The sequence below is a fragment of the Mus musculus genome, chromosome 16, assembly GCF_000001635.26.
Source record: "Mus musculus strain C57BL/6J chromosome 16, GRCm38.p6 C57BL/6J".
Lineage (NCBI taxonomy): Eukaryota > Metazoa > Chordata > Mammalia > Rodentia > Muridae > Mus > Mus musculus.
In genome coordinates this window covers 16974295-17117241 of record NC_000082.6, presented here as the reverse complement: position 1 = coordinate 17117241, position 142947 = coordinate 16974295, and the positions used below count along the sequence as shown (strand labels likewise).

The 142947-nt window shown below is 44.2% G+C and overlaps 4 protein-coding genes across 29 annotated transcripts in view; 2 read left to right on the top strand and 2 right to left on the bottom strand.

Moving 5' to 3' along the window:
- Positions 1–3844, top strand: part of 2610318N02Rik (RIKEN cDNA 2610318N02 gene) — an 11805-nt gene extending 7961 nt beyond the window's left edge. For 5 of the 7 annotated variants that reach the window (NM_001358255.1, NM_183287.3, XM_006522540.1 and 2 more), the window contains one exon: positions 3616–3844. In NM_001358255.1, the coding sequence (NP_001345184.1) occupies positions 3616–3790 (175 nt within the window). In that variant the 3' untranslated portion in view covers positions 3791–3844. Of the gene's footprint in view, positions 1–3489 lie in introns of all 7 variants that reach the window. The other 2 variants (XM_030249273.1, XM_006522541.4) reach the window with 2 other exon arrangements.
- Positions 3845–5978: 2134 nt separating this feature from the next.
- Positions 5979–30687, top strand: Ppil2 (peptidylprolyl isomerase (cyclophilin)-like 2). Of its 9 annotated transcripts, none has more exons than XM_006522447.4 (21): positions 5979–6099; positions 7548–7597; positions 10018–10063; positions 11187–11249; positions 13615–13666; positions 16935–16986; positions 19795–19886; positions 20448–20537; positions 21162–21237; positions 22199–22359; positions 24156–24231; positions 24451–24557; positions 24938–25027; positions 25353–25386; positions 25950–26067; positions 27084–27140; positions 27589–27661; positions 27752–27814; positions 27961–28097; positions 28356–28497; positions 30029–30687. In XM_006522447.4, the coding sequence occupies exons 1-21, from the start codon at positions 6068–6070 to the stop codon at positions 30110–30112; spliced, it is 1695 nt and encodes a 564-aa protein (XP_006522510.1). In that variant the 5' UTR covers positions 5979–6067; the 3' UTR covers positions 30113–30687. The 9 variants fall into 9 exon arrangements, with proteins under 9 accessions (XP_006522510.1, XP_006522506.1, XP_006522509.1 ...); NM_144954.3 differs by having other exon boundaries at positions 5990–6099; positions 28376–28497; positions 30127–30687; NM_001252444.1 differs by having other exon boundaries at positions 5990–6099; positions 28376–28497.
- On the bottom strand, positions 30194–47103 carry Ypel1 (yippee like 1). 10 transcript variants are annotated; one of them, NM_001291047.1, is made up of 6 exons: positions 46879–47103; positions 42490–42615; positions 39188–39467; positions 35601–35644; positions 35066–35174; positions 30506–32726 (listed from the first exon to the last, which is right to left on the bottom strand). In NM_001291047.1, the coding sequence occupies exons 2-6, from the start codon at positions 42549–42551 to the stop codon at positions 32640–32642; spliced, it is 582 nt and encodes a 193-aa protein (NP_001277976.1). In that variant the 5' UTR covers positions 42552–42615; positions 46879–47103; the 3' UTR covers positions 30506–32639. The 10 variants fall into 10 exon arrangements, with proteins under 10 accessions (XP_006521739.1, XP_030104774.1, NP_001277976.1 ...); XM_006521677.2 differs by lacking the exon at positions 30506–32726 and adding an exon at positions 34540–34685 and having other exon boundaries at positions 46879–47045; XM_006521676.4 differs by lacking the exons at positions 42490–42615; positions 46879–47103 and adding an exon at positions 46188–46551 and having other exon boundaries at positions 30194–32726.
- A 22685-nt stretch (positions 47104–69788) lies between these two features.
- On the bottom strand, positions 69789–133860 carry Mapk1 (mitogen-activated protein kinase 1). Of its 3 annotated transcripts, none has more exons than NM_011949.3 (9): positions 133503–133860; positions 101162–101344; positions 98767–98956; positions 93674–93790; positions 91102–91216; positions 90753–90884; positions 81691–81800; positions 78803–78928; positions 69789–73556 (listed from the first exon to the last, which is right to left on the bottom strand). In NM_011949.3, the coding sequence occupies exons 1-8, from the start codon at positions 133613–133615 to the stop codon at positions 78812–78814; spliced, it is 1077 nt and encodes a 358-aa protein (NP_036079.1). In that variant the 5' UTR covers positions 133616–133860; the 3' UTR covers positions 69789–73556; positions 78803–78811. The 3 variants fall into 3 exon arrangements, with proteins under 3 accessions (NP_036079.1, NP_001344044.1, NP_001033752.1); NM_001357115.1 differs by having other exon boundaries at positions 78808–78928; NM_001038663.1 differs by lacking the exon at positions 69789–73556 and having other exon boundaries at positions 78202–78928.
- Positions 133861–142947: the final 9087 nt, after the last annotated feature.

Sequence of the window (142947 nt, the reverse complement as noted above, 5' to 3'; positions counted from 1 at the left end):
GCAAAGCAGGGTTTACCAAATGTGGATTTTTTTTTTCCCGAGACAGGGTTTCTCTGAGTAGTCCTGGCTGTCCTGGAACTAACTCTGTAGATCAGGTTGGCCTCGAACTCAGAAATCCGCCAGCCTCTGCCTCCCAAGTCCAAATGTGGATTCTTTTTTTTTTTTTTTTTTTCTTTTAAGATTTATTTTATTTATGAGTACACTGTCTCTGTCTTCAGACACCCCAGAAGAGGGCATCAGATCCCATTACAGATGGCTGTGGGCCACCATGTGGTTGCTAGGAAATGAACTCAGGACCTCTGGAAGAGCAGTCAGTGCTCTTAACCACTGAGCCATCTAACCAGCCCCCCAAATGTGGATTCTTAAAACTCACTTGTAGAGATAGAGATGTAGCTTATGATCACAGCACTTGGGAGGTGGAGGCAGAAGAATCTGAAATTCAAGGTCATCTCTGCTTATCTAGTCATGGTGAGGCTAGCCTCAGCAGCATGGGACCCTGTCTCAAGAGGGAAACACAGATGATGGTGACATCTGTGTAACCAGTCTACAGAAAGTGAAACAAGAGAGAAAGGAGGAGAAGAGGGGTGAGGGTAAGGGATGGGGGAGAGGCAGAGAGGCAGGTATGGCTATTTTATAAATCATTTCTTCACAAAGGGAGAAAATCATTGCAGATCATTAGTACAGGCTTTACTTTCAAATGGCTGGAAAAAATCGCTCATCACTCTGTTGTTAGGAAAATCAATAGAGCACAGTTCTATTAATTTATGAACTCAGGAGCTGCAGTTCAGCAAGAACATGGTCAGGGCTTGGAGGCTTGCAGAGTTCACTGTGGTAGCTGATCATAGCTTATCATGTGCCTGCTGGTACTATCCTCCTGCGTCAACCTCCTTAATAATGGAGCTACAGGTGTACCCCTGGCTGTCATAGTCCTTGCTCCAAGATGGATGAACAAAATTATCTGTACTCATTTTGTAGAATATTATTAACCATACTACAATGCATGGACAAACTGTAAGTGAAATGTCTGCTACACAAGGAAAAATACTAAGCAGTGGTGGCACATGCCTTTAATCCATCCTGGCACTCGGGACTCAGTGAGTTCAAGGCCAGCCTGGTCTATAGAGCAAGTCTAGGACAGTCAGAAACCCTGTCTGGGTGGCAGGGGTGGGGTGAGGGTGGGGGGTGGGGTGTTCCGGGGAAGAGAAAGAAAAAGAAAAATACTATACAGCATATGGACTAGGTTAGTTCAGAGAGATGAGGAGTTATTGTTTATGGTTGCAGAATTTTTGAGTTTTGAGTGATATTCTAAGGAGTCATGGTGTTTTGTATGTAATGCACACAAAATTGTATGTTGAAAATGGTTCAAGGGCTCTGGTGTGTGTACTCATGTGCTAGGCATGCATGGGTCCCAGCATTTTTTGTTTGTTTGTTTTATAATTTTATCTTCTTATTTTCTAAATATTTATTTATTATATATTAAGTACACTGGTCAGACAGACCAGAAGAGGGCATCAGATCTCATTACAGATGGTTGGGAGCCACCATGTGGTTGCTGGGATTTGAACTCAGGACCTCTGGAAGAGCAGTCAATGCTCTTAACCGCTGAGCCATCTCTCCAGCCCGGGTCCCAGCATTCTAAGAGAGATGGTTAAACATGTGAGGACTTAGAATGCAGTTTAATACTTAGTACTCATGAAAGCTAGTGTCTTAGGGTTTGACTGCTGTGAACAGATACCATGGACAAGGTGAGGCAACTCTTATAAAGACAACATTTAATTGGGGCTGGCTTACAGGTTCAGAAGTTCAGTCCATTATCATCAAGGCAGGAGCATGGCAGCATCCAGGCAGGCATGGTGCAGGAGGAGCTGAGAGTTCTACTTCTTTATCTGAAGGATGCTAGCAGAATACTCACTTCCAGGCAGCAAGGGTGAGGGTCTTGAAGCCCACACCCACAGTGACACACCCACTCCAACAGGGCCACACCTCCCAATACTGCCACTTCCTGGGCTGAGCATATACAAACCATTACGGCTAGGGTCGTGGCACAAATTTGTTATCTCAGTGCTGGGGGCAGAGACAAGAAGACCCTGGAGCTTGCTGGCCATGTCTATTTGAACCAGAAAGCTCAAGACCAAGTGAGAGACCCAAAACATAAGACAGCAAATGAAAAAGTACAATGGTGGTGTACGCCTTTGATTCCCTTGGGACGAAGAAGCAGGCATATCACTGAGTCTGAGACCAGCATGTCTACAGAGTCAGTTCCATGATAGCCACATACTTGCAGTTGGGCAAAAAGGTAAATTTGCTCAGTGGGTGAGCCTGCTGACCAGAGTCCAGTGCTCTTCTGCAGGTACATAGCCTGGCCTACATAGCAGTAAAGAGACCCACATCTTAAACAAGATATAATGGCAAGAAACAACACCTAAAGATTATTCTATGGCTTCCACACACTCAGCAGTGACATGTACATGACTGCACCCCCACCTAAATATGCACCCCCAAGCCCCCCAGAGCTAGGAGAGCTGATGTGCACTTACAGTTCGTTTTTCTGGAGCTGGGAAGGAAACATTGCTTGAGCCTAGCAGTTTGAGGCCAGCCTGAGCAACACAGATAGATAATGTGTTTTTAAAAAAGAAAAACAGAAAAGTATGACAGCTCAAACCTGTATTCTATTTCCAACACTCGGGAGGCTGATGATACAGGTGGATCTCTGAGTTCAAAGCTAGCCTGAGCTACAGAGGGAAGACTTTGTTTAAAAAATAGATCAAAGTAATGCCAGGTGTGGTGGTACCCACTTTTAATCCCAGTCCTGGGCTGACACAGGAGTATCTGTGAGTTTATTGCTAATCTGGTCTCTAAGACAGGCAAGGCTGCATAGAGAGACATGTCTCAAAAGGGAAGTCATTGAAGTTTGCAGCATTCTTCGCTGCCATTCTCAGCACCCATCTACTTTCTGTCCTTATAAATTGCTTATTCTGGCCTCAAAATATGGCCTTTTGTGTCTGTTTGATTTCATTTAGGGTAATTTTTCAAAGTCCATGCATCCTGCAGTTAGTCCTTTACTCCTTTTAATGGTTACCTGATATTCCTGCATCACTGTCTTTTCTGTGAGTGTGGTATGTTTGCACACATGTGTGTGCAGGACACAGAGCTGGGAGTCGGTGTCTTTCTCTAGCTTCACCTTTTTCTTTCTTTTTTTTTTTTTTAAACTTGGTTTTTCAAGACAGGGTTTCTCTGTGTAGCCCTGGCTGTCCTGGAACTCACTCTGTAGACCAGGCTGGTTTCAAACTCAGAAATCCACCTGCCTCTGCCTCTCAAGTGCTGGGGTTAAAGGCGTGCGCCACCACTGCCTGGCCACTTTTCACTCTTAACAGGCATCAGGACAAGCCTCTTTGCTTTGCACTGTGTTCCTCTGTCACTCACAGGCACTAAGATCTGTTTCCAGCCTTTTACTATTGTAAGCAGTGCTATAATGTAAACCCTGAACAGGTTCCATGGGAGAGGTTTCTAGAAGTCATGTCTTGGGAGACAGCCTGCAGCCTATGACTGTGTGTCTGACAGCCCTGTGAGCAAGTATGGTACATCATGAGCATGTGTTGGCCATCTCTCATGCAGGACGCCAGCCTGTAGCCGACCCTCCAACACGGATGAGACGCCATCTCCTGTTGTGAAAACCTCCATCTTCACTCCGCCTGTACTGCTCAAGTTCCAACCTGTGCCCAGACCCAATGATGATTCAGAGAATGACTCTGGCAGCGCAGAGTCCACTCCTGCCAAGGAGAGCCAGTAATCTCTTCCCAACAGACCATGCCCCAGGACTGAATAAAGTTCATCCTGGTGTTGAGCTTGTTGTATGTCCTCTCTGCTTTCGCCTGGACTACGGAGAGAGTTTAAGGATAGCCTGGACTCTATAGAAAAACCCTATTTCAAACCTCACCCCTCAAGTATGGGCAGTGTGTGTTTGGATCACACGTGCAATGGCCCCTCACGTGCACTGTAACAAGCAATTCTGTTGTGCTTGAGAGAGTGGGGTGGGAAATCCCGTTCTTCCCTTTAGTGGTTCAGACCCCTTAGGGCTTCACTTTCCTTGAGTTGCAAGTGCACTATATTGTTCCTGCATGTAATCTCCAAACACAGGCCTAGTTTGATAGGTGTTTCTACCCAGAGGAGAAATGAGTGGGTCAGTCAGTTTACAGCTTGTTACTTGCCCGAGTTTCAAAACTGTGATTCTCATTGTCACCTCATATGCTGGCCTTAGAATCTTTCTCCATGTAAGATGTCAATCATTACTGGACATTAGTGGATATACATATTGAGTCATGGTTGATCATACCTCACTTGGGACTATAGATAATAAAAATCAGAACATAAGCAAAATTACTATATAATTATAAATTATGATAAACTATGAGAGAGGTGAGTGGGGTGGCCAAGAAAGTGTTTTTTTGTTTTGTTTTGTTTTGGTCTCACTGTATATTCTTGGTTGACCTGTAACTCAATATGTAGACTAGGAGGACTTGAACTTACAGAACTTACCAGCCTCTGCCTCCCAAGTACTGGTAGTTTTGTTTAGTTTTGATTTGCTTTTGAGACATGGTTTCTCTACTCACTGTAGACCAGGCTGGCCTCAGACTCATAGAGATCTGCTTGCTTCTGCCTCCCAAGTGTACACCACCATACTGGGCTAAAAGATCTTTTGAGGTAAGATTTATTTGGAAGGCAGAAGTTATGAAGTAAGAAGCTGACAGGATGACTGCCTTTGGCTAACTGGGTGGATGGTGGTCCTTGTTAATCCTGCCAAATGAGAATCAGACCAGTGACCCAGATTTTTTGGTTGCATTTTCAGTTAGACAGGGTTATCTCCCTAAAGTAGGATTTGAGAGCATAGTCTCAAAGGAGAATTTTTTTTTTTAATATCCCCCAAACTGCAAGGCTAGGGGGTTTCTAATGTTTTATGTTTATGTAGGAATTTGACAAGACATCTTAAAATTATTTGGTTGAAGATCTTATCAGGAGGTTAGGGTTAGGGTATGGAACATACCATTTAGCATCAAAGTGGAGATTTGGAACAAGGAAATTAAGAATTCTTTGATCAGCCAGGCGGTGGTGGCACACACCTTTAATCCCAGCACTTGGGAGGCAGAGGCAGTGGATTTCTGAGTTCCAGGCCAGCCTGATCTATAGAGTGAGCACCAGGACAGCCAGGGCTACACAGAGAAACCCTGTCTCAAAAAACAAAAACAAACAAAAACCCAGCTTAGGGTGGAGAGATGCCTTAACAAATAAGAGCTGTGCAAGTCTGGCAAAGAGAACCAACTCCTCACTTGTCCTCTGAGCTCTACACTTGTGGCATGGCCACTATTTAACCACACACACAATTTTAAAAAGGAAACTTGGGGCCGGGCATGGTGGCACACTCCTCTAGTCCCAGCACTCGGGAGGCAGAGGCAGGCGGATTTCTGAGTTCGAGGCCAGCCTGGTCTACAGAGTGAGTTCCAGGACAGCCAGGGCTACACAGAGAAACCCTGTTTCGAAATACCAAAAAAAAAAAAAAAAAAGGAGACTTGGGACCCATTCTCCCGGCACATGAGACCCAGACCAAAGATCTGGCCACAGAAGGAGCAGAGAGGGCTTGGTCATCTGCCAGCTGATGGGCCTGAAGGGCGTGGGGACCGAACGAGAGAAGAGTTGAGTATACACATGGACATGGCTTTAGAGAAGGTGAAAAAGGTTGAAGATCTTTAGATACAAAGGAGGTGAGTCTGAGTGAGTCTGCCTAGCATAGCATGGACTGAACAAGTAGCCAGACAGTGCATAGAAAAGTTTTTGAGGGCTTGGGGGAGGCAACGCAGTATGGTGGGAGACAGGAAAAGTGGATTCTACTCAAAGTTAGCAAGCTTCAGCCTAGCACGGTGCCTGCACCCAGCACCTGGACACCTGGAAACCACAATTCCCAGAATGCTTTCTTCCAACTTCCGGGATCCAGTGCGTCGATCTCCGGAAGTAGTTGAGAAAGCGGAGGCGCCATAGTCAGTGTCTGCTGTGGTCTCTTCGGTTTGTTGCCACCATGGGGAAGCGACAGCACCAGAAGGACAAGATGTAAGTTGGGTCGCGTCTCTCGTCTCAGCTCGTCGCCGTGCTGAAGGCTATCATCTGAAAGCCTCAGCTCTCACAGGCGCGGTCTCGTCCCTCAGTGCAGCCTACGCGGGCCAGGGCGTTCTACCGCCGGACTAACTAACTTCCGGGATTTCCCTACCCCTAGCCTTTCTGCGAACGAGTTTTGCCCCTGAGTTGGTTGTCCGCTTCGTCCTGGCTCTAGTCTGAGAGCCTACACACAGGCGACAGCCTTCAAGTTGAAGATAGGCGGGTCGTGCTCCATGTTCCCCTCCCATTTGCTGCTGCTGTACTTTCTGTTTTCTGTTGTCTCTTCAGATGCTCCCCGCCCCTAGCTGCTTGCAAGGATATCTTTGACTTCTGTATTGCCAGATCTAGTATCCAGCTTTTCAGTCCTTGGGCTTCTTCCCTTTCCAAAAGTAGCCTTTAGTGAGATCTTACATGCGCTTAGTAGTTTTTTTTGTTTGTTTTTGTTTTTGTTTTTGTTTTTCAAGATAGGGTTTCTCTGTGTAGCCCTGGCTGTCCTGGAACTCACTTTGTAGATCAGGCTGGCCTCGAACTCAGAAATCCCCTTGCCTCTGCCTCCCGAGTGCTAGGATTAAAGGCTTGGCGCTTAGTAATTTAATCTGCGAATGATCTCTATTTCATTCCTCTTTGCTGGGCTTCCCCTCCCCTTGTCCCAGACCTCGGGGGTGTTTCCTTCATCCCTGTGGTGGATCTGTTCAAAGAGTCTCTTGCACTAAGTCAGCAGCTTTCACTCAGTTCTCCACTTGGAAAACTTACAGCTTTTTCAAAACTAGTATGCTAAAAGGGAACTTGATAATTTTCACACCTAAGCCTGCCGTTTCTTATCCTAGCTCAGTGGTTACATAGTGGGTCCCTGATTTACTATATATAGACTGAAGACAATTCTCATCCTAACAGAAGAACAACCGCACAGAGCAACTGGAGCTATGTTAGATCATGTCTGGGTCCTGCTCAAAATCACCCACCAGCTTCCCATCACACTTAGGCAAATAGAGAGTACTCTCCTTGATCTTTGACTCATTTTTGACTCGGCCGCTGTCCTTGCTTCTGTGTCTTTTTCTGCTGCTACGTACCTCATCACACTCTTCCTCTGCTGTCTCCTTTCTGGAACAGATTCAGCTTGTCCTGTTCCAGCCTCAGTAAGTGTTATTCCTGTAAAGGGCTTCCCCAGAGCTTTGTGTGCCTAGCTCTTCCTGTCAGATAGTCTATAAGTCCAGTTCATTTCCTTCTGGACAAGGTGCTGTTGATGTTTCTTTATCTCTCCATCTTTTGTCCTTCTTATGTGCCACACAATGCAGATGTTTAATGTGATTTGACAAGTGAGTGGGCGTTCTGTCATAAGTTACTTTTACAGCTTCTGTCCTGTCCGTGGCAGGACCCAGTAACACATGCTCTGTCTTCCTCAGGTATATCACTTGTGCTGAGTACACTCATTTCTATGGTGGCAGGAAGCCAGGTAAGGGGATGCTGGTGGTCCTGAAGAATGCTGTCTCCTGTGATCCAGAGCTATCCAGAACACTGACATTATAGTAGATAACGAGACGGTCCATAGTTGATAAAAAGAGGACATATACTCAACATAGTACAGTATACTTCCATCTTAGAGGAGAATACTTAAAAATATAACTCTTTCAAGTTCAGGCCTTTTCCTTAGGAAGTGCTATAGCCTTCTTTCTTTCTTTCTTTCTTTCTTTCTTTCTTTCTTTCTTTTTTGTTTTTTGTTTTTTTGTTTTTTTTTGTTTTTTTTTGAGGCAGAATTTCTCTGTGTAGCCTTGGATGTCCTGGAACTCACTCTGTCTGTAGACCAGGCTGCCCTCAAAGTCAGAATCCGCCTGCCTCTGCTTCCCAAGTGCTGGGATTAAAGGCGTGCACTGCCACTGCCCAGCAACCTTATTCTTTATAGGAGGAAAAAAGGAAGGTTAATATCCAAAGTTGCCAAGGCTGTAGAAAAAAGGATTTATTTTATGTGCATTGGTGTTTTGCCTGCATGTATGTTTGTGTGAGGGTGTTAGATCCCCTGGAACTAGAGTTACAGATGGCTGTCAGCTGCCCTGTGGGTGTTGGGAACATGGGTCCTCTGGAATAGCAGCCAGTGCTCGTAACTGTTATCTCCAGCCCCATAAATATATATATATTTTTTTCTCTTTTAAAGATAGTCTTATTATGTAGCTCAAGCTGGTCTTGAACTCAAGATCTTTCTTCCTCTGCCTCACCAGTGCTGGAATTGATTTGTGATTTGATAATATCAAAAGATGCTATGTGAATCCAGGTATAGTGGTGCATGCTTTTAATTCCTGGACAGCCAGAGCTATACAGAGAAGTACCATCTCAAAAAAGCAAACAACAGGGCTGGAGAGATGGCTCAGTGGGTAAGAGCACCTGACTGCTCTTCCAAAGGTCCAGAGTTCAAATCCCAGCAACCACATGGTGGCTCACAACCATCCATAATGAGATCTGACTCCCTCTTCTGGAGTGTCTGAAGACAGCTATAGTGTACTTACATATAATAAATAAATCTAAAAAAAAAAAAAAAAAAAAAAAAGCAAACAACAACAAAAAGGCCCTGCATGTGTTTGTAGACTAGAGGTCATTGTGTGTTGTCCTCATTGATAATCCATCTTAAAAAATCTGTTTTCATACTATTTTTTAAGACTTATATGTATGTATGTATGTATGTGTGTGTGTGTATTTGTCTACGTGAGTACATGCACATGAATGTGGGTACCCTGGAGTCCAGAGGAGAGTGGGTGCTGGGAACGAAGCTCTGGTCTTCTGCAATAGCATCAAGTGCTCTTAACCTCTGAGCTATTTCTCCAGCTCCTTGTTTGTTTTCAAAACAGGATCTCCATGTGGCCTTGGCTGCCCTGGAACTCACTATGTAGATTGAGCTGGTCTTGAACTCATAGAAATTTACCTGCCTCTGCCTCCAACTGCTAGGATTAAAGGTGTGTTTCACTTCTCAGCTCATCTTGTGTTGAGACAAGAGTCTGTCACTAAACCTAGAGCTCAATGATGGGCTAGACTGGCTTGTCAGTAAGTTGCTTCCGTCTCTACCTCCAGTGAAGTACACTGAGCCACTGAGCCATTTTTCTAGCACCTATTATTTTGAGGTGTGTGAGTGTGCGTGCATGCATGAATAGATACCTGCCCTTAGAGGCCAGAGGTGTTAGGTTCCCTGGTGAGTTACAGGCAGTTGTGAACCACCATGTGAGTGTTAAGAACTGAGCTCAAGTCTTGTATAAGAGCAGAATATATTCTTAACTGCCTAGCCATCTTTCTGAACCCTACCAGAAGATTTTTTTTTTCTTTTTTCTCCAAGATAGAGTTTCTCTGTGTAGCCCTGGCTGTCCTAGAACTTGCATTGTATACCAGGCTGGCCTTGAATGCAGAGATCTGCCTGCCTCTGCTTCCCATGTGGTGGGACTAAAGGTGAGTGGCACCACTGGCTAGCAACTACCAAAAGATTCTTAATTTAGGGCCTGGAGGTATAGTTCAGTGATGAAACTAGCATATAGCATATATAAGGCCCTGGGTTTGATCTCTAGTAACACATAATACATTCTTCTTTCTCGAAACAACAGCAATAAAAAATTTAATTCATAGTAATATAGCTTTGTTTTTGTTTTTGTTTGCTTTGTCTTTTGTTTTTTGAGACAGGGTTTCTGGGTGCACAGTCCTGGCTATCCTGGAACTCGCTTTGTAGACCAGGCTGTCCTCAAACTCACAGAGTTCCACCTGTCTCTGCTTCCCTCTCAAGTACTGGGATTAAAGGAGTGCATCGCCATGCCTGCTGTAGTAATGTAGTTTTAATGGTAGGTATACATAGATGAAATATTTTCCAAATAGGTTATCTGTTTTTTATTTCATCTTTAACAGATATCTCACAGACAAGTTTTCGCCGCTTACCTTTTGACCACTGCAGGTGAGAGCTTCAAATCCTTCTGTTTTCCCTTGGCTTTGGTTGAGTATCATTTCTCCCAAAACAGGTGTGTGTGTTTTAACTGCAGCTTGGGCTGACCTTGAACTCCTGAATCTCCTGCTGCTACCTCCCAAGTATTAGGATTATAGGCTGCCATCCTTGCATATTTGCATAGATTTTTTAAAAAGATTTATTTATTTATTATATGTGTGTACACTGTAGCTGTCTTCAGACACACCAGAAGAGGGCATCAGATTTCATTACAGATGGTTGTGAGCCACCACGTGGTTGCTGGGATTTGAACTCAGGGCCTCTGGAAGAGCAGTCAGTGCTCTTAACTGCTAGACCATCTCTCTAGTGCTTGTTTTTTTTTTTTTTAAAGATTTATTTATTTATTATATGTAAGTACACTGTAGCTGTCTTCAGACGCACCAGAAGAGGGCATCAGATCTCTGTTACAGGTGGTTGTGAGCCACCATGTGGTTGCTGGGATTTGAACTTCGGACCTTTGGAAGAGCAATCGGGTGCTCTTACCCCCTGAGCCATCTCACCAGCCCCTTGTTTTGTTTTTTAAGGTAGGGTCTGTTTTCTGCTCTGGCTTCTGACTGACCTGGAACTCATTAAACTTAAAAAGACTGACGTGCCTCTGCCTCGAGAACACTAGAACTAAAGGCTTGAGACCAAGAAAGGGCGATCAGCAGTGGCCCAGGCAGCTCACAGCTGCAGACACATGTGAAGCGTAGCTGTGGTAGCTGAGGCTGCTGTAGGCCTCCACCCCAGTCCATGTGCCCAGCATACGTCAGGGTGGTGTACAGACAGTACCACAGGGGCCTCATTAAACCCTGGGACGGGGAGGATGCCCCGGGGCGAAGCTTAGTCTGACTGCTCTATGAGGGTCTGGAGAGGGAATCCCAGCTTGCTTCCTCAAGGCCATCATGAGGCACCTCTTATGTGACATGAAGTGGGCTGCTGCTGCCTCAAGTACTAAGGCAGCTCCTGGGACAGCAGCTTATCCTTATGACGTGGTGTCAGGGACAGAGGGTACTCAGAACTGTGGAGCAGGTTGTGGGACCCAGAGCATGCTCAGTGTGCCTAGAAGCTGACGAGGGGTTTCTGTTCTTTTCAGTCTCTCTCTCCAGCCTTTTGTCTACCCAGTCTGCACCCCAGAAGGTGTCGTCTTTGACTTGCTGTGAGTTTACTCTTGAATTTTTAAATTTCTTTTTATGTGTGTGTGTGTGTGTGTGTGTGTGTGTGTGTGTGTGTGTGCCTGCCCACCCAGGTGCATGGTATTTGTGTATGTGCAATTGTGTTCAGATACATTTATATGTGGAAGCCAGAGGTCAATCTCATGGGGCTTTCTCTGTTGTTCTTCATCTTATTTTTTTGAGACAAGACCTTGTCAGTGAATTTGGCACTGTCAGCAAGACTGGCTGACCAGCAGGCTCCCGGTTCCACCTGTTTCAATGCCTCCAGCTCCCACTAAAGTTACAGATAGGTGCTGTCTTTAGCTGGCTTTCTTTTTCTTTAGTTTTTTGTTTTTTGGTTTTTTTTTTAGTTAGTTTGTTTGTTTGTTTATTTAAGTACACTAGCTGTAGTCACCATCAAATCCCATTACAGATGGTTGTGAGCCACCATGTGGTTGCTGGGAATTGAACTTAGGACCTCTGGAAGAGCAGTCATTGCTTTTAACCATTGAGCCATCTCTTCAGCCTCATTGTGTCTGGCTTTAACATGGGTTCTTGGATGGAATACAAATTTCAGGCTTTTGTGCTGTGGAGAAAGTCCTTTATCCACTAAGTTGTCTCCCCAGCACTCTATATTTAATTTTGACTTAATAAATATGACAGGATTCTTGATACCAATTAGAGAAAGGAATATAGAGTTTGTGGCTCTAAGCAGGGTCAAAGTTACTAAAATCTTGTCCCTAGAAATCTCATGACATCTAGGTGAGCCTGTTTGGTAACTGGGAGGGACCACCAGGCCTCAGGCAGCACTAGCTGGCAGATGCTGTTGCAGTGGAGTGAGTCCTTCTCCCCCCTGTCTTAGAGGCCAGCTGCTTACAGATGTGCAGTAGAGGTGTGCTGGATGGTCTCTGCATGGTGAGAGATGCAGAGTCCCCTGCATTGCACTCTGATGCACTGCACCCTGTTGCATGTTCCAGCTAAGCTTGTTTTACATCCTACATTTTTTTCTAAAATTTGCAAAATAAAAATAAAAAAATAAAAAAATACTTGAATAGAACAATTTACCCCAATGACGTCACTGTCCAGGATCATCATTATGCCCTCTTAGCCCTGTGCACAGATTTCTTTGGTGAGTGCAGAGGGTGGGGGAGTCTCACTGTAGTGCCCTGGCCTGTGTTCAAATGACTTCCCATTCTCATACATCTCCCAAGTAGCTAAGCTTACACCACACTTGGCTTACTGCCATCGTGCATGCTCGCAGCATAATTTTTGATGCTGACCCAGTATTTTGTATATAGATATACTCACATTTGCTTGCCCTTTTGCCCAGTTAAAATTCTTATTGATATGTAATTGCAGTAAAACTTCTGCAGACGCCAAATGTAGCTCAGGGGAAAGCACATTCTTAGAGTACACAAGCCTTTGTTCACTCGCCAGCACCAGAAAAACTCTCACCCAGATGTATTTGAAAACACATGAATCTGCAAGAGCATCCCCTCTTGTTTGTTTGTTTGTTTGTTTATCGAGACAGGGTTTCTCTGTATAGCCCTGGCTGTCCTGGAACTCACTCTGTAGACCAAGCTGGCCTCGAACTCAGAAATCTGCCTGCCTTTGCCTCCTGAGTGCTGGGATTAAAGGCGTGCGCCACCGTGCCCTGCTCCCCTTCTTTAAGCTGCTCTTCCTGTCTGTAGTAAGGTGCCGCCTGCCCTCCACTCTCGCCGGGTCGGAGCTCTAAGGCCTCAGGGACTGCCACTGCCAGCTATGTGCTCCTGATCCTTTTTTTCTTTTCCTTTTTTTTTTTTAAGATTTATTTATTATTTTATGTATATGAGTACACACTGTAGCTGTACAGATGGTTGTAAGCTTTCATCTGGTTGTTGGGAGTTGAATTTTGGACCTCTCACTCTGGTTGGCCCCGCTCATTCTGGCCCAAAGATTTATTTATTATAAATAAGTACACTGTAGCTGTCTTCTTACACACCAGAAGAGGGTGTCAGGTTTTATTACGGTTGGTTGTGAGTTACCATGTGGTTGCTGGGATTTGAACTCAGGACCTTTGGAAGAGCAGTCAGTGCTCTTACCTGCTGAGCCATCTCCCCAGCCCTTTCTTTTCCTTTTTGTAAGATTAATTTTGACTTTATGTGTGTGGATTTTTTAGCTGAGTGCCTGTGTGCACAGCACACTTGTGCAGTGCCTACGGGAGCTGGGAGAGGACACAGATCCTCTGGAACTGGAATTACAGATGGCTGTTATTGCCATGTCATGTGGGTGCTGGGAGTTCAGGCCCTGTGCAAGAGCACCAAGTGCTCTTTGCTCCTGAACCCTCTCTCCAGCCCCCTCTCGACACTTTTTGTTCTCTCTTCCCATCAGGAACATTGTTCCCTGGCTTAAGAAGTATGGGACGAATCCCAGCACTGGAGAGGTAGGTGCTTATGCAGAGCTCCGTGAGCCAGTGAGAGCTCAGCTCCTGCTCCTGTCTTGCTTTGTTTGTGCAGCTCTCACGCTTTCAGCAGGGGAGAACTGCTCACCTCACAGAACCTGGGAGTGACAGTCCTGTGCTTTCTACAAGTGTTGCCTGTGTGCACACGGATGAGGATGTACAGTTGGCACTCGTGCAGAGTCCATGTTCTTGATTTCAGTCAGCTATGCTCATGAAGTATTTGTGGAAGGTGACATACTTTTTCTTGTCATTGTTTGCTAAGCAGTTTCAGAAAATAATTATGTGTTTATCATTTAGATTATGGTAGGTAGCAGGCAATCTGGAGATGGCTTAATGTTGATGGGAAGATACATGTAGGTTCTGGTCAAATGCTACAGAGTTTTATGAGACTGGAATACTTATGGATTTTGCTATCCTGAGCAGATAAAACTTCTTCACTTCTCAGCCTGCAGTTGGCATTCCCTTGGCAAGAGCCCTTGGCTTGGGGCTATAGCCCAGTAGTAGAGTACTAGCATTGCTCATTTGCTTTCAGAAGGCTTTGGATTACATTCTGGCACTCTGCCAACCCCCTCCCCCAACCAAAAAGAAAAAATCCCAAACAAAACAAAATAAAAGCGTTTAAGACTTAACCTACTGGGTGGCAGGAAACTGGCTGCAGTCTTTCTGGCTCTCGTGGCAGTCTGAGACTGGTGTGGGGTTCCAGGGACTCTCCAGTGTAGACGCACATGCTACCAGCCTGTCTCTTCCCTGTTCCAGAGGAAAGAGGGGCTGTGCCCCACACGGGGTCTTAGACTGTTTCTTGAGCCTGTGAGCTTCTCTTCGGCCGTGTGGGGTAGAGGCTGTGTCTTGCCTAGCTCCTGAAATAGTTTGCTTTTCTTCCTTGGTGTCCGCACTTGAGAGTGTGGCTGCTTGCTGTTCATGAAGTTCCAGGAGCTTTTTCCAAGGGTCCAGGCTGGATGACAACATCGTTTGCTAGTTTCCTCACTATGATATGAGGCCCTGCCTTACCTTGTAGATTTGTGCTCTGCTTTGCTGACCTCTGCTGCTGTTCAACCTAGGAATGTCACCCTGCAGCTCCCTGCTGCTATTGGGTGCCCGTGGGGAAATAAAGGGAGTGGGAGAAAACCCTCGTCCTGTCAAGACTTCAGGTGCTCTGGGCAGGCGGACGCCTTTCCTTGCGGCCCCTGGTGGGTGTCTGGCTGTGGGAAGCCATAGAATCCCAGCTGAAGGGGGGTGGGAGGGGTTGGGGGGAGACAAGGGGCAGCCCGAGGTCTCTGGGCCTCACAGAGACCAGAGATAACAGGTTCTCAGTCTCGGGCATCCCAGACACTGCTGGACACGGCAGAAGAGCTGAGAACAAAATGGGGTCCCGGGGGCACCTTGGTCAGTCCCGGGGCCAAAGGGAGGAGAGGGCAGGGAGAGGGGGTGCTGGGTGGTTCCCATGTGGGTGAGAGCCCTTGGTCCGTACTCAGGATGGCCTTCTGGTGGGAGGTTAGACGCAGCTCTTTAGGGGAAAGCCTTATCCTATCCTTCAAGCACGGCGGGCCTTGATGAGCAAAGACCGTCTTTATTGTAGAAAGGCAGTGAGAAAGAGAGAAGGTAGAAAGAGAGAAGCCAGCCATGGCCATGTGGAGAGAGGGGGAAAGGGAGAGAGAAAAGGAGGGCTATCGAGTAAGAAAGGTAAGAGCTTAAAGAGAGTGAGGAGGGGCCAAGCAGCCCCTTTTATAGTTGGTTGGGCTATCTTGCTGTTGCCAGGTAAACTATGGGGAGGAGCATACCTGGCTATAGTCAGGCAACTGTGGGGGTGGAGTCTAACCAGGATGTCAGGAGCTTGGGACATTGTCTGTGTGACTTATAGTCACAGAATTATGGAGTTGGGGTTCTGTGGTGTCAGGCACCTGTCACTGGGAACGTGGCTCACTGTTTCTAGTGGGTCGACAGAACAAGCCTCATTCAACCGAAATAGGCTGCCTTTCACGGCCCCACATGCTGCAGCCTGCCCTTTGGTGTCTGTTACTGTTGTCTGCCACTTCCGTTCCCAAGCTGCTGCCTCTGCTACCTGTCTACAGTTGTCCTCATGATCTCTGTGACTTCTGCCTCTTTTCTGCTGGATGTTGTTTTTCTGTTACCCCTGGATGCATCTTAGGTTTGCAATCTGCATCACAGGTGCTCTTTGGGATATCAAATCTTGTTATTTGGACTGTTTTCTACAACTTCCAATCTACATATAGCTTTTACTTTGGTCACAGCTAGAAGCTAGGGCCATTTCCTTTGTTCATGGAACCCCATGGGGGTGTGTTCTTTCTTGGCACTCTTCATCTGTGGGCAAGCTGACTCCTTCCCTGCTGTACCTAGGTCCTGACCCATGTGAAGCACTTGTGAGCAATAGCACTAGCCTTTTCCACTTTCAGTGCTGTGTTTCCTTTTACAAAATATTTTTCCACAGTATAAGCAGAATATGTAGATGCTCTCGCTAGGGTGTGTGTGTCAGGGTGCAGCTGTGGGGGTTCTCTCTCTCCTCTGTTAGGCCAGGTTCAGTGATAAACACCTTCACTTGCTGAGCCTGTTTTGGGGCTTTCTACTAGTGTTAGACACACTCATTTTGTTTTTATTTTACTTAGTACCTTTATTAATTATTTTAATATTTTGATGTGGGTTTGAATGCCATGGTACAAATGTGGGCAGAGGACACTTTGAGGAGTTGGTCCTCTCCCTCCACTGTGGGTTCCAGGAATAGAGTTCAGGTTTTCAGGCTTGTGTGATATTGAATGCCATCTCAATGGTTCTGTACGCATTTTGAATTTCAGAAGTCAGGTGTTGAGAGAAGGGTTGACTATGAAGCTCAGTGGTAGAGCACACACTTAACACATATAAGGTCTGGGTTTGGTAGCTGGCACCAACAAGAAAGTTCAGACCTTGTAGAAATACACAGCAGTCTTTATTCCACACCCTCCTTATTCAGCCCAGTGACTACCCCTTACATAGTGATATTTGTGTGTTTATAAATCTGAGGATCTGCTCACAGCCTGGGGCTTACAGATACATCAGTGCAACCACTGAACTAATATCCTAGAAGCCTCAGGAGTCCTGGCTGTGTCTTGGAGACTTCCCAGAGAGATCTCCATTTCTGTGTAAGCTGCAGAGGGTCAGTTGTGCAGAGATCTTTCTGTTCTGTCCCTGTTGCTCCTGTCTTGGTAGCCTCTGTGTTACTTCACCCTTTATTAATTATTGTTAATTATATGTCTTCCAGAAACTTGATGGGAAGTCCTTGATCAAGCTGAACTTCGCAAAGAACAGCGAAGGTGAGGATCCCTTTAGGACACAGCTCCAGGACTGGCCCACAGAGACCCCGAGCTCTTACTCTCAGCAACTTCCTTTCCTTTCTTCTCTCTCTTTTTTTTTTAAATATTTATTTAATGTTGTATGAGCATCTTGTTGCTGACACAGCAGAAGAGGACATCAGATCTTATTACAGATGGTTGTGAACCTCCATGTAGTCGCTGGGAATTGAACTAAACGACCTCTGGAAGAGCAGACAGCGCTCTTAACCACTGAGCCACCTCTCCAGTCCTCCTTTCTTCTCTTGTGGTTGGAGGCTGACCATGGGCCGCACAGTGCTACCCAGTGTTCTACTTCACAGACTCATCTTCAGCCTCCCTCTCTTGTACCTTTCTGACACTTGCTTTTGCTTTTCCAGATGTCACATGACTTCTCAAAGGTCCAGGTGGTTTAAGTAAGGATGGGTGGATAAAGGCAGTTAGACAGTTGTGAGCTGCTAGTGCCATGGTTGGGCCCCTGTGCGTGAGCTGTACCTGGCCGAGGCCGTGGGCTGTTCATGATTGTAGGTGGAAGTTGCTCAGAGCAAGGCCCAGGGTGGCCAGCCCCACTGTGGTTGTGGTGGTAGGGAGGCATTTCCTACTCAAGATCAGACTGTCAGCCGGGTGTGGTGGCTCACGCCTTTAATCCCAGCACTTGGGAGGCAGAGGCAGGTGGATTTCTGAGTTTGAGGCCAGCCTGGTCTACAAAGTGAGTTCCAGGACAGCCAGGGCTACACAGAGAAACCCTGTCTCGAAAAAAAAACAACAACAACAAAAAAGGATCAGACTGTCATCACCTCTGCCCCACTTGGAGCTTCCTACTCTGAGTCCCTTTGTGGCTTTTTGTTGCCTATCTGGATAATGTAGCTACAGCTACAGCTGCCTTGCTCCCATCCTGGGGTCTGATTGATCTTTTGTGAACCCTTTGTGGTCTTGGCTAAGGGGGTCTCCTTTTTACTCTGGTGTAAGTGACATGGGCGAGTTTGCTGTCAGTGCTCACTGGGTGTTTTCCAGGGAAATGTTGCAAGCATAGGGAGGAGCAGGCATTTTTCTTCATTGTCTGATATACAGCAATCTTGGGTTCATAGGTCATGTGTCTCATACTGAGCAGGTCTTCCTCTACTATCTGCCTGGAGATGTGCAGGTGGGAGTGAGGTGTGTGTTCACGCATGTGTGGCAGTGCATGTGTGCGTGCATGCATGTAGCCTTGAATGAGAAGAGCTTTCGTTGTGGGCAGAATCTAGATGAAAGATGATTGGTGCATCAGATATCTTCTCTGTTTTAGACAGAAGTAGAGGAAGGAAGGGGACCAGTAGGACACACACTGAGGGCAGCAGACAGGCCTGAGAGGAGACTTGGTAAGAGGGACCTGTATGAAGGTGTGGGAAGAACATTCCAGCAGAGGTGTGCTAGAGGGTGTCCATGCATGGCAGGAGTCTAACACTGTGGAAACCATCTCAGCCAGGGGTAGAGGCTGGGCACTCAGGAGGCAGAGACAGGTGGATCTCGGTGTTTTCAAGGCCAGCTGGTCTACAGAACTAGTTCCAAGACAGCCAGAGCTACTCAGAAACCCTGACATGAAACAAAGCAACAAGAAAAATATAATGACTTATGTCTTTTTTTTCCACTTATTAGATATTTTCTTCATTTATATTTCAAATGCTACCCCCCAAGCCCCTACCCCCCCCTCACCCTGCTCCCCATGACTTATGTCTTAGTAATAGCATGTGACACTTAAAAAATAAGTGAACAGGAATTCCCTGGTGACATCAAATATATACCCAGTGGTTAAGTGGTTAAATGTGTGTGTGTGTGTGTGTGTGTGTGTGTGTGTGTGTGTGTGTGTGTATGTGTATGTGTATGTATGTTTGTATACGTGTGTGAGCATGTGTGCTGAGTGAGCTCATGTGGGTAAATTTTTTTTTTTTTCGAGACAGGGTTTCTCTGTCTGTCCTGGAACTCACTCTGTAGACCAGGCTGCCTCAAACTCAGAAATCCACCTGCCTCTGCCTCCCAAGTGCTGGGATTAAAGGTGTGTGCTGTGGGTGATTTTTTTTTTTTTTTAACAGATTTTTTAGAAGTCTTATCTAGATGCGTGTAGGTAATATGACTGTTTGCTCTCCCACCCCATTGTCTATTGGGACTTACTAGACAAGGTCCCTGCTGGATGGTAGATCATCTATCGGGCTGGCTAGCTGGGTGGAGAGCTAGGTGAGGAAGGCCAGGAGATAAAGATTGAGAAGAGGTCGAAAGTGGTGGAGATGGGGTCTCTGTCTGGCATGGCTTTTGAGAGGAGAAGGTGGCTACTTGAGCCAGTCTGGAGGCTGCCACTGTTCTGAGAAAGGCGGCGGGAATGTGGTCTTGTAAAATGAGTAGGGGTTTGTTAATGGTGTAGGATGGAGCTTCAATGGCTGCCATCCCTGGCCTTCCCAGGTCTTGGCAGCTGGCCTAAGGTATTGCCTTCTTTCTTTTCTGACCACTACTGGTTCCTCCGTCTCTTTTTTTCCTCCTCTGTCCCGTCCTCCCTGTCTCCCTCCAGCCTCCCTTCTTCCCTCTCTCCTCTCCTGTGGTACTTGTTGGATGTAGAACTTAGCACATGCTAGGCAAATACCCTGCTGCCACTCCCTTTTAGAATTCCACTTTGAGACAATGTCGTGGTAGATTGTCCAGCTAGCCTTGTACTCTGTTCTTCTGCCTTAGTTTCCTGGGTAGCTACAGTTAAAATATGTACTATCATGATTGTTTAATCAAAGCCCTTGAGGGCCACTAGTCCTGTGTGTGCTTTCTCTCTAGGGCAGTACCACTGTCCAGTGCTGTATTCCGTGTTCACTGACAACACCCATATTGTGGCCATCAGGACAACTGGCAATGTCTACACCTATGAGGTAGACCCCCATTGCAATGAGTGGGACTATCTAATGTTGGGCCCGAACGTGTGCCTGGCTGAGTGTTGAGGTTGAACCAGGAACAGTGAGCATGCCTGTCCTCATACCTTTCGTAGCCTCTAGCACAAGACATTATCTCTAAAATAAAGGTCAGGTGACTCTAGTGGCCTTTGGACCTCAAACCCAGGCTGGCAGTTTGGGCTGCCTAAGCAAGGATTCCTTGTAGCCTGGAAAGTATTACCCTCTCTTCAGCATGGACCAGACTCTGGAACAAACATGGGAGTAAAGGGAGATAAAAAGAGGCCAGGTTCTTAGGACAGGGGCCAGGTTGGCAGGAGGGACATGAGCTGTCTCCATTCCTGGCTCAGTCTAGGATGAGGACAGGCATGATACAGGAGGGCCCATGTTGGAACTCTTGCCAGAAGCGGCCAGGTTGGTTTGGCTAGTCTCTGCCAGACAGGTGAGAACTCTTGAGACTACCCCAGAGTGGCCCTGTGTGCTTGTTTACCTCATACCTCTGTGCCGGCCCAGAGGAACTGTGATATCTCTGTACTGCTCTAGGCAGTGGAGCAGCTAAACATCAAGGCCAAGAACTTGCGGGATCTGTTGACTGATGAGCCCTTTTCCAGGCAAGACATCATCACCCTGCAGGTAAAGAGCTTCACAGGAAGTGCCTTGCCTTGACCCTCCGCTCTGCCCTCTGCTCTGCACTCTGCCCCCCAGCTTTCTTCACCAGGCTTGGTGGTCACCTGTACCATAACACCCCTGCCTGCTGCTACCCAACTATTGCTTAGTGCCACCCCCTCCCCCTACAGCCACCATGGACCATGACTGCCTCTGGCTCTCATGGCTCCTGTATGAGGGCTACACTTGCCTCATAACTCTCTTAGGTGTTAGGACACTTAGGCTGCTTTTCAGGTCCCATCCCTACTCTCAGAACAGCAGCTACACAGTTGTCCCCGTGGTGGTGTGTGAATGGCCTCGAGGGAGCACAGGCTAGGATAGGGTTAAACGACTCTGTGGTTGTTACTGAAGCTTGGTCCAATGGCTTCCCAGTCCACATCCTGTGCTACCTGGCAGCAAGCCTCATTCCTTATTTTTGAGGCCTAAGGCAGGGCACACTGCTTGATGAACAGGTAGGCAGTCTGTGCCATCTTGCTTGTCACTGGGTTGGGGCACAGCCTTGGCCTCCTTCCAGCCTTCAACATCTGGCACAGGTGGGTGAAGTGCTTGACACAGTCCATTGTACTTCTGAGTGTTCTCTTCTTTTCACAGGACCCCACCAATTTGGACAAATTCAATGTTAGCAACTTCTTCCATGTGAAGAATAACATGAGAATAATAGACCCAGGTATGGACACCTAAAGGCTACTGTGAGTGACTACATGTTCTCGGGCAAGTCCTTCCTTCTGGGGGGCCCAGACACTATGCTTCTGAGTGGCTTTTGACTATCATGACATTTGCTGTATAGATGAGGCTGTCCTTAAATGTGCAGCATCCTCCTGTGTTTCCCTTCTAAGTGCTGGCATTACAAGCGTACACAACCATGTCTGTCAGACGGTTAGAGAAGCAGCTGAAACACAGACACCTACCTTTCCCTAGCTCTGGTGGGACTGTGCTTTCTGGATTGCCGTTGGCCACTGTTCTTTCCAGGGTACAGTGACAGGGCTGCAGGTGAGACTGGGTGACATGAGACTTGTCTAGGGCCCTGACCTTCCTGCTTCCTGTGCTTGGTCCACACCATTGACCACACTGTAACATACTGTAATGTACTATAACATACTATGCAGTGGCTCAAGTTTCTGAGCTCACTTGTGCCATGCCAAGGAGCCAGCTACACACAACTCAGGGATAACTGCGCTCAGGAGACCCAGAGGCCAGGCCTAGGGAAGCTCACTGCCCAGTAAGTTACAGCCTTTGGCCTAGCAGGCAACATGTGGCCTTCCTTCCCTTGAAATAAACACGTTTAAATTCACAAAAGCAAAACATCATTGTGAAAAGGCTGCAGTAGAGGTAATACAGGAAACAGGGTGACTCCCACATCCCTTCAGGCCTGGGGCCACTCACCATGACAGCGTCTTCTGTGTGCTCCACCAACCCCCTTGTTGCACCTACTAGAGCTCCTGCCAGATGATCAAGGGCAGTAAGTCATGGCTGTGCTAAGACCAGCGAACCCTGCCCTAATCAACTCACCTGTGGCTTCTTCTCATGTGGCCTTCCCCATCTCTATTCCTATTAGCTCATCTTGAGGCTCTTTGGGGCCTTGGTTTTCTGGGGCCTTGGCTGCTCCGTTCCAATATACTGTTTTATAGATGAGGAAAAGGCCAAACAAGACCCATCTTATTATTTGAAAAACACAAATTCGGAGACGAGAGAGACGCTACAGGAGCTCTACAAAGAGTTCAAAGGAGATGAGATTTTAGCAGCTACCATGAGGCCACCTGAGAAGAAGAAGGTGGACCAACTGAATGCGGTGAGTGGGGCACTCTGCCTGACCGAGAAAGATCCCAGGGGAGGTGCTCACGGGGCCTAGATGCATTTGCTGGCATGGTGGCAGGGACCTTCCCAGTGCTGTTGGGCCCTCCAGGGCTGCTGGGGTGACTGGGCCCCAAACAGATCAGGAGGGAATAGCACACTCTTGGGGTGGAGGAATGGTTGACAAGCTGGGGTCCCATGGCAACAGTGGCTCAGCAGAAATAGGGCTGCCTTATGCTACTGGCCCTGACACAGGCTTCAGTGACCAATGTTCCCGCTTTCTTTGGTGTTCCAAAGGCAGCTTTTACATTTCAGGACAGAGATAGGAGGGTGTGCAGATCTGTGATGGCAGGGAGGGCTAGGGTTGCTATAGCTACTAAGGTCTCAGCCCTTACCTGGGCCCTACCGGGGACGAGCATGCTTCTCTGCCCTATGCCGTAGCTACAGCTGTGGTGCTGGAATTTCTTTAGCACATTTAGCCGATAGGTGCTGTCTTTCTCCCAAGTAGACTGAAGTCTGGAGAGCCTGAGCCATGGGGAAGGCAGAGGTGGAGTCTCCCACATAGGGATTTTCTAGGAAAATGTGGAAAACCAAAGTTCATCTATAATTTCCCAAGCTGAACACAGCTATTGCACTTCTGGGTATTACTGAATTGTAGAGCAAGTCCTCTTTTGTTTTCTTTCCCCTATATGATGAAAAAAGTACTTTTATTCCATGTACTGTTGTATATAAAAATAACCTGGGACCAGACGGTGGTGGCACACGCCTTTGATCCCAGCACTTGGGAGTCAGAGGCAGGCAGATTTCTGAGTTCGAGGCCAGCCTGGTCTAAAGACTGAGTTCCAGGACAGCCAAGGCTACACAGAGAAACCCTGTCTTGAAAAACCAAAACCAAACAAAAACAAACAAACAAACAGACCTGGACTAGAGAAATGGATCTGTTTTTAAGAACACTTGACTTGGCCGGGCATGGTGGCGTACGCCTTTAATCCCAGCACTCAGGAGGCAGAGGCAGGCAGATTTCTGTGTTCGAGGCCAGCCTGGTCTACAAAGTGAGTTCCAGGACAGCCAGGGCTATACAGAGAAACCCTGTCTTGAAAAACAAACAAACAAAACCCCACTTGACTTTGTAGAGAACTCAGGTCTGTTTCCCAACACTGACATAGCAGCTCACAGCTATCTAGGGGATCTAACTCCCTCTTCTGATCTTTAAGAGCAATAGACATGCACATGGTGTTTTGTTTTTCAAAAGGGTTTCTCTGTATTTCTGGCTGTCCTAGAACTCACTTTGTAGATCATACTGGCCTTGAACTCACATAGATCTTCTGCCTCTGTTTTTCAAGTGTTGGGACTAAAGTTGTGAGCCACCCTACTCCGTGACATCATCTTTTTTTTTTAAACAACTGTGTTGGTGACAAACACCTTTAATCCAAGTGCTGAGGAGGCAGAGGAAGGCAGATCTCTTGAGTTCAAGGCCAGTCTGGTCTACAGAGTGAGTTCTAGGACAGCCAGGGATGCACAGAAAGAAACTTACCTCAAAAACCAAAAAACCTTCAGAAATAAAGTTACAAGTGCCTCCACAGTGGTTTTGTGGGAGAAGGCAGTGCAAGTGTGGCAACACTTTTTACCTATAGAGTAGGCCTAACTCCATCACCTAGGCCACCAGTAAGCTGGTCATCTGGTCTTTGCCAGCTCTCAGTTTGGGCTGGGCTCTCCCTGTGCCTAGGAGTGGTGGTCAGGGAGGCTGCACTGAGGACAGGGGTTGTAGGGTGTAAGCACATGGCTTTCTTGCAGGCCCACTACTCCACAGGGAAGGTCAGTGCATCCTTCACCTCTACTGCCATGGTGCCCGAGACCACGCATGAAGCAGGTACTAGCTGCCTCTGCCTCTTGTTCCCTGGGACAGAACTCACATTGTAGCAAGTGGGGCTTCCTGCTTACTTCTCATCCGCATCTGCATTGGCTCCTGCATTCTTCTCAGAACTGGGGTGCCCCTGATGGGAGGCTCATTAGTGCTGATCTTGTGTGGCCTGAATGGAGGAGGTATCTCGGGTGCAGGGCAAGTGCAGAGCTCAGGACTTGTTTGCAGCTGTCATTGATGAAGATGTACTGCGCTACCAGTTTGTGAAGAAAAAGGGCTATGTAAGGCTTCACACCAACAAGGGCGACCTTAACTTAGAGCTGCACTGTGACCTGGTGAGTGTGATGGCTGTCACCAGGTGGTTCCTGGGGCCACAGGCTAGTCCTGCCTTAAATGTGGAGCTACGGTTGGTTTACTTATAAGAAGCCTTACCTGACTGCCCCTGAGACTCAAAAGGGCCCTGACTTCCTTCCCTGGAGTCCCTTTAGCAACATACCTCCTTAGCTGCTTGGTAAGTGTATCTATGTGCAAATCCTAGGATAGAGCCCTGACTCTGTTTCCCCATGTGTCATATGGCTGTAGGACTCTGTAGCTTAGCTTAACTCTTAGAAGTCAGACTGAACCAAAGCCTACAGAACTTTCTGCTATGATAAAGGTCTGCATGTCTTATGCCTCTGCTATTAACTATGCCTCATACTGCTGGGATATTTTGTAGACACCAAAAACCTGTGAAAACTTCATCAAGCTCTGCAAGAAACAGTATTATGATGGTACCATCTTTCACAGGTCCATCAGGAACTTTGTGGTGAGTGGTATAGGTTGATGTGGCCATAGATGCTTGATGACATGGGGAACATCCAGGAAACAAACAGGCTCATACCTTCCCGGTTCCAGATACCTCGTTCCAGGCCATGTGTGGCCAGGGTAGGGTCTTCAGGTGTATCTTGTGCCAGGGATCTTATAGCTGGCCCTTCAGTGCTCATCCAGGAAGACCTAGCTGGGGTCAGAGAGGAGGTCCCTGTCCTTATTGCAGCACATGCCTGTGGGAAGCCTGTCCAGTTAGTCGGCAGGGTGTGTGGGGTGATCAGCATCATCAGAGCCAATGGCCTCACTGGGTTTTATTTTTGCAGATCCAGGGCGGTGACCCCACAGGTACAGGCACAGGTAGGTGCTGGTGCCAGCCTTGTTCTGTTGGAATAATAAATGTGATTGTTCTGTGGGGCCTGGTAGGGAGCTGGGTTTTAAGTTCTGGGTATATAATCTTTCAAACTTGGGGGTGGCTGGCCATTCAGTGGCTGGCCTTGTGGCCTACCTTGTGCATGCCCCTTACTTTTTCCACAGTATCAGGGCCTCTTTCCTAATCCTCAGGGTCCTACCATAACAAGACAGGGAGGTGAAGTTCTCAGAAACCACTTGTTCACTCTCAGGAGGTCTGGCCATGCATTCCTGTCATGCAAGAAGGTGCCCCCATTGCTCCTGCAGAGCACAGCAATCTTCCCCAAGCCTCCAACTCCATGGGCCAACTATGACTTGGACCCATGTGTTAGAATGATGCCTTGTAGCTTAAGCCTTCAGCCCTGGCCCACAGGTGAGAAAGCAGTGTCAGCTTGTATAGAAGGCTCTGGCATCTAGAAGTAATCAGGGAGGCTGCCTCAAGGACACGGCTCCCTGATGCTTCTCTACTAGGCTTTGTGGCTGACCACTGACAGTGCTTCTCTCTGTTCTAGGTGGAGAGTCATTCTGGGGCAAGCCTTTCAAAGATGAGTTCCGTCCCAACCTTTCACACACGGGCCGTGGGGTGCTCAGCATGGCCAATTCGGGGCCCAACACCAACAAATCTCAGTTGTGAGTCCATGTCCAGCTCTTTTTACTCAGCTGCTGGGGGTGATATCCAAAGGACCTAAGAGGTCTCCCTAAAAGTTGTGCTCAGCCTAAGTTAAATCCAATCAAAGTAACCTAGATGAAGCCTAGGTCCCTTCAATAAAGGAGCCCAGGTCAGCGGGTTGAATAGCATTCCGAGCTGCAGATAGTACTTAAAGATAGGCACCAAAGTCCTCTCTAGGTAGGTCAGGCAGAAATGGGAGTGTGTGGCACACACCTGTGAGGTGATGGCAACAGTCAGCTCTGGCATCCTTGGTTCCATAGTGAGGTTAAGGGCAGTACAGTCAAATGAGACCAAGTGTACACAGTGTGTGCTTGGTGGCCTCAGAAATGCCCCTGTTTGCTGGGTGAGGCATGCTCATTGCAGCTTGTAGACTCAGCCTTCTGAGCCTCACTAGATGTGGCTATCAGGGGAAGGCTGCTGTCCTGTTGGCCCTGTAGGACTGTCCTCTTGCCGCTCTGGGTAGGGATATCATACTTCCTGCTTTCCTTTTGATTTATTCAGAGAGGTCTTGTAGCTCAGGCTGGGCCGAGCTCAGCCTCCTGCTAGGATTGCAGGTGCTCCCACCTTTGTCTCATGCTGTCCAGCCTTTTGCTCTCCCCTGTTTACAGACTGTAGTCTAGAGCTTCTTCCAGACACCCTGGAAGCCTGACTCAGTCCTCTGCCTCTGGCAGGGCTCATGATGGGCTTGAGTCACTCCATTTCCTTCCTCCAAAGAGTCTAATGACTATGTTCAAGCCACCTGCCTCTCCTGCTTGCCTTCCAAGGGAGGTCTGGCAACCAAACTCCGGCTTTCTCCGGAGAGCCAGAGGTCTGGATTTACCTCTGTAGCCTTAGCAGAGACAGGCAGTGGGCAGCATACACGGGTTCAAGGAAGCTCCAAGCTGGGCAGGGCTTCTATTGAGGAGCAGTCATTACTAGCCTAGAGCACACTATTGGGACAGCCTGCTGCTTCCTCATCTCCCTGTACTTTCCCCAGCTTCATCACATTCCGATCCTGCGCTTACCTGGATAAGAAGCATACCATCTTTGGACGGTAAGAGTAGATGCTGTAAATATTTGGATTGCAGTGTGGGCCTTCACTGCCTTTCCCCAGACATGGCTATTATCCCTCCAACCACCACTGAGGACTGGGTATTTCTATAGGGGAAGGTTGGCTCTCCTGGCCTGTGGGGCCAAGAGGAGGAGACACCCAGGCAGCCATAGTTCATACAAGATCCTGCCTTAGCAAACTGGGGGGAAGAAGTATGGAAACACGGATTGTGGCTCATCCAGGAACACTTTAGTCACCAAACCTGGCTGGGTGTGGTGTGCTGCTCATTTCTGTGTTGTGGTGCATCCTGTCCTGCCTGGTGACTGGACTGACCTTTCTGAGGCTCTGCACTGTCTGCCAGTCCTCTTCATGGCATGTCTCAGCTCTGCCGTGATGCCTCTCTCTGCTCGGGGCACTCTGGTACCCAGTCAACTCTGTCAATCTGCTGCAGGGTTGTTGGGGGCTTTGACACGCTGACAGCCATGGAGAATGTGGAGAGTGACCCTAAAACTGACCGTCCTAAGGTATGTGCCTAGGGAGAACAAAGCACAACTGCCCACTGGGTGCTGTTTGGGGAAGTCTGCTTGCCTGCTCACAGAGCTTTCTGCCACCAGGAGGAAGTGCTCATATGTACAACCACAGTGTTTGTGGACCCCTATGAGGAGGCTGATGCCCAGGTAAGGAAGGTGCCAAGCAAATCATGGCCTTGTTAGGAGCAGGAGGGCACACTGGAGGCTCTGTATCAGCCTTGGCCCTCCCTCCTAGCTGGGGGTGAGAAGAGCCAGCCCTTGGGTTCTTTATCAGACATTTTGCTACCTCCCAGATTGCCCAGGAACGGAAGAAGACACAGCATCAGGTGGATCCAGAGGCCAAGGTCAAGATGAGTCAGCCCCAGCCTGGAAACCAGGGACCCCAGACATACCGCCAGGGGGTGGGCAAGTACATCCACCCTGCGGCCACGTGAGTGTGACTGATGGGCAGCATCTCCCGTAGCCTCATAGTGCTTCATGATTACCAAGCCAGCAAGAGCAGCACAGGCCAGACTGGAGACTAAGACTGAGGGGCTTGATAAGGCCTGGTGCAGGCAAGGATGCCTTACTGGCTGGGCTGTGTGGGAGCAGCACTGTGGAGGGGGGCTTCTGAAGGGAAGGCTATCTGTGGATAGTTTCTCAAGGGACTCGCAAGCATAGGCTCCTGGCTCTTTTGTGGCAACTGCAGTATTTTTCTTCACGTCTCAGGAAACGATCAGCAGAGGAAGAACCATCGACCAGCACTGCCACCCCCACGGCCAAGAAAAGGCCCAGTCGGGGCTTTGGGGACTTCAGCTCCTGGTAGCAGCAGGCTGGCCTCAGGGATCCTGGTAGGGATGCAGGGCTGTGGGCTTCTGGGGCTGTCCCTGAGCTTTCTGCCCTTGCCATCAGTTTGGGCTATGAGCCAATAAACCTGTTGCCTAAGACCTGGGTCCAGTTTGAGCCCCTGGGACTCCTGGCATCCCCACCCTCATCTGGTGCCGTGGTCTCTGCCTCAGGATGGCTGTGTGCACACTCAACACATTTCTTGGCCAGTGCTGCCACCTATGTGTCCTGTTAAAAATGGAGATTTTCAAGGGGCTCCTGTAGTCCCAACATTCAGAATACCAAGACCAACCCTGGCTATATAGGGAGCCGATCTCAGAGAAATTTAGATAAGGAGATTGGAAATGGTCCTCACTCAGACCCTACCTAGTCTGGATCGTGAGGCAGGAGCTTCTACTCCCAGGCTATTGTGATGGGGTCTTATGGTCTTACTTTGACACCACTTCCACAAAGCACTTGTACTCCCTTGCTTGGGACAAGCGTGTTTATTGTCCTGTCTACTCTGTCGCCTACCTTTCTGCATCCGTGATGGTGACCTGCTGAGCCCAGTTAGTATGTGCTCTTATGAGAGCCAAAGGTCCTTACAAAGAGGTGGCTTCCTTCTGACTTCTCCTGACCAGTCACCTACTCATGTTTTGAGACAGTCTGTCTGCATTACCCTTGGCTGTCCTAGAAGTTACTATGTAAGACTAAGTTGGCTTTGAACTCTGAGATTCACCTGCCTCTACCTTCCCAAGTAGGATTAAAGGCAGTCACCACCATGCCTAGCTTTTGACTTTTGATTCTAGGACAGTTGTCAGGGTATCAGCTGAAAAGGCCTCGGGGGGCCCACGTGTCCAAATCACTCACAGCCACCTGCTCGTCACAGTGCTTTGCTCCCTGGGAACCTTTCCACAGCTGATTCTCAAGTGTGGGCAGTGTCGTGTCAGTCACTATGTTCTCTGTCACTAAGCACTGTCCTTAGAGAATGCCACACTACATTGTAACTTAGGCTTGACCTTTTACCCTAAACCTTGAATCCACAAAATCTCCGAAGTTCTTGGTTCTGGGGTGTAGCTAGTACCTGTTTATATTTCTGATGTTAAAACCATAGGCCTTCTGTATTTCTGGGAGTCTGCCTTGCTCTACTGCCCTCCCTCTCCACTTCCAGCTGCTGTTGCATGATCTCAGGGATGACTGCTGTTCACCCATGGCTGTTCTTGACACTTCCCCAGCCCGGTACACTATAGCCACCTGCCTGGGATGGCAATTCACATGCCAGACTGCATTGCCCTTCAGCCTGCCTTCCTATACCCCTCTGTTGACTCCTCTGGCTATAGGCAATGTGGGGCTAGATACAGTGGAGGCAGGAGGATCGTTAAGGCCGCACAGCAAGATCCTGTCCTCTAAAGTAAAAACAAGAAACAAAAGAGGCAGGTTATGAGACCTTGTCTTAAAAAAAGAAAAAGAAAAATTTAAACAGGGCAGAGCAGCAGCAGGGAGCCCTGCATGGACAGAGGCTGCTGGTGCCTAACTGTGTTCTCACACTCTTCTCAGGCCACTCACAAGCTACTACAAGGTGGTGTCAGAAGCATCAGGACCCCAGAAGCCCTCGGTTCTCAGCGGGCTCTGAGACCCTGATCCTTTGCTCCTAGTGGATGCTGCAGGAACGAACGTGGCTCGCCGCCGCCCCCACCTCCACCCCCACCCTGGGAACCTTGCTGTGTGACGACAGGAGCTTTATTTTATACCTCCCACAGACACGCCACAGAGGGCTGACAGCTTTGGCTAGGAGACAGGGAGGCCAAGGCGCTCTGTTTGCTCGAGCTTGCTGGTCCTGCTGTTCTTGGTGAACTCCCTGTGGGTTCCACAGCACTGCAGTCAGCCTTGCTCAGCAGCCGACACCTGTCCCCAGGGCAGGCAGCTGTGTCCTCTCCTGTCCTCCAGCACAGAGGACAGACCACCAGGGCTTGCATTTCCATGGGTCGGTTGTCTATAGCTTAAATGGTAGTGTTTTAGACAGTAAAGACACTTGGATTTTGAAAACTGCCTGATGAGCTCATCAGAAAATAAAGGACTTTTGAGGGGAAAAAAAATCTCATTTCTGATCTCTTCAAATACCTGACAGATGCCATCAAGAATAAGCATTAAGGTATAAAAATACTATGTATACAGTAACAAGACAACAAGGAAATAAACCACATTTCTAAAGCAAAGTGGCGTTCATGACCTGGTATCACCTCCCACTGTTCTGAGGAAACCTCTTTAAAATAGTCACAGAATGGTGCTGTTTACAAATGTAAGGAGGTGAGACATTCAGTGGTTTACCAGCATGCCTGGTTGTGGTCTTGCATCACTTACCCTGAAGCCAGCTCATGGTCAGTTCTTTTGGTTTATATTTCACAGAAGGCCAACGCAAAATCCAAAAAAACCTTGATAAATGGTTTGTTTATATCCATTACTCCCCAATACAGGTAAGTCATATAGAGTACTAGCAAAAACGTTCCAGTCAGAGCTCTCACAAAAGATAATACAGAGTGCTCAGTTGAGGGGCAGATAGCATGCCCAGAGCATAAAGTCTAAATATAATCTTAGTATATACAGAAGACTTCTCCAAGACTCTTCAGCTTTACTGAGGCATCTATAAGGACGTACTCGGGTCTGTCTCCCTTGCCGCCTTCCCACTGGGGAAAGCCGCCCATGCCTCAGCCACCAAGTTCCCACTCTGAAAAGTATTAAAAACTAGCCAGGCGGGCATGTCCAGTTTGAGCAGACTGTTGACCAGTGTTCATTCCTAGATAAGGATGGCCCTGAGCCTTGCCAAGGTCACACGGCTGCTTGTGCTGAGTTTCAGCACTTACCTTACTGGTAGAGTCACTTTGCTTTGCCAGCCTTAGTCTAGAGGGAAACTGGAAGTAGCTGGGGAAAAAGCAGCTTGGGCTAGGACCAGCATTGCGCAGGCATTTCCTGTATTACCAGCCTTCCAATCTTGGGCAAAGAAATGGCACCAAAATGTAGGTTTTGAAGTGAAGAGGAGTAGCGAGTGCCTGTGCTGGCCAGAGGATGTGGGTTTAGCAGGTCTGGGGCTGGAGCCCAAAGGTCTAGATAGAAACTGCTTTTTGACTACCACACCCAGGCAGCTCTAGAGCAGCCGGTGCTAAGCGCTTTCCTGTAATGCTGCCTTTGCAGCTCAAGGGCTCTCAGCCTTCACAGGCCTACTGCCTGCCCTTCTGCCCTGGGGAGGGTACAAAACAATGAAACTTATCTGGGAATGGTTCTGGCCTCCATCCTCTCTGCAAATTGGCCACTCCTTATAGAGTATGATGTGTTGTGACTTAAAATCTGAGAGCCTGGGCTTGGGGGATGGCCCAGATCCTCCCTTGTCAGGTCATGAGGTGATTCCAGGCAGAAAAGGTAGCTCCCATACTAAGCTAACTCTTCCTTTACCTTGGAAAACTCTCATGTTTTGCAGTTTCCCGTACTGGCTCTGGCCTCTGTATGCATAACTATTTCAAGTACATCCAGGGTATAAAGTGAAACCCAGCCTGTTGCTCTGTGGCAGGGACCAGCCCTACATTCTGAGCCGCTGTGCTGCCGCAGCACCAAGGGAGTCAGCTCAGTGGCAGACTTGGGTAGCCCTGGGACAGAGCGTTCAGCCACCAGTAAGTCACTCGCCTTCTACATCAGGAACCTCCCTATTTGCTTAAGATGTACACTGAATGCTTGCTTCCTAGCTTCTCTTCCATGTTACCAGTGGCTGGTTTCAGTTTTTGGAGACATGCTTTACTTCTGGTAACTATGCCTTTGCTTGTGAGGAGACCTTGCTTCTCTGCTTTTAGGGACTTGGGCTTGGTGAGAACACAGCCAGGCATTGCAGGCGTAGGGTAAAAGAAAGTATTCACTAGGCAGGTGAGTCACCAGCTGGTCAATTCTTTCTCTAGAACTTAAGATGTTAGAAAAAGAACTCAGACTTCCAAAAACGCATTGTACACGACAGGGATTCAAATGGGCACCTTACCAAGTGGATAGCCTAGAGAGACACCTTCAAGTGTTGAGACTGGGCTGGCCTGTGAGGTTAAGTTCAAGAAGCATTGTCACCAAGAAGCTAGGTCTTCTGTACACTCAGCTTTCATAAAATAGGATTCAAACAGGAGTGGACCGCTTCACTTTACCAGCCGTTGTCTTTGATCATGTGGGCAAGTTCAATAATAAATTTTCCTTCCTTGTATTTCTGACTGCTCTCAAAGGCATGTTCCTTGAGGGGAAAAGTAGAGAGGTTTCAGGACACATGTTTACTTCCCTGCTTTACTACAGTCATTATCTCTGAGCTGTGCACTGGGCAGTACAGGGGGATGACGACTGGGTCATTACACTCAGGAACAAGGTTAACTCAGTTCTGTTTCTGGGGCTGGGGCTGTAGCTCAGTGTGTACTGTATGGTGTGCCTGTGGCCCTGGGATCCCTTCTCAGCACCACAAACACTTCACTAGGTGATGTATGTGGATGTTTCAGAGTAATACAGGTGGTGGAACACAGGTGAAGTTGTGTGTGTTGTGTGTGCACGCGTGCGCGCACAGGCCAAGAGTTTGAGGTGGTGTTTTGACAGCCCTACATGTTTCTCTTAATGTTTTATTAGTTATTATTCTGGAGGGGCAGCCGTGTGCACATGTGTGGAGGTCAAAGCACAGCCTTTTGGAATCTTCTTTCATTGTGGGTCTGCAGATAGGATGCAGGACATCACACATCAGCAAGTGCTTCCCCTGCTGAGCCAACCCGCTGGCCATTTTATTCCACTTTGTTTTATGTGTATGGGCGTATCCGTGTATGTCTCTTTTGCATATGTCTGTGCATCACGCATGTGCAGTTCTCATGGAGGCCAGAAGACACTGGAACCGTGTGAGCTGCCTACCTGATGTGGGTGCTGGGAATCGAACCTGGGATCTCGGAGCCATCTTTCCATTCCCCTCTCCACTTTATTTTGAGACACAGTTTTTCATTGAGCCTAGGGTTTACTGACTCAGCTAGACTTACTCTGACCCAGTGATCTATTTCTGCTTCCTCACCACTAGGGTTATGAACATACGCTGCCACACTTGGCTCTTTACATGTGTGACAGTGGTCTGGACTCATCCTCTTGCTTGCATAGCAAGCACTTTACTGACTGTGTCATCTTCCCAGCCCACAGCAGACCACTTATGAGAGTTTGACCACGAAGGCTCCCTTAGCGTGCTATAGCATGAAGCCTGTGGAGATGCACCCCAGACACATTTGTCAGGGGATGAGGCCTGGCTGTTAGATACAGGCAAGTCCCCTGGGGTGAAAATGGTGAGCAGCGTGCTGCAGTGACTGCAGGGAGGACAGAAGAGGGACAACATGGCCAATCAGTTGAAGGGCTGGGCTTCCCAGAACCTAATGCTTTGTGGGGTTGTCTGGTCCTTTGCAGTTCATGAGGAGTTTGGAAGACCAGATGGTCACAAATTCAAGGAAAGAAGAGGATGCTACCCTGAACCATGAGAATCCAGAGTTCAAAGGGAGGCTGGGAATATGGCTCAGGAGGTAAAGTGTTGTCCACACAGCACGAGGACTACAGTTGGGTTTCCTAAAACCCACGTAAGAGCAGGTCAGATGCCGCAGCTGCCTGGAATCCGAATCTGGGAAGCAGGCAGGAGATCCCTGAATCAAGATGACTAACTTAAAACAAGCAGCAGTGAGCCCTGGATTTCGGAAGAGACTGCCTTAGCAAATTAAGCAGATATTCAGGAAACACCTGACACCAGCCAGCTTCCAAGTGTGCACATCACAAACACATGCAAAAAGAAAAAGGCACAAAACAGGCCTCTGGCTGTCAGTCGGGATGCACTATCATGAGGGAGCCAAGTGGCTTCCAGTAGATCAGCTGAGGCAGAGGCAGAAATAGAAGGGCTTCCCCAAACACAAGTCCTCAGAACCACAGCGGCTGGAGTGGCTCTCAGGAGACAAGAGTGGGTGGCACACGGTCTAGTCTTTGTAGTAGAGGGGTCCTCAAACTCCAGGACTAGAAATAAGGCAAAGACAAGAGTGGCAAACTTGTCATCTTTGAGATGTCAATCAATTTATGTATGGAGAGAAGCTGGAGACAGGCAGGCCAAGGTCTGAGCACAGAGCTCTGGGAGAGCCCAGGACTGCATTGACCTTTGTGCCTGAAGAGTGTCGTGGTGGACAAGGTGTGCTCTGCCCTGTTCCAAGGAAACAACAGGAACTTGCAGTCTTTGTTCTGAGACAGGATCTTGTACCCCAGAAACTTCTGATCCATATGCCTCCACCTCTTAAATGCCTGCCCCTTTTTTTGTTTTGTTTTGTTTTAAATTGTGTGTTTACACATTTGTGTTCTGTGGTGCTTTTAATGGAAAACTGGCAAGAACCGGTTCTCTCCCTCCCATGTGCATCCAGCTTGGTGGCAGGTGCTTTTGCTCACTCAACACTGTGCCTTGCTCCACAACCAGTTTTATTCAGCTCTGGGGACACAACTCAGGACTTTATGTGTTCTAGAAAGCTTTCCCCTCTGAGCACCCACAGAATTTTAAGGACACCATCCCTCCCATGCCCAGGCACTCACGTATTTCCACCCGAGTGTGGTCTTGCAGTTCTCACAGTAGATGTCGGCCACTGCATGCAGCCCGGTTAGAAGGACTCTCTCCTCAGCGGGGCCACAGCCCACATTCACCCTGTGAAGACACAGAGTGGCTGTGCTGGAGGTCTCCCTGCCCAGTGCCCCTCCCCTCCCCCACATCATAAGTAACACCAGGACAGAGTTGTCCATATCATCACAGGCTTTTCGGCTCTCCCACCCCCCACTTTAGCAAGAAGGAAATAGTTTTTTCTTTATAGGGCTTGGAATCAAACCTAGGGCCTCAACATGCTGAGCAAGCACTCTACTACAGAGCCAGCCCACCAAGGGAATCCTAAAGTGTCAGGACTGGAGGCTAGACTCTCAGGCACAATGACTGCATCAGAAACACAGATGCAGGAGGCTAGGTTCTTCCCAGCTGATCATGGTGCTGACTGGGATGGCTCAGATACACGTTTCAGCCCTCATTAACTGAGCAGGCAGAGGGACAGAGCCAGACACACTAGTGACAGCATGTACTCACACAGAGTTGAAGAGGTAGGCTCGCCCCTGGCTTCCCTGAAAGGACTGCAAAGAAAGGGAGGAGGCAGTGTTAGCAGGGGCGCAAAGCACTTGGCAGCTCAGCTTTCTGGGATGCTGGAGGCACAGGTGCGGTCACTTGGCTCAGGCCACCTGTCACCCCACAAGTGCAATTGCTGATGCCGTGTGGATTGGGCTTCTGCTGGGACAGGTTATAAAAGCACCATTCCCAGTCACAATTCTGCATCTAAACTTCATCATTGCCATTTTGCAATCATGTGCACAAGTTCACAGCAAAGCAGAGCTGGCCCTGGGGCACACCTTCAGCCCCAGCTAGTCAAAAGGCTGGAGTACGGAAAATGCTTGAACTTGGAAAACAGTTAAAAGAGTAAAACGTGGTGAATCAGCCTTAAACAGTAGGCTCTGTAGGCTTAAGTGACTCCTCAGACTCTTTTCATCTCTCAGAAGAGGTATTGGATCCCACAGAACTGGAGTTAAAGGAGGGTGTGAGCCATCTTGTTGCTGCTGGAACCCAACGCAGGCCCTCTGCAGAGTAAGCACTGAGCACTCAGGGCTGCTGAGCTCTCTCGCCCCCTATGACACCTTCTAACCTAATTCTGATGGCTCACTATCTTCAAGAATTAGACAAGGTGAAGTTTCTTCACTAAAGATTTACTTATTATATGTAAGTACACTGTAGCTGTCTTCAGACACTCCAGAAAAGGGGGTCAGACCTCATTACGGATGGTTGTGAGCCACCATGTGGTTGCTGGGATTTGAACTTAGGACCTTCAGAAGAGCAGTCGGTGCTCTTAACCGCTGAGCCATCTCTCCAGCCCAAGTTTCTTCACTTTTTAAAAATAAATATTTATTTTATGTATGTGAGTTACACTGTAGCTCTCTTCAGACACACCGTAAGAGGGTATCTGATAGTTATGAGCCAACCCATGTGGTTGCTGGGATTTGAATTCAGGACTATCTGTAAGAGCAGTCAGTGCTCTTAACCACTAAGCCATCTCTCCAGCCCCCATTTCTTCACATTTTTACTGACATTAAAACAAAACGAAAACCCTAGCCTGAGCTGAACATCCACGTCTATATTTCCAGTATCTTGGAGCTCCAGTGGGGGCCACCTTAAGTTCCTATTATGAGTTCTAGGTAAATCAGGGTTACATAACTAGTCCCTGTCTCAGAAAAACTGAAAATGGCCTTGTAGAGAGCCCGATTTCCAGCACCACATGGCTCACTACCATCTGTAACTTCAGTCCTGCAGGGACTCAGTGCCCTTTTCTGGCCTCAGCTGGCACCAGGCAAAACACTCATCACATAACCTTTAAAAGTAAAAGCTAGGGCTGGAGAGATGGCTCAGCGGTTAAGAGCACTGACTGCTCTTCCGAAGGTCCTGAGTTCAATTTCCGGCAACCACATGATGGCTCACAACCATCCATAATGAGATCTGGCGCCCTCTTCTGGAGTGTCTGAAGACAGCTACAGTGTACTTACATATGATAAATAAATAAATATTTTTTTAAAAAAAAAGTAAAAGCTAATCATGGTTGCATAAACCTGTAACCTCAGTGCTGGGCAGGTGACTGCTGGGGACAGCGACTGCCTGGGGTTTGCTGACCAGAAAGTCCAGCTGGTTCTGAGCGCTCAGGGCTCAGTGAGAGGCCTAGTCTCAGGAGATAAGGCGGATCGCGATGCCGAGCGCTCCACAAGTGCTCTGCCATTGATAATATTGATTTTAAAGTTTCATTTTCAGCTGGGTATAGTGATGAATGTCTTTAATCCCATTTAGGAGGCAGGGGCAGAAGGGCAGAGGGGCAGAGGCAGGTGGATCCTTGAATTTGAGACCAGCCTGGTCTTCAGAGAGTGTTCAGGGTGATAGCTACACAGAGAAATCCTGTCTAAAACTAACAAACAAGTTTTCAGCTTTAAAAGGAATATCCCCTAAAGTGACTTTGTAGTTTGTGTCTGCTCCTCTGGAATTGCAGTAGACAGCTGTGAGCTGCCATGTGGTTGCTGGGAATTGAACCCAGGTCCTCTGGACGAGCAGCCAGTGCTCTAACCGCTGAGCCATCTCTCCACCCCCTTTATGTTCGGTTTTCCTGATACTCATGTCTAGACTCTGCACCCCCATCAGCGTTGAATTCTTCCTCTGCTTGTACATTGTGCAAGCTCTTAGGTTTTTCACAGGGGCAGCTGGGAAGAGATGATGCAGGAGACCTAGTTACTCTGTGGTAGCATGAGTCACCTGAGGTGACAGGAACTGTGAGTTAACATCACAGATGTGTGAGACATACTGGTGCACACCTCCAAGCCCAGGACTCTTGAGACAGAGGCAGGTGATCTCTGAGTTCAAGGCCAGCAATGGCGGCGTATCAAGACCATGGTTTTTAAAGGGAAGGGCTTCCTCAGACCAGAGCACTCCTTGTTAAGTGACAAATATGGACCAGAGACTGGTGAGCTCTCATGGAGGTGGCTCTAGCGTCCAGTGTGCTGGGATCTACTTCCGAGGTGTGTGTACTGAGGCTTACTGGCCTAAGCAGGAAGACAACTCAGAAGAGGACAGTTGCCATGGCTGGTGCTGTGCTTTGGGTCCTGAACGCTCTCCAAAGGCCCGCATGCCGGAGACTGGGTCCCGGCAGTGCCAGTACTGGGAGCTGAGAGAACCTTAGGAGGCAGAGGCCAGTGGAAGGAAATTAGTTTACTAAGAAAACCTCCAAGGCTACTAGGACTCTGATCTCTTCCTTTTTTGCTTTCTGCTCTCTGCCACACTTTCCTACACCGGGGAGGGGTGGTGGGGGGCACACGTGGCCACTCATGGAAATCTCTGAAACCATAAGACAATTTTTTTTGTTTTTTGTTTTTTTTTTTTTTTTTTTTTGGTTTTTCGAGACAGGGTTTCTCTGTGTAGCCCTGGCTGTCCTGGAACTCACTCTGTAGACCAGGCTGGCCTCGAACTCAGAAATCCGCCTGCCTCTGCCTCCCAAGTGCTAGGATTAAAGGTGTGCGCCACCACCGCCCGGCAAAATTTTTCTTTATTGAGCTCATTGTACCTTCTTACAGGAATATCACTGAAAGCCACCCTCACCACCCCCAGCTCAGGAGCGAGGTTTGATAGCTCGTGGCAGTCTATGTATTTTTAAGAATTATTTGTGGCCTCTTTCATCTTGCCATGGGTAGGTTTCAAATCACTCATTTCCTAGCACACATCTGTTCTTCATGCAATTTTTAAGAGCTGACATAAAACCCTTTTCTCAGATTTCTGTGTACCCCTCCCTCCCCACAAAGCACCACGCGCTCGGCGTGCTGGGCACGGTGCCTGACTCTGACAACTGAATTAGGTGACAGATCTTGGCAAACAGCAGTTGTCACTAAGTTGACAAAGCCCTATAGTTCCCAACCAGTGCTGCTGGCCACTGCCTTACTTTTTTTTTTTTTTTTTTTGAGGCAGGGTATGTATCCCTATGTATTCCCAGGCTAGCCTAGAATTCACAGAGATTGCCTCTGCCTCCCAACTGGTCGGAGTAAAGGCGCATGTACGTACGCCAGCCTTCTTTTTATCAGGTTTGAGTCCAGATCACTTGCCTTGGAGATAAGCTCATCGTGATTGGCCAGATGGGCTCTGCAGTGGATGCAGCTGTAAGTTCGGTGACAGTGTGGCAGATAAGCTTGGAAAGTTTTGGACTTGGTCATTTTCACCATGTCTGCTGGGCTCTCGTCACTCGGTTCTGGGCCAGCTCTGGAGGAGCTAGGGCTCTGTCGGACTCTCTGACAAAAACACTGGAAAGTATATGCAAGAGCCGTTGCTGGTCTGGAGGGCGTGTGGTGCTGTCCACACACTGGGGCAAGGGAACGCCAGTGCAACCTGCAAGCAAATCAGACAGGCCCTGCTTTACACAGCAGCAGCAGGCACTCTGGGAGCTCTGCTGCAGATATTTTGAAAAGGAGTAGGCCTAAAAGTTACAGATCTAACAAATCTCATCTTTTCACTTTATTTTGCAGGGCCTTGTGCGTTATAAGCAGGCAGGACCTGGTCACAGAGGCTTTTTTTTTTTCCAGACAGGGTCTCACTCTGTTGCCCAGGCTGGCCTCTGAGATCCAAGATTTCTAAGTACATCAAAAGAATATTAGCATTGCGATGGTTTGTATATGCTTGGTCCAGGGAGTGGCACTATTAGGAGGTGTGGCCTTGTTGGAGTAGGCGTGTCACTGTGGGTGTGGGCTTTAAGCTCCTTACCTAACCCCCTGGAAGTCAGTATTCTGCTAGCAGCCTTTGGATGAAGATGTAGAACTCTCAGTTCCTCCTGCGCCATGCCTGTCTGGATGCTGCCATGCTCCCACCTTGATGATAATGGACTGAATCTCTGAACCTTTAAGCCAGCCCCAGCTAAATGTTGTCTTTTTAAGAGTTGCCTTGGTTATGGTGTCTGTTCATGGCAGTAAAACTCTAAAACACACAGACACACACAAGATAATCCTTTTTTTTTTTAAAGATCAAAGTAAATGGAGTTGGAGAAATGACTCAGCAGTTAAATGATTGTTCTTCCAGAGGTCCTGAGTTCAGTTCCTAGCAACCTGCTATAGTGGGAGCTGATGCCCTCTTCTGGCATGCAGATGTACATGCAGACAGAGTAGTCACATTTAAAAAAAGTAAATGAAAAAGAGAAAAAGAGATACTTTAATATCTCAAAAGTCAACTTCCAGCTTAAAACTATGATATATCACATCTTTGGACTAACCCTCCAGTGGGGAAGTTCTAAAAAAGACAACCAAATAAAGTATTTAAATGAGTGTGTGTGTGTTGTTGAGTCTAAATTTTAATTAAGCTGAGCCATCTCTCTAGCTCTTAAAAAAAAAAAAAAGAGACACCAGTTTTGCTGTTTAGTCAGCTTTCAGCACACTGACTGTCCTTTCAAGTGTCTGGGACTTCTGGGGTTCAGGAAGGACGCTCACCTAGATGGATAAAAGGTGTTCTTGCTGACTGATTAGCTTGGGTCCAGGTTATGAATGAAACATTTCAAGCAGAGGGCTGGAGAGACAGCACTGACTAAGAAGACTTGCTGCTCCTGAAGAGGGCCAGGGTTTAGTTTCCATGACCCACATCACGCTGGGCATAACTCTAGTTCCAGGAGATCTGATGCCCTCTTCTGGCCTCTGTGGGTACTGTGCAAAAATGGTGCTTATAAAGCTAAATATACACACACACACTCACTCACTCAGGCTGGACAGATGGCTCAGCAATTAAGAGCACTGACTGCTCTTCCAAAGATCCTGAGTTCAAATCCCAGCAACCACATGGTGGTTCACAACCATTCATGATGAGATGGATGGAACCAACCATGTCCTCTTCTGATGTGTCTAAAGACAGCTACAGTATACTTACATATAATAATAAATAAATCTTTAAAAAAAGACACACAAAATTAAAAATATTTTTCCAAGCAAACAGGCACGCATTCACAACTTTAAGAGGCTGCAAATTCTTGAATGGCTGAATCACACCAGTACCCTGAGAAGTAAGGAACTCGGGTCTAGTGAGTGCTGTGCTTATGGACCCAGTCAGCCATGAGCACTGTGAAACTCTAACTTCAGCCACATCCAGTTTCTACTACACAGTCACCTTATTCTGAGACTGTCAGTTTCATTGTCAGTTTGTTTTAAATTTGGACATCTGGAATTCTCATTTGAACTGTTGTCCAGATCAGACAGGTCTATGGCCATGTCTGTGAAAAACTGTCTTGCCTGTGAAGTGGGAGGGCCCAGCCCATAGTGGGCAGCACTATCCCTAGGCAGGTAAGGTCTGAGGTATGTGAGAGAACTGGAGAGATGCCTCAGTGGTTAAAAGTCACTTGGCTCTCAGAGGACCAGGTTTCAATTCCCAGCACCCACATGGCAGCTCACAACTGTCTGTAACTTTCAGTTCCTGGGAATCTGACGCCCTCTTCTGGCCTCCATAGGCAATACACACATGTGTAGGCAAAACACCCACACACACACACACACACAAAACCAGAAATAAACAAAAGGTAGCTGAGCATAAGCCAGAAAGTGAGAAAGCCAGTGAGCAACCTTCTTCAGTAGTTCCTGCCTCCAGGTTTGTGCCTCAACTTCCCTCCATGATGGAGTATGACCTGGAAGTGGAAGATGAAACATGCCCATTCCTCCCCAGGCTGGCTTTGGTCATAGTGTTATATTTATTTATCACAGCAATAGAAAGCAAATTATGACAGAGACCTTCACTATGTGACCTGCTCTCAAGGCATCCTTACCTGAGAAGTCTGTGAAGGGTTAATGACCCAAATATTCTGGACAAGAAAGCTGACTTGGCAGAAGTCTATGATCAGGAGACTCCACATTGAGCCCACTGGTGTGTACCACTTCCAGTCTGCAGGGGACTCACCTGCAGATGGGCTCTCCCACCTGCAAAGCTCCTCTTCACCTATAAACCACGCACACATAAGTGCATACAGACTGCAGCCCTTAGGCTATTCCGACTGAACGAACAATTCTGCTTCTGGAGATGCCTGTCTGCTTCTCTTTAATGATCACGTTGTCTCTATCACTCCTGACCTAACAGTCTGCCTGTGTGTCACAGTCCCCAGAGCAGCTCCTACTGGGCCTAGGCTGCTCTCTGGATTCCCTTTTACCCCTGCCAGGACAGCGCTGGCCTCATACAGACTCCAGGTCACCTCACAGTTCTCACTTTTGGCCCAGCAGCAGCAGCTCTGACAGCAGCCACCCCTGAAGGCATGGCGCTGTGAGTCAGCTGACAGGGGCTCTCCACTAGAAGCCATGCAAATGGAAAACAACTGCAAAGTCTAAGAAGCCATTAGGAACCACTGTGAAGTCTCAGGGAAGCAAGCACTAGTCAGATGAACCACACCTACAGGAAGGATGCTGGCGTCCTTCCTGTAGTGTGGAGGAGATCCACCTCCAAGCAGACAGACATTGGTGTTTGGTTTTTTTTCCTTCTCCTTAGCAAACCAATATACTGTGTTCCAGAAGTTTCTCACCTAAAATAAACACATACAATTATTTTAAGAGTCTATGGGCCAGGCTCATGTCCATATGGTGTGATTATCACACTGGAAGATGAGACAGAGACAGAGGAACAAAATGAAGCCATATGGTAAAGCATGGCGCCATGGTGCCCTCTAGCCAGCCACACCTCCCTTCCTGTTAGGGGCTCACTGTGAAGCTATGTGCTGGCCTGGAACGTCCTATGTGGACAGGGCTTGCTCTGCCTCCCAATTCTTGGGACTAACAGTGTGATACTGCCTGTTCCATACCCATCAAAGCACCAGCCTTCTCCACAGACAGCTTTAACTGGCTCTAATACCTCCACTAACAAGCAGGTGAGCTTGGGCCACTCTGTAATTTTATCTGTTACTTGGAAGACTGACTGAGCCTCAGAATTTGAAGCCAGCATGGGTAACATAGTGAAACCTCTTGCAGGTTAGGAAAATTTCATCTAGAACATTCCTGGCTGTATGTTGCTGCACAGGAGTTTACATTTGCAAAACAATTGGATGAAAGCAGTCACAGTATTCCCTCATAAAAATTAAAGGGGCTGGAGAGATGGCTCAGCAGTTAAGAGCACTGGCTTCCCTTCCAGAGGTCCAGAGTTCAATTCCCAGCAACCACATGGTGGCTCACAGTCATCTGTAATGGGACCTGATGCCCTCTTCTGGCACATACAGAGCACTCATACACATAAAATAAACAAATCTTTTAAAAAATTAGAAAACACTTCAAGTTTGAGAGTCTGCAAATGCCTTCATAAATCAGAGATACTGCCAAGATGGGGTCTTAAGGCTGCAATGAGGAAATGTGGCTTCCTTCTGCAGGCCTGATTTTCCTGGGGCGTGTGTGTGTGTGTGTGTGTGTGTGTGTGTGTGTGTGTGCGCACATGCACACGAGTGCCCGTGAAACTGGTTCCTTCCACTGTTCGAGGCTCAGTGATCAAGCTCAGCTTTCTAAGGTTGGCCACAGGTCCTCTCACTGCTCAGGCATCCTCCTGGCCCTGCACCTTTATCTTTTGATTCCAAGCATTGAAACTGACTACTCAGATGCACTGCACGTACGCTCACAAGCATGGAAAGATCTGGAAGGATTCACACAGCCACAGTGTAGCGCTAGCTGGCTTTGGTGACACATCCTTCTTTCCTCGTATCTATAACTCCCTACTTGGATCACGGAATGAGATCCTTTCTCCCACACTTCGGGGACAGTAACCTGGACAGTGGACTCAAGACAACGACGTGCCCGTGCCTGCCATGGTCTGCCACCTCCTGCTCTCTCAGGACCCTCACGGGATCTGGCACCTCCACACTCAGTGTTCAATCCCTCATCTCCTATCGAATTCTACCAAGCTCAAGCACAATAAAGGCTACTGATGATGTGTATGCAATCAGAGATACTACAGCATGTTCTTTCTGGCTTCTGCACAGCTTTGGGCCCGAGAGACATGCCAGCAGAAAGCTGCCTGGTTTCCTTGAATAGCAGACTGGCTGTGAAGACAGCTGAAGATGAGAAAACACAGCTGCCAATTTTTAAGTTTTTCTTTGAATTATGTGCACAGGTATGGGTGCTCATGCTCAGGAGTTCTAAGTCAGGGGTGGCCGATCCCCTGGAACTGGAGTTACAGGTGGCTATGAGCCACCTCATGCAGGTGCTAGGAATCAAACTTGGGTCCTCTACAAGAGCAATATGCGCTTTTTTTTTTTTTAAAGATTTATTTTATTGCCGGGTGTGGTGGCACACACCTTTAATCCCCAGTAAAACCCGGGAGGCAGAGGCAGGCGGATTTCTGAGTTCAAGGTCAGCCTGGTCTACAAAGTGCGTTCCAGGACAGCCAGGGCTATACAGAGAAACCCTGTCTCGAAAAAAAATTATTTATTTTATGTATATGAGTACACTGTCACTGTCTTCAGACACACCAGAAGAGGGTATTGGATCCCATTACAGATGGTTGTGAGCCACCATGTGGTTGCTGGGAATTGAACTCAGGACCTCTGGAAGATCAGCCAGTGTTTTTAACCGCTGAGCCATCTCTCCAGCCCCTATATGTGCTCTTAATCACTAAGCTATTTCTCCAGACCTCTGTTTTGCTGCTTTTAGGGGTCTTTCTTATGTGGCCTAAAACTCCATCTACAGCCAAGAATGATCTTCACTTCCCATCCTCCTGACACCAGGCCTGGTTAACTGAGGTCCCTGGCTCTCATTCCCGTGTGCTGGGCTGGAAGGTGTGTGCCACCATCCCTGGCCTGGCAAGACAGCTTTATTTACTCACATGCTGGATAACTATAGTCCAACAGTCAAGTGTTTTCACTCCAGGTACGGTGTGTGGGATCCAGGCACTGAGCTGTAATAAGAGGGTCTCTCCTGGGGGCACAACCGATCTCATTCCGGGTTCCACAACATAGTGGCTTCCCCTGTATGCTCAGCTCTCTTCCTGTACCCAAACCCTCAGCTAAAACTTTCATCCCACGAGCCTAGCATGAGAAGATTAGGTTTCACATACTACAAATAAGCTGCTTCTTTATATTTTAAACTTTTGGTGCAGCATTTCTCAACGCTCCATCAAGAAAGATGCATTAAGACTATCCAGCCCTGTCGCCTCCATCCGTGCCTGTGCTTGTGGGACTGAAGAACGACATCAGAGCATCTGTGCTAACACAGAGTGCCAAACAAACAACTTCGGTTCTTTAGAATGCAAGGACAACCTGGGATTTAAGAACAGATCCCCTGAGGTACTCAGTGTGACCAGGTGTACCCCAGCAATGAAGGGTGGCTGAGCTGGGTCCGCCAGAGCTGAGGGGGAACTTCTGATTTGCGTGTCTAGTGGGGGGGAGACCAAGGGCCTCACACATGCTGAGCCCTACCACCCAGCCACACCCCCAGCTCTTTTATAAAATTAAGTTTATTTATAAAGTTGGAGCTGTGGTTGTGGTAGAGCACTTGCCGAAAATGCATAAGTAAAAAAAAAAACAAAAACAAACAAACAAAAAAAAAAACAGGAAAAGAAAAGACTTCTATTCAGATTGATTACTGGCATTGATTCAACTGTCTGTCTGTCTGTCTGTATGTATGTATGTATTTTTAGTGTTTCATATGGGCCAGCCCCTGGGCTGCTATATATCTGTGGTAAGTCAAGATTTTGGTCTAATCCCTAAGAAGACATGCTAACCACATAGTCCCTTGGCTAGGAACACATAGACCTAGGGATCCTGGTAGCAAAACTCTTCAAATACAGCACCCCTGACTTTTTTAAGAGCCCACAGTATGGCTGGAGAGATGGGCTGACATCCTTTAGCACCTGCTGCTCTTGTGGAGGATCCATAACTTCGGCTCTAGGGGATCCGATGCCCTCTTCTGGCTTCTCTAGATACCAGGCACACACACGGTGAATATACATGTGTGTGTGTGTTTATTTATTTGTACCCCACCATACACATGCACACAGACACCCACTGGACCAGCCCCTAGGGGAGAGGGAGACGGGTACTCAGCAAACATTTGTTAACACATCTACCAGAACACAGCAGAGGTAAAGGGCCCTGGGTGATGGGTGAGGGTGGCTTACTCAGAGGGGCCTGGAGAAGTTCCCCAGAGGAGGTGAGCCTGGTCTTGGAACTTCAGCGGAGCGAGGAGGAGTATGGTCAATTCTTTGACAAGATACATTAGTTAAGGTGAATACATTGTGGATACTTATAAGGCAACTGAATTAGAAAGACCTTGGGCTGAAAAATGATGTTTTCAACGTCTATTATCTATCCAAAACAGAATTCTGCCGGCTTTCTATCCTGGAGCTCAGTACACGATCGAAGATGACCATTTGTGCAGTTATTGAGTAGAGAATATCTTATTTAGTTGCTACTGTTAGCAATTTACATTGATAAAGCCTAGAGCCACAAGTGGTAAACAATGAGGACAATTCCCTTTAGTTATTATTGTACAGGCAACTTGAAAATGCCACCCCATAATATTCTTTTATTGGAGGTATCTTCTGTATTTATTTCTTTCCCCATTTTTTAAGGTAGGGGAAAAAACAATGGGGGGGGGGGGGCGAAGAAAAAAGAAAGAAAGAAAGACCGGGATTTTGCGTTGTCTTCTAATGACCCAAATACCAACAGTTCGGAACATCAGAACAAAAAGTCAACGCATCCTCCGCACTCCCGCCCGGCCCGCCCGCGCCCAACAGGTGCTTCCCCGCCTCCCGGAGCCGGAGATCCTCAGGTCTCCGCAGAGAACCCCTGAGGCCCGCCCGTACTCACGGCCGCTCCGCGGTCCGCTGCGCCCATCCGGCCCAGGCTCGGTCGGCGCGAGCTCGGTTTTCAGGCGGTCCCGGTGTGACCCGGGACGCGCTCCGGCCGTTGGCGCCCACTCCGGGCGCGAGGCATCCTCCTGCCGCCGCCTCGCGGGCCGCCTGCCCTTTGTTTTGGACCCGTAGCCCAGCCCAGCCGCCATAAACGGCCTCGGAACGTGGCGATGCCCAATCAGTGTCCGAGCCCCGCCCTCGCGTTCCCGCCGCTCCGCCCCTCCACGCTCCCCGCCCCTCGCCCTGCCCCACGCGTCCACCCGCGCCCCGCTGCGCTCGGGGGACTGGGCTGGAACGTGTCCGGGTGGAGCTCGCCAGGAGTCCGGTGGGCTGGCCTGACGAGGAACCCAGGCGAACCGGCAGGTCGCGGGGCCGGTGGGGAGGTAGGGTCCTGGAAGGCCAAAGGACCGAGATTTTCCACAGGTTTGCGCCTCAGGCTGCAGGCAGGAGGACCTCTGCAGCTGGGTCCCTAGAGCGCAAGCTTCTTCCCTCTCTCCATACTGACCACCCTTTCTCCACTCTCCAAGTCGCCATCCAAGAGCCTCCAGGTCTGCGTGGACTTGAATTATGGAACCCCAGATTAGATTTCCTACCCACAAAACACAGGCAGTATCACCCAGTCTCCATGCCCACATCTGCGCTTCTTCTGTTATTTTTTTCTTAGTCTCTTTAGATCGATTTTTCAAAGCACACTGCTGAGGGTGAATGTACACATTGCAGGACGTATTTGCGCCCTCTAGAGTGTGCTTGTTAGGATTTATTGTATTGAGGATACCCCTAATTGATTAGATTGTGGGCCCTTTGAGTTGCCATTTACTTAGTGAGTCTCCCAAGTGACTGATTACTCTATTTTTGTATTCGTCCTAGCTAGGGAGTCTCATGTTTTTTTGGCTTTTAGAATATGATCTCTGTAATTCTGTAATTCAAGCTGGCCTCAACTATGTAGCTCAAACATGATCTTGAACTTTATATTTTAAGCTTATTGTGTGAATAAGCACATGCCTGTGCACCAGAGGTTAGCTCTGCTTCTCACCTACCATATTGATCCTGGATTTGAACTCAGGTCAGCAGGCTTGATAGCGGCACCCTCACTCACTGAACCATCTGGCTGACTCTTCTATTTTTAAAGAATTTAAGCGGGAGAGATGGCTCAGCAGTTAATAGCACTGACTGCTCTTCCAGAGGTCCTGATTTCAACTCCCAGCAACCACATGGATTGCTCACAACCATCTGTAACGGGATCTGATGCCCTCTTCTGGTGTGTCTGAAGACAGCGACAGTGTATTCACATACATGAAATAAATAAATCTTTTAAAAAATGTGTTTTTTTTAATAGCTTAGAAAATAGTAGGTTTATATACGGCATTTTCCTATTTCCTTAGCATTGGTTAGGCCTCCTCCAGCCTTCCTTTCCTACCCATCCCACTTCTAACACCTACCTGTTCATATCATGGATACTCCAGTGCCCTTTTCCAGCGTCCTGACTTCTGGAAGCACTCCAGGAAAAACACACAAATCCAAACATTTCAAGCAGCTAGAATCTGCTTTGAGAGAGAACATGTATCATTTGATCTTCAACATTTTTTCTGTCTGCTGGGAGCAGTGGTGCATGCTTTTAATTGTAGTGCTTGGGGGTGGGAGACAGAGACAGGTGGGTCTCTGTGAGTTCAAAGCCAGCCTGGTCTACATACCAAGTTTCAGGTCATCAAGAGCTATGTAGGAGAGAGACCCTGCTTTAGGAAAAAGAGCTGCCATCCTTTTAAAGCTCATGGAAACCTCTGTACCCCTTCAGTTTCAGTCTGTATGTGGCTGGAGGTGACATATTTAACCTTGAGATTCTAATTGTGCAGCCTGCTGGGATTACAGGTGTGCACACCTGGTGCATTTGATGCTGAGACTGAGCACAGAGCCTTGGCACACTCTGCTAGACTACACACAAGGAGCCACAGCCCAGTCACTCTGGGTGCTCTGACTACTGAGAGACTTTAGCACATCAGGTGGAGGCACATGCCTTTAATCCCAGCACTTGGGAGGCAGAGGCAGGTGAATTTCTGAGTTCGAGGCCAGCTTGGTCACAGAGTGAGTTCCAGGACAGCCAGGGCTACACAGAGAAACCCTGTCTCAAAAAACCAAAAGTCACGTATCCAGACTCCAGGCTTTTCCTTCTTTTTCATGAGTTCTATTTCCTTACGAATTTCCAAGTTTCTTTTATCTTAGATGACTATAAGTCCCTGTTGGTTTTGCTAAGTTAAAAACACTATTTCTTTAAAAAAGAAAAAGAAAAAACTAAACCCTAATTTTGACAAGATTGAAATGTAAACTAAAACTCTGACTCTGTTACACAATATGGTCCCGGCCCCTGGCAATCTTTGTGCATGAATCAGCCAACATTAGGTGTCTCCTACAATGGGGTCACAGTGTCTGTCCTTTTGTGACTTACTTCATTTCATGTGTTAATATCCAAGGCTCATCCATGCATGGGTTAGAATTTGTTTCCTCTTGAGGGAGGTATAATATTCTGTTGCCAATAGACCCACTTATCAGTCTGTGGTTTCTGAGGATGCATTTCCCTATCTGGCTGCTGTGAATAATGTGGCACATGAGTGTACAGATATCTCCTCTATACCTTGCTATTTTTGTTTGGTTTTTGAGACAGGGTTTCTCTACGTAGCCCTGGCTGTACGGGACACAGCTCTGTAGACTATGCTGGCCTGGAAGTCACAGAGATCCACCAGGCTCTGTCTCCTGAGTGTTGGGATTAAACTCCTGTGCCACCACTGCTGATTTAGAACTTGCTTTTTAAAACAAAACAGGGTACAGTGTATTTAAATCATACCACCCCCTAGCCCAGGCTGGACTTCCTCTTCTTATAACACCCTTCAGTTTAGTTCCTAATGCCTGTATGGCCTGGGGATAGGGCCAGTCAGTGGCACATGGTCCACCTACCAAGGGCCACACTGCTGAAAACGACTCCTTCCTCTGTGGCCCCAAACTCCATGGTTACAGGTGGCCTCCTAAGCATCTCTGCAATCCATGCTGGAACATTGCATGGTTTGGTTTTGAGCAGGAGCCACAGCTGCTGTCAGTTCATGAGGGTCCCTACCATAGTCAGAAGGCACCGCCTTGCAGAAGTGGTTCTAGAGCAACAGAAGTATAAGGGTGAATTTTTTAAGTATCTGAAATAGGCTTTCCAATTTGCCAACACCTAGAGTTACTGAAGCCTCTCCTAGACGCTCGGAGAGTACGGAAAGCCAGTGGTGTAAATTATATTACAAACCGAAGAAGATAAGTTTATCTCATTATTCTGATCCACCAATTATGATGACTCTGTACAGAAAACTTTTGACAGTTTGGGAAAAAATAAGGAAAATGATGATGCTTGGTTGCCCTAGCATCTCTGGATAAACGGGCAAAGAGAAAGAATAAGCTCTGTTAAAGTTAAGTAACCAACTTCTAGCATTCCAGAATACAGCGAAGGACAACAATGTACTCAGTGATTAAAACTGACCACCCCCAGATGTGCATACACAGGCTAAAGGTTTCTGAGTGTGCCCTGGAAGAGAATCTTATCTCCAGCAGCCACAGAGCTCAAGGTGCAGAAAATCAAACCAAAGCCCTCATTATAAGACTGGCATAGCCAGGCGTGGTGGCACGCCTTTAATCCCAGCACTCGGGAGGCAGAGGCAGGCGGATTTCTGAGTTCAAGGCCAGCCTGGTCTACAAAGTGAGTTCCAGGACAGCCATGGCTATACAGAGAAACCCTGTCTCAAAAAAAACCAAAAAAAAAAAAAAAAAAAAGTGGCATAATTACAACTAAATTAAAGTTTCTGCCTGGAAGAATAAAGTAAGGGCCTTAATTGGTAAAGCAAGGGATGCCATAACTTAGGGTGGGATGTGTGGGACAACCCTACTGAAGCTGAGAACTTTGACCCCTCAGATTCTCAAAGGTTTCTCTCACCTGAGGAGGTAGTCTCTCCTCCCTCAGCAGAAGACGTTCTCCCACTTCATCCCCTGAACTACTGCCTTTTCTGACTTTAACTGAGGAAATTAATCCTTCATCATCTGCTAAACCATCAGTGAAGGAGATACCAGACAAGACAATGCGGATGCTCCCCAGGGCCTACCAATAGTTGCCTCTAGACCTATAACCAGACATAAAACTAAACAAGCTCTGAGAGGGGAGAGAGAAAGTGTAGTGCCCTACCCTACTAAAGAGCTTAATGAGTTTGGTAATTCGTGCAAACAGAAGTCTGCAGAATATGGATGAGAATGGATTTTAAGTTATGGGATAATGGTGGAAAGAACATAAAATTGGATTAGGATGAGTCTATTGATATGGCCCCACTGGGTAGAGAGTCTAGGTTTAATCTGGAAGGTTGCACAGTTAAAAAAGGGTCACTGGACAGTGGTGGTACATGCCTTTGATCCCAGCACTTGGGATGCAGAGGCAGACGGATTTCTGACTTCAAGGCCAGAGTGGTCTACAGAGTGAGTTCCAGGACAGCCAGGGCTATACAGAGAAACCCTGTCTCGAAAAACCAAAAAAAAAAAAAAGCCTCTTAAAGCGAAGTGAAGATCAGAGATGTGAGACCAACAAGCATCGTACAGCTAGCTCTGTAAGCAAGCCAAGCTTAGCCTCCGTCACTGTCCATTGAATCCTTTTTATATTCCCTCCAGACATCGTGTCCTTCATAGGCCTTGCCTCAGCATGTGTGTGTTTCAGGTGACATCACTCTGCCAATCAACCCAAGTCCTCAGAAGCAGCAAGAAACAGAGACACACTAACAGAAGGTTTTGGGTGTGTTTCTCTTTGTGGAATCCTGACAAACGGAGCTCAACTACACAATGTAAGGCGCACCCATATATGCATGTTGTTAGTGAAGAATCCTTCATCATATGTCCTTTCACGTGCTTGCTTTAGCAGAACATCCTTTCTCCTGTGTCTGCTTCAGCTAAACGTTCCTTCCCGTGTCTGCCTTACTTAGCCTTTCACCTGTGTTCACTTCAGGAAAACACTCCTTCACATGTTTGCCCCAGCAAAACACCATCCAACATAACTGACTTTCCAAGAACCCTTAAGTCTCCACTTAATCGCCTGTCAATAAAAGCTGATGGTTTATTAGCTGAGGCAGAAAATAGGAGGTGTGAATTCTGGTAGGGCATGAGAAACTCTGGGATGGAGTCAGGCACTCAGGAAGAGATTCACCCTGACTTCTGAGGAGACAGTCACATGAAACTGAGAAGTAACCAACCACAAGGCACGTGTAGGTTGAATAAACAGGTTAACTAAGTCATGGGCTTGTCGGGGGAATAAGCACAAGCTTATGGCTTAGGCATTTATTCATAAATGTATTCAGAGTTGTTATTTTGGGAACTGATGATTGGGTGGAAAAGACTGTGAATACAAATAGTGTCCAACATAAGGGCTCATAAAATCCAAGATTAGAGCCCGAGAAAAAGCCCTGGGTGGAAGGGTGGGGAACAAATGCCTCCTAGAGCAGTTTCCAGGCTGGTTGGGAGTGGAAAACCACAGAGAGGCCTAAGGCTCCTACAGAACCTCTGGCTCAGCAGGTGGGTGCCAAAGCTGCTCTTGGGCTCTTGGCTAAGTCCAGGCTCTTGTGGAGGGCAGAGACCCCAGTTTCCTGGGCTAGCCTCTGCAGTGGTGGCTGGTGGATACCACTAGGAAGCTGGGTGGTATCCACCAGCTTGGTGGATGACCCTTTCCTGTCAGGTTGGTCATGGCCAGAGGTTTGGCCCTTTAAGGCTTGGCCAGCAAGGCAAAGAATGACTGAAGGTAATGGAAGCCAGGAACAGTCTGAGAAAAACCTCTGAATAGGTACAAAATGCTTGGAAATGTGCCTAGGTACTAGAGAAAGAAAAGAAACTGGGCATAAGTAACCATAGAAAAATAAATAATTTAAAAATAAAATTAAGTCTCTGAAGGAAGGAGAGAGAGATTAAAAAGCAAATATTTTTTTTTATGTTAAGAAAAGGAAAAGTGGACACTGAGAGAGGACATTTGGAGACCCTATAGTTTTGTTCTGACTGTTACCATAGAAATAATTACATGTTCAGTAGTGATTATAAGTTTACAGATCTTGTTCAAGAAAGATCAGAAATAAAGCAGACATATATAAGGAGAGGACTGAGATGGCACGGCCAGGTACAGACCATAGAGCAGAGACTGGAGGATTCTTTAAACCAGAATAAAGAATCTTCAGAAGAATTCAATATGGAACCTATAACAACAGCAAAAAAAAAAAAAAAAAGTAGTTCCTGATAAGAAAATTCCTCAAAAAAACTTGAGGAATTTGAACGGCAGCCCACAGAGATGCAGTGCACTGGGTTGCGAGTACAGATTATTTGGTACCATCTTACAGCAGAGTCATACAATAGTTTATGTGTTTCATTTTGTAGAGTTTGAAAATTTAAAATACACACACACACATACATATATGTTGATATACATACAACCAATACGTATTCAGAATTCCAATGGGCTTTTGCCTTGAATTCTGAAAAGAAAGATTCTGAGATTGCACATTTATTAGAGATGGTGGCTACCTTAGAGATGCCTTTGAAAACTGAAGCTGGCCATGCTCCAAATTGTGTATCCAAAAAAATGCAACAATTTTCTAGACATTATAACATAGAACATAGATATATCTTAGTCCTATAGATCAAACGATTCTAAAAGGATTTAACTACACTTTAAAAGAAATGCTCATAGAACAGAAAGGACATTGGATCTCCCAGAAGTAGATTACATAGAGCTTTATTAACTTTAAATGCTAATGAACAACAACAACAACAACAAAAAAGTGCTGAGAGACATTGGATTATGGGGGAAAAACCTGCTGAACTAAATCAGCCTGTTTATATTAAGGATGTCCTAACTTCAAAATGGAGGGAAGGAAATGTGTTACACTAGGGAAGAGGTTTTGTATTTAATTCCACAGGAAAAGAAAAGGCGTTGATCCTTTCCAAATGGATAAAAATCCGATTTGGCCAGGGGAGACTCCATGGAGATCTTGGCTGCAGACAGGATGAAAGAAATCAAGAAGACTAACAAAACCGGTAAAAGGTATTGTTGGTCACTTTACATGGGAACAGCTCTGAGACTGGCTGAGACATGAAAAGGTTTCCATGGAGGACTTCGGCTAAGCATAGCCAATACATTTTGTTGGCTATAGAATCAGGACTTAATCATGCCATCCTTTCAAATGGTATAGACAGAAACTTATATTGTGGTTGGTTATATGATCCAAACTAATTTGTAGAGAAAGATGTCTTACCTGATCAGAGAGCAGAGAACCATCTCTGACACATCTGTGCACACTATAAAGTCCATACATAGAGATTCTCTGTGGTCTATTGGATACCAATTCTGAAATGATGCTGATTCTGGGAGACCCTAAGAAACCTTGTGGCCCTCCAGTTAAAGAAAATTGTTTTCTTTCCCCCAGTGTAGGTCTCTGGGGAAAGACTAACAGTAACACTCAGGTATCTTATCAAGGTCCTTACATAGGGGACCTGACTGTCCTTTCACTCAAGGGGCTCTGGGTCTGCAAACTGACTCAAGTCTGGAAAATGGTTCATGGCTGAGAGTCCCTTTCCCCACAGTCAAGTGTAGCTTTCCTTTTATTTGTTTGAGAAAATTTCTGCTTATGCAGATCAAGCATGTATCTATATCTTCTGGCTTTTCCACCCATCCCCCAGTTCCCAAAATAACAACTCTGAGATTTATTATGATTAAATGCCCTGCCCAGGCCATAAACTTGGGCTTGTTCCCAGTCTACTTTATAACTTACTTAACCCATTTATTCCACCCATTGGCTGGTTACCTCTCCTCAGTTTCATATGTCTATCTCCTCAGAGGTTAGGGCAAATCTCTTTCTGGGCGCCTGCCTCTATCCCAGAATTCTCTCTCCCTACCAGAATTTCTACCTCTTATTTCCTGCCTCAATAGGACAGCATCTTTTGTTCACAGGCTTATTATCAGGTGACTGAGGTTTTTTTGTTTGTTTTGTGTGTGTGTTTTTAATGGTTTAAGAGCTTTATTATAGAAATGCAGGAGGGGCAAACAAACAAAAAAAGAAAGAAATGCAGGGAAAAGAGAGAAGATAGAAGAGAGAGGGGAGGAAAGGCTAGAGAGAGAGAAAGAGATAGAGAGAGAGAAAGACAGAGAGAGAAGAGGAGAGAGAAGTGAGAAGGTGGTTGAGTTTTAGCTGGACTTTAACTTATGGTAGGTCCAGTGGGTCCCTGAACTCAGTCCTATAGTTTTTCCCTCAGCCTCAGAATATGTGTGGGAAAGACTTTGCTTTTAATTGAGCTGTGTCCCTCCCTGAGATGGAATTGACCATCTATATTCCCATCAGCAGTGAACAAGGAAGTGTTCCTGTTTCTCCGTATCTTTGATGACACTTAATTTTGAATCTGGAGCTCATAGATCCTGGGCTGCTCTTGAACTTACACTGTGTCTGGAGATAACCATGATCTTCTGATCTTTCTGCCTACACTCATCTAGTGCTAGGATTACAGGCATGAGCCACATGTAATTTATGCTGTTGAGCACTGATCAGGGCTTTGTGTGTGCACTCAACCAACCAAGCTACAACCCCAGTCACCAACTCGAACTTTGTTCTTTTGTGTTGTGGATGTAAAAATCACAGATTTTATCTTAAAGGGAAAAGGGGGTTTATTCTGGAGCCAGCTATGGCCAGGGAACACAGATTTAGGTGACCCTAAATACCATGTTCCCATCTGGAAGTAGCTTCATAAGATTTTTATAGTTGTAAGACAAAGTCATAAATCAAAGCCCTTTGAAGAGTGGCCAAGCAGAGGAATCTCAGCTACAGGCCCTAAATGTCATCTGCTAGCATCCATAGACAGCCCTCTGGTTGGTGGAAAATAGGGCTTTGTTAATACATTCCAAAAGGTTGTCTATTTGGGTACCCAGTGTCAGTAGGCTCTGGACTTGCACCATTCCAACCTCTTCACACCACTGACTGAGGTTCTCAGAGGCTCAGTGGCTTTTGCAGACTCTTCCAGTTGGCTCTAACAGGTGTATGCGGTTTGGATTTGATGTTTCCAATAATTAGTAATGTTTTTTTTTTGTAAACTTTGTTGGCCTGAGATGGGTTCTTTTGTTTTTTGTTTTGGTTTTTTGAGACAGGGTTTCTCTGTATAGCCCTGGCTGTTCTGGAACTCACTCTGTAGACCAGGCTGGCCTCAAACTCAGAAATCCACCTGCCTCTGCCTCCCAAGTGCTGGGATTAAAGGCATGCGCCACCACGCCTGGCTCAGCCTGAGATGTTTTTATGAACCACATCAGGCACACAATTTATACCTATAATACTCTTTGGGGTAATATAAAAACCGAAATTAGTGGGGTAGGTGTACCACAGTGTACCTACCTGACATTATGTTATAAATTAAAATCTGCAAAATTGCAGGTTCTAAAGCTCTCATTAAAAATGTACGCACTGGAAATGCTCCAAAATCCTAACGATTCTGAACACAGACATGACATCCTACGTGGAAATTGTGCATCCACATTCCTGTCACAGGCATGGGCACAGGGACAAGGCTGTAACTCAAGGGTCAGTTAATCTGTCTGGGGTGTTCAGCCCTACATTAAGTCATACAGCAAAGCCATCTGTAGTGAATGAGTCTCCTGTCTGGCCACATGTCCAAGGCCTTAGAGATCCCCACTAGAGGCTGATTTAGAGACAGTGCTGTCAGAGATATAGCCTTCCCTGCATGGCTTCCACTTGTGCTCCATGATACATGTCCCCTCTAGCAGGGACTCTGTATTTAGTCTTTCTTCTTCCTTCAGGGTTCTGCTCACCTGTTCCCCTCTGACAGACGTCTCTGCCACCACACTGGAGACCACTGCCTTCATCCTCTCCTCTTTCTTCCTCCACATTCTCTCCCTTTGCCATGACATCCATGCCCTGGGGGCATGGACTTGGTTTGTTCTTGATGTTGCTTAGTGCTAAGGACTTGTGCTGAATGAGGCATCTTACAAGGTGTTTGAGGATACAGTTAAAACCCAAGATGCCACCCAGAGTCAATGCTCAAGATTGCTAGTCCTCCAGCTATTTCCTCTCAAAGAGCCAGAAAGAGACACCATTAGGATGGGGCATGGTCAGTGGCAGAGAGCTTGCTTGGCACATGCTCAGTTCAACCCCAGCACCACACAAACCAAACGATGGGGACAGTAGCTAGGGAGAAATTTCTGTGGGTAAACTGCTTGTTACGCACCCACGTGAGAGTGCCTTGGGTCACAAGTATCCACATAAAAGCCTGGGTGGTGAGGCTAATCAGTGAAAGACTCTGTGAGAGCTGGCGAGATGGCTCAGCGGGTAAGAGCACCGACTGCTCTTCTGAAGGTCCCAAGTTCAAATTCCAGCAACCACTTGGTGGCTCACAACCACCCATAATGAGACCTGATGTGTCTGAAGACAGCTACAGCGTACTTATTTATAATAAATAAATCTTTGGGCCAGAGCAAGCAGAGGTCCTAAATTCAATTCCCAACCAGATGAAGGCTCACAACTACCTGTACAGCTACAGTGTGTACTCAATATACATAAAATAAATAAATCTTTAAAAAAAAAAGCACAGTGAGTCACCTCTTTCTAGCCCTCAGGTGTGGACATCTCCTGAGGACTTCATGCTGCTGTGCAGTTTTTTGTGTTTTTTTTGTTTTTTTTTATTAGGTATTTTCCTCATTTACATTTTCAATGCTATCCCAAAGGTCCCCCATACCCACCCCCCCCCAATCCCCTACCCACCCACTCCCCCTTTTTGGCCCTGGCGTTCCCCTGTACTGGGGCATATAAAGTTTGCAAGTCCAATGGGCCTCTCTTTGCAGTGATGGCCGACTAGGCCATCTTTTGATACATATGCAGCTAAAGACAAGAGCTCCCGGGTACTGGTTAGTTCATATTGTTGTTCCACCTATAGGGTTGCAGTTCCCTATAGCTCCTTGGGTAATTTCTCTAGCTCCTCCATTAGAGGCCGTGTGACCCATCCAATAGCTGACTGTGATCATCCACTTCTGTGTTTGCTAGGCCCCGGTGCTGTGCAGTTTTGTTCTGCCTGTTGCCCCATGGTCATCGCATCCCTCCCAATGTAGTTGTACTAAAACTCTATGGGGGCTTCCAGCCCCTTGTTGGAACATGTTTTTCTTTCTTTTCTTTTCTCTTCTTTTTTCTTTTCTTTTCTCTTCCTTTTTTTTTTTTTTTGTTTTTTTTTCGAGACAGGGTTTCTCTGTGTAGCCCTGGTTGTCCTGGAGCTCACTTTGTAGACCAGGCTGGCCTCGAATTCAGAAATCCGCCTGCCTCTGCCTCCCGAGTGCTGGGATTAAAGGCGTGTGCCACTATGCCCGGCGGAACATGTTTTTCTATGTATACTCATTATAACATACATTTAAAGAAAAATAAAATGTAACCACACTGCTTTTTGTACTGCTTGATTTTGCTAGGATAAATTAACTGTGAGAGAAAAAAAATAAAGTTGAAGCTCCATCTATCAAATGTTTGTGTATGTATGCATGTATGTATGTATGTATGTATGCATGTATGCATGCTTGTATGTATGTATGTATGTATGTATGTATGTATGTGTATGAAGTTGTTGGAGCTTGCTCGTTGGAGTTTTGCTTCATCCAAACATAGTTAGTTGGAGCTTTGCTCCATCTATCAAATGTATGTGTACTTGCTTCATCCCCCAAGTGTGTGTGTTTGTGTATGCTTGTGTGTTATTCCTTTCTCCTTTCCTCACCAGTATTTGTGTTTGTGTGTGTGTACATGTGTGCTTGTGTTATTCCTTCCCCCATTTCCTCCAGTGTGTGTGTGTACATGTATGCTTGTGTGTATATATTTGTGTTTGTGTGTGCTTGTTATTCCTCCCCCCATTTCCTCTCCAGTGTGTGTATATGTATGTGTATCTGTTTGTGTATGCTTATGTTACTCCTTTCCCCCTTTTCTCACCAGTGTGTGTGTATTTGTTTGTGTGTGCTTGTGTGTGTGTATTTGTGTATGCTTGTATGTGTTTGTGTGTATTTGTGTGTGCTTGTGTGTATTTCTGTATGCTTGTGTGTATTTGTGTGTGCTTGTGTGTGTGTATTTGTGTGTGCTTGTGTGTGTGTATTTGTGTGTGTGCTTGTGTGTGCTATTCCTTCCCCCCTTTCCTCACCAGCCGAAGAGGTCAAGCTTTGCCCCTTGCCCCCAGGGAATACTTTGCCTGAAAGAATCAAGCATTGTTTCCTCAGTGATCAATTGCCAACTCTTCACCCTCCCTCAGTTTACCCTGACTCTTTGACTGTTTTCAGTGATTTTGAGATTAGCCTGGTTTACATGTCAAGTTCCAAGACAATCTAGAGAGAGACTCCATTTCAACAAATAGAGACAGAACTAGATTATCTTAGTAGGATTAAAAAACAAGTTGGTAGAAAGAAAGAAAGAGAGAGAGAGAGAGAGAGAGAGAGAGAGAGAGAGAGAGAAAGAAAGAAAGAAAGGAAAGAAAGAAAGAGAGAAAGGAAAGAAAGAAAGAAAGAAAGAAAGAAAGAAAGAAAGAAAGAAAGAAAGAAAGAAAGAAAGAAAGAAAGAAAAAAAGACAAGTTGGGTGCTGTTGGGGCATGCCTTTAACCCCAGTGTTCAGGAGACCACGGCAGGCTCTCCCAGCACTCTGAGTCCCAGGTCAGTTTGATCTTCAAAGCTAGGTCTAGGATAGCCAAAGCCATACAAACTAACTGTCTCGAGAAACAAAACCCCAAACTACTACCAATACACATGAAACTGAGAAGGAAAAGGGAATAGGAAAGGAATTGTGAGGGAATGGGGTTATTGGTGGTGGTGGCAGATTTTTTTGTTTTTTGGTTTTTGGTTTTTCAAGACAAGGTTTCTCTTTATAGCCCTGGCTGTCCTGGAACTCACTTTGTAGATCAAGTGGCCTCGAACTCAGAAATCTGCCTGCCTCTGCCTCCCAAGTGCTGGGATTAAAGGAGTGCGCCACCATGCCCGGCTTGCAGATTTTTAAAAAAGATTTATTTATTATTATATGTAAGTACACTGTAGTTGTCTTCAGACACCCTAGAAGAGGGAGTTACATCTCATTACAGATGGTTGTGAGCCACCATGTGGTTGCTGGGATTTGAACTCAGGACCTTCGGAAGAGCAGTCAGTGCTCTTAACTGCTGAGCCATCTCTCCAGCCCTGCAGACTTTGTAAATACCTTGTATATATGAAATTCTTAAACAATAAAAAGAAGGAAAAAACACAGTAGTGAGTGAGGAAGACTTCAATTGTTGATCTCCAGTTACCACATACTGTCATGCACATCTGCTTTGTGCAGAAATATATACATCTTGTTACTTTCCCCACCCCTAAAAAGGGCCGATAGCTAGCTGTGCTGGAAATAGGTCTTTAAACACAGATGACAAAGGCAAGGCTGGCCTCAGAGCATCATAGGTAGGCAGGTGTCATGGGCAGAACTGTTATCCTAATGGTGACTCCAATGTTTGTGTGTGTTACCTGCACACATATCTGTGTACCATATGTGTCCCTGGTGACTTTGGAGGCCAGAAGAGGGTGTTATCATATTCCCAGAACTGGAGTTAGGCAGCTGTGAACCATGTGGGTACTGGAATTGAACTCCAGGCCTCTGCAAGGGCAGTCAGTGTTGTTAACTGCTGAACTGTCTATTCAGCCCCATTTTTTTTTTTTACCCCTTAAGATCGTGTAGTTTAGGATAGCTTCAAACCTTCAACCTTCCTGCCTTTGCCTTCCAAGTAAATGTGATGACAGGAATGAACAAATTGTGCTCAAGTTGCTGAAACTTAAAAAAAAAAAAAAATAGCTCCCCTCCCATCTCCCAATGAAGTCATTAGGGTTGACCTAGCCATTCTGGTCAGACACCTACCAGATGAAGGAAAACCCACTGTGATGACACTTTGACCTTTGACATCAACCCACAGTACTGTGATGATTCATTATTTAAGCCACCAGTGCAAGGTGTCTGCCCTGGCAGACAAATGTACTGGGTCTTGGGAAAGAAAGATATCTAAAGCTATCCCCTTAAAGGGTCTGCCAGCCTGGCTGCCACTGCAAAAGTTCTGTTCCAAATCCTTGCATCAGTCAGGAGGAAGCAATCCATTTTGGTGTATTTTCCATGAAGACTGACTGGATTGCTGTACAAGATAGGGGTCTTTACTTGCCTGGGGGGTGGTGGTGGTGGTGCTAGTGCCACATCAGAGGGATGAAGGCTCCAAAGAGCCCCCTCATTTCTAAACTTAGCTGATTCTCTAACGGTTTTCTGCATGCTCTTTCAAGCCCATTAAAAAGTGTGCAGATGCCACAGACAGAGCAACCACACATTGTCTTATTTTCTTTCCCAATTAAAACATTTCCAGCTTTAGGACTGAGGAGAGAAAAACCTAAGAGCAGAGAAGAAATTAAGTTATTGATGGAAGCAGTTGCCATGGCACCGAGCTGTCCTTGAAGCTGCCAGCTGCCACTTGATTTTCCCATTTTTTTCTGCAGATGAATGAGTGCATGAGGCTAAGGGCTGCCTCCTACTGTGAGCAAGCGAGAAATAAACCATGCATTTTAATTAGAAAGCTAACCAATGATGCGAACTTATGTCTTTAGAGTGACTATGCAACCAAGGCACAGAACTTCTCTCTCACTTAAACTATTACATGATTTTGTTAAGAATGCAGACACTATGGGCTGGAGAGATGGCTTAGTGGTTAAGAGCACTGGCTGCTCTTTCAGAGGTTCTGAGTTCAATTCCCAGCAACCACATGGTGGCTCACAACCATTTATATGTAATGGGATCTTCTGTCAGGCGAGCACTCATAACACATAAAATACACAATAAAAAATATAAAAAATGTACACACTATACTGCTAAGGCTAGGGCCCAAGATTCCACATTATTTTTAACTATAAAATATAGGGGTGGGGTGGTTGTGTTGGTAAGATGGCTCAGCTAAGCAGTTAAGAGCAATGGCTACCCTTCTGGAGGACCAGAGTTCAAATCCCAGCACCCACATAGCAACTCACAACCATTTATAACTCTAGTCCCAGGGGATACCACCTTGCCTCAGTGTGCACTGCATAAATGTGGTATAGGCACACATGCAGACAAAACATACATAAAAATAACTAATAAATTTAAAGAGAATCTTAAATTGCCCTCACCCAAACGTGGTATGTAGCCAGTGATGACCTTGAACTCTCGATTCTCCTGCCCTCATCTCCTCAGAGCTTCATGAATGCATTTCACCTACTGAGGTGCATCTTCAGCTCCATCACAAACCACTCTTGTTTTAGTGACAGGGTCTGTTATATAGCCTAGGTGCCATGCCCATTTCTAAGGACAGAAGGAAGGTTGAGTATTTTACAAAACTTAAACTTCTCCTTTTCAGTACTGGGAATGTCTGTGCTAGCCAAGTGCCGCTGCTGAGCTGTGTCCTGGCTCCGCTGAAATGTCTCAAGACGGAAACACCATGCCGGGCGGTGGTGGCACATGCCTTTAATCCCAGCACTTGGGAAGCAGAGGCAGGCGGGTTTCTGAGTTCGAGGCCAGCCTGGTCGTCCAGGACAGCCAGGGCTATACTGAGAAACCCTGTCTCGAAAAACAAAACAAAAACAAAATAAAACAAAAAAGATGGAAACACCATTTCCATTAAGTAATACCTGTCCTCCCACTGCCTGCACTGGTGATCGGGTGTGGTGAGGTGTGCTCTGTGGGTCCAATGTTTGCAAGCTAGTTTCTTTATTTAGAGTTGTTTTGGTACCGGGGAGTAGCAGGTATTGTGACAAGCACACAGCACAACGTGTTTTGGGCATTTCTTGGCCAGTGGTGTGAGAACAGGCAATGTGATCTGGAGTGGACAGCAAGCCTACCTACCTACCTCCAGAGGGTAGCTAGGGTCTGTACAGTGCAGGCAGGAGACACAGCTACCAATGCTTGCTCTGGTTTGGAGATGGGCCGGGGGTCCCGGCAGAACTTTATATGCTGAGAGTCAATTCCCATTATGAGGCACTAGTATTAGTCCAGTATTTAGGAGTGGAGTGTGTGGGGCCTCTGGGAGGTGATTAGGATTTAATATAGCCAACAGAGTGGAGCCTCAGCCTCAGGTTAGAAGGCAGGCAAAGCAGTCTCTTACCATCTGAAACACTGCTGCTCCGAGATTCTGGCAGACGTCCTCACTGTGGCACCGATGTGCTCAGGTTGCCAGCCAGATGGGAAGCTGACATGATGTAACTTCTTGCCAATCTTCTTTCTCTCTCTTTTTCTTCCTTCCTTCCTTTCTCTCTTTCTTTCTCTCCCTCTCTCTCCTTTCTTCCTCTTTCTTTTCTTCCTTCCTTCCTTTCTTCCTTTCTTTTTCTTTTTTGTTTTTTTGAGACAGGGTTTCTATGTGTAGTTCTGGCTGGGAAATCCGCCTGCCACTGACTCCCAAGTGCTGGGATTAAAGGCGTGCACCACCATGCCTGGCTACTACTACTCTTTTTCATTATCATCAAGGAATATCCTAGTAATAAATCACTGTCTTGAGTTAAAACTCAATTCTTTCTGGGCCAAATACAGCAGCCAGCCAGATACACTGCATTTACTTGCAGTGCCACCAACAGTGCCAAGGCACACACCACCGCTACGAGGCTTTTGGTTTTCCAAGACAAGGTTTCTCTTATATTTATGGTTGTGAGCCCAACCTTTAACGGCTGAGCCCTCTCTCTAGTCCAAGGTATGTAGCCCTGGCTGTCCTAGATCTCACTTTGTAGACTAGGTTGGCCTCAAAGTAACAAGAGATCTGCCTGCTTCTGCCTCCTGAGTGCTGGAATTAAAGGCGTGCGCCACCACTGCCTGGGCACATAACTACTTTACAGCTGTATAGCACTTGTTTTACCGTTCCAATTACTAAAAGCAAAACTAATGACAAAATAGGATTATTCAATGAAAGTGACCTCATCTTCTCAGTTGTTATTTCCCTGACAGGTGATCGGTAGGCTCTGCTCACTTAAGTGCATCATAATGTTCTTCTTTGGTTGTTAAGCTGGAAATGAGGCAAGTTGTAGTTTTTAATCTTTTTCTTAAAAAGAAGATTTATTTTATGTATGAGCACACTGTCACTGTCTTCAGACACACCAGAAGAGGGCATCTGCTCCCATTACAGATGGTTGTGACCCACCATGTGGTTGTTGGGAATTGAACTCAGGACCTCTGGAAGAGCAGCCACTGCTCTTAACCATGAAGGCATCTCTCTAGCCCCTGTACTTTTGAATCTTAACTCAGTCTCCAGCTCCAAGAGACCAATTAGCTCTCTGCACTGTCATCTGTGGTAGTTTGTGTGAAATCAGAAAATAAACAAAACCCACAAAATCAGGCCAGCAAAGATGGATCTGTGGTTGGAAACCTGATGCTCCAGTTCTCTCCTCAGATCCTCTGGTCCAGGGACAACTTGAAGGAGTTGGCTCTCTCCTTCCTCCTTCCGGGCTCCAAGGACTGAATTCACTCAGGCCATTGCTTGGTGGTAAGTACCTTTACTCACTGAGCCATCTAATGAGTCCATCTGTCGATACACAGGCCTTTCTTGTGTAGCCCTGGCTGTCCTAGAACTCACAGAAATCTGCCTATCACTAGTTCCCAGAGTGCTAGAAATAAAATAAAGGCATGTGCAACATCGCCCAGGTTCTTGTTAACTCAGTTTTGTTGCGCACCCTTTGTTATGCTCCAGCCTGTTTCCTAGTGTTAATTCTTATCTTGTATTGCTTTAACTTTTCCTTGAGGTGGGATGACCACCACCAGCACAGCTTCCTTGACTTAAATGTTTTAGTATTGTCTTTTGTTAGTATTATCTTTTGTTCGGCGGTGAGCTGTGATTGGCAGCCGGGTTGAGCTCAAGCTCAGAACTCCAGAGACCCGGCATATGACTGTTGCCTGCAAGGGACTGTAGGTGTTTGGCCATACCCCCTGGGCCCCGGGCTCCTGTTGCAGCTACAGCCTCCCACAGTCCCCTGCAGAGGTGTGGCCACTAGTCATGTAGGGCAACACCCCAAGCTCCTGGTATTCTGTCTGGACTCCACCCCAGCTACCTTTACCTATAGCCAGGTAGGCCTGGTCCACTACAAAAGGGACTGTTTTGCCCCCTCCTCTCTCATTCTTGCCCACTCCCCTCCTCGCAGTCCCTTCACCCCTCACCCCCCCAACGTGGTCATGGCTGTCCTCTACTACTCTCTTTTTACTACCTTCTTAGCTCCCCTTCCTATACTATGACAATGTCTTAAAACCACGGACTGCCTCTTCTCATTGGGATCCACTGTGCTGGGGCAATGGCGCAGGTCTTCCTCTAAAGAGCTGCGCCTAATCTCACGCAGGAGGCCTTTCAGCGCTTCCTGCCATGGCGCCTGCCAAACAAGCCAGGACACCCTCGTCCCCACGGGAACAGCCGGAGCTCTCTCCTTTGGCCCTTTTCCCTTCGGACCTGGGCTAAAGCTCGCCCTTGTGCCCCCACAGTTCTCAGCTCTCCTGCGGCATCTAGCAGCATCTGCAGTGCTCAAGAGTGAGAACCTGAAGGCCTGGGGACCCCAGAGCCAGCTCTTCTGTAGCACCCAGGGTGTTAGTGGTGCCCAAGAATCTGAGCTGAACTCCAGCAGTCCCTCTGGACCTTAGACTGCGCTTCCTTACCCCCAGAGCCTGGTTCTGTGGCTTCTCACAGCCAGATGCCCGCCTGGCAGCTGCGTGGGGTGCGTGCAGTCAAACTTCCGGAGTGGTCCTAGTCCTGTGGTGGGCAGGATGCAGGCCACCATTTTAACCCAATCTTTCATCCTTCAACTGTAACAAGTTCTGATGTAGCACCCACATGTAGGCATTTAAAAGGTTAAAAAATAATCACTTCATGTGTCCAAGTGCAAGTGGACCCCAAGGATGCCTTTATCCCTGGATGGCCCACATGGAGTTTTTATTCTTGGCTAGAGAATTGTGGGAGCAAGAGCCGGGTGCTGTTCATTCCTGCAGGCTATGGCACTGTGATTAAATGCATAGGCACATTCTTTGTAACCACACTGAACCATGGTTTCTCTGCTGGACTAACTAGGATGACTGTTTCCCATAGAAGCATTGCCTTTGGTCCTTACATGCCTTTCCCTATTCATATGACCTCTCCAAAGTGGTGTGGCCTCGTCTTCCAAGGCCAGGAGGATGGACTGGCTCTTAATTAGGTGTTCAACTTTTTGACTCCATTACATGTTAGCATCTACAAAGTTGACACTTGGGGACTACACAAATTTGTGTCTTGGCAAAGTATATTATTTTGTACTGGGCCTCACCCATAGCTATTTCAGTACATGGGCCTCTGCTACCAGCTCAATTTCCCATGCCCATCTCTGTCCATGGTAGACAGATGCCCGTGGCTTGTTTCCTTGGTTACTTCTGTAACATTTGCTCTTTATGATTTATCTTCAAAAAATTAAGGAATGGGTGGTAGACAATTAAGGATTACATTTCATGAAAAAGCACGGGTGAAAAGGGCACCCAAAAGTTGAAAACTGTGGACTTTTATGTATGTAGTAATCTTCAACACCAGAATACCTTGGGGTCTTGTGCCAAGTGCTGCCCAGCAGGAAGCTACACCTGCAGCCCCAGCTAACCTGGGTATATTGGTTGTGTTTCTACTTATCCACTATGGTTTTTTTGCTTCGGTCTTGTCTCAGCAAGCCCTCTCCCCATTTTGTGTAGTCCTAAGAAAATCTACTTTCTGGTCTAGAAGGTCTTGCCAAGAGCCCATACTCATGGCTGGGAGCACTTTTAAAAGTGTTGGCCAGCCTGTAGCAAGTCAGTGCCCAGGGTCTTGTTCGGTCCTGATGCCCGCACCACAGACTGCACACATCCACTTGCTTCTTTACATGTCTAGATTTTTTTTTAAAATTATTATTAGATATCTCCTCTGGCTCTAGAAGGTAGCTCCCAATCACCATCCACACGTCTAACTAGCACCTTCTGGACTTAGTCTTTAAAAAAAATGTCTAGCTCCTCTGCTCTTGCTAGGATATGAAAGAGCAACCAATGTTTACCCTCTAGGTCTAAGCATTGACCTGGCTTCTTATGTTTTTATAGGCATAGTTTTGGTATGCAGCTGAGGTTGGCCTTGAATTCCTACCACTTCTTTCCAAGCCTCTCTGTCTCCAGTACATCAAAGAGCCAAAACCCTAGGCATCCTTCCTGGTTTTGGCCTGGCTCAGGGCAGTACCACAGGCTTCAGTTCCAAACTATGCATATGTCACAAGTCCCATTAGTTGATGGGGAAATCTATGTTCATGTGTCGATGGCAAGAAATCACTAAGGCATGCTCAGTAATGGAGTCCTTGCTCTTCATGTTGGAGGTGCTGGAGTTCATCTCTAGCACTGTAAACATCAAAACTCAAACTTAAGTCCCTCCTCTCCATTCTCCCATAAACTTTCAACCCTGTGAAGAGGAAATCAGGAAATAGAGAATGAAGGGAAAGAAGAAAATGTAAGAACCAGTGCATTTCAAAGACAACCCCCCCAACCTGCCCTGCCTTCCTTTTGTGCCAGCAGCACCACGATGCCCCAGCCGCAACAAAGGGAGTCAAGCACATGCTTGGGCTTTGACTCTGTGGGCTCTCCTCATGTTCTCGAAATGCAAGAAAGCTGTCTTAGCAGTGACTGCTTTTCAGAGCTCTGCTTTTGAGAGCACACTTCATGAATCCCCAGAGGGATACTACCAAATTCACTACAGGCAAGCTCATTGGTGCTCTTTTCTGTAGACAGGTCTTGTTTTTTTTTTTTTTTTTTCTTTTAAGATTTATTTATTTTTATTATATGTAAGTACACTGTAGCTATCTTCAGACACTCCAGAAGAGGGAGTCAGATCTCATTACGGATGGTTGTGAGCCACCATGTGGTTGCTGGGATTTGAACTTCGGACCTTCGGAAGAGCAGTCGGGTGCTCTTACCCACTGAACCATCTCACCAGCCCCAGGTCTTGTTTTTTATATGCTCAAATGTTCTCTCCCTTCTCTGGAGAGACACAACTCTGGTGACTTCCTGAAGACATGAATGGTCCTTGAGGCAGCCAGTTGCTGGCTTTGCAGGTCTACTGGAGGAATTCAGTGTTTTGCCTAATTCATTTGAGATTAGTGAATCACGATAAAAGACACAGACAAGTTTCTTTCACTGGGTGCTTTTTTTTTGTTTGTTTTTTGAGACAAGGTCTCCCTATGTAGCCTCAGCTAGCCTGGTCTATAAAGACCAGGTGGGTCTTAATTTCACTCCAGAGTGCTAGAATTAAGGGTGTTTGCTGCCATGCCTTGCCTCTATTAGATGACTTGTAACTGAAAACTGCCAAGTCTCTTTACTTCCTCCTTCCTGGCTACTTAATATCATTGTAAGGGAAATACATTTGAAGTAACAGTCTCCAGACTCTTCAAATACCTCTACCGACTTTTGTGCTGTCCACAGACCTAGTAAAGGCTCCTATGGCCAGGATACCTATATTTAAAGAATCCACAGACACAAGGGGACTCTGCCTCCTGCCTCATCCTCTCTGCAGTGAGTGCCCACAGCCCACAGTTTTTATGTGTACTATGGCCCTTTGGCCCTGGTCCTCTGCTCTTTGTGCCCTGCTTTGCCCAGCCCAATAAATGGCATCCAATTTCCACTTCTCAGAGACTCTTCCTCAGCATTAGAAAAGATATCTTACAAGGCATGCGCTTGGTGTCTCCTCCTTCACACTTGAGGAATATATCAAGGAGGACTTCTACATTTGCTTCCAGCTGCTGTCACCTCTCTTTCCTCCCAGCCCAGTGACATTTGGTTCTGATTATGTATGGCACTTGAGATGCTGGCCTGACTGCTGTTAAGGAATGGAGTCCATCACTGTTGAGACAATTGTAACTACCAGGCTTCAGCAATGAACAAGAGAATCATTTCCATGCCTTCCCCAGGATCGTGAATGTGACACGCTGAGTGAACTCCATTTCCTGAGGAGTTTTCAAAGTGGGTTCTCCTCTCAGATGGGCAGAAGCAGGGATTTGCTGACACCTTGAAACATGTAATGACATAAAAAACTTTTAGGAAGACTTGATTGCTATTCACTTGGTACTTACTGTGTGGTATGATAATTACTTGAAATATATTTTTATATCTTCTGCATGCATGGCAAATGATACTGACTCTCCTTCACAGCTGACAGTCTGCTGCAGAGTCTGAGCAGAGAGCCAGCTGCAGCTGAGAACAGAGGGGAAGGGAGTTAACTTGGTTTTAGTGACCTAAAGCCTGTTTCCTCCATATTAAAACATTTTCCAGACGGGCGGTGGTGGCGCACGCCTTTCTTTAATCCTAGCACTTGGGAGGCTGAGGCAGGTAGATTTCTGAGTTCGAGGCCAATCTGGTCTACAGAGTAAGTTCCAGGACAGCCAGGGCTACACAGAGAAACCCTATCTCGAAAAACAAAAAAACACAAACCAAAAAAAGGTTTTCCAGTATCTCTGACATGTAAGCAACCACTGCACTGCCTCCAATAGAAACACATTTAAGCCTTTGTTCATAGTCCTGAGTTCCTGCTGTGAAAAGGCCACATCTGATACCTACCTTAGCACTGGGGCTACTGAAGGCTAGTGATGGGGAGGGGTGCGAGGCCGCCTTCCTTCCCTGTAACCAGTGTCTGAAGAATCACCTGGAAGACCTGATGGAGATTCCAGTCACCCAGAGCAGCAGTTTGTGATCTACTATATTAGCAGCGACCAGTAAATTCAGTCAGAAGGCATGCTATATGGAATGACTAAACTGTACTGAACAGCACTGTTACCCTGGCAACACAGTGAGACAATGTAATGATTCTAAGGATTTTTTTTTTTGTAATTCTTTTTACAAGTCAGGTGCCATAAACATTCAAATAATGAATTGAAAAGCACGTTTACAACATCAAAAGAATTAAGATGAAATATAAACCTCTTACAATTTTTATACATATTAACCAAATCACATAAGCCACAGATAAATGTTCAAGTTTAACAATATAATGAAAAAACATTTAAATTCTTAATAAAATCTTTCTTCAACATTAATTTTTTAAACTTATCATTATCCTAAATAATCTATGCAGTTTGGGATACAACACCAAAAAGGCATCCACAGTACAGAGCAGATACAGAGCCATGTCAGAACTTTCTGGAGTGCTCTGAAGGGCGGGCGGACGGCACAGAAAGGCAACAAGCTGCAGGTGAGCTGGTGTGACCCTAGGGACTCCGGAGTCCCACTGCTGATCCAGCACGCCAAGCTGGGCATAGCACGACAAGCGACAGCGTTTACTCCATTCTTATGTTTCTTATCTGGGTTATAGGGTATCATATTCCAAACACTAGCACAATTTTAAAGCACAAATGCTTTAAAAAAACTTGTAAGCAAAAGAATTGCTCAGATTTTCAAAACCATCACATTTACAAAAATATTTCCCTTAAACTTGGAATTGCTCCAAAACACTGATTTACAAATATAAAAGTAGTATGAAGGACCCAAAGCATATGCATATATGAATGTGTTACCGTAGTATAGAAGTCACCAAAAGTTCAAACCTAACTACTAATATTAATGTAAATATTATCCTAAGCAAATGGAAGTCTCCCTAAGTGGTCTGAATACTATGTGGCATGCAGTGTAGGTGTCTACCTTTGTGATTCCTCAGAGATAGCTGCTGTTAATTCACAGCTTCCCAAAACTAACAGTCATGCCCAGCCCAAGTGTTGCCTGTCCTCAAATGAGAGGGATGAGGGTGGGGGCAGAATAAATGCACCACAGAGTAGGTCAGTGTCAGCTCTGAATGCCGGTATCATCAAGCGCTCTGGGATTGTTGGATAGCTATCTTCTTCATGCTAAATGTTTTCATGTTTTTGGGTTTTTTTCCCTCACATATTAAGACTTGGACAAAAAGCCCATCCACCAGACAGCTTATCTATGTGTATGAATAGTAGAGGCACCCAATGACACCAGTATGCAGATGACGTTATCCAAACATTTTTAGAAACATGAGAACCAAAATAATGAGCGTTTCTATACCTGACAGCTCTGAGCTGTCATTTACAATGGCTACATGAAAGCCACACTTGTGATACAGTGACTAGGATGAAGTGAGTGATCTCACACCAACCCCTCTCCACAGTGCCAGGAAGGGCAGAAAGCTCAGACCTCGAGAAGATGAGGCTATGGTTTCCTTATTCACAAGAATGCAAATTAATCTCATGGGATTAAAAATATGAAAAAGAAACAAGTAGGAGAACAGTCAGTGCTTTAAAAAAAAAGACAAAAAGAAAAAGGAAAACTGACCACTACTGTATCAATGAAAGCTGAACCTCTATTCCTTCAATGCCAGTGGGCTTCATGTGTGGAAGTGAAAAGCAGGGATTTAGGCCAAGAACTGAGATCTGGTTTCTGGGATGAGTCAGCCATTCTTTAGCCAGGTGAGGTATGTGCTACCTTGAACTTGGTAGCAGGTACATGAGATCTTGAACAGCCCTTCCTACAGCTCTAGGATACAGAGGCAAGAAGGCCCTTTTCAGAGGGAACCAGATCCTAACTTGGGCATGTTTGGGTGCCATCATCAACATCTGACTACTTGAGACCTGTTTTAGAGAGGATCATGTCAGATTCATTTGCTGCTGAGAGGCAGACGGGGAGGACTCTGTTTTTTTTGAGACAGGACCTATAGAGTTCCAGCTGTCTTGGACCTCCCTATGCAAATCAGGCCTGCTTCCATTCAGAGATCCACCTGCCTCTGACTTCTGAATGCTGGGATTAACGATGCATGGCACCATGTGCAGCTGAAAAGGACCTTTCCCAGCCATATACGTAAACTGCTGTGAGGGGCAGTGCATGGGGGGTAGGGTGGAGTGGGGAGAAGTAGAGTAAGGCCCATGAACATTTTTGTCTGAAGCACAAGCCATAAATTGATTATGAGTGCCTACTTAGGACACACCAATCCAGAGAAAATCAACACTGAATCTTATCATGGGTGTAAAGATAAAGATGTACATTTATTTCCATGAGTTACAAGTGCATTGCATTGCTGTTCATACTAGCAGGCAGTCTTTATAGAACCCATTTTCCATTGATGTCAAAATAAAAAATAAAAACCAAGAAAACAAAAGGACAGCTGAGAAATGAAAAGTTAACAATATAATTATCTTTTCTACATTATCTTCTGGGTAGCATTCTCTTCATGGAATACAACTCAGAGGTCACAACAGATTTCGTTCAATCAAAGGATGTGACACTTGGACATTGGTCTCTGCACAGAAACCTTAACAGTCATGCAAGAGCACAGTAAGTATTGAACAAGGCATATTTCTCATCAGAGAGCAGTGAGGGGGTCTGGAGGCACCGCACTGGGATAACACCATCAACTCCACAGCACACAGTGCAGGAACAAAATATAGGAGAGAAGGAAATAAAAGAGAGCTCGAACAGTTACTGCTAGCCTTTTATGACATTAACTCAGCAGTACCAGAAACATCTCTAACTTGGCAACAGAGCAGAGCTTCATGAGGAGAGCCCATCAAGGCTTTATTACATACAAGTCATTACACTGCTGAAAAGTGAGCTCGAGATGCTGACATGCTGCAGGAGAAGAACTGTACACTTTCTCATTTAAAGATGCAGTGTTCCTTTTAGCTAAATCCCTAGGTAGTGAATGTGGTTACGCAAACAGCCTTCTGTGTGGCTGTTCAAGGTTATATGGAGCTCTGCCCTGAACATCTAGGTCAGCTTGCTCTCTACTGTTCTGGAAACTTCCACAGCTTTGTGTGTGTCCACCTTTCAGTAAATGACAAGCACAGCTGTTACTTTCACTCTCTGGCTAAGGATAGCATGTAACATTTTGGCAAGAGCTCCACCTCCATTACGATACAAGTAACCATATAAAATCTGCAGAACAACAGATACTGCTGGTGCAATGCTTCCTTCCTATTTCATTTAAACAATGATCAAATTTTTAAAAAGCTGGGCAAATAGTACATACCTTAAATTTAGGACTAACATGATACACAGGAAAATAGCCCCAAAGGACTCCTGCAACAGAAGCCCCTGCCCCTGTAGCCTGTAATACCATCCAGGGATACCCACAAGCTCCTACTGTCTAGGTAGACAGTTACTAGCCAACAGATGAAGTGCAAATTTGGAGCTGTCACTGACTTAAGGTGCCTTATGTCCTAGCCTCCCTACTGTGAAGTGAGGTGCCAGTAACTGGAACAAGTCTGGAAAGACTCTCCCTCTGATGAGGCTGATGGTTCAGCACATGATATGGAGAAAGGATTCAGAACAGGGAGGAACCACTGCATCTTTCAAACCAGAAAGCAGTTCGTGACTAAACAACAGTAAGCAGTTAAGTGCATTGAAAGTGCACACTGCTGCACGGCCTGCTGCCAGAACTCTCTGGACTGAAGGAATTCCGTGAAAGTATAAAAGCTGCTACTACCAGAAACTGCCCCTCTGAAAGGCTCAAAGGAGTCAAGAGTGGGTAAGCTGAGACGGGCTGAAGACAGGACCAGGGTAAAGAACTGGGGGGACACCGACATCTGAACTCGTCCAGTCCTCTGAGCCCTTGTCCTGAAAAACAAAGATAAACTCAGGAGTAAGGATTGAGCCATGTCAGAACAATAAAAGCAACAATAGCACAAAATAGCAAAATAAAAATGTAATGTGAATAAAAAGATTGTCAAAGATCACTGCACTCTCACACGCACATGACACATGAGGTCCTGAAGGCTGAGTCTCTGCCCTCATTCTTTTTTCTTCCTTTTTTCTCCCCTTCCCTTTCGCTCCAACCCTGCTCCCTCTGGCCCATAGGTTTTTTGTTTCTCATTAAGGATGGCTGTGAGCCACCATGTGGCTGCTGGGATTTGAATTCATGACCTCTGGAAGAGCAATCAGTGCTCTTAACTGCTGAGCCATCTCACCAGTCTCTCATTCTACAGCCCTCTTTTTCAGACATTTCTTTCCTTCTTTCTTTCTTTTTTTCGAGACAGGGTTTCTCTGTGTAGCTCTGGCTGTTCTGGAACACTCTCTGTAGACCAGGCTGTTCTAGAACTCAGAAATCTGCCTGCCTCTGCCTCCCAAGTGCTGGGATTAAAGGCGTGCGCCACCACTACCTGGCCTTCAGACAACTCAAGAGCTGAGTTGCTACTGTGTGGTGGTCTGAATGAAAATGGTCCCTACACACTTACAGGGACAGGCACAATTGTGAAGTATGGAGTTGCTGGAGTAGGTGTGACCTTGTTGGAGAAAGTTACTGTAGGTGGGCTTTGCTTTGAGGTTTCAGAAGCAGAAGCCAGGCCTAGAGGTTGTCTTTTTTTGCTGCCTGCCAATCTGACATAGGACTCTTAGCTACCTCTCTAGAACCACATCTTCCTGTGTGCCACCACCATGCTTCCCTCCATGATGACAATGGATTAAACCTCTGAACTATAAGCCAGCACCAATTACATATTTTCCTTTATAGGAGTTGCTGTGCTTATTGTCTCTTCACAGCAATACAACCCCTAACTAAGACATAAGGTGACTAAGGGAAGACACATGGACATATTTACTGACACTCATAGCTTTGTTGGCTTTCCAAGATACCCACCACTCCCGTAGTCAAAAACCAGAATTTACAAAGCCTTTTCAAAGTACTGGATCTTCTTTTTATTCTTAGGAAGACTTCCTTTCTCGGGATGACTGGGCATGGCAGTCACCTGTGCTCACAATGGGATGTGTTGTTAACACTGAAGTGTTCTCTTACTGAGAACAAACTAAGCCCTGGTGGGTAGTGAGAATAGTAGACTGGGCTCTGAGTTTGAGGCCAGCCTGTTCTACAGAGTGAGTACCAGGACAGCCAGGGCTACACAGAGAAACCCTGTCTCAAAAACCAAAAACTGCCGGGCATGGTAGCGCATGCCTTTAATCCCAGCACTTGGGAGGCAGAGGCAGGCGGATTTCTGAGTTTGAGGCCTGCCTGGTCTACAGAGTGAGTTCCAGGATAGCCAGGGCTACACAGAGAAACCCTGTCTCGACCCCCCCCAAGCCCCCCCGCCCCCCAAAAAAAAGAAAAAAAGAAAGAAAAGAATAGTAGACTGGGATTCTGAAAGGTGAGAGGCTGTAGCTGGTTCCCAGTGCTGGATGGTGAGAATGGACCACCCAGGTCATCTATTCTCTAGTCAGCTGCCATTTGTCTGTGTTCAGCAAAACAGCCACCTGTCTTACTTCCAGTCAACTGCAGTGTCACCAAAGGACAATACAAGTCACATCTGTCCTCACTCTTATGAGCTATGTTTTTACTTGGGTGAGATTTTACTTCAAACCAAATCTACTCTCACCATAAGGCTGACACAAAGGCTCACTGCACAGTAACAGGTGACCTTCCTGAGTGCTTACTCATTTTCTTATACCACCTCTGAGAAACAGAAGCATTGCTACACAAATCCTGCTGTGACCCGTGGTTTTGATAAGGAAATCTAGTTGAGTTGGTACAGTGACCAAGTGCTTCAAATGCCAAGAAGATCTCTCTAGAAACTTCACTGATTTGATATGCTGCTCGCACAAAGATCTAGTGCTGTTGCTCTGATAGGAAACAAAGCACTTTCAGGAATATGGCTTTCAACTGCCACTCAAGCTGCCACTGACAGCTGGCCCTAGCCAGCAGTGTTTTTTGAGGGTGTAATTTCCAGTTGAAGTCACTCAAGAGTCAAGACTGGAGGCTGGCAGCCCATGCCATTAATACCAGCACTTGGGAGGCAGAGGCAGGTTGATGATCTCTTTAGTTTAAGGCCAGCCTGAACTACAGAGCAAGTTCCAGGACAGCTGAACTACATAGAGAAACACTGTCTTGATTAACCAAAAATCAAGAACCAATCAAACAAATGAAAGTCAAGGTATATGAGTGCCATAGGTCCACTATGTACTGGCCATAGGCTGACAGGTTAGTGAGGCCCTAAAATGCTTCTCTATCTTCCAGGAAACCAAAAGGAGCTGAGGCTAAGTTCTTAACTAATTAATCTGCTCAACAAAACTCATAAATAGGGAGATGAAGAAGAAATAGCTATTTCTATATTCACAGTGGGGCACTCAGGAGATGGGTCTGGATGAAGATGAGGTACTAACCACATAATACCCTTCACATTATCATTGGAAAATTCCATAAGGGAAGTAGAATGAAGCACCCTGATCTCTTATGACTGCTCACTCAGGCTACCATACTGACAGCTGGCCCTAGCCAGCAGTGTTTTTTGAGGGTGTAACTTCCAGTTGAAGTCCCCCTCCTTCTAATGTCCCCGGTGTCTCCTAGCACTCCCTATCTTCAGCTTGGAGTTTGTCTGAGCTCCATAGGGCTAAGCTCAGGAAAAACACTCCTTGCTGCTGTGGACACATTTCCAGAACTATGTATGGCAAAGACTGAGGCAATATGGGCACATGATCTAAATCCAGAAGCTGTCAGTCACTTTGGGTAAGAAGTACAATTCTAAGCAGAACGTTCGATTCTTCAGTCTTGGGCTGTGTATGCTACAAGTGCATGTGCTTTACCTAGAGGGCCTGAACCTCAACAAGATCTGTTAGTAAATGCTGCAGTGACACCTTCCTCTGGATTATTTATTTAAAAACTAAAAACAGTATTTTATGTACATGGGTGTTCTGCGCTGTGTGTGCAGTGCCTGCGGAGCCTGGAAGGGGGAGGCACCCCAGAACTGGGGGAGGGGGAGTCCTGGAACTGGAGTTACAGGTGATTGTGTGTCACCATGTGGGTGCTGAGAATCAAACTCAGGTCCCCTGGAAGGGATACTGAGCAATCCTTCCATTTTTATTTTAAAGGAATAAATTATAAGCCAGTATAGATGTTATTGTGCCCTTGAAGTGCATGAAATAAATAAAATGGGTTAATAGGTTCATGGAGGAAGGGATGGGTTGATAGAAGTAGAAAATGAGTGCAATCAAATGTTAAGGGCATCTAGTAGTGGGATGAGTCTACTTTAAAATTCTTTTAATTCTTCAGAATAGTTGATAATTATCATTAAAAGAGCACTGGAAAAAAGCTTTAAGCTTTAAGCAGGTGTGGAATAACTGTGTCTCAAGCAGTAAACTGCTGTAATTGGATTACTGGCAACCTTAGGACCACCTTGGCTGTTGGGCTGCAGTGTCCACAGACAGTCCCCTCCTTCCATGCTACTTCTGTAGCCTCATCCCCTAACCCACTGCAGCTCTCTCTATGCAGAATGCCTTGCCTCCCTGATTCTTTACATTCTAACACAGTTTCTAGCCTCTCTTCTTTTACCATATCTTTCCTAAGTTCATGGAGCTCAGCCAGGTACATATAAATCCTGAGGGGTCAGTGGAGATTCTAGAATCCTGACAAAAATTCTCAGCTTCTCTTGCCCACAGAACTGAAGATTCTGACCCAGTGAGAGCTGTAGAATAAGGTCAGCCAGGAGATTCTCCAGGGCAAGCACTTGTACTATTTCATCAGGGGACATAGATGGAAGACTCCAATATTGTGGATTACTTCATTTGTGGTTGTGCTTTTATTCAAGAGTAGGTCAGACGTGCTGATGTACTGTGAATCAAGAATACCCAAGAATAGTTGGCAAAGAAAGGACAGGAACTGCAGGAAGAACAAAGTTATCAGTAAACTCCATTCATCTTCAGGAGGGCAGCGTAGCTCTGACTAAAGGGGGTCTTGTGGTGGGAGTGATGGCGTGGGTAGGAAGAAACTCTTTCCTGAAAGAGTAAGTAACCTTTCCAAAATTGTTAGTTTTAATTTAAATGATTATGGCAAACAGTGCAGAAGAGATACAGGGTGTTAGAGACTAGACTGCCACTCTGAACCCACAGCTGTTTAACAGGCAGTGCCTCCTCTCTTTTGAAAGCATTGGGACCTGTCACCCAAGGCTTCCAGTAAGCACAAGAGTTATGTACTGTATGCCCTACTCCACTCCAACCGAATCTTTTCAAGATGAAGCCACACCTTGAAAATCTAGTTCCTTTTGGGACTGTTTTGAATTCTTTTTTTCTCTCTTCCCGTACTGTGCCTCCTCTCCTTTCCTGGCGGTCTTTTGCACAGTCTCTATGATTTTCCCCTTTCGTACGCCCTGTCTTCCTAGGATACCGTAGGCTTACTTCTATCAGTGTTTGTCCTGAATGGCTTCTATATCTGTGCCTCAGTCAAAGTGTTTAGTGAATAAAATTCTATCCTTTCAAATCTTTATTTTTAAATGTTTTTATTAGCATATATTAATTATACATAATGATGCGTTTCACTGACATTTTCATACATGTAAAATGTATTTTGAGCATATTCATCCGTTACCTTCTTACCCCCTTTCCCTTCCCCCATTAACTCCCTCTTCTCAAATCTACACTGAGTGTAGCTCAGTGGTACAGCACTTGCTTAGCATGCAAGAGGCCTTGGATTCAATTCCTAATACCACAACTAACCAAAAAAACAACCACACAGTCCCAAAGCCACAAAAGTTACACAATAGAATTTCTCAATATTTAAAATGTCATATGAAGTAAAATCAAGTTTTTGGGAATAAATGACTCAAAGCTATTCCTTCCCATGAGTTATTTTCTTCCATAAAAGTCCACTCCCACAATGCACACGACCGTCACAGTGTCTAAGGGCTGCCACTTTATTTCATGTCCTCATAATCTGTGAAAGACGAAGCCTAACATCCTCATTTCACACCATGAAGCAATCAGAATGAATGATCTATCAATGGAAGGGGACAAACTGAATTCTTTTTTCCTCCTAGAGATGTTTTAACTTACACCATCTCTCCCTTGCTATAAAGGGTTAACTGTATAGTTAAAGTTCTAGATACCTGACCAATTTAAGATCTGTATCCTGGCTGGAATCTAGCAGTCTCTTCAAAAATGAGTTCTTTGAGCTTCTCCTTAGGTAAGTCGTCCAACTCCATGTCAAACTTGAATGGCGCTTCAGCAATGGGCTTTAAGACAAAATGAACATTTACCAGTCGCAAGTTGTCATGGTCAAGGGAGTGATTTACTGATTTATAACACAACTCTGGCTTATAGTCTGAAATTTATACAATAAGACCAATGTTTTATAAACCCTGAAGGCCCCAGGGCTTGGGGCACAGTTTATTGGGGATATGTGTGCTCTATACAAGAGCTCTGGGCACTATCCCAAGTACAACACAGAAACAAAGACCGAGTGCACATAATTAGAGTATTCCACTGAACTTATCATATACCTCAGAATAATTTTCAAATACTTTAAGGCACCAAATATCTTAATAACAGAAGTTGGAAGTAGTTTTATGTTTATTTACTCAAAACACAAAACTAGCAAGGCCTGGTGGCTACTTATAATCTCCCACTACTAAGAAGGCTGAGGCCAGAGGACTGTTAAATGTGATGTCAGCCTAGGTAACAGTGAGACTGTGTTGTACAGTAAAAGAGCTGGGAATGTAACCTCAGTGTACAACACTTAGTTGGCATATCTGATCTGAGACCTGGATTCAATGCCCACTACCACAAAACAAAACGTTAAGCTAAATTTAACGAAGTACACTTGGATTATATACACTAACAGTATGAAGAAATAATATGTTAATATTGTTATCCAAGGAAACATTACAAACCTATTAAAAATGAAGCTGCAAGGAATAATATATAGCTAGAGAACATTAAAACTGGGATGGAAATATTTTCTTTAACGTAATTTAAAGAATTTCTGACATAGTTTTATTTTGTGCATAGCCCAGTTTGGTTCTGACATTTACAATTCTTCTGCCTCAGCCTCCTGATTACTCTGATTACAGATGCTGTCTGTCTGTCTGTCTGGAGTCAGACTCGTGTATCCCGCCTCTATGTATCTTTGCAGCTCCAGAGTACTAGGATTACAGCATGCATGATCACCATGCTGTCTTATGCATTTCTAGGGACTCAGACCACCACAACTGCATGCACAACAGTCAAGCACAAGACTGACTGAATCATACCCTAGCACCATCATTTTGACTTCTTCAAAAACACATTTTACAAGTAATACTTCTGTGTGTATGTTTGTGGGAGCATGTATGCCGAAGTATAAAAGCAGGGAAGACAGAGAGCAACTGCACAAGTCATTCTCTCATCCCACCATATGGGTCTCAGGAAAGAAACAAGCTGTCAGGCTTTGCAAGAGCATTTACCCACTGAACCATCTTGCTGGCCCCATATTTTGTTTTTTAAAATTTCTACAACTAAAATGTGACAGGCCTAAGGTGGACAATGATATCAGCTGTCAATCAGCATATGCCTAGACCTCCAGGCCTCATGTAGTACTTAATCCTCATACACAGACTCAAACACTGAAAAAAATTCCCATCTGCAAGAAAACTGTCCTTCAGAGTGTACAGGACTATAAAGTACCTCTGCATAGCATTTGCTGAGCATAACAGCAGAACCTTATGAAGTAAATACCCAGTGCAAGGGGCTGAGAAGAGCCTGAAATCTTAAGTTCTGACCAATTTCTATGTCATCACCTACATTGTATGTATTTTGCAAGCTCCCTTAAGTGTTTAAGGGTTAATCTTGGATGCGGAAGAAACACCAGTTTAAAAAAAAAAAACTTCATCTTGATTTCTACCTTATTCCATTTTATCAGTTTTTAGCTTCTGCATCTAAATTTGACTTCACTCTACTTGCTTCTTCCTACTTTAAGAACGGGCTTCATTTTCTATTGACAGAAGTCCCCAACATTTTAATTCACTTTGCATTTTCCTTTGTTATCCTTGATGGAATAAAGTTTAATATGGAACCTTCAGAGGACCCAGAGAATGCACTGGGCTTACTCTGGAGAAAACATGGTAAGAGGCATTTGTAAACCCTGAGGAGCTATCACACCGACCTCTGGTGTAATACCTACCTCATCAATGCTTACCACAAGCTCTTATGTCCCGTCTCCAGGGAATGGCACACTGTTAAAAGCCATGAAATCACAGTGTGAGCCCCTGGCTGCCTAACTCCTCACTCTCACTTCCTCAGGGCCAGTTCACGTAGCCTTTTCTGCCATGGACCACTGCAATTTCTAGCTGTGGTAGTATACAAAATATTGGGTTCTACTGGCTCATACTTTGATACTTGGTTCCCAGTCGGTGAACTGTTTGGGAAAGATTATTGTGTGGCCTTGTTGGTGGAAATGTGGCACAGGAGAGGCCTTTGAGGCTGTAGGAGACTTATATCATTTTGAGTTCTCAGCTACTGCTCTAGTGCTATGCTGTACCTATCCGTTTCCATGCCCCCATCATGAAGTCATGGACTCTAATCCTCTGAAATTAAACACTTTTTTTGGTTTTTCAAGATAGGGTTTCTCTGTATAGCCCTGGCTGGCCTCGAACTCAGAAATCTGCCTGCCTCTGCCTCCCAAGTGCTGGGATTAAAGGCGTGTGCCACCACTGCCCGGTAACACTTTTGTTTTTAAGTTGCCCTGGTCATAGTATTTTAAGGCCCTGGCTCCCAGTTTTTATGCCTCACGGTGGTGCAGTTATCTTCCCTTGGGCATGTACTGCTCTTCTACCTGCAGCAGCTAACCTGGAGGAATTCTTCTGAGGCAAACACCAAGGGCCTACAGGTAGGAACTCCAAGCTGAGGAGAAGGGCATACCATAATGTTCCTTAGGAAAATCTTGACAAGGACACGGCTAGGGCTTCTGTTCTAGGACGACTGAACATTCCTGACAACAGCCAGGAACATAAGCTCTTACCTCATCACTTGGGTCATAATACTGCTCCAGGTATGGGTGGGCCAGAGCCTGTTCAACTTCAATCCTCTTGTGAGGGTTAAATGTCAACATTTTATCCAGTAAATCCAGAGCTACAAAGATAAAGGATTTTGCAGTGGTGAGAAGCAGGATTTGTTAGTGAATGCTTTCCATTTTCCTTTGAGCTGACCCTCAAGGCTCTATGGAACCACTGTATGTCTCTCTTTAAAAACTATATATGAATGGGGCTGGAGAGATGGTTTAGTGGTTAATAATACTGACTGCTGGTGTAGAGAACCCAGGTTGAATTCCCAGCATCCACATGGCAGCTCATGACAGCCTGTAATTCCACTTCCAGGGGATCTGGCATCTTTACACAGATATACATACAGGCAAGACACCAATGTACGTAAAAAAAATCTTAAAAACCAAACCAAAAAACCCCAACCCCCCGCCCCCCCAAAACAAAACAGAACAAAACCCCAAACAAACCAAAAAACCCATAACAAAATGAACCAAGCCAAACAAACAAACAAACAAACAAACAAACAAACAACACAAAAAATCCTGTGTGTGTTGGCTGCATGTTGTGCACCATATGAGTAGTGTCCACAGAGGTCAGAAGAAGATGGATCTCCTGGGACTAGAGCTACAGATGGTTGTGAGCTACTGTGTGCATACAGAAAGTTGAACCTTGGTAGTCCTCTGTGAGCGCAGCCAGTATTGTTAATGATGTAGGCAACCTTTCAGCCTTACCTGTAAATCCTTTGGAACTGTGTGAACATAAGCACTGACAACATGGAAATCACAGATGCCAAAGGAGAATGGACAGCCAGGAGAAAATGAGCACTGGAGCAAAAGCCCCTTTGCCTACTAAACTTTGACATTTCCTATACTACTCAGCAAAGTGCTTGCTATACACCCATAGACCCTTTGGATCTCCATTATCTACATAAAAAAGCCAGGCTCAACAGAGTGATTACCAGTTCAAGGAGGCAGAGACAAAAAGATCCCAGAGGCTTGCTGGTCACTCATCATAGCTGAAATGGTAAGCTGCAGGTCCAGGGAAACAGAGAGTGATTCAGGAAGATAACCAACATAGATCTTTGGTCTCCAGAAGTATATAAATAAATGAGGGCACCCATACAGCCATGCATACATATACTCATACACCATACCCACATACCCAAAGAAATTAAAAAGCAACTGAAGACATCTGATGACAACTTCATACAAATGCACAATAATGTGCATGCACACACACTGTCAGAACAAAGTGTTTCTCTTAGGTTCACTCCACAGTCATTCTGCACCCTCAAAAATATATTTTGACCAATCTACAGTTCATTCTCCCCCAAACTCTTTCTCCCCAATAAAACACACACACACACACACACACACACACACACACACACCACACACACACGGCTTCAAAGTTCATAGAAAACTTAATTTTTTAGGTCCTGGCTGATCTAGGTTCTGCTTTTGGACATGATAAATTATAATAACATAAAACTAACCAATATAAGATCTTTTCTTCAAATTAAATCCTAACAGAAGCCCAAGGTATAGAACAAACAAGACACCCTGTCTTGGGTAGTCACTTTCACTTTCAGAATCTCAAGCAATACTGAAAAATCCAAGTCTTAAGTCTAAAAACTTATCCCAAGTCTGGAAAAGAACTTATAACCAGTAAAGAATACCGCTTTTTAGATAATATGACACTAAAACAAGGACAAACTCCAAACATGGGTAATCTATTTAACAAAGAACCTCTTCTTACAGTGATTCTTAGTTACAGGTAGCAACATCAACCCCACCCATCTACTAATTGGTACATGCCCCACAGGACATATGCATGGTCAAGAACTCAGGCATCCTCAATCAAAGCTAGTTTCACTGAACACTTACTACACTGAGATATGCTGGGCAGTGGTGGCACATGTCTTTGACCCCAGCACTTGGGAGACAGAATCAGACAGAGTCAGACAGATCTCTGTGAGTTTACAGGGCAAATTCCAGGACAGCCAGGGCTACATAAAGGAGCCCCATCTTGAAAAACCAAAAACCAACCAACCAAAAACAACAAAAAAGAGCTGATCTGTTGTCTGTAGTGGGGTGAGACCTACCTACTTCCGGCTTCTCACCTCTAAGAGCCCTACAATTCTTTCCTAAGGATTTCCTTGAGAAATCTTTAAAGTCATTTGGGTTGGATGTAATGGCACTTGGCTACAAACCTAGCATTTAGAGATTGAGGCAGGAAGGAATATTTTGAGATTGAATTGGCCTGGTCTATATAGACAAGATTTTTCAAAACAAAAAACAAAACCAAGCCAAACCCTTACAGAGCATAATAAAATCCCTGCCTAAAGTAAAGCCTCTACCCAGTCAGGACATCAACTGTGCAGCAGAAATGCCTGGGAGACTGGAACCAATTCTTCCGACAGCACTAATTGTAAGTCTGTGGGATACTTACAGTCAGTTCAAACTTGTTGGCTTTCAGAAAGGCTCTTCAAGACAGACAGTTTGCAGCTAAAGCATTTCTAAGATACATATTCCCTCCAGTTAAAGTCTAGTAGGTCCTTAAACAACCAAGTAAAAATTTCAAAATATAATGCTTTCCCTACTTTAAAAGTAACTAAATCTCAGGTCCCTTTACCATACACATGGTTTCTCCATATTCACATCTACCAAAGGACAAAAGGAGAAAAATGGGAATCTGCTGCTAAGTGCTGATACCACAAGTACAAAGCCCAACTCCCCTCACCAGAGATCTGCAGCTACTGCTCAGTTGAATTGTGGCCATCTGTGTGTACATTTTCCCCCCAGTTTATTTCCCATAAAACACTGGATATCCTAAGGAAGCTGAGATTATATCCGACTAGGATTGTGGGTACCTTCTCAGAATCCCACATCTTCTAGTACTTTAAAAGGTTATACATACATACATAGCCAGCCAACTCCCATTCTCTTGCCCTATCTATCCTTGCCCTAGCCAGATCTGGGCATGCCAACCAGCTGCCATAGTTTTTCAGGTCCATTTTACCTGTTCAGTTAAATTCTCACCTTAGATCAATGCTGCAGCTTCAACTTGAGTTTCTGGACGGGGCCATTTAAAGAAAACAAATCTAATTCTATAAACTGTGACAGTAATAGTGCTCCTCAAACTGTCAGCTCTCATAACTCCTTCTTCACGATTCGCTCAAGTTATGCTGCTTGGAAAGCTGATACAGAAGAATCAAGTTCAAAGATACCAAGACTGCCTCAAAACCACCTCCATGGATCTATTTTAAAAGGCAGCTAATTCAGCTCACAGCTCCAGTAAGTGCCTAAGTACTTTTCTTCAAGAACACTTTAGATGTCTCATTTTATCACACAGAATATCCAAGACTTGTATTAAGTTTAGGATAACTCTTGCTATTTTGTCAAAAGTACACTTCCTTGCTCCTGGCAACATTTTCTTTTTTTCTTTTTTTTAAAAAAAGATTTATTTATTGATTATATGTAAGTACACTGTAGCTGTCTTCAGACACTCCAGAAGAGGGAGTCAGATCTCGTTACGGATGGTTGTGAGCCACCATGTGGTTGCTGGGATTTGAATTCCGGACCTTCGGAAGAGCAGTCGGGTGCTCTTACCCACTGAGCCATCTCTCCAGCCCCTGGCAACATTTTCAAGTGTGAAATTATGGTAGTGGAAGGAGCCCTAAAGATTGGTGCTGGTGCCGCATAAACCTGCGTGGTTTTATTTTTTATTTATTTTATTTTTTTATGACAGGGTTTCTCTGCATAGCCCTGGCTGTCCTCAAAGTCACAGCGATCCATCTGCACCTGAGGTGGAGACTTCAAGTGCACTGCCACCACCCAATCAGACTTGTCATCTTAGTAATGACGGTCATAATCACCAGTGCTTCAGCACCACGAAGTTGTGCCAGTCATTTCTGCCTCCAGTTTCCATGTCAAACCTTTCCTTCCCACTTGCTGTTTCAATCACACCCCTCCAGTGTGGTGTGAGTGCAGGTATACACAGCTGTGTACTAAGGTTGACACAAGTACTGGTGTATAACCTTGGGTGTCAGCCCTCTTTTTACACCTGTTTAAAAGACAGGGTCTTCTTTTTTTTTTCGAGACAGGGTTTCTCTGTATAGCCCTGGCTGTCCTGGACCTCACTTTGTAAACCAGGCTGGCCTCGAACTCAGAAATCCGCCTGTCTCTGCCTCCCAAGTGCTGGGATTAAAGGCGTGTGCCACCACTGCCCAGCAGACAGGGTCTTCTGTTCATCTCTATATACATTAGGTTAGCTGACCAACCAATTTCTGGGGATTTTTCCTGTCTCCACCTCCAAAGTTCAATCACAGGAAAGTGGGGATTATAGCTTTCCTGTGCTGTGACTGGTTTTACATGGTTGGAGAAATCTGAATTGAGGTCCTTTACTTTAATCAAGTACTTTACTGAGAGGTCACAATAGACCTCAATTATTTTTTAAAGGAAAAAAAAAAGATTAATTTTATTATATGTGTATTTGCTTCCATGTATGTTTGTTTGTGCACCAAGGGTGGGCTTCATACTTGTTGAGGTCACAAGGGACACCACAAAGATACTGGGAACTGAACCTAGGTACTCTTGCAGAGTGTTAAATGTTGAGTCATCTCTCCAGCCTTCAATCACTCTTATACAAACAGTCATCAACACTACCCTAACTGGAAAACCAACCTGTACTTTCCAGTCTGTATCTCGCTAGGCACTTTTCTGTTGTACATATGGACCATTCTCCGTATGTTTTTCTTTGTTAAGTAATTAACTGTTTTATTGAAGAAATATTTGTAGCTTACATCATGAACTTTGTAAAAAAAAAAAAAGTGTATATGAGTGTACACCTGAATGCCAGAAGAGGACATCAGATCATATTATAGAAGGCTGAAGCCACCACGTGGTTGCTGGGAACTGAACTCAAGACCTCTGAAAGAGCAAGAAGCACTCTAAGCTGCAGAGTCACCTCTCCAGCCTAGCAGTGAGTACCGTTAAACAAATGTACTTCATCACGGATTCTTTTGGAATTCATTTTCATGTATGAGGCATAATTTACACTAAATTTATTCCAAATAAAGATTTAACTACCATCTGCTGCAACCATCTCTCCTTCCCCCTCACTGATGTCATCTTGGAGAGAATTCTAACCTAAGACTGCTTTGGGAAAAAAAAAATAAGAAAAAAATAAAACCAAAAAAATAACTGCAAGTATTACTGGCTAAAAAATTCAGCATTATAAAACTTTGAACAAATATGTAAAAAATACTAAATATAACCCCCTCTATCCTGAGACAGGGTATCTCTGTGTAGCCTGGCTGCAAACCAGACTAACATCAAACTCAGAAAGCCACCTGCCTTTGATTTCTGAGTGCTGGGATCAATGACATCTGCTACCATGACTAGCTCAATTTCATCCTTAATTAAAGCTAAACAAATTAAATATTACATCCAGCCTCAATGTTGGCAGACTGAAAAGTAAGAACAAAATAAGTTGTTGGGACAAAATATCCAAGACAAAACGCCCAACTTTCCTTCAAAGACACTCAACCCATGTAATGTTATGGTCTGTTTCCCACAGCCTTAAGCAAACAACAGGTTTTGATGCCTGCTATTTTAATAAAGTGGGTTTCTTTAAAAGGGGGAAGACGTGGGGAAAGGAGAGTAATTATGGACTATCTGGGATTTATTATTTTGTAAAGATGAGTACCTTTCCTTATATTTAATAGTTCCTTTATCTATTATTATCATTATTTTTACTTTAGATCTCCACTATTTCAGCTAGAAAATTGAAATCTCGAGTTCCCTGATGTCATCCACTCAGTTTAGGTCATTTTCATACAAATTGGGGCTATTCGCTCCTTGCAAGTAGGTTCTTATTGTTGATTTTCTGTTCAGGGTTGTAGCAGCCAGGATGGTACAGAACAAATGCCCAAGACTTTTTGTTAAATAAACAAACAACTCTGTGAGATTAAATATAACACAAATCCTTGCAGTTCCTATTAATGAGAACATTGTATTTCTGTTTGCTGTTTCTTGCACCAGCTGACAGAATACTTTTTAACCCACCGAGTGTGACAGACTGTGGTTGGACCTAGTCTCTAACAAGATGTTGCACCTTCTGATGCCTTCTTCTGCAATGTTCTTGCCACCAGAAACCTAGTCAAGTCACAGTGAGCTATGGTGAGCTCTGCTCTACTGGAGACTGTGGCAGCCAGAAACCTCCCTGACTAGTGGAACCAGTCAAATGGACTTATGAACACATATTTGGTTGCTATTCCAAGTCCTAAGTTTTGAAATGGCTTGTTAAGGGGCTGGTGAGATGGCTCAGTGGGTAAGAGCACCCGACTGCTCTTCCGAAGGTCCGGAGTTCAAATCCCAGCAACCACATGGTGGCTCACAACCATCTGTAACGAGATCTGACTCCTTCTGGAGTGTCTGAAGACAGCTACAGTGTACTTACATATAATAAATAAATAAATCTTTAAAAAAAAAAAAAAGAAATGGCTTGTTAAAAACAATAAATACAACTCATGTGTGCTTTCATGTCCACTATGAGGCTAGATAAGGATGCTTATAAGGAATCCCCATAAAAGAATACTGTAATAGCTTCTGATATGGAAAGATCTTCAAAATATATGAGAGTTTTAGTCATGGGATCTTAGAATCCAGATTGTTTTATACATAAGAAAATTGAGGCCTAAGAGATATTAAGTAGTGTTTTACGGTAGTGCTTGGCTGCAGACTAAATGAACCCAGGAAACCTGGCTGTAGAAGCACACTGGCCCCATCTGCACACCTTTCTACCTTTCCCAGTGCTGCCACCTCCCTGGCTTTTTGTTGTTTGTTCCTAGACAGTTTTCCCAGGCTTTCCTAGACTTTTCACACAGCTCAAACTGGTTTTAAATTTGATCTTCCTACCTCAGCCTTCCAAGTTCTGGTATTATAGCCATGTATTTCATATAGCTCTTGGTTTAATTTCCTCTTTTTTTGAGTTAGGGTTTCTGTGTAGCCCTGGCTGTTCTGGAACTCACTCTGTAAAGCAGGCTGGTTTCAAACTCACAGGAATCTGCCTGCTTCTGTCTCCTGAGTGCTGCCTGGCTAATCTGTTTGTTTTTTTGTTTGTTTGTTTGTTTTTTAGAGACAGGGTTTCTTTGTGTAGCTCTGGCTGTCCTGGAACTCACTCTGTAGACCAGGCTGGACTCGAACTCAAGAAATCTGCCTTCTTCTGTCTCCCAAGTGCTGGGATTAAAGTCATGTAACACCACTACCCTGCTTGGCTTATATCTTAACCATCAAGTTTTCTAATGTCTAAACCCCCTAAGAGAGCACCTCTGAAAAGCAGATAAAATGCTCAGTACATGAAATACACAAGCCAATCTAAATGTAATGTGTAGTAAGTAATGGCTCATCTGGCCAAGCCTGGTGGAAGGAGAGAACCAATTCTTGCATGCTCTCTGACTTCTGAATATAAATAATAAAAAAATAAAAAAACAAATGATAGCTGGGCAGTGGTGGCGCATGCCTTTAATCCCAGCACTTGGGAGGCATAGGCAGGAGGATTTCTGAGTTCAAGGCCAGCCTGGTCTACAGAGTGAGCTCCAGGACAGCCAGGGCTACAGAGGAACCCTAACTTGAAAAACCAACCAACCAACCAACCCACAAAGTTTTTTTTAAAAGTTAATGAATCGTGTGGGTCAAGTTCCAATTTTTAAAATAGAACAATTAAATAACCACGATTCTACATACCTAACTTTGTTATAGCCACAAGATGCTAAAAGCTATTTTAGAAAACTGGACCTGGTGGTTTAGGAATATGATCCCAGAAAGTGGGAACTGAGGCCAACCTTGCTATACAGTAAGACCTTGTTATAAACAATCCCCACCCCCAATTTTGAGATTCTTGTAATTAGGAATATTTCTTTTATATTTCCAAACATTATCTGTGATAACATATTGTACTGTATCAGAGACAGAAGGAGTTTCTAAATCTTAACTCAGGTCCATGCATTTCCTGGCTATCTAAGTTAAACGTTTCTGGGCTGGGAAGATAGAACAGTAGGTAGAGTGATTGCCTGGACATAGTAAGGACCTGATTTCAATCCTCAGAGTGCACTAAAAGTCAGGAGGATAAACAGAACCCTGGGGCTTGCTGGCCAGGTAGAGACACTGTTAAAAAAAAAAAAAGGTGGATGGTGACACCTGAGGGTTTCTCTTGTCTTATAAGATTAGCAGAGTACAAACTCTCTCTCAGCTAGACACTAAAGAGGAGGGAGAGAATGAACGAACACAATAACATGTAGAAACTGAGCTCCCAGCAGATGACTACTATAAAACCATCAATGGCAAGTCAGATGAATGCACCGAAAGGAAAAGAGTGGAACCACTGACAATGATGTTGGGCTAGAGAGATGGCTCAGTGGTTAAGAGCACCGACTGCTCTTTCAGAGTCCTGAGTTCAATCCCAACAACTACACGGTGGCTCGCAGCCATCTATAATGGGATCTGGTGCCCTCTTCTTGTGTGTCTGAAGATAGCGACAGCGTACTTACATACACGCAATAGAAGCTAATTTCAAATTCTAAAAATATGCCTGCAATATAAAAACTTTTATAAAAATTAAAATACTACATTTTTTAAAGTAAAAAAAAAATCTTAGGTAAAAATGTGCATGTACATTTTTATCCATAAAGACACAAGGATGAGCTGTTATGGCAATGAGCTGCCTTCTCCTTGGCCCATTCAGATCCTCTCAACACTGTCTACTTGAGTCAACTGTGTGTCTATGTATGAGAGAGGAGAGAGGGAAGGACGGTGGAAGGAAGGGAGGGAGAGACAAACAATCTATCAGGTTCTTTTCAAGAGTGGTCTACAACCTCACCCAATGAACCAGCTTTCCAGTCTAACACATTTTAAATAAAATACCCAATAGTTACGAGTTAACTTGTTCAGTTTTCAAGCTGGAGCCTGATAATTTAGCCAATACAATAAGTAAATCTAAAGCTAAGTTTAAGAAAAAACATCAATGAAGCAAGTCTTACCTTTGGAGTCAGCATTTGGGAACAACCTGTTCCATGGCACCTTATTTTTGTGCGGGAGAGAAAGCAAATAGTTTCTAGCTTTTAAATTTATTATACAATTCAGATCTTCCTGTGATGGAGATCCAAGAATACCTATCAGACAAAACATTAGCTGTCAATTGTCAAGATTGCACACATCACCTACGGGGCAACAGAGATTCTATATTTAATGTATTTACTTTACACTACAAGTTTTTACAAAAAGATCTTTAATATTTTTAAAGTAGAGAACATGAAAACAAAACAAAGCAACCATGCTAGAGTGAGCCTGAGGTGACTAACGTAAATCCAGATCATGTTCAGAGCTTACCCAGGATGTGATTCAGCTGGTCAAGGTAATGCTTTCCTGGGAAGATAGGCCTGTTGGATAGCATCTCTGCCAGGATGCAGCCCACAGACCAAATATCAATGGACTTGGTATAACCCTGCAACAGAAAGGGGGAAAGTCAGAGTAACAGAATAGAGCTCTCTGCAGCAGTGTGCACAGATGAAAGTTTGAGCATCAAACTTTGGAAACAGTGACACAAAATGAAAACCAGTAAGTTGGTTTTCTTAAGAGATGCCATCAGGTGGTGGTGGCACACACCTTTAATCTCAGTACTCAGGAGGCAGGGGCAGGAGGAGCTGTTCTGGTTTGATGATAAACTGAATTGTGGAACTGTAGGCTGAAATAAACTCTTTTCCTCTCCAACTTGCTTTTGGTCATGACATTTTATCATAGCAACAAAAATCAAGACAGATGCTGAGTCACTATAATTACTTTACATTTATATCTTGAAATTATTAAATTAGAACTTCTGAAGTATGCCTCAGTCCATCTTCAATGTTAGAGATTTATAATTATTACAAACTTGAGCTAGAAAAAGTCCTAATGCTCATTGTTTATATCATTTAACTAGTTTTTATAAAGTTGGAAATCAACTTACATGGACAGCACTATATTCCTGGAACAACTTATCCATTTTGTAAATTAAAAAAAAAATTAGGCTGAATGTCCTCCCTCCCCACCTTAGGTGATGGTTCCAACATTCATCCCTTAGGTATATACTTTCTTTTTAAAGAAGTCTGTTAAAATTCACATCATTAGCTTATTTCAATGTAACAATATTTCAAGATGCTCCTATAGGGAACACAAGCTAAATTTTGTGGAAAGTGTTACGTATAGTAATAAATGGAAAGAGAAATATAAACATCAAGAGAAAAAAGCCAAAGTTAAGGGTGAATTGATTTTAGAAAACCAAAGAACCAGTCGTTGGACCTACAGTAATGATAAAACATGTAGAATTTTTAGTAATTGTTTCTAAATCTCTTGTAGCTGGTGCTGTGGGTCAAAGCTATTTAGCTTTAAATAAAGAGATTAATGAACACCCCCAAAATAACACACACAAATAAATAGTAATCAGAATCAGGCCTCAGGGAGAAGTGCCTGCTCTAGGTCTTTGACAGGAATGGATACAACAGTCTGGGACAGCTGATGCCAGAGAACAGCAGGAAACTGTCCAAGGCTCCTGGGGAACGGTCCAAATCCTGGAGAGAGTAGATTATAACTCAAGAGAATAAGTAATAGAGAAAGCTAAAATACAAATGGTGCTAATAGTTATGTTTCCACCAATGGAGAGTATGAGAAGTATCTTAAAGAGTTTGATGAAAACAAAATTTTACAGTCAAACTAGTACTAGCTGCAGTGTTCTGGAAATGACTCAAAAATTGCGCAAGTATCACCCATCATAGCACATACAGCCTTGCCTTTGGATACAATGAACTTCACATCGCTTCTTGTCATCAATATTAAAGGCATGACACAAAAGTGAAACCCTGAGACAGTGCTGCATTCCTCACAAATAGCATGCATGAGTCAGACCAGGTCTGCTGTGTGCTAAGACACTGTGACTATGGAGACAGCCCAGCAGTTCAGTAGAGGGCTCCTGCAGAGGGAGGGCCTAGCAGTCTATTTCCCAATTATATTGAGCAGCTCACAATAATGCCTATAATTCCAGTGCATCCAATGCCTCTGGTACCTTTGGGCGCCAAACATGTTCACAAACCCATATAGACACACAATTAAGAACAAAACCAAAAAAAAAAAAACCAGGAAAATACAAACACACAAATCCAAACTGAATCTCAATTTTCTTAACAGTGCTTAATTTTGCCTACCATCTTATAATTCTAACAAAGAATGCATACTTCATGTTTTCTCTGGCAGTTGTAAATCTATCCAATCATGTTCATTTGTTTTTGTGACAAAGCATTACTAGCCTAGGCTGGTCTTACTGGCTTGTGGCAATTCTACCTTTGCCTCCTGAGTGCTGACATTATTCTTGCTTGCCCCCCACCCCTTTCTGTTTTTTTGAGAGAAGGTCTCTTTATGTAGCCTGGGCTGTTCTAGAACTTGCTATATAGAAACACAGACGTCTGCTTGCTCTTGCCTGAATGGAAGGATAAGGATATGCACCACCACCAATAGCAAGACACGGGTTTTATTAGCAGAGTCTGGATGATCTGAAATACCCTTCACAACAACTCGGAGAAGAGGATTTCAGTTTCAAAAATAACTACCCTGTAATTTCAAAAGTCCATAGTGGTTCTGTTCTCCCTGCACCCAGTAATTTTGCTGGAGATACTCTTCATTATCAGACAACGTGACCTTTGTAGAATAGCTCTGGAGCATTTGCACAGAAATGCACCTTACTAGAAACTCTAACAACATAAAGAACAGGTATGTAAGTTGTCACAGGAAGTATTTTAGTAGTATGTACAGTCACTGTGACTGAAGATGGTGACTCCTAAGCCCAAAAGTTCAGTTCTCAGATAGCACTCTGGCTCTGGCCAGATATAGCAGGCTGAAAAGGAAGGTTATAGCTGTTGTTTCTTTTTCTTACCTTGGAATTCAACATAATTTCTGGAGCTCTGTACCAACGTGTGGCTACGTACTCTGTCAAGAACCCTGTGTGATCATGATCTGGATCTGCAACACGGGCAAGGCCAAAGTCACAGATCTAAGGGGAAAAGTGGGATACCAGTTTAGAGTTTAATGAGCTAATAACAAAACACCATGAAAATGAAAAAGGCAGTATCAGTAACAAGGAAAACAAGTACATGCTACCAATACTATGCTAGACATTTTTCTGGAAATTACAAAGGCATCATTCCTTAATCCTCAACACCCTGCGAGGAAGTGAGGACAGTCCACGTGCTGGAGTGAAGAGACAGGCTGAAGGGTCAATTATAGTGCACAGCCCTACAACCACCCTTAGGTCTCATCCCCACCAGCTATTGTGAGTGCATGGCACTCTCACTTAAGTGACTTGAGCAAAATCACCTTAGAGGGACTAGAGAGATGGCTCAGCAGTGAAAAGCACAGACTGCTCTCAAAGAGGACACCAATACCCACGGAGTGACTCAAACTGCCTATAAATTCTAAGGGAACTGATATTCTTCTGGTCTCCATGGGCATTCACATACAATGTACAGACATACAAATATAAACACACATATAAAACTAAACCCCCAAAGCAAACCCATCCAGAGCCTGTTTCCTCTCCAAGCTATTGTAGCTCACAGGATCATTGCTGATATGCTCCTTAATTTGCCATGACCTATTTCTATTTCCTCAGACTCCCATTTCTGACTAACTTCCACTTTTCATTAATTAGTTAATTAATTAATTGTATGGATATGAGTACGCTGTCATTGTCTTCAGACACCAGAAGAAGGCATTACAGAATTGAACTCAGGATCTCTTCAAGAGCAGTCAGTGCTTGTAATTGCTGAGCTAGCTCTCTAGCCCCATTCACTTTTTTTTAAATATCAAAAATACTTCCCACTTTTCACATAGCCAATCCTGATAGTTTTAAAGATTTCATGTACCGAAGATAAAGCATTTTGTTTTGATGTTTATTACTCATTGTATGTGCACATGCATAAAGAGTACAGCACACATGTGGTAGTCAAAGGACAACCTTCAGAAGGAAGTTGAATCTCTCTTTGAGAACAAAGGTGCTACCTCTTGTGGGTCCCAGGTAGTAAACTCAGGTCATTTGGCTTGGAACAAACACCTTTATCACTGAGCCATCCTGCCATCCACCATTGTTTTGTAGAGCACCCAGTTCCTCACATCCTTCTGACTTCCGGGAGTATTTTGTAAGCTCTTACCATCTAGCTGTCTAGCATTGTGATGCTGCTTGGGTTAGCTGCCTTACAGACTCCAGTGTGTATAAAATGTAGGTATGCTCTACTTAGGTCCACATAATACAAAACACTTTAATTTTCTGGTCCCTAGGAAACCAATTCAAGAAAGAGACAGGTTAACAGAGATGAAACAGTCCAATAAAAGGCCATCTAGAAAATAGATTAATTTGGAGGCTTGATTCTATGAAGTCAGCTAAAAATAAGGGGCAGTACTTAAAGTTTAATAGTAAAACCTCCAAAAGAAAAGGCAAATGTTTTGTGGACCGTTTTTTATGTGTAGCATTTTTAAATTATTAGTTTTTAAAGTCAGTTACTTTTTAATAGAAACAATTTGACCAAAAGTCTGTCACAGAATTCTGACACACACCCCCCCTCAAAAAAAACCCCAATAGCCTGTACTTTGGCCATATGTAAGAAGACAGCAGAGAAGGAACAAGTGTAAAAGATACAGAACACAGTTATTTGGACCTCAATCCCTGGTCAGATATCCCACCGACTACCTCAGTAATCGAGAAGGAGAGATAAAGATAACTCCCTTCTCCCACTGTACAAGTGTCTTCCTATGGTATCCTATCCTCCTATGTAGAGCTTCATATTAGAGGTAGCACCTTTGTTCTCAAAGAGCCACATTTGCTTCAATTACAGCATCCAAGAAGCTGCATATTTACTTTGCAAAAGAAATGTTACTGTGTTATTTAAAAAAGTAGCCAGCCAGCCCATCTTCTTCTTTCGTAACTCTCTTGCAGGTCACTTCCCAGGTGGGTTCTCATGTAGGAGAGAACAATGAGGAAATCCTGTTTTTCTCCATACCCAATCGCCTACTCTAGCTATTCTACTTAGTATATAGAACCTTCACTGTGAACCTGAGCCTCTTCTTTAAAAGATAGCTTGTGTGACAATGAGGTGAAAACTCTGATGGTCACTGTCCCCTTGGGCTAAGGATGGAGAATAACCATAGCTTCCCCTAGTCTAGCACTGGGGATTGACTGAGGCCTCACACTATGAAAGCACTCTACTAGTGAGTTACATTTCTAGCCCAGCTATCAGACTTAGCTATCACTAGTGAGGAAGAGTACTATTAAGTTCTAAGTTCTGATTTACCTCAAGGTTTTCACTGTACATGCTATTCGACTTATTTCTATAACAGCCTTTTCTACCAGTGGCTGGAGTAGAACATGCCTTTTCTGCTACCCTCAGGAGGCAGAGGCAAAAGTCTGTGAGTTTGAGGCCAGCCTGATCTATACAGTGAGTTCCAGGACAGCTAGGGATACACAGAGAAACCCTGTCTCAAAAAAACAAAAACACAAACAAACAAACAGACAAACAGACTCGAATGAGAAAAAGCAATGATTTCCCCCCACATCTGAGGGCGAGCACTCTTAGCCACTACCACTTTTTATGGTAGATGATAGCCAACCCATTCCAATTCTACATGATTTATTATTCAACTTCTCAACTCATGTAACTCATAGTGCTTCTCTTTTGTAGCGATAACTCTTCATTCTATGATTTGCCTTTAACCAAAGCCAGTCTAGTCACCTTTTTTCCTCCCCGCCCCTCCCCCCCCTCTCTCCAGGGTATCTCTGCGTAACCCTGGCTACCTTGGAACTCCCTCTGTAGACCAGGCTGGCCTCAAAGTCAGGAATCTGCCTGCCTCTGCCTTTCCAGTGCTGGGATTCAAGGTGTGCACCACAGAACAAAAGAAAAAACCCTCCACAATAAAAAAACAACAAAACCCAAACAAGCCCATCATGCTTACAGATAAAGCCCCAGAGATACTCAGAATAACTCCATGAAAGAAGCCAGACCACTAGTGCAGTCCAAGCAGCCTCAGATGTCCTATAAGGGTCAGCATTCTCATCTGACCTCCCCTTGAACTATGGAAAAGGAAATGTTCCTAAAACTGTGTGTTGCATTTTGTATCCTTGTTTACAGGTGTACTACGATCATATAGGCTTCCTGATAACTCTGTGGACTCTGTTTAGCAAACAATGAGCACACATACTTGTACTGACCACAACCCCCATTTTTCTGGTCCATCAGAAATATGCCAACAGAAGCTGCAAACGGAGTTTAAAAACCCCTTGTATGTTTTTGTGAACCTGAGAAATTAAGGGTCACCATGTAGTACCACAATGTGATACATATATGACTCCAGAGCTTGAGTAGGTGACTCTCTTCCACACTAGTATTTGCTCAAATGTCACACAGTACCTGCCAGCATACCCTATTCTGAGTGTATATCTTACTGCTGTGGTACATAAGAATCTCAGTGAAACACTACACTCATCTCTGGAATGTAATGCTCTCCATGCCAATGATATACTCCAGATATCAACCGTAAAAATGGGAAATGAAACCAGCTATTGTGAAGCATGCCAATAATAAAAACCTGAAGAGAATGAGGTAGGAGAATGGAGAGTTTGGGATCAGCTTCAACCTTGCTGGGTGTTGTACACATCTACTGTACATCTCTATTATTAACTAACTCTTGGGAAGTGGATGCATGAATTTGCGGCCAGCTTGAGTTATAGTAAGACCTTGTTTCAAAATAACAAAAAGCACGCTTTAGCTAGACCAACAGAAGGCTGCCCATACCTTACTTAAAGCCAATCTCTAACTTATAAGCGATTGCTTAGTACCCACTATTGCCCTCAAACAGAAAAGAATGTAGTACTTTGCTTGGCCCTCCTTTCGACTGTTATTTCTCTGGTCTTCTAGCCTATGACACTACAATGCCCAAAAGGCCCTCTCTTATGAAACCCCATTTATTCTTGGAGGGCTGGCATGGACACCATTTTATTTCTTCCCTTTGCATTTGAATACTACCTCCTATGTGCCGCAGCACATGCTATCAATTATACGCTGTCTGCTGGGTTCCCATCTCTCCGTTTTCCGATTTCAGAGCAGCCATTGCCCTGGCACCTAACAAAGCTTCACCCAGGAATGTATATTTAACTGAGAGCTCAAATGATTATTTTTACACACCTACATATAAAGTTTCTTTACTGATATATAATTCATATAAAGCACACAATGCTTTAACATTAATATTTAATATTACAGTCACAGTTTCATATTCTGAAACTTTAGAACAATATAAAAAGTTGCCAAATTAGTACCATCTCCCCTAACACTATCAATTATAAACAACTCATTGTACAGATCTTCATTTTATCCATAATTAGTTAGATATCTGACTTCCATTTTCCTGTGACAATGAATTACACTATAACGAGTACTTGTGTACACGTGTTTGTATGAATACACATTTTCATTTTACTAAGGTACATACTTGGAAAAAGACTTTGTCAATGTTACTTTTCCTTTTTCTTGAGACAGAGTTTCATTATGGAGTCCTCGCTGGCCTGGAACTTACTATGCACATCAGGTTGCTCTTAAACTCCCAAAGATCTGCTTGCCCCTGCCTCCCAGGGCTGGGATTTGAGGCATATGCCACCATACCTGACACTGATTATAACCAATCTGGTGTCACTGTCACTGTGAGCCTTGTTTTGTTTTCTTGATACAGAGAATTAAGAAACAAAAATAACACATATGATGATGTACACATAAAGTATAGACATATAAGAACTACTAATTTTGCTACAGTGGCTACTGTCTCTGAAGGAAGGATGGGCTAAAAAAGGAATGAGACTCATACTGTGTATCTGTATTTTTCTATAAAATGTTTGTCTATCTGATAGTTTTGAATATAAATAACAATACTTCAAAGTTGTCTTTAAAAGTACACACCATCCTGAGAGTAAATGACTTGGCTGACCTTGAGATCACAAGTGGTGTTCAGCAGGAGGTTGGAAGGCTTGAGGTCACGGTGCAGAACGTTAGCTGAATGGATATACTTTAGCCCTCTCAGGATCTGATAAAGAAAATAGCAGATGTGGTCATTGCTGAGGTGCTGTGTCTTCAAGAGCTTGTAAAGGTCCGTCTCCATGAGGTCCTGTACTATATATCTGTGTGACAGGAGGTTAAGGTCAAACACTGCCAGCTGCTCACACTTAGCAAAGCACTGAAACAGATTCAACTGCTCTTAACCCTCTCCCCATACAGCGTCAGACACAGCTGGGCCATCAAAAGAAAGAAGAGACTGAAGAGAACACGGCACACTCTCGTGGAAGAAAACAAACACTAGTCCTGCCACAGGTGGCTTGTTGTGGGCCTACACTGAGACTTGAAACAGAATATCGGTCAATCTATTTTAAAAAAAAATCTTTTTTTTTTTTTTTGAGACAGGGTTTCTCTGTGTAGCCTTGGCTGTCCTAGGACTCACTTTGTAGACCAGGCTGGCTTCGAACTCAGAAATCCGCCTGCCTCTGCCTCCCAAGTGGAATACTGGTCAATCTTGAAGTCTCAACTTCTCTGTTCTCCAAACTGTCCACTATTAACCAATTTCCTCCAAAGCTTAAAGGGCATGGTAGCCAACAAACAACACCCATCTCTTTGGCCCAGAAGCAATGTGTAATTGTATTGCACTGTTTTCTTTGCTTCTTGTCACCAATATCCTCACAGACCAACCCAGAAGTACTGGCCTAGAAATAGCATCGCCACTGAGTCCAATCTCTGCCTTTCTTCCTCATTCTCTAAATTCTGCATATGTATTGTAAGACCATAAGGTGTGTAAAGAAGTTGATGATAATAGGTTCTGCTCTTTAACCTCCACTGCCTAAGCACCTAAAACTTCAGCTAAGCCACATTATTTCTTATGAAAATTAAACTGTAGTAACCTTTTGCTTTTAACATTACTATAATGATGTTTTATTAGGGGAATTTTTGCATTTATTTTTACGCATAAATACTATTCTATTTTCTACAGGCTAAATGAGATCAGTCCCATGCTTGAATTAAGCAAACCTTATTTATAAAAGGTGTTCTTCTCTGACAAAAGGTAACAAGAGCAACACGTGCAGCAGCAGGAGGCTTTCCCTTGCAACACCACCCCACTTACTAACAGACATGCTTACAAAGACAAAAGCTGCCTAGAAACATGGAGCTGCTGTTCCTACAGGTCCTAGGAGGTGGACTCTTCTAGACCAGCTCACCACTGATATCTAATGCTGGCTACAATTACATGTATCAGAATTGATCTGGTCTTCAAGACCTTGAGGTCCAGTCTATTCTATTTTTTATTTTTGTTTTGTTTGAGACGGGATTTCTCTGTGAGGCCCTGGCTTTCCTGGAACTCTTTGTAAACCAGGTTGGCCTCGAGCTTAGATATCCACCTGCTACCACCTCCCAAGTGCTGGGATTAAAGTGCATCACTGTGCTCGACCCAGTTACTTTAAAGATAAGGAAGCTGAGGCTGAAAGAGGAGCACACTAGGACTGTCTGGAAGACACTGATCTGGTCAAGTGTACATCTACTAGAGTACCTACGTCCTGTTGTGAAAGCTTGTTTGACTCCCTTTTCACTATCATAACAGTCATCATGGGATTGGAAATTACATGAATCAACTTTCCAAAACTAAGATTAAAGAAAACTATACAGAAACTGACAAACACTTAACTTATAGAAAGCATATTAAAACTAGTTACAAGAAAAAAGATAAAATTAAAAAAAAATCCTTTGGGGCTGGTGAGATGGCTCAGTGGGTAAGAGCACCCGACTGTTCTTCTGAAGGTCCAGAGTTCAAATCCCAGCAACCACATGGTGGCTCACAGCCATCTGTAACAAGATCTGATGCCCTCTTCTGGAGTGTCTGAAGACAGCTACAGTGTAATTACATATAATAAATAAATAAATCTTAAAAAAAAAAAAATCCTTTAAATACTAGGTAAGCGCAAACATTATAATCTCCTCTTAGCATACTTTTACATATACGGGAAGAGTGATTAAAAAACTCTTTGTGCAAGCTGGGCAATAGTGGCGCATGCCTTTAATCCCAGCACTCAGGAGACAGAGGCAGGTAGATTTCTGAGTTTGAGGCCAGCCTGGTCTACAGAGTGAGTTCCAGAACAGCCAGGGCTATACAGAGAAACCCTGTCTGAAAAAACCCCAACCAACCAACCAAACAGCCAAACACCCCCCCCCCACACACACACAAAAACAAACAAAACAGAAACAACAAAAAAACCCTCTGTGCACTTTTTCTTGATTCCAAGTTATTTACTCTACAAAGTGACCAAGCAGCAGTGGCAGCAGCTAACTTTAGAAAAGGATACACATCTTTCATTTGCTCAATGGTTGGTGCCCGGATGATGTCATTGATGCCAATGATGTTCTCATGTCTGAAGCGCAGTAAGATTTTTATCTCTCTTAGGGTTCTTTGACAGTAGGTCTGGTGCTCAAAAGGACTGATTTTCTTGATAGCAACTCGAACTTTGTTGAGATTATCATAAGCAGAGCTAAAAAAAAAAAAAGAAAGTATGTATATGAAAATTAAAAATAGCTCACTGAATTACTTTGTAGAAGGAACACAAACTTGTAAAGTATTGAAGTTTTAACATCTGTCACATCTGTGTTGATAATTAGTTGATACCTATGGAAGCAGCAGATGTAAAGTAGCAGCAGATGCTGAACCTGACATTTAAGAGCTGCATGGCCTGTTCACGAGACGAATGCCCACTTCTATAAACCTGACACAGGAAACCACCACATTTTCCTACTGTCTTAAAGAGCAGATAACACTTTGATGAAAATGCCATTTCTGCCTCCAAAACAACTATCCATAGTTGTTACTGAATTCTCTGACACAGCAGAAACACCAAATACCACCAACCACATCTTTATCCCTAAAAAAACAAACAAACAACAGTTTTAGAAAGCTTTACTGCCCTTTATCAACCTCTTTCTCCGCCTCTAAATTGTATTTTATGTGTATGGATGTTTTGTCTGCACACTATCTGTACACCTCATGTGTACAGTGGCTTTGGCAAGCATCAGATCCTTTGGAACTAGAGTTCCAGGCAGTTGCTAGCTGCCATATGGGTGCTGGAAATAGAACCTGGGACAAGAGCAGCCATCTCTCCAGCCCAATTACCAACTTTCTTATAAGCAAAACACAGGTCTATTTCTGGTTGTTACTAGGATAATTTTCTAACAAAATCTACAAAGTAACCTTCACAGCCATAGGATGGGAGTTTTTTCCAAGCTATACTTAAGACCCAACTACATAATCCGAAAAGAAGGAAGCAAAATCTTGCTTTTAATTTTAGGATGGTTTAAAAGTTTAAATATAACTACTATCTTTTTTTGGGGGGAGGAGGTCATGGGCCAACAATTTACCTAAATATTTTCTACAAAAGCATTTTATATTAATGTCAACAACTGACCAGTGACTAAAGCACTAAAAATACTGGCAAGCAATAAAATATTTCCTTGTTTCCTTACTAAGTGCTTAAAAAAATGAAATGGTATTTACTGACATCACTACTGATGCCTCTGACTGAGTGTAAAAGTCTGTTTTAGGAGTAGACTTGTCAGTGGCTGCAACCATCTCACAATGCTATTACAGGCTGTGCTGTCCCAAAGCACTTTGAAATGATACACAGTTCTTAAACAGGATGACCATTTAAACATTATTTTCCTTGGTTTGGTAGACGAGGGCCCAAAGCAGTGGTTCATGAGGAGGCAAGCAAAAGCTTGTATAGTTTAGGCAAGTGTACTCAATATTGGGATCTACTTTTAAAGATAAACACCCCCTTTGATAATCGTAACAAGAGCGAGTTTACAGTTAAAACAGGTTTGGGATTGTTGGCTCTGTGCTAGAAAGCTGCCTGGTAGCAGCATAAAGCCCTGGAATTTGATCCTTCAGCATGGTAAAAGTTAAAATTAAGTAAAAGGAAACTTGTAAAACACTGGCCAGAAGAAATTTGACATTATAAATTCTTATTTTTTATAGAACACATTAGTCAAATCTGGTTTGCTTTACAAAATTATAATCTACCAGGACTGGTTTTCATTTGTTTATTTTTATGGCAGGGTCTTTCTTGCTATGACTGTTCTGGAACTCAGATCAGGTACCTCTGCCTCAAGAGCTAGGATTAAAGGTATGGGCACCACAATGGGCTTATCTAAAAAAGTGCTGTTAGAAAAGAATTAAGCATCAGTGTGGCCTTCTACTGTATCACCCGACTTGATAGTGAAATAACCAAACTGACTTCTTTATTGAAAGTGTGACACCATCTTCTTCCACCCTCACTTTCTGACTCTGCTCAGAGTGTGGCCTGATCCTGTTAATACAGGCAGACATACATGCAGGCAAAACACTCATATGCATATAAATAAAATACAATTAAAAAGAAAAGGCAAAGAGAGCCTACCTAGAGCATCTGTCCTGATGGCGCACATCAATCATCCCAGCATTATCTTTGAGTTTGAGGCCAGTCTGGTCTATATATTGCAAGTTCCAGGACAGCCACTGAGAGAACCTGCCTCAAAATGCAGTGGGTGGGGTAGAGACATGGCTCAGTGGTTAAAAGTTCATAATGTTCTTCCAGAAGGTTCAAGTTCAGTTCAGAGCACAACTCCTGGATTAGGTTTGAGGCCTGCTCTACAGAAGAGCTGTGTCTGGTGCTATAAATCTAGTCAAAGAGTCCATGGCCAGGAAAATTATATGTATACTAACTCCCTTTCCTAATTCTGTTAACTCAACATCTACTAATATCTTGCTGTTATTAAACTGCCTTTTAAATATATTGATACCCTTAATTCTCAATGCTTCAGTCAAGCTTAGAAGAGAAACTTCTTTCTGTAGTAGGTAGCTAGCAGGCAATGCAGAGACTTTCAAGTGGTCAAAGCACTGAAAGTGACCGCTGAATGCTTAGCTCTCATTTGGACATCTGTATCATGCTCCCCGAGGCTCAGAAAGTATCATGGAGGATGGCAGAAAACATGTAAGAGCTGGAAGATGGGGAAGAGAGAATGCTGTGGAAGGTTGTATATGCTCAAGCCGATCAACACGTCAGCACGAATGAGTGAAGGGCTCAGGATGATCTGATGAGAACAGTTAAGGAGCAATTGGCAAATGATGGCTGCTGAGGGAAGTGACTTTTTTCTTTGTGGGAATAGCCAATGTGGGTTGCCTAGCTTCTGGTAGATGCCCCCCCACCCCACATTCATGTCTATGTAGGCTGGATGCAAAAGTTATAAGAAAAACACAAGTATAAGACAGTGGGAGGAGAGATACGGTTTGGATATGACCTAGGTACATTGCATATATGCACAAAATCATCCAAAGTACATGGAAGAATTTAAATGTGTGTCTAGGACCTTTTGAATTCATGGTCTATTCCAGGACCGAGATGGGTTGGAACAGATTTAGAAGCACATTGACCAGCAAATAAGGGATTAAAAGCCTACAAATTCTGAATATTATTTAAGATGCTTTGTAAATAGGGGGAAAAAAAGAGAATCAACATGAGTCAATTATGAACAAGTCATGGTAAACCAACTTCATTTCCTGTTTTGATAGGGTTACCATAGCAACAAGAGTGTACTGGTCACAGCTTCTGGAGAACTCAAGCTACTTGAAATGTACTTCCCATTTGAGAGACTTCATCATAAGTGTGTTGGAGAGGGGAAAGTTCCTGCTCCTGAGAAGCTCTGAATTTAATGAGGAAAACACACACACACACACACACACACACACACACACACCCTACAACCCTTACAGAAATACACTTGCTAAACACGAAGAGAATCTGGGTAAATTAATTCCAAATAAGGACAAAGAAATGAAAAGTTGGGTCCCATGGTGCACATCTTTAATCCAAGCACCCAGGAGGCAGAGGCAGTCAGGACTATATGGAGAAACCCAGTTCAGGAAAAAACAAAGACCAAAAAAGAGTCCAACTGAGTCTACACAGGGAGTGCAAAGCACTCATATATACAATGAGACCCTGTCTAAAAGAAGAAAGAGGGCTGGACAGTGGTGGCGCACACCTTTAATCCCAGCACTTGGGAGGCAGAGGCAGGCAGATTTCTGAGTTCAAGGCCAGCCTGGTCTACTGAGTGAGCTCCAGACAGCCAGGGCTACACAGAGAAACCCTGTCTCGAGAAAAAAAAAAAAAAGTTAAAAAGAAGAAAAAGGGAAAGCAGGGTGGGGGAGTAGGGCAGCAAGTAGGCAGACTGCCCTATAGAAACCACATCCTATACGAGTAGACTTTTTCTCTTAAAATTTATTTATTTATTGTATATAAGTATACTGATGGTTGCTGGGAATTTAACTTAGGACCTCTGGAAGAACGGTCAGTGCTCTTAACCACTAGGCTATTCTCTCCAACCCTAGGAATAGACTTTTTACACAAAAGCAGGGGTACAAGCAATTTAGAAACATATGGAAAGAAAAGGGGCCAGAATGACTATGGGACCACTGACCTCACCCGCACCATCCCTTTCCAGAAGGAACCATGCTCACCCACAGCCCCCGATTTCTCTCTCAGAAACTATGCAATTCATGTGTAGCAGGACACTCTTGTTCTGGAGCTCCACTGAGGAGAACATTGTGGCCAAGCAGAGGAGTATGCTGTGGGTGTGCTCTCCTGTTGGCACAGGACTCTAAGTAGCTTAAGAATATTCTAGTTAAGCCTTATAAAAATAAGCATTAAGAAAATATAATACTCATCACAGTAGGAAGAACATATATTCCATTTACTATTTCTTAACTTGATTTTTATAGTATGCAGGATTCCATAGCTTTACCCTAGGTTTTACAAACAACAGAGGCAGAAATGGGTGGGAGGTATATCCCTTTAACGTAGGACTCAAGAATGATTTACATATATGTACATCTATATGTTTGTATATATGAACAAATGAATATGATGAGGGTGGACCCCTGTGTATTGTAGGCAAGCGTTCTACATCAAGTTACATCCCTTGCCTATCTGACTTAGAGATCTAAAGATGACTGTGGATCATGTGCTGGATACCATGGTTCTCAGAAGTGCAAGAGTCACAGAAGCCATAGCAGGTTTCACTGTTAAGGGGAAAAGCTGGGAAAAGAGATCTGGGGACATGACTCAGAATAAGTAATGATAAGTCAGTTAAGGGCAGTAAGAAACTAAAACAATAAAAGACTAAGAACCCTTATCCAACTATTAAACTATGTGTTTACTCAGACAGACTAAGAGGGGAAGAGAACGGTATTTCAGAAGTCAGAAACGTGAAACTTGAAACTGAGATAGAGAAGGCTAAGAACTGGAAAGCATTCTCTCAGTCTACAGTGAAATGAGGTTGGATGACTTTGGTGCTATAAGAAAACGAAGGGAAGGCAGATATGAGTGGAAAGAAAAGTGCTTTTAAAAGATGATAACAGGAGCTAGAGAAAGTACCCAAGAAGCTAAAGGGATCTGCAACCCTATAGGTGGAACAACATTATGAACTAACCAGTACTCCGGAGCTCTTGTCTCTAGCTGCATATGTATCAAAAGATGGCCTAGGCGGCCATCACTGGAAAGAGAGGCCCATTGGACACGCAAACTTTATATGCCCCAGTACAGGGTAACGCCAGGGCCAAAAAAGGGGAGTGGGTGGGTAGGGGAGTGGGGGTGGGTGGCTATGGGGGACTTTTGGTATAGCATTGGAAATGTAAATGAGCTAAATACCTAATAAAAAATGGAAAAAAAAAAAAAAAAAAAAAAGATGGCCTAGTCAGCCATCACTGCAAAGAGAGGCCCACTGGACTTGCAAACTTTATATGCCCCAGTACAGGGGAACGCCAGGGCCAAAAAGGGGGAGTGGGTGGGTAGGGGATTGGGGGGGTGGGTATGGGGGACCTTTGGGATAGCATTGAAAATGTAAACGAGGAAAATACCTAATTAAAAAAAAAAAGATGATAACAGAACAGGGGAAGGATGACTAGAAGATGCAGGTAGGCTACTGTGAGGGATTATGAAGAAAGTAGGCGGATTAAGGTTGGGAACTAGTGGGGTGAAAAAGAAAGTTCCCAATGGACAAGCAGGGGGAACGGCAAGGGGAATCATGTCAACTAAGACACACTTGCGAAGATGAAAGTGTACCAAGTTCCTCAGTGACTAGGACACAGGTTGATCGCCACAATCTGACTCATACTCACATCCACTCACGCAAGATGCCCAAAACAATGAGAACAGGTCTATTTCCCCTTCCGCCTTGTTCCTCGTGACAGGTCTCTCTGCATAGGCTTGGCTGTCCTGGAACTTGATTTGTAGACCAGGTTGACCTCTGCCTCTGCCTCCAGAGTGCTAAGATTAAAGGTATATACACCCTGCCCCCCTGGCTCAATGTTATTTCAAATGTAGTCTTTGAAATTGTCCCAAAGTTTGAGGACAAAATGAAAAAAGTTACTTTATACAGGAGAAACCAAGCAGATGCTACTCTTTCCCAAGTGGCTAGTCTTCCACTAGCAGCCTTTGGATGAAGACATAGAACTCTCAGCTCCTCCTGCGCCATGCCTGCCTGGATGCTGCCATGCTCCTGCCTTGATGATAATGGACTGAACCTCTGAACCTGTAAGCTAGCCCCAATGAAATGTTGTTTTTTATAGGACTTGCCTTGGTCATGATGTCTGTTCACAGCAGTAAAACCCTAACTAAGACAGAAGTTGGTTCCTAAGAAGGAAGCATGTACCTTCCAATAGGAAGGAATAAGAAAGAGTTCCTTCCATTTCTAAGATTCCTGTGTAAGATTTTTTTCCCCGTCAAGTCCAGGATCCCAAATAAAAATGAGAAAAACCACAAATGGAATAAAGACATGGTGCCTCAGGATGAGCCTAAAAAGCAACTATAAAGCAAAGCAAAGGCAGATCTAATTCATCCCTTATCAGCAGAGTCTCTCCCTGCCTTGAACTTGTGTATAAGCTGCAAGCGCTTAGCTACTTGCTCAAAAATATTTATCTAGAAGAGACTATATATACGTGTGTGTGTGTGTGTGTGTGTGTGTGAATTGAGACATGCAGTAACAAGAATGAATCTGAAGAAAATAATTTATTTTCTACTCCATATGATGTGGAATAATATATATGAAATTCTAGGAAAGCTGTAGATACCCCCCCTTTGACAAAAAGTTGATCTGTGCTTATATAGACTCACTGTAAAGGAGCAAGAGAATTTTTTTGGTGATATAAATTTCTGTGACTTCACTGTGCTGGTGGAGACAGTTACACAAGTACATATAGGTATCAAGACTTAATTATATAAAGAAGTATTAAAATGTAACATGGCGGCGCATACCTTTGATCCTAATACATGGGAAGCAGAGGCGGGCAAGCTCCATGAGCTTGGCGCTAGTCTGGTCTACACAATGAATACCAGGACAGTCAGAGCTACATAGACCCTGCCTTACAAAGTAAACCAACCAACCAATCAAAACAACAAACAACAAAAACCCCAATGACAATGTTCTACCTTTTTTATTTTTCTTGGTGTTGAGAATTGAATTCAGGACTTCACATACTCTTAAGCACAGCCATACATACCCTAAGCCACTTTTCCACTCCCAAAAATGCTTTTTATTACATAAAAATTATACTTTGAAGGGGATGTTTAAGACTGAGGAGACTGGAGAATAGCCCAGTTGGCAAAGTGTGTGTTGTATGAGCATGAGAATTGGAGTTCAGATCCCTAGCACCCACATGAGAACCAAGGTACAGTGGTTTGTGTGTTCATAGTCTCAGTCCTGGGAATGTGGTTCCAGAAAATGGCAGGCTAGCCCTAGGTTTCAGGAAGAAATTCTGTTTCAAAAAAACAAAAATAGGCTGGAGAGATGGCTCAACCGTTGAGAACACTTGCTGCTCTTTCAGAGAACCCACATCAGTGCTTACAACTCCTCTAACTCCAGTCCCAGGGGACCAAATGCCCACCTTTGACTTCCATGTGCACTCATATATACATACCTATGGCACTAACACATAGGGACATCCTATAGACACATAGGATGGGTGGATGGATGGACGGACGGACGGATGAACAGACGGACGGATAGAGCCAGGCAGATTTCTGAGTCTGAGGCTAGTGTGGTCTACACAGAGAAACCCTGTCTAAAACAAAAACACCCCCTACACCAGCCAAAAGTAAATCTTTTAAAACCAGAAGTTAGAGAGGCTTCTTAGGAACAATATATGTACACACATGCACCTGTTAAGAACTCACTGACTGTCTTCCAGAGGTTGTGAGTTCAATTCCCAGCAACTACATGGTGGCTCACAACCATCTGAAATGGGATCTGATGCCCTCTTCTGGTGTGTCAGAAGACAGCTACAGAGTACTCATAGAAATGAAATAATAATAATTTTTAAAAAGCACCTTTATTTAAAAAAAAAAAAAAAGCATCTTTACACACTGAGCTGTGATACAAAATTAAGGGGCTGATTTCCTCGTGGCTAACACTAAAGGCAATTCCAACAGAAATGTTCCAAACAGGTTTATTTATTTATTTATTTTTATTAGGTATTTTCCTCATTTACATTTTCAATGCTATCCCAAAGGTCCCCCATACCCACCCCCCCAATCCCCTACCCACCCACTCCCCCTTTTTGGCCCTGGCGTTCCCCTGTACTGGGGCATATAAAGTTTGCAAGTCCAATGGGCCTCTCTTTGCAGTGATGGCCGACTAGGCCATCTTTTGATACATATGCAGCTAAAGCCCGGGTACTGGTTAGTTCATATTGTTGTTCCACCTATAGGGTTGCAGTTCCCTATAGCTCCTTGGGTAATTTCTCTAGCTCCTCCATTAGGGGCCGTGTGACCCATCCAATAGCTGACTGTGATCATCCACTTCTGTGTTTGCTAGGCCTCCCAAACAGGTTTTGAATAATGACAACATCTTTAGAACAAATGACTACCCCTCCACAATCCTCCTGTTTTGATGTGGAATTTCTGATTACATTTAGCTTTCCATCTTATCTCTCTAGCTACTTGTCATGCAGCCATATCTTACAGCAGAGGCTCAGAAATATTCGTCTGAATAAAGTAGTTATGTAAAAGCACCAAATACAGTACACAATGCTAAGCAACTAAACTGCTACCTATCAACTGTGAATGGGTTATTTTTAGAGGAAGCCATTAAGCTGTTCTCTAAGCCTCCCATTTTGGTGAACTTTAATTATCTGAACACAAAACTACAGTACTTCATTGCACAGATAAAAATTAACTTGTCTTCAGATATTAAACAAGTTAGACTGATCCAAATTAATGTTCCAAAAATAAGCAGGTAGACAATACTGACTGCTTTAAAAAGTATTCCTTACTTTAACTTGGTTCTCTCATAGCTCAGGAAGACACTGCATCTGGGTTTTTGCCCTTTTCTTTTTAAATAAAGTTCAAACCATTAAATAAGAAGAGGAAAGAATAAAAGCTGGCCTAAAGTGATCCTGGCTCTAAAACCAACAATAATAAGTGCTTTGGATTTACTCAGATGATTAGTGTATATGTTCCAATACATTACAGAAACTGCAGTTTAAAATCTGATGCCATATGTATTTAGTCTCTCTAGAGGAAGGTGCTCTGGAGAGCCCAGAGCACACACAAATGTTGATAGCTACAGATGGATGCATCCATTTTTCAATGTCATCTGGCTTTAAAAATCTTAAAAAAAAAAAATAAACATATTGGCTCACACTTTTAATCCCTACAGTAGAAAGAAGGCAGAGAGGCAGGTGTGAGTTTGAGAGTAGCCTGGTCTATTACAGTGACTTCCAGGGAGGTCAGACACATAGTAACACTGTCAAAAAACAAAAACACCATCAAGTCCTCAAAAAATGTATTTATTTACTACTTTTACGTGTAGTGTGAACCTTCATGAATTCATATGCACAACAAGCATGCAGGAATTTATGGAGGCCAGAAGCAGAGAAACTAGATCACCTAGGACTATAGTCACAGATAATTTTGAGTTACCATGTCAATGTTGGGAACTGAAGTTGGTTCCTCTGTGAGGCAGCCAGTGTTCTTCACATTAAGCCCGCCCCAATCACTATTACATTTTCCAATGTGGTATTCGAAAAAGGAACTAGTCTGTGAAAAGAAAATAGCATTCCACTCAAGAGATCTGAGTTTTAGTCCTCATCTAGATACGCCTTTCAATGTGTTATGATATTGCTAAGTTAAACAGTAAAAAACATCTCTGCCCACATCAGTAGCACATAAAACTGGAACAATACAGAGAAGATCAGCATGGTGCAGATGACATACAAATCTGTCAGTATCCCACTTCTTAAAAAAGAAAAAAACTTTGGTTGTCAACCTGAGTACGTCTGGAACTATCTAAAACCCAAGTGGCTGGGTATACCTGTGAGGGATTTTTCTTGTCTAAAACATTTGAGGTGGGAAGAGTCACCTTTCTTTAATCTGGGCCATACCTGCTGGACATGGAAGGAAGTGCTTGCTCTTTCTGCCTGCTTGCCCTCATCCTCAAAGGCAAGCGCATCCTTCACTGGCATTAGAACCCCCTACCTTAGGGTCCTCGAGTGTATGATGGAATCATCTCAGACGTCCAGCCTCACGGACAGAACAACTTTTGGATTCTTGGACTTTTCATTGGGAAACAAGCATTGTTGGACTAGTCAGACCATATCATTCTAATAAACTAATAAACCCCACATGTAACAGATAGGTTGTCATTCTATCAGGTCTGTTTCTCTGGAGAACCCTAACTAATACACTACCTAAATGTTCACTGGGCAGAGGGCATACCCTGTATGGCATACCCTGCAGCTGATAAATGAATGAAGAAGACAGGTGTGGTGGTGCATGTTTCTAATTCCAGCATTTGGGAGGTACAGACAGAAGGATTACCCAGCAGTCTGGGCTCTACAGTGATACCCTTGTTTCAAAAAACAAACAAACAAACAATAACAAAAATAACCCACCAAACCCAAAGAATGATTAAGAGCTCTAATAACCAATAGGGAATGAATCCTAAGACTATTACATGAAAAGAGTAAAGTTTAACCAGTGATGGTGGTGCACAACTTGAATCCCAGTAGAGGTAGAGATAGGTAGATCTCTGAGTTCAAGGCTGGCCTGTTCTACATTGTGAATTCCAAGATGGCCAGCACTACACGGAAAAGCCCTGTCTTGAACCTTCAAAACAAAATAGCTGTATTTGTAATAATTTTAGGATATTCCATCCCCTCTTCTGGCACTAGCCACGCAACACACTACACAGATAAACATGCAGACAAAATACTCACACACACTAATGGAAGATGCATTAATTACTATGAGTAATGCATAGAGTACTATGAAACCAGACATTTATATGTACACACACACCTTTGAAGATGGTTGTGCAAGGAAAGCAAGATAGCAAAAAAGGAGAAGATGTGTGTGCCACAGAGCACAAGTGGGCTAGTATTTGGAGAAGAAGAAGGCCAACAGAGGGGAGAGAGAAGATGGGGGAAGGCAGTGGTTGAGAATAAAAGGAGGAGTGTCAAACCTTTGGCACATTAAAATATGGATGAAACTTGAGACTATTATCCTAAACCAAAAGTCCAGTTCATAAAGAGAAATATTGTGTAAGTCAAAGGTACTTTAAGACATTTTCATAGAGTAATAGAACTAACTGTTATCTAAGAACCCCAAATGGAAAAAAAAATATAAATTAAATAAATTAAAAAGTTAATTGTAACACAAATGACTTATAGACCCACAGTAGGAACAAGAGGGAAAATTCTCTCACCCAGTACTGGATGCTTTAAAGCTGGATGAGAAACTGGATGAACTATACACAGATCCCGGAACTTTTTTTTTTTAAAGATTTATTTATTCATTTAATAAGCTAAACTTGTGCAGTGTTAAAATCTGGGGTATCAGTAAGAAGTTAAGATTCTTGCTTTTGAAATAAGGGCTCACTACTGTAGCCCTGGCTGGCCTCAAATTCACAGAAATCTTATTGTCTCTGCCTTTTGACTGCTATGATTAAATTGTGAGTGACACCCAGCCAAGAAGTCAGTTAGCACAAACAGAAATACAAACATATGCAATATGTAGGTTAGTATGCACACACTTTCTGAGAAGACCTATAAAAAATAGCATCCCAGCAGCAATAAACACACAGCTACTCAAGAAAAGGTGAGGCTTGTTGAAAGAACTTAGGCTGCCCTAAAAGAGCAAATGCTTAAGTTTAAGAATTTACACAAGGGAGGCAGAGGTAGAGTTTGAGGCCAGCCTGGTCTACAGAGCTAATTCTAGGACAGCCAGGTTTATACAGAGAAACCCTGACTCAAAAAACAAAACAAAACAAAAAAACAAAAAAGATTTTCAACAAAGAAGTAACAGAAGTGGATTACAGTTTGTGAAATAAAACAGATAAATTGCCGCATAAATGGAAGAGACAGGCCTTTTTACAAAAGCAGTCCCATCAGCAAAGAAGGAAGAACTGATGTAGTGCCTATAACCACAGGGATGCAGCAGCTGACTTTTTGTAAATGGGAAAGGTCCTTGGTGAAAACTACAAGTTGTTCTCATGGGTTACAATGAGAACAGAGGCAGGGGTTAAAAGAAAGATTAAGAGTTAAAAACATCAGTCTGAAGCACTGAGGAAGAGAAATAAGAGGGCCTGTAGTTGGCTCTGAGACATCCAAGCTACGCAGCTAGAAGGAACAGAGCTCCGAGCAGTAATCACAGACCAGCTGCCTCTCCTTCCCCTGAAAGCCCCTAAGGAACACATGTAAAGCATGTGTATCCTTTCATGTATTCTCATGTCTTATGCAGCAATAGTATAGACCAAACGAATACTGTACAAGTGTCAATGTAATTGGCCCCCATAGGACCATAGGGAGCGTCACTATTTGGAGCTGTGGCCTTGTCATTGTGGGGCAAGGGCCTTGAGGTCTTATATATGCTCAAGCCACACACAGTATCTTCTGCTGCCTTTGGATCAAGACACAGAACTCTCAGCTTTCTTCAGCACCAGGTCTGCCGGGTCCCCGCTATGCTTTCTACCATGATGATAATGGACTAAACCTGAAACTGTAAGCCAGTGCCAATTAAATGTTAGCCTTTGTAAGAGCTCCCTTGGTCACAGAGTCTGCACAGCAATTAAAACCCTAACTCAGAAAAATAGTTAACAGACGAAAATGTTTAGCTTCAAACAAGTCGCCACCCAAATCATCCTGCATAAACTAACAAAGACTCTAATTACATTTTAGTGGCTGTGATAGTTATTTCTCTGCCATGGTGTGTCAATGTGAAAACAGGCTAACTAACCTTCAGCGATACAAGTGCAGGGTTGACTAGTGGTGAACAGACAGTTAAAGTCTACAGCAAACAAAGCCGGAGTCAGAGATGGACAAGGGGCTTTAATAACTCCTGACTAGATGGGCAGCTCAAGATCACATCATGAGCATCTCCCTGGTTAGGCCAAGGAGATAAGCATAGAACTTAATGGCCCTCCCCTGGCTCAATCCAGGACAGCCCAGAGAACTAACCAATGTCAGCACAGATTACTTTGGTCTTTGTCCAGCTTCTGCCACTGCTTACACAGCCCCTGGATGTACTTTTTCCTCTCCTTGAAACCTTCCCTGAACAGTTCTCCCACGGTTTCTTCATTTGTTCACTTTTTTTTGTTGCTGGTTTTTTTTTTTTTTTTTTTGGGTCTCTATCTCTCACTCTATTGTAATATTTCTTTCCCTTTTTTTCTTTCTAGTCTGTCTTAAATCAGGATCTCACTATGTAATATTAGCTGGCTTGCCTAGAGTGCACTATGTAGACCAGATCAGCCATTAACTCAGAGATCTGCCTGCTTCTGCCTCCCGAGTCAAAAGCTGTGCCACAATGCCCAACTATAATAATTCTTAATAAAGCCTGCTTCCAATTTGTATCTTCTCATAACAACTAAAGAGTAATACCCAATTTCTAATGGATAAATGTCTAATTATTTGAATACAATTCAAATACTAGATAAAAATGGAAAACTTAGTAAGTAAAAGATTTAACTTTACAAATAAGGCATTAGGTTCTACCTGCTACTACCATACTCTTAAAAAAGGAGGAGGAGGAAAAAGAGGAAGAAGAGAAAGAGGAGGAAGAAGAGGAGGAGGAGGTAGCAGGCTCGCTTTTATTATATATAGCCTGAACTCTCTACATAGCTAAGAATGACCTTGCATTTCTAATCCTGTCCTGACATCCTGAGTGCAGGAATTACAGGTGTGTAGCATGGTGTCCAGTTTATACAATGTTAAAGATTAAACTGAGTCTGTGTTTTGTACATGTACGGCAGGCACTCTTACCAATCCAGCTCTGCCCTCAGACATCTATTTTATTAAAATAAAAGTAAAACATAAGGGGAAAGAAAAACAAAGATACTGTTAAAAAGCTTACTTATATCATAAATGCAACACTGTTTAAGGAGAAAATCTGGTCATATACTACAAATATTTATTTGACCCAGGCTCTACTCATTTCAAAGTATAGTCAAAGTCAAAAACAAAACAAAACAAACCCAAAAAAAACCCCGGTTTATTAAAAGTATCAAAACAGCTGGGGTATGCACAGTAGGCACCCGCCCAGCAGACTGTTTAGGTCTTACTGTTATTTCCTTGGCTGGCCCACCATACCCACACACTGGGAGGCAGAGGCAGATCTCTGAGTCTGCAGCTAGTCTGTTCTACAGACTAAGATTGGAAAACCAAAACAAACAAACAAAAAATGGCAAAGTAACAGAAAGTCAAACAAAGGAGTGACAGTTAATTTGTTCTAAATAAAATATATCATTAGGTTGTTAGAACATGTTGTAGATGACTCACTCATAGCTATGTCATAATTAGTAGTAGTACATAAGCAGTACACAGGGCTAAAACAAAACAAGGGGCTAGATAATTTGACTCAGTGGACAAAGGTGCTTGCTACCCAAATCAAACCTGAAAACCTGAGTTCAATCCGAGGGACCCACATGGTAGAAGAGAAACAATTCCTGAAACCTGCCCTGACTTCCACATGCATCTCCCATGGTTTGAATGACAAAGGCCCCACAGGCCCAGAAGGAGTAGCACTATTGGGAAGGGTGGCCCTGTAGGATGAAGTGTGTCACTGTGCCTTTGAGGGTTTTGAGGTCTCAGTTGCTCAAGCTAGGCCCATTGTGGCATTCACTTCTGTTTTCTACGTATCAAAATGTAGAACTCTCAGCTCCTTCTCCAGCACCATGTCTGACTGTGTGTTGCCATGTTTCCTTCCATGACAAAAATGGACTAAACCTCTGACCTATACGCCAGCCCCAATGAAATATTTTCCTTTACTTGAGTTGTCTTGGTCACCGTGTCTTCTTCACAGCAATAAACCCTATGACAGTGAGTAAATAAAGAAATTCAATAACAGCTAAAACACTGGCTTAACCATAATGAGAGAGCAGTTTCTGCAGAGTAATAGAAACTTTAGCCTGAGTAAGGATAGGTAAAACACTAGGAACCTAAAGGAGAGACAACAATGGCTGAAGCGAACTGCCTTTACTTTTAGACTGCAGAGCTATCAGCATTCTATGCAACACAACAACATTCAAGATAGCTCTGTATGTAACACAGAAGCACTCAAGAACTAAGAATGAAGCTGGGTATGGTGGCCCACACCTTTAATCCCATCACTCTGGGAGGTAGAAACAGGAGACAGCCAAGGAGACAATAGTGAGACAATGCCTAAACAAGCAAGCAAACAAACAAACAAACAAACAAACAAACAACAGTCTGGTCTGGTGGAGGCTTTGTAGCAGTTTCTTCTGAGATCGTAGTGCTGCAGGCTGTTGAGAAGGAAAGTAAACAACTCAAGGGAACTTTAGCAAGTGCTTGAAACTGACCAGATTCACTAGGCTCCTGCTCCATAAAGTAAGCAATAAAAGACGAGAGTCCCTATGAGGGTAGGAATGTGGCAGGCAAAGACTCTGAGTCCAGACCATGGGCCTGGAAAAAGCAGAAACCAGCCAAGCACCTAGAAGAGGTTCAGACCAACTGAGGCACCTGGAAAGGAGACTCTAACTTACTGTGTTGCCTGCAGGTTGTGGTTTCCAGTTTTGTGAACTGTATTGGGGTGTACATGATGATGTAGCTGTCTTTTGAGTCATTTCTGCTCCTTTAAGTAACCCCAATAAAACTCATGGGTTCACCAAGTGGGACTTGTCGGGTGAATAGGAGTTCTGTCAGACAACAGTGGTGCATTCCTACACTGGTACTCCAGGCAATGGAAGTAGTTCAAGGTCATTCTTACCCTCAAAGTAAATTGCAACTCAGCTACCCTGAGCTACAGAATGTCCTCTCGACCCCTCCAACCAACCAAAACTACCCATAAAGGATCAAAGACCATAGGTACCTCAGGGGGAAATGTGGAGACAACTTTCTATTTAAAAAAAGGGGCTAGGCGGTGGCGCACACCTTTAGTCCCAGCACTTAGGAGCAGAGGCAGGCAGATTTCTGAGTTCAAGGCCAGCCTGGTCTACAAAGTGTGTTCCAGGACAGCCAGGGCTATACAGAGAAACCCTGTCTCGAAAAACCCCCCCCCAAAAAAAAAAGAAGAAGAAGAAAGGGGGGGGGGGGTTAATCATAAATTGTTGCAGGGAAAAAAGGTATTTGCCTCAGATAGAGGAAAAAGGATTCCAGAAACAAAAAGAGCGAACATATTAAAAAGCATACATGGCTCTCCTGAGAAGGGACAGGTACAACAAGAAGCTAGCTCAGGTGGAACAGTACACACACATCATCCCTGAGAGAACCCAAGAAGTGCACAATGACCAAAGCTAGTGTGTGGGACAGTTCAAGACTAGACAAGACTCCTAGTACCCACATGGTGCCTCACACTATGAACAACTCCAGTCTCTGGGGATCTGACACCCTCACCTCCTTGGGCACTGCATACAACTGTATAGTACACAGACATATATGCAGGTAAAACACTCATATACATAAAAGGCAAATAAAAAAACCTAACAAACTATTCACATGGTAAGGTGTAATATAAGGTCATTTTCATACAACTGTATGTTATACAATGTTAAGCAAATTCCCTGCCCCATACCGGCTCCCCTCTGCAGCCTTCCCCTCCCCCCCAGTCTTGTCTCCTTTCTCCAGACTGTTTTGCTACTTCTACTTTCATGTGAATAAAATCGTGAGGCAGAGGCAGGCGGATTTCTGAGTTCGAGACCAGCCTGGTCTACAAAGTGAGCTCCAGGACAGCCAGGGCTATATAAAGAAACCCTGTCTCAAAAAAACAAGCAAACAAAAAAAGCCAAATTTACATGAAGCAGAATGGTAACTTCCACCGGGCAGTGGTGGCGCATGCCTTTAATCCCAGCACTCGGGAGGCAGAGGCAGGCGGATTTCTGAGTTCGAGGCCAGCCTGGTCTAAAAATTGAGTTCCAGGACAGCCAGGGCTACAGAGAAACCATGTTTCGAAATACCAAAAAAAAACAAACAAACAAACAAACAAACAAACAAAAAGAATGGTAACTTCCAGGGACTAAAGAGAGGGGGAGGAATGTAGAGTAGCTGTTTAGCGGGTATATAATTTTGCAAAACTATCCACAGATGCAAAAGATGGGAATTCTAGAGATTGATTATATAATGTAAATATAGTCAAAATAGTGAACAATGTACTTAATAAAAATCATTAAAATACCCAGGTATTATACTTTAAAAATATATTATTTCATGTGTTATAGGTAGGTATTTTGCCTACATATGTATCTATGCACCATGTGCCAGAGGAGGGCATCAGGTCCTCTAGAAAAGGGAGTTTATAGATGGTTCTGAGCTGCCATATGAGACCTGAACCCAAGTCTTCTAGAAGAGCTATCAGTGCTATTTATTTAACCTGAGCCATCTCTCCAACCCTGCCAGACATAACACTGTCAACTGTAATCCCAACACTTGAGAGTCCGACGGACAGTTTTGAGTTCAAGGCCAACTACAGTTGCAAAGTCAGACTCTTTTTCTTTTAGCAATTTATTTACATATTTTATGTATGTGAGTACACTGTAGCTGTCTTCAGACACACCAAAAGAAGGTATCAAATCCCATTACAGATGGTTGTGAGCCACCATGTGGAATTGAACTCAGGACCTCTGGAAGAGCAGCCAGTGCTCTTAACCACTGAGCAATCTCTCCAGCCCCCAGACTCTTTTTCAAAAGAGAAGTATAAGACAGTGAATCTGAAGTGTTTTTTACAACAGTTTCTAATAAATGCTTGTAATCTCGTCATTCAGGAGTTCAACAGGAGTGCCAGGTCATTTTGGGCTATATAATCCATTTCAGACCAGTCTGGGTTACTGTGTACGATTCTGTTCAAAAAGTCTCTAAGTCATCCAGAGTTTAAGGACAGAGATGAGATTTTAAAAGCAGTGTTTAAAAAACAATAAATAAGATATATTTCCTGCTTGAAGAAGGTTGCAAGGAAGTGAACAAAAATATCAGGACACATCAAGGCACTATCACTAATATTGTTATACCTCCTTGAGTGTTGTGATAATGTGTAGTATACCAGATTTTAGTATAAATTAAATTCCCAGGGGAAAACCCCACACTTGTGCATGCCTTTCATCACAGCACTTGGGAGGCAGAGAGGTAGGCCGATCTCTGAGTTTAAGGCCAGCTTGGTCTACAGAGTAAGTTCCAGGAGAACAAAGGCTATTCGAGAGAAGCCCCGTCTTGAAGAACCACACACACACACACACACACACACACACACACACACACATATGCACACACGCATGCACACCATGAAATATTTCCACAGTGCAACATGCTATTTGAGATAACATAAATCTGTGTTCTTGGGCATTTGTATTTAACTCAAGAATAAACTGTTACTTCTGTGACCTGAGAGCTGTGTTCTGTGTCCACATCAGTAATACATCTGCTCCTACGGAACCTGAGGGGTAAAGAGCTCCTCTGTTCTTCCCACCAATAATCTTGTGATATAGAGAAGTGCTCCAAACTATGGAGGTTCAATGGAGGCCAGAGGACTGGTTCCCACTCCCACAAAGATCTTTCTAAAACTGTCAATGTACCCAACGAAAAATTTAGAGATCTCAACATTTGGTACATATAGCTCTTATAAATGTTTTATCTTTCACTGATAAACTACTCAAAAGAAAGTAACTTCACTTTCCTCTTAATTATTGCTCAAATGCTGTTATGAGTTTTAATCACTATGACAAATACCCAAGAGAGACAGTGGAGAGATTACATTATCTCAGTTTGAATTCCAATCTAGAGCAATTTTGCTCTATGACCCTGTAACTGAGAGGTAGAACAGCATGGTGGGTGGGGGTGGAGCAAGAAATCATGAGGGTGTGGGTGCACCATAGCCCCCTGCAGATTCCTTTTCCCCTCTTTTCCTATATCCACAGCCCCAGCCCATTGCACGGTGCTGCACCATTCAGGTGTGGATCCACCTCTTACCTAATTCTCCTTGAAGTGTAATGTAAAATCAACACAAAAGCACCTAGGGCTGTGCTTCACTCATTTTCTAGGTGCTCCTCAATTCAGCCAGGGTGATTACAATGAGGATTATCAAAAAAAAAAAAAAGCAAGCAGAAACAACAAAGAAATTAACCATCACAAATGCTGATAGTTCCCCTGCTACCATTTCATCCTTCCAACTGTTTAACAGAGCAATATTCATCTTCCCTAGGAAAGGGTTGAGGCAACGGCAGTAAAGGAGACACACAAGAAATACAAAGTTCCACGGAAGAGGCACTTCCCATGGCCACCATGCTTCTGCCCTTTACTATCTAAAAGGACTCACCCAAGTCTTTTCTGTGTATAATAAGCAAATGCAGCCGGGCGTGGTGGCTCACGCCTTTAATCTCAGCACTCGGGAGGCAGAGGCAGGCGGATTTCTGAGTTCAAGGCCACCCTGATCTACAAAGTGAGTTCCAGGACAGCCAGGGCTACACAGAGAAACCCTGTCTCGAAAAACCAAAAAAAAAAAAAAAAAAAAAAAAAAAAAAAAAAAAAAAAACCAAAACCAAAAAAAAAAAAAAAAAAGAAGAGCCAAGCCTGGCACTCTCCACAGAAACTCTCTGTCACCCTCCTTTACCTATGTAAAGCACACCTGGAACTAGTATCCATCACGGCCCCTGCAGTATTTGGGATCATTCTAGAAGCAACAGGCCACAGTAATCAAAGAAGCCAGATAAGTTTGGGTTTTAAGAAACCTATAAGAGCAAAGAGGGAAATATGTAGTGCACGTGCAGACACTTTTTTTTTTTTAAAAAAAGCAACTGCAGAATGTTTGTGGGCAGGTCAGATGGCTCAGTGAGTAAAACACTTGATGCACAGGCCTAACAACCAGAGTTTGCTCCCTCAACTCTACTGGAAATAAAGACTTCAAGGATTAACCTCTGACTTCTAAACACGGAGAGTTAATTTGGGGGTGGGGGTGATTATTTCTTATTATAGTGCAAAGGTGACAGAAACAGTCATTGCAGAACACCTAAGCATAAGAACTTAAATACCTCTGACTCAGGTAGGTGGCACTACCCTACCCTTAGGAGTGATGGCAAAAATCAAATGTAGACAAAGCCATTAAAAGCTACAACCAAGCTTCAAATCAGTCCAATCTCTGACTGGAAAAGGGTGATGTGTCACTTTGTCTGCCATCAGAAGCTTGAGTAAACCTCTGGGGGAAAAGAATATCGCCCAAGGCCGATAGATTTCATACACAGTATCTAGCATTTGCTTAATTATTAGTCAACCAAAGAGACAAAAACTAAAGCAAGAAAGGTAGCAGAAACAGATCTACAGATGACTAATTACAGGTGATCTTTTGTGACTGATATGCTTTACAGACAAAATGATCAACTCCACCTGGGAACTGAAAAAAGATCCAATTAAGAGTAAAGGAAAGCTCGGGAGGCAGAGGCAGGTGGATTTCTTAGTTCAAAGCCAGCCTGGTCTACAGAGTGAGTTCCAGGACAGCCAGGGCTACACAAAAAAACCCTGTCTTAAAAAACCAAAGAAAAAAAAAAAAAAGAAAAAAAAGGAAAAAGAGTAGAGGAAAGGCCAGGAGGTAGTAGCACATGCCTTTGGGAGGCAACCCAGACTACAAAGTAAGTCTAGGACACCCAGGGATATTACACAAGGAAACCCTGTCTCAAAATATCAGAGTATGGAAAAGAATGCCAGGCAGTGGTAGCACATGCCTTTAATTCAGCACTTGGGAGGCAGAGGCAGCAGATTTCTGTAATTTTGAGGCCAGACAAACATATAAACAAACAAACAAACAAAAAACCAACAATAACAAGAGACAGACTCCTCTACTTGCCCTATAGCTTAGCCATTCCCTGCTCAAGAAGATAACCGAACCACTGTCTCTTCTGGCAAGCAGGCTGTAGTAGTCTGAATAGGAATGGCCTCATGTATTGATGCTTGGCCCACTGAGAGCAACACTTTTAGAAGGTTGGCTTTGTTGTTGAAAAGTATGTCACTGTGGGGGCAGGCTTTGAGGTCTCAGTTGTTCAAGCTCCACCCAGTGTGAAACACAGGCTCCTTCGGTTGTCTGCTGATCAAGATGTAAAACTCTCAGCTCTTCCAGCACTATGTCTGTCTGTATGCTGCTGTGCTTCCTGCCATGATGATAATGGACTAGACCTCTGAAACTGTTAAATGTTTCCTTTATAAGAGCTGCCTTGGGGGGTTGGAGAGATGGTTCAGCGGTTAAGATTGCTCTTTCAGAGGTCCTGAGTTTAATTCCCAGCAACCACACGGTGGCTCACAATCACCTGTAATGGGATCTGATGCCCTCTTCTGGTGTGTCTGAAGACAGCAACAGTATACTCACATATATAAAATAAATTAAAAAAAAAAAAAAAAGAGTTGTCTTGGCCAGGGTGTCTCTTCACAACAATGAAAACCTAACCAAGTCACAGGCTCTCAGGAGGCAAATCCCCACTTTGTGTGGCCATGGAACCACCACATAGACTCAGACGAGAGTGCTTACAAGCTGTGGGCTACAGGATACAATCTGTACATTCAGAGAGCTGTTCCTTCTGGGTACTGTGGAAGAGTAGTCTAGATTAGCTGTAAAAGACTCCAAAGATGTAGATGGCACTACAAATGAAGATTATTGGGGCGATGTTGTGCTGTGTGTTTTAATTTTAGGAAAGAGAAGTAAGTCTGAAAGAAATCTGGGTGACTGAGTCACACAGTCATTTGTGTAAGGTCTATTTTCCTAAATCCAGAAACAGAAGCTGAAGTTCAGGATGACATACTCAGGACATCAGGCTCACAAGGCAAGCACTTTTTCTTGCTGAGTACCCATCAGTCCCTCAAACAGTAATTTCACATGAATTTTTCTATATGTATATCATGCTTCAATAAAAGTTAAAAATAAGAGGAAAGACTAAAAAGAAAATGTAAGTTACAAAAAACTGAAGATAGTGGCCAACTCCAGAAGGGAACTGGATAAATGTGTGTGCCCATGTGGAGGCCAGAAGAAATACTCAGGCTTATAATCTTCATGATGATGATACATGTATTTAATTCATTCTTTAAACAATGTTTAGATACATTTGAGTGTTTCAAGCTCAAATTAAAATAACATCAATAAATACATTAACAAATGGTTAAAAGCATGTATATATAGTTCTTACAGAGGACTCAAGGTTTGGTTCCCACATGGTACCTCACAACCATCAACTCCAGTTTGAAATCTGATGCCTTCTTCTGACCTCAGAGGTTTCCTACCAGGCACACACATGGTATACATATATATGTGCAGGCAAAACACACACACACACACACACACACACACACACACACACACACACAAAGGAGATGGCTCAGCAGTTAAGAGCACTGGCTGCTCTTCCAGGACCTGGGTTCAATTCTTAGCACCCACCTGGCCACTCACAGTAGTCTCTAACTCCAGTTCTAGGGGATCTAATACAAAGAGATCTGGAAAGAAAATTAATTTGTGATTCTCTATCACTTTTGCTTTGTCTTTTCATTGCTTAGGTTTTATTCTTTCTTCTTTTCTTTTTGGTTTTGAGACAGTGTTTTTCTGTGTGCCAGTGGCAGTCCTGGAACTCACTCTGTAGAACAAAGCCTACCTCTGCTGGGATTAAAGGTGTGTGCCACCACCTCCTGGCAACTTAAATTTCTTTTTATCTTATCCTAACTGTGCTAACCTACAGCTCTAGAGCCCCGTTAGAGAACAGTGGGGTAGAGGGCATTCCCTACTCATTCTCCTACTCAAGAAAAGTCACTGTTGAAAGATGCCTGGGTTTTGGAAAAACAGCAAGGACAGACAAATAATTAGGACATAGTGGGCCTTTATTTAGAGAGGGGAAAACAATCCTGCAGGGGATTCTTGAGAATTGGAGCTGCCCAGCTGTCTCCTTTCAAGCTGTGGTAGTTACAGGGCAGGGAGAAGGGATGGAGGAAGAAGGTTGAACAGTTTTGGAGGGAGGGCTCTGAGATCAACAATTGCTAGGAGTGAACAAAGAATGGTGAGAAACGAGTAAAAGAATGTTATGGGGTGTGTGTGAGAGAAAGGCTTTCACTGTGTAGCTATAGGTATCCTGGAACTCACTTGTATAGACCAGTCTGGCCTGAGACCATGCTGAATTCGTACCACCTGCCTCTGCTTCCAAGAGCACCAATAGGGCCTGCCTTGATAAAAACATTGTCTTTGAAAATATTTTATTGTCAGTGAATGAATGGTACATGATTCGGACTGTCCCAAAAGATTAATTGAAAATACTATCAAAAAGGAATAGGAGATGGGCATGGTAACACATGAATTTATCCCTAGTACTGGAGGCAGAGGTAAGTGAATGTTGAGTTTGAAGCCAGCCTGGTCTATAAAGTGAAAACCTGACTCAAACAAACATAAAGGGGCCTGAAAAGATGGCTCAGCAGTTAAGAGCACTTACTCATCACCGAGAGTACCTGGGTTCCTACGCCCACATCAGACAACTCACACTGTTTTTTAACTCCAACTCCAGGAGATCCAACATCTCTGGCTTTTAGAGGCACCTGTATGCATATGTGTGGTTAAAAATAATAAAAACCCCGAAAATACTAGCAAAATGTAATCACAGGCAGAATGCCTCAAGAACATGTTTGTGTTTCTTGTTTGTTTTTTAGAAGGTGTAGGGCAATGATTCTCAACCTGGGGGTGAAGCAACTCTTTCAAGACCATTAGAAAACAAAGATATTTACATTACAACTGAAAACAGTAACAAAATTACAGTTAGAAAGAAGCAACAAAAATAAATTTATGGTTGGGATCACATGAGGAAGTGCATGAAAGGGTTGCAGTATTAGGAAGGCAGAGAACCACTGGAGTAGGGGATCAAACCAGGGGCCTCATACACACTGGGCAAAAACGCCCGATCACACTGAGCTAAATCCTCAGCTGCTCCCACAAGAGTTTTAATATAGCAGTTAGCTGTTTTTACAGTAGTGTGTTAAACATCAACTTTTCTTCTGTCCTGCTGAGATAGGGGCTTACTCTGCACACCATGCTGGTCTCTGTCCTCCACCTCTGAACTGATGAAATAGAGACTGCAGGCATGTGCCATATATGCCCTAAAGAAAAAACTTGTGGGAAAGGTCTTAACTTCTATGAATTCTTTTTAAAATCATCTGATTCAAACAATGGAATAGAAACAAAGATAATTTCACGGGGAAAATGTATAAGTTTTAGGATGGGTTTTTAGCATCGCTAGACTGAAAGCAACCTCCAAAAAAGCAAACATTTTCACATCTGCTGAAGCACAGGCCTTAGGTTTAGATCTGCTGACTTCCAGGCCAAAGTTCCTCCAGCTAGCTAGCTGTCTGCAAACTCCTCTCATTTACACAAACACCTTTCTCATAGTAACTCACCATTTTTTAAGAGAAAAGGAACTAAAAATACAGTTCTTCAAAATAATGCATATTTTAATGTGCCTTTCTTACTAACATAATATGCAACCTCCAAACTCTTTAACATTTGAATCATAACCCAATGTTAGATTCCAATCTAGTCTTGTCAATTGTGCCAAATCAGAATTGAGTACTACATATTATCTACATATAATGTAGACTCCTTCAGTATGAAACTATTCTGTAGCTTTTTCTTTTAAAAAATTATTTTTTAAAGGCATGAGCATGTATATGGCGCGTGTATATATATATATATATATATATATATATATATATATATAATTTTTTTCCCAGAGGACAATCTGCAGGAGCTGGCTCTCAGAGATCCAAGTCAGATTAGTTAGGATTCTGCCTGCTAAGCCACCTTACCACCCAAATTGCTTGTTAGGTAATTGCTTTGTCACAGTACAACAGGTATTCACACTCAATACTTCCCTGGCACTCTTACACTCCTCACAAAATATGAATGTTGGGTAATTTCCCACAGCTGCATGTAATTAATTGGACAAAAATCTATGCTATTCTTACTGCACTGAAGCGACACTATAAACTAGAGAAATGCTGGAATGAACACTGCAGCCAAGCAGAAAGAACACTAACCTTAGAAAACATGGTCAAGAGTGTCTCTTGAGGACTCTAGGGATGTGCCTCAGCAAGCAGAATGCTAGCCAAACACACAAGCATAAGGACCTGAATTCAGGTCCTCAGAACCACATAAAAAGTCAGGTGTAACCGTGAATACCTGTAACCCTAGCGCTTAGAAGGTGGACACCAACTGACAACCAAGTATTCAGATACAAGAGTCTACAGAGGACATTTTCATTCAAACCACCACAGGGACCCTGGAGAGAATAATCTAGTCTGTGGACTTTTTAATGCATTTAAAGCAACAGAACCCTTGCCTTATGTTGCTGGTCCTAATAATCATGTGTGAAGGTTAATAGATGACTGAAAGGAAAACAAAAAGGTGGGAGAGAAGGAAAGACCAAAGTGCTGATGCTTCAAAAAGGAGGACTGTCATCCGTAAGGTTTTGTTCATAAGGTTTCCCGTACGTGAAGGCTCTGTCGGCCCTTGGAAAGGTGACAGTTTGAAAACCCCAGACAGAACACAATCCTTTCAATTTTCTTTGTCAACAAGGAACCTTTCACTTTGTTGTTTGTAACTTTCTCTAGTGGTTCTGCTCACATTCCATAAAGCCTCACGTCAGAACCCTCCTTGCATCTTTCTCCTCACACAGAGTGGGCCATTTCAAAGGTCAGGCTGTCAGTCTTTACTAGTGGAACATTCCAAAGTGAAAAGGAATAAAAGCAAAGGCACACAGACCATTCTAAGGTTGCACAGCAAGTAGTATTCGGGGAAAGAAATGTTTTCAAATACTTATTTCTGTATCTGTGTGAGGACACAAATGTGGAGGTCAGAGGACCTCAAGGGCTGACTGGTCCTGGCCCTCCACCTTATTTCAATCAAGGTCTTTTGTTTGTCATTTGCTGGATACTCCAGGCTAGCTAGCCCATGAGCTTCCAAGGTAATCTTTTGTCCCCACCTCCTAACTTGATGTTCAGGGGTGCTATAATTCCAAACACATGCTACCATGAATTTTTACACAGCTTTTACATGGATTCCAAAGGTCTCAATTCACATTAGCGTTACCAAATTTGCAAGAAACTTTTACCCTTTACCCACCAGCCATCTTCTCAGCCTTCAACTGTCTTTAGGGGTTTTTTGTTTCTTGTTTGTTTTTCTTATATTGTTTTTATTGTCTCTTTTTTTCCCTCAATTGTTTTTTGAGACAAGGTCTCAGTATGTAGACAAAGCTAGGCCTTGAACTCAGAGACCTGCCTGCCTCTGCCTCCCAGTGCTTGATTAAAGGATAGTTTACCCTGCTCAGCTTCAACTCTTTTTAATTAATAAGTACATATGGTTGCCTGGGAAATCCGGATGCTTTTCACAAGAACCTTCATAATACCTGAGAACTGAAAATAATCATGTAACAATCATGCCAAGCAAATTCATGTAACAGGGTAAGTTACAGCTAACTACCTCGTTGTCAGAAACACTACATTTCTGATGTTTTTGTGAGCAGCCTCCTCATGCTTTTTAGGCTCTAAATACAATCTCTGACTTGTTAGTTTAGCAACTATGTCTGAGTTTCTGATTTCTAATCTGGGTGTGGTGGCATACCCTATTATCCCAGCATTTGTGCCTGAGTCACACAGTGGGTCAATGGCCAGCTTGAGCTGCTAGACCCTTTCTCAAAACACACAAAACACAAGTAAAGGCAGGAGCAGACAGAGCAGGCAAACCCACACATTCTCTAACTGTGAAAACAGGGCCATCCCTCGATTCTCTAGTCTTCTATAATACCACGTCCAATCTCCCGGCTGTCATAACCACAGCCTCTCCCCCGAAAGTGTCCTTTACTCTAGCAATCCCATCTGTGGTTTTCCTGACCACATGTGCTGTTTTCATGGTCCCGTGCCTTTGCATGTATTATTTCTCTCTGCCTCAAAACCACTTTTAAAGGTAAAATACTCATACTTTAATAATGAGCTTAAACATCCACAAGGCCTTATAAAGACAGTCTTCTATCACCCAGCATTGTTCCTGTACAGCACTGGCAGTCTGTGTTTTTGCCTAAGTATATCCTATTCAGACAAAGTCACCACCATGCAAGAACCAAGTAAATTCTGTGCGTGAGAAGCTCTTTCTGAGCAAATGACTTTATAGGAAGAGTTGCTCTTTTGTTTGTTTGGTTTTTCGAGACAGGGTTTCTCTGTGTAGCCCTGGCTGTCCTGGAACTCTGTAGACCAGGCTGGCCTCGAACTTAGAAATCCGCCTGCCTCTGCCTCCCGAGCGCTGAGAATTAAAGGTGTGCGCCACCACGCCTGGTGGTTTATATGAAGAGTTTTAAGGAAGGCAAAAATGAGATGCAAGAGAACATAATGTTTTGTAACTTAAGCTGTCATTTCTCACCTTCACCTTCCCTCCCTGCTTGTTTTCAACACTGGAGATGAGCCCCAGAGAGTGCTAAGAAAGCACCACACTGAGCTACGCAGTGCCCCCACCTCAACTCTAAAGTCTTGTGAATGGCACTTACAGATCAGACAGGATAGGTTCCCTCACACGTACCAGGCCCAAGCCCTCTTCCACGGAGTTATACTCCTGGTACTGTCATGTCCTGCTGACTCACACTTCTAACCATGTCCTAGAGTAAGCCACCTAAATGCTCTCAATCACGTCCCGGGAAAGAACAAAAGAAAAGCTAGTCAGTTTTGCAGTAGCTTGAGGGTTAGATGATGCATACTTCTTAAAGTGCAAAGTAAGTGACACAGATATGAATGCTTCAATCACAAAATCTTAAAAGCATGGAATACTGCACTATCAGGGAAAAAGAACATAATAGAATCTGACAGGAATCATCTTTTTATTAAGAGTGAAGAATATAGGGGGCTGGTGAGATGGCTCAGCAGGTAAGAGCACCCGACTGCTCTTCCAAAGGTCCAGAGTTCAAATCCCAGCAACCACATGGTGGCTCACAACCATCCGTAACGAGATCTAGCGCCCTCTTCTGGAGTGTCTGAAGACAGCTACAGTGTACTTACATAGAATAAATAAATAAATCTTTAAAAAAAAAAAAAAAAAAAAGAGTGAAGAATATAATAGCTTGTCTTCAACTACATGCTCTTGCTCCCTGTAGTAACCTTTTAATGACTACCAGGTCCTTGAGTTCCTGAGTTCCTGTGACAATATCAAGTCTTGGTTTCCTGGTTCCCTTCCGCACAGTTCCTGGCCTCCCCATACCTACAGGCAGATACCCTATACCCTTTACTTCTCAGAGTGCCTCTCACCCCTTCCAATAGCCTGACCTTAAATCTCCCAACCCCTCCGTCACATTCAGAAACACAGTATTTCAAAATGAGATTCATCCAGGGCTGGAGGGATAGCTCAGGGTTTGAGGGTGCTTGCTGTTCTTGCAGAGAACTCCAGCTCAGTTTCCAGTACCAGCATCAAGTGACTCACAAATGCTTGTGGCCTTCAAGGACAGTCAGAAAGACACACACACACACACACACACACACACACACACACAAAAATACACTACTGGTTTTTTAAAGACCTTCTTTAAAACAGTTATCTTAGTAGACAACCTAGCACACAACTCCATTTCTTTGTTCTGACGTTTGCCATTCTTCTACACATCTCAGCAGTTCTCAGGTTTCTCTTCTTTGCCAGTGATGCTTTTATTCCTCCTGTTCTGTCATGGCTCTTAACCATACTGGGGATCATGAACCCTTCTGAAAAAAAATCTCCTAACTATTATACCAAAAAGATGTTGAACATGCACTTTACAATTTTAAGAAACCAGTGCCTCAAATAACAATCTGTACTCCTCCACCCAAGATTTTAACTGTTACCCACTATATAGAAAGGCTTCTTTCTTTCTTTAAGATTTTCTTTTTTGTATGTTTTACCTGCTTATGTTTGTGCATTCATGTGCCTGTGGAGCCAGAGGATGTCAGATTTCCTGGAACCAGGGTTAAGGGCAGTTGCAAGCTACCACTGAACCCAAGCCATCTGCAAGAACAAATGCTCTTAATGCTGAGCCACCTCTCCAGCCTCTGCTACAAACACCACAAACTGACAGAGCCATCTCTCTCTCCATGGTAAACCCACTCTGCCTTCAGTATCCCCTCTCTTGGATTATGGCACCAGTCCTACACCTTCTCATTTTAGCTCAGCAATCTTCAAACCTAAACCCACCTTTCTTGGCTTCTCACCTTATAACTAACCTTGTCTTCATTCTATCTCTTGTGACTTTCCACAAGACCTCTTATGACTGGTTCTGTTTGCTCAAGATTCCTCATCTCCACTGGAAATGAATTACTGCACCTTGAGATGGCTACAACGGCCTGATTGCTGTATCACCACCATACTTAAAATTTGCCTATGACTCTCAAATACATCAATGCGTTCTTTCCCACCGACTTTTCTTATGGAGTCCTCTACAGTGTTTTACCTCAATACTTTTCTAAGATTAGACTCAACAGCTCAAGCTGTTACCTGTTCCTATTATCTGTCTATCAAAATCACACCCACATTTAAATGCCCAACTCAAAACTCAGTCTTCTTTTAAAAACATTTTAATTTTAATTATGTGTACTCACATACACCCATATATGTGCATACACACAGAGACACCCATAAGAGGTCGGAGGCATCAAGATTACTTGGAGTTACTGGCTATTAGGAACTGAATTTTGGTTGGAGCTCTCAACTGCTGAGCTATATCTATCCTGCACCCCACCCCCACATTTTATCTTTTTGTCTTCTACATAATGACTAGGAAGGGAACTTGAACAGATAGGCACTATTCCCGGAGAACTGTTTTAGGGAAATCTTGCTAAAGAACAGCTTAAAATCCCTTAAATAATCTTTTTAAAAGAGTTATTCTTAAATTCAGTTTTTAGTGTGTGTCCCCTAGTGAGTTTTCTATGCACCACGTGAGTGTAGATGCCCTTGGAAGCCAGGGGTTGGGTAGGAGTGTCATCTAATGTAGATGCAGGAATCTGAGCTTAGGTCCTGCAAAAGCAGCAGATGATATTCAACCACTATGCCATCTCTCCAACTTTTTAAAGATCACAACTATTCAAGTAGATACTTAAGAAGCTGCCATAAACTCAACATTGATGAGATGCTAATGACATACAATTAAGACTATTAAATAAATACTAAGATACCTAAGATATGTTATCAATCTGGAGATAAAAGGCTGATGTTAGGATTTAAATTCCAATTACATCTGCATTTTTCTTAAAATTAAAATTTGTAGGTGCCAGGTGGAAGGCAGAGGCAGGTGCCAGCCTAGTCTAAAAACTGAGTTCCAGGACAGCCAGGGCAACAACACAGAGAAACCCTGTCTTAAAAAAATGAATTAACTTTATTTTATGCATATGAATGTTTCGCTTGAATGCATCTCTATGAGAACATCTCATCTTCTGGAACTGTAATTACAGACAGTTGTGAACTGCCATGGGAATTGAACCCAGATCAGCCAGTGCTCTTAAATGCCGACTCATCTCTCCAGCCCCTAAAATTTGAATTTTAAAAAGAATTCTGCACAGCAAGTGGAAACTTCAAAGGTGAATAGCAACAGGATCTAAATAATCCATCTTCTCAGGGTGGTGGGGAATGTGTGAGTTCAACTGACAGATCCTAATTTTTTTTTGTCCCTACTTAAAATAATCCCCCCTTAAATAAATGAGCCTATAGTGGGTAATCATGAGTGTCAATAATAAGTGTTACTGGCATATTTACCAGCAGGTACAGGGTAGTAATACATGCAAGACAAATGTGATATGGAAAGTACTTTTTCTCCATTCCTCTTTTGACTTGCAGGTCCAGTTCACTTTTATCTTCGTAATTGTATACTATGAGACATTTTGCTCATAAAAATATAACTATTCATGAGTCTTTTCTTTAAAAAAAAAAAAAAAGAACGTTAATTATTCTATCTTGTTAGCACACTTGGTGAAAACACACCTTTTCTGGCATTTCTAAAATTATGACTATTCAAATTTTAATGCATTTCTGAATAGACTTGTTCATCAGGAAAATATGCCGAAGTCCTGAGATTATTAAATCAAGGAGAGGCCTGTGCAATAGCTCAAGAGCTGAAGCATTTAAAACAGGATCTTTCTACAGCAAAGCTTGATTCTAGTTCTTCGCCCTGTAAAAGGACTTCCTTTCAATACCTTATCTGAAAAAGGCTGTCTTCTCTTTCCTCAAGATAGCTAAGTTAAATTAAACTATCTCAGAGACCTTCGATAAATGAACTTGTTTTAGTTAAAACAATACACTTCAACATTCCACATGCAGGAAATCCTGCAAGTGATCGTGCAAAAACTATTCTTGAACACTGAAACGTTATGGGGAAACGATCACAGTAATCGGGCTAAAACATATGGATACATTCACACTGTTAAGAGAGTACTCTTGAGGGTAACGACGGGATAATTTAAAGTCAAATTAGGACTAACTCCAAATACTTCTTAATAATTCTAGAGTGATGCTGGCTTATCCTTTCTGAAACACAATCGGTATATTTAAATCCATTTTGAAACTTCAAGATTTCAATATGTCCACAACCAACGCTGTGTCATTAACGGTTAAGCCCGAGGCAGAAAGCATCATTAGCGCTACTTAAGATATTTTGTGAATGCTGTTCACGTACACAGAAGAGAAGAAAAATATTTTGGTGCTCAGCACACAAGCCTATTATTCCGTCTTGCAAAACCATGGCCGCCGCCACCACGGACAAGCATCTAATACAATTCCTGGCTTTAATCTAATGTCAAGAGGCGGTGGCTATAATGCTATAAATTAGGAGACACAGTGTACTTCCGTTCCCGTCCCGAGGGAGAAGCCTCGAAAGTACGCGCTTTAAGACCAAGCCCCGGAGTCTTCGAGTCCTGGCCTCAATCGGGGTTGCCCCTCCAACCGCAAACGAGAAGCAGCAGAGGAAGACGAGGAGCAACACCTAAGCCTCGACCGGCTCCAGGACCCCGCCCCAGGGCTCCAGGAGTGAAGGCCAAGAAGCCAGGGGTCCGGGGCGCCGCAGAACGCGAGGCCAAGGCGCGGGAAGGGCCGTGGGTGCGTCCAGATCAGCCACAGGCAGGGGGCACAGGGTGACCGCGTGAGGCCGGGCCTGAAATCCAGCGCGGATACTCACCAAACCATGCCGTAGGCGCCTTCTCCGATGTACGAGAGGTTGGTGTAGCGCGGCCCTACGTCGAACACCTGCCCGCGGACCATCTCCGGGCCCGCCGCCGCCGCCGCCGCCATGTTGGCTGCACAGCCGCCGCCGCCGCCGCCGCCGCCGCGTTCGGTTCGACGCTTCGCGGCTGCCGCTCGACTTATGCTGCGCTTCCCGCAGGAACCGCGCTGCCGCCCGTGTAGCCGCCCCCGCCGGCGATCGGGAACGAGGAAGGAGGACAACACAGAGGAGAGAATTAACCGCCGGTAGAACCACTGCCAGCCTTCCTGCCTGACGGGCGGGCTACGAGTGGGAGGAGGGAAGGGTTCGCGTCGAAGGGCGCTAGGGCGGAGTCAAGGGCGTGCGTGTTGATTGGCTTCTCTTGGTAGAGAGGGCGGAGTCTCGCGGGTCGGCGGAAGCAGCGAGGTGAGGCAGGAGCACTGCGGCTGCGGGGGAGGGACGTCATGTGCGCTCGGAGACCCAAGCGCTGGGTAGCTCTAGAGAGCTAGGTTGGAATTTAGGCATAAGGACCCCACAGAGTCCCACCCACTGTCCTGGTGCTGTGCCTGGTCCAGAACGAACTCACACGGGACCAGGGACTTGGCTTGAGACCAGAGGACTCACTGCACACCAACCACGGGACCCCTGAGACAGACCTCTAAGAATACGTGGCCCACATTGTGCACTCTGATGAACTTAGACCATCAGAGTGGGACAGAAACCAAAAAGCATAACCCAGACCCAGAAAAAAACTTTCACCCTGTAATGAGCATAATTTTAAAAAATGCCTTTTAGACATATAAAACTAGATTAAGCAGGAATCCCACAGCATCCAAGGCTGCTCCTGATCCAGAGCTCAGTGACATCACTCACGCAAGATAACCAGATACAGTCCTAGAACCCCATGATGCCCACTGGACAGAATATAAGCAGAGACCAAAAGCAGTGATTTGCTCTACACATCTGGAGAGATACACCTTGATCTGCTCTGTGGCTAGAGAATCCACTCCCCCCCCCCCCCCCCCCCCCCCGCCAGGGTCCTGATCCTCAAATCAGAAACCTGATCTGAAGCTAAGATAGGTGACACAGGTGACCTTGGGGAGACAGGCTTAGGACTGTAAGAAATTTAGACTGTAAACCTTGCATGATGACCTTCAGCATAATAAAATATAACTTTTGTTATACTAACTACATATATCTACCTTCTTGCCCGTGACACACACCTAACAGTGTGAGACATAAGTAAGCAGAAACCAAAACACAAGACATTGAATCCCCTAATTAGAGGTTTGTTCAAGAAGATTTGCTGAATATCTACGGCACTGGAGCCAGCCATGCTTCCAGAGTGAAAAGACAGACAAAATACAATATTTGCACTTAAGTGTTGTGAAGAAATAAAAAGCCAAGGGAAAGTATAGAGAGCTGTGGGTAGGGACACTGGAAAAAGACATAGAAATTTGGGGACTCGGGTCCAGGTGTTGTGCAACAGTTTCCTGAAGGACTGAAACATTCTATGAACTTGAAACATTCTAACTTGAGGGGAAGCTTCTGAAATAGTAAACTAAAAACTAAAAGCAGCAAGGCGGCATGGTGCCTCACACCTTGATTCCCACCACTTGTGAGGCAGTGGCAGGCAGATCGCTTATGAATTGGAAGCCAGCCTGGTCTACAGAGTGAGTTCCAGGATAGCCAAGAATATGCAGAGAAACCCTGTCTCAAAAAAACAAAACCAATCAAAAAACTCAAAGGAGTTTCAGGAAGTCCTTAAAACTGACCAGATTCACTAGGCCCCTCCCACCAGAGTAAGCAATAAAAGCTGAGAGTCCCTCTGAGATGGAGCTCAGGTGAGCTGCAAAGACTCTTGAGACCAGCTACCTGGAAGAGGCAAAACCCTGCCTGCTGCCTGGTAATGGTTTAGACAAACTTATGCACTCGGAAGGACACTCTTCAACTTCAGCAGCATCCACACTTTGGTCTGTTGTGAGCTCCTGTTTGTAGTGAGGAAACCTGTGTTGTGTCTCCCCAGGAAAAGTTTTGTCACAGATGGGTATACTGAAACACAGCATAGTTAGAATGGCTAAAACATCTGAACAAGATTTAGAAAAAAAAAACCAACCAACCAAACAAAAAAACTTGATGTCATGGGTCCGAACCAGTCACAAACACCACTAAACTGAAGGATGAAATTGGAATCTTAAAGTTGGTGGATGCCCAGACAAAGCAGAGCTAATGAGATTATAAGTGACTACCACTGTCTCCTGAGCCATCCCTGGAAGCAGACTCCTGTGTGGCCAACATGGAGATCTAACTTAGAGACATCAAGTCTGGCCTTCTAGACATCAATAAAGATTAACTAGGCAATCTCAAAGATAAAAAAGTAAATCTTTAATAATAAAGGGAAGAACTGGGGTGTTCCTCAGTGGAGGAATGCATACTAAGCATATGGCAAGTTTTTGATTCTTTAATCCTTCAAAATGTTTTAGTCCATTCAGCAGAATCTATTTCAGAAGAAACCTAATACCATGGCTCTATTAAAATGTATTTTTTAAAGACCAGGATAGATGGATAGTATCATGAAATAAAAACCCCACGAATTAACATAAAATTAGCAGCTGAAACAGTAAACATCTGATGACACAGAAGAACAAGTCAGCAGTATAAAAGGTAGATATTAGGAAAGTTTGCAAAATCATTAAAACCGCTAAAAAAGAAAACAATCTAGGATAGTATTGCATGCTTTTAATCACAGCATTTGCTCAGACAGGGCTCCATACTAAGACCTGTCTTTAAAAGCAAGAAAGAAAATAATTGAGATAATTGTAGGAATTCAAACTATATATATCCAAAAATAAAACTGAGGCAATTGGGCTGGAGAGATGGCTCAGCGGTTAAGAGCACTGACTGCTCTTCTGATGGTCCTGAGTTCAAGTCCCAGCAACCACATGGTGGCCCACAACCATCCATAATGAGATCTGACGCCCTCTTCTGATGCATCTGAAGACAGCTACAGTGTACTTAGATATAATAATAAATAAATCTTTAAAAAAAAAAACTGAGGCAATCAATTAGAAACAATAATCAAAATGGAAGAAAACTTTCCTCAGACATACAAGTAGAAAATTCAATGGGTTCTCGGGGTTCCAGAAAATTAATAAGCAGAGGTCAACTTGTGTTAGTTACTTATCCTGTTTCAGTGTTTAAATGCCCTGACAAAAGCAATTTAAAGGAGAAAGGGTTTATTTTGAATCCCAGTTTGAGAATACGGTCCATCCCGGTTAGAAAGCCTGGCTCAGGACTTGAGGTGGCTGCTTACATAAGCAGGAATCAGAGAGTGGTATATGCTAATACTCAGCTTTTAATAACCCCCTGTTTAATATAGCCTAGTACTTCAGCCCAGATCAGTGCTCTCCATAGTTAAGGTGAGTCTTCCAACTTCCATTAACATAATCTGAATAATTTCTCACCAGCACGCCCAAAGTCTGTCTCCTAGGAGATTCTAGATTCTGTCAGATTGACAGTATTAACCATCACACAACTTTAAGACAGAATCTGGGTGGGTGGACACATTTTTAACGTAGATTTACTTATCTTTATCTATGTGTATAAATGTTTTGCCTGCTGATGGTAGAGGCCAGAAGAGGGTGTTGGAACTGGAGTTAGAGACTGTTGCAAGCTGCTGCTGGGCGCTGAGAACTGAACCTGGGTTCATTGCAAGAACAGCAAGGGCTCTTACCTGCTGAGCCATCTCTTCAGCTGCCAAAAGTTGCTACATTTTAGAGATAAAGAACAAACTAATGAGCTGGGCAGTGGTGGCACATGCCTTTAATCCCAGCACTTGGGAAGCAGAGGTAGGCAGATTTCTGAGTTCGAGGCCAGCCTGGTCTACAGAGTGAGTTCCAGAACAGCCAGGGCTATACAGAGAAACACTGTCTCACAAAAAGCAAAAATCAAACAAACAAACAAAAAAAAACCCCAAAAAACCAAGCTAATGATATTTTAGCAGAAGATAAAGTTACTTATTTAAAAAGCTAAAAACTAGCACCAGAGAGAGACATCAGTAGTCAGAGGGGACACTCAGAAGGTAGAGGTGATGGGTCAGAAGTTCGAGGTCATTCTTGGCTACAAAACAATTTGAGGCCAGCCTGAGCTACAGGAGTACAGGAGACTGGCCCCTGTTTCAGAAAAGAAAAAGAGAAAGAAAGAAACAAAGAAGAGAAGAAAAGAAAAAGAAAGAGAGAGAGAAAGAGAAAAAACCTAAATATTGACCCTCAGATTTCATGATAATAATTTGTGTAGTAATTAAATGCTAAAGGAAAATAAAACACGCCTGGCAGCTGTTGGAAGGTCTGATTGTGACTCTTGGTATCATTTCATTCACCCTAATGTCTTAATTCCTCCTAGATCTCTGTTGCTCTGAATAACTAACTCTCTCTCTCTCTCTCTCTCTCTCTCTCTCTCTCTCTCTCTCTCTCCCTCCCTCCCTTTGGTGCCCCACCTCCCACATCCCCCCAGGCAGGGCGTCTCTGGAACTCACTCTGTAGACTGGCCTCAGGGCTCTGCCTGCTTCTGCCTCCTGAGTGCTGGGATTAAAGATGCATGTGCAACCATGCCTGGCTTTGAACAACTTTTTGTTTTTGTGCTTGTTTCTTTACTGCATGGTGGGGTGGTGGAGGTGGAGGGCAGGGCATGCTGAAACAGCACAGCTGTGGAAGTCAGTGATGAATTATGTGTCTTCTACCGTGTGAGCTCTGGTAACCACACTCAGATCATCTGGTTTTGTGGCAAGCACCTTTATCTTCTGAGGCATCTCACTGGCCCAAGAATAACTCTTCTTGAGTCCCAGGTCAGCATATCTACAGTACACCGAGCACTGCTATGTGATCTCCCAAATTTACATTAAATATATATGTATATGTGTATATATATATATATATATATATATCCAAACTACCAGCAGCTAATTGAGAAGACCTTTGTTTCAATTTCCTCAGACTTATGAAGGGTTGCGATAATACCCACCTCATAAATATGTCCTACAGAGTAAATAAAATAACACACAAAGAGCCCAGTGCAGAGTATATTATGTACCCAATAAATGTTATCTTATTACTATCTACTCCACCCAAACCTGTTCCTCATCTTGTATCTAGTGGATAGTGTTACTGTCACATAGGTACAAAGTGGAAATGTGGCTACCATAGTACCTTTTAAGCTAGGTGTTGCTTTGTGGTGGAAGGTTTATTCACTATATAATTTACTTCACTTCTGAATGTAAGTACCACCACCTATTCAGTCACAAATTCCCACAAAGTTTAATGTATATGAATTATTCAAGGTTTCTTTTGGTTCCTTTACATGTTTGAGGTGTATGAATGTATGTGCATGTGTGTGTGTATAAACACACTTATCTGTGTCTGTACATGTGGAGGCCAGAGGTTAACCTCAGGTGTTTTCCACTTTCGCTCTCTGCTTTAGTTTTGGAAACAGCATTGCCCACTGAAACTTCCCATTTCTGCTAAGCGGGCTAGCCTTTGAACTTCCAGGATCTGTCTGGCCCAGGATCTGCCCAACACGGTGGGTGGGGCATGGGGGAGGCACACATGCACACTGCTGGGCCAGGCTTTTCTGAGGATGCTGGGGATCTGAACTCAGATTGTCCTGCTTTTGTAGCAAGCACTTTACTGACTGAGCCCTCTCCCCAGGCCTAATATTTCTTTAATATATTTTTGTTACTCAAAAATGTGGTCTCCAGACTTAGCAGCAGCAGCAGCAGCATTTCTGAGGGTGTTGGAAATGTAGCATCTCAGGCCCCATCTCTAACCTCCTAAATCCAGATCTGCCTTTGAACAAGACCTCCAGGTTATTAGTATACTTGTAAAGTTTGAGGAGCAAAGATTTTGTGTAGCCACCGGGTTGGTGAAAGCCCGTTGACTCATCTCACTGAGTCTACACACTGTCTGACTTCTTCCAACAGTTGTTTCTCCTGCTCCTGGGATTGATCAGTCTATAAGAGATTTGGTCCTATTCATCCCCTGACTTCCAACTTCCCTTTTTCTTTTTGCTCCTGGGGATTGAACCCTGTGCCTTATGATCCTTCCACACTTCCCAGATAATCAGGAGTTTTGGCTGGACCTTTGAACTCATATCAATATAGCAAGGAGCCAGGCACATACTATGGCGCTGAAACAGATTAATAAGGTATGATATACCACATAAATGATTTAAAAGCTCTGAAGGAGCAATAATAGCTAAGTGTGAACACTGACTCACAAAACACTTCAGTCAGGGGCTCAGTGGTTAAGAGTACGTGATGCTCTTCAAAAGACCCAGGTTCAGTACTCAGCACCCACATGATAGCTCACAACAGGATCTATCATCCTCTTCTGGTCTCTGTTGGAACTACACATATGTGAAATGTCTGGGCAAAACACCTATATACATAGAATAAAACTTAAAATTAAACAAACAAACAAACAAACAAACAAACAAACTAAAACCAGACTTGTAACTCTGAGCAAATTTTCTATGCTCCAGAAAGGAGCATAGTGGAAACAGATCTTAAATTTCTAAATATTTTTTGAGGATTTAATGGGTTAGTATGTTGTAGTGAGAATTTTGGTTTCTTAAAAAAAAAACAGTTATGTTATGTGAATATGTTTTTGTTTTAATCCTAGATGTGGGATATGGGCTGCTTTAGATTGTCCATAGCCTCTAACTATGATTTGTCTCATGCTCTGGTAGGGGTGTGATTCTGGGTACTCTTGAGAAGGTATAAAAATGCCAAAGCCCTGAGAAGCTGGGGTGGCTGCTGCTCCCCTGCTCCCCCTCCTTCTCCTCTGTGTAGCCCTGGCTGTCCTGGAACTCACTTTGTAGACCAGGCTGGCCTCGAACTCAGAAATCCGCCTGCGCCTGCCTCCCGAGTGCTGGGATTAAAGGTGTGTGCAACCATGCCCGGCTATTTGTCTGTTTTCTATTTGCTCTTATCTGATGTCCCCAGTACAAGATTAGTGCCACAGTCTCTGACCCACAGAGACAAGAAGGACATGGACACCAAGTCAGGTTCATGCAGCAGCTTCTTCTTTACTTGCAGCTTTACTTACAACTTCTACTTAGGGCAAGGGCTATACTCACATAGTAGCAGCAGCTGACTTCATCTTGCTCCACACCACCTCATCCAATCAGAATCACACACGCTCCAAGCACGAGCTCAGGTCGGTCACAGATAGGCTGACAGATCTGGATCACGAGGAATAGTCTAACTTGGCAGGCAGCTTATGCATGCAGTTTCACTGTGCATGTTCGGGCAAGGCAGTAAACATGTGGGGTTCATGGGGCCTGGCAATGGGCCAGGGCGCCATCTTGGCCCATGCGGCCGCACCTGCTTCCTGAATCTCCCCCTTTTTGTTTTATTAGTAGCTCTGGGATCAGCATCTGTCTTAGGTTGCCCCCACTGTGCCACATCCTTACCCGTCATGGGAGTGACGAACTCACTTTTGCCATCCTGTCTTGGGTTGGTATGCGCACATGAGGATCTTACCCGTCATTGATTACTGATCCAGCATGTTGAGCCAACATTGGGGGGATGTTCCTGCTTCCAAGGCTGCCATAGCCTGCACTAAGGCTCGTTTATCAGCCCTGTGCCACCTTCGCATACCTGCCATCCACCAAAGCATTCCTCCACACACAACAGCCAGCAGGAACGCCTAAAAGGCCATCCCTCCCCAATTAGCAATTAGCATGTCTGTATTCCTAACTAGTATTTTATTAACATATTTATCATTATACTACTTTAAGCTCTAGCAATTAAGCTTAAATTTTATCCATTCAAATTCAAATTTGATCAATTAAAAAATGTTAGGAAACAATGGCTAGCTGTCATACTGGCCTGCCTAGCACAGCTGTCTCCTTTTCCCGGTAGTACTCCATTTTCTTTGGATAACCATTACACTGTGGAATTCTAAAACTGTGTTACAAAGTCATAATTTAAGCCATCAGTCCATGTCATTTTTGTTATAAATGGAATGAAAGATAGCCTAGGACACACTAACCAAGTTCTCATTACAAAAGAGTATTTGCTCCAGAGGAACAAAGGGTAGAGTAAGAGACAACAACAGGACAAGGAGGAAAAGGGGAAGGGATATTAACCCCAAGGGACAAATAACTGCCTCTGGGTAGAGAGGAGACAGACGCATAGGCAAATGGGAGCTTACAAAGGGAAAGGGGAAACCCTGCGCTAGGTTAAGGTGTTTAATTTTAATTGGGCATATTAATTAGGTGAACCAAAGGGGCTTTTGATTGATAGATGTCAATGCTTTGACAGCTGAACTTTGGTGGTCAGCTTCAGGAGGCAGTGGCCAAATAAGTACCTTTAGGGATGTAACTTAATGGTTTTTAACAAGGGAGATGTAAAGGTCACTTTTATTTTCTTAGATGATGGTATAAGATGAGAGCCATACCCAAGCTGTGCAAATACACAGCTTCGGCTGAGCCCAGAGCATTTCCTTCTCTGTTATCACAATTGCTAGACTGAGGCCTGAAAGCTTCTAGTCTCTATACAATCTAATCTTCCAAGCTGACTGGCTTCTCTTGGCTTCTGCCTGAATTGCTCTGCTTGGTCTCATACTAAATTTGGCAATATGTTCTAATCTTCTGGCTCCTTTATCATTCTCTGGCTTGTTGTCTTCACCTGTGTCTAACTTGTTCTCCCTGCAATCTGTCTCTGTAAAACGTCTATACACAGACCACACAGAGACACACAGACACACCACACACACACACACACACACACACACACACACACACACACACACCACATTCTCTCTCTCTCTCCTCTAAAGTAGCCTCTTTTGTGCTGTTATTGTATGAGTTGGGCATATCTGATCTCTGACTCATGATCATATCAACCTAGAAGGTCTTTGGATGTGATACCCTGCCAGATAGTTATGTTGCTGAATTAAAATTGTCTCTACAGGAAAAAGGGTAAATGCTAAAACCTGTCAACATGTTTGCCATGCTTGGATGAGCTAAGACCTTTAATACCCTCTTGAACTAATATACTTTAAAGTATTATTAACCTACAACTCATATAAACTCCACCTGGTATTCAAGAAAGATCAAAGAGCCATTACACATGACCCACCACCCAGTAGTTTTGATTGAGGAATTGAAATTATTAATATTTAGAGTTATTATTGAAAATGTGATTTAATTCCTGTGATTTTGTAATGTTTCATGTTTCCTAATTCCTCTTTTACACAGTAACTATCCTAATGCCATTTATTTTTTCTGTATCCTCTTGGATGTGTTTTTTATTCTCCTCTTCAGTCTGCCATATTCCTTCTAGTAGCCTTGATGGACTTGCCTTAGTTGTCATTAATTCTTTCTTAAAGAGTTTTTTTTTTTTTTCTGTGTTGATGTGTTT

Bases quoted from the DNA above. Each gene is read 5' to 3' on its own strand.
- Ppil2 (XM_006522447.4), top strand. From the start codon at position 6,068: ATGGGGAAGCGACAGCACCAGAAGGACAAGAT. The intron at 25,028-25,352 runs GTGAGTGGTATA...TTATTTTTGCAG, and splicing joins GGTCCATCAGGAACTTTGTG to ATCCAGGGCGGTGACCCCAC. The intron at 25,387-25,949 runs GTAGGTGCTGGT...TCTCTGTTCTAG, and splicing joins CCCCACAGGTACAGGCACAG to GTGGAGAGTCATTCTGGGGC.
- Ypel1 (XM_006521675.4), bottom strand. From the start codon at position 46,285: ATGTATCTTGTCAAAGAATTGACCATACTCCTCCTCGCTCCGCTGAAG. The intron at 39,468-46,187 runs GTAAGCCACCCT...ATTTGCTTGCAG, and splicing joins ACTTCTCCAGGCCCCTCTGA to GTTGCACTGGCGTTCCCTTG. The intron at 35,175-35,600 runs GTGAGTACATGC...GTGTCTTCACAG, and splicing joins GCCTACCTCTTCAACTCTGT to GGTGAATGTGGGCTGTGGCC.
- Mapk1 (NM_011949.3), bottom strand. From the start codon at position 133,615: ATGGCGGCGGCGGCGGCGGCGGGCCCGGAGATGGTCCGCGGGCAGGTG. The intron at 91,217-93,673 runs GTAAGAAAAAGA...TTTCTGTTGCAG, and splicing joins AAATTATGTTGAATTCCAAG to GGTTATACCAAGTCCATTGA. The intron at 81,801-90,752 runs GTAAGACTTGCT...TTATCTTTGTAG, and splicing joins CCCAAATGCTGACTCCAAAG to CTCTGGATTTACTGGATAAA.